The sequence below is a fragment of the Typha latifolia genome, chromosome 5, assembly GCF_019914945.1.
Source record: "Typha latifolia isolate L0001 chromosome 5, TyphaL0001v2, whole genome shotgun sequence".
Taxonomy (NCBI): domain Eukaryota; kingdom Viridiplantae; phylum Streptophyta; class Magnoliopsida; order Poales; family Typhaceae; genus Typha; species Typha latifolia.
The window spans coordinates 9,421,126-9,547,805 of NC_133090.1; the positions used below are offsets into that span (position 1 = coordinate 9,421,126).

Genomic DNA, 126,680 nt, shown 5'->3' on the forward strand with positions numbered 1-126,680 from the left:
TGTCGTCCTCTTCAACTCCTGCATTGTCATTATGCGACTTGTGCTTATGCTCATACAAATAATCTAGACACTTTTATATAAATAGATTAACTGGACACATATTGCCAATTATATTAAAACTTTACAATGTTCCCCTTCTAATAATTTCTAACAAAATAAACTTCCCTTAAAATAATGTCTAACCACACTCATTACAACTTTCTAAAAGAGCATATCACAAGTATTTCTATAACATCCCATAAAAAAAATTGAGCACACATGCAAGGCACGTGTGCTACCTTCTTCTCCTTTCTATTCATTTTTTTTTCTTCTTCTTTCTTTCTTTCTTTCTTTCTTTCTTTCTTTCTTTCTTTCCCTTCTTCCTTGTAGTCATTTTCCCCCTTTGAATTTGTGCTGCACTGGAGCGCCGCCAGAGCTTGCCATCATCATGGGAACGTTTGACGATGTCTTCTTTTATCTTGCCATCATCATGGAAATGATCGGCCTTTCTCTTCCTTTTTTAGCCTCATCGGGAGATCCGCCAGCCAACATCCTTGAGTTAACACCTCGCCGATCAAGGGAGCTTCACCTAATGAAACCTCTTATGGTTGAGGCCTTTCATGAGCTCTCCTCACCTTTAGGAGAGGCCACACCAAGTGGCCTCTTCCTGCCAACTTCTGAGGGCAAATCTGGCCACTACTAGAGCCATCTCCTCTCCTTGTCCAATTGGAAGTCCTCTTCGCAAGGTGAAGCTTTCGGCCTTGGTGAGGGGCATCTTGGCCATTGGCCAACTCTAGCAATGGGTCAACTCCCCATTGGTTGGTCTTTGCTGGCCAAGGGGATGGCTTCGGTGAGATCAACTAGGGCAGTTCATACACCTTGTTAGAGTCTTTTCTTATTGTATTAGTTATTTGTTTATATTAAAAAAAATTTATATAGGTGAGATTAGGGGGCGCATTCGAACGCCTTTGCGGACGCCTACATCAAGTTCACAAAAATAGAGAACGCGAAATATGCATTCGAACACAGTTGGCCACATTTAAATGTCGCGTTTGAACGTCTGCATCAGGTTCACATCGACAGAGAATGCCTTTTGTGCATTTGAACGCGGTCTGGCTCGTTCGAACTCGATCAGGCACGTTCAAATGCGATCGGTGGGAGTCCACTAGAATTAGGGTTAATAATAATTATTATATCTTATTGGCTAGCCTCTATAAAGATGTGGATGGCAGCCAAAATCATAATGCTTAATAAATATTGATTTCTTGCCTCTTCTATCCTCTCTCTAGTCTCTCTACCCTAATCTCCCTCCTCCCTTTTCACCAACCAGCAACCTCTACCATTCGCAAGGTCTCTTCTAACTTCTAATCTCCCTTGTCTATCGAGTTCTCCCTCTTCTTTGAGATCTCGACCACTTATTTCCCTTCGTCTTTATCCCTTAAAACTATATCAACAATCCACTCTCATCTCTATTATCATCCATAACCTTATCATTCACTCCACCCGCCACCACCACCATCATCTATACTCTATCATGATTTCATTCCAGTTTCAGTTCGAATCTATGAAGGGCGTAAATATAAAAAATGTAAATCAGTGAGTTATGGATCGATTCCATTTAGTTTTGTAAATTTCCGACTATGGAAGAATATTTGATGAATATATTTCCTCAGTTGCACGAACTGCTTCCTACAATCAATCCAGATCTTAAAGGGATCCTTCGTAGCCCTATCAAGCTAGTGGCTGGGAATGTCGGTAAATCCCTCTCCTATCATCGAGCTTCCGCTTTGTTAAGAGGAACTCTTGGCTTCGTTAGCTAGGTCAAAAACATGGGTGACTTTTTCGGCTGATAGGTCATCAATCGGTGTATTAGCCTTAGCTATTACCTGTGTTGTTTATCAGTAGCCACTACTTCTCCCTCAGCAATCCTTGGTCAAGGGAGGTGGGGTCGTGAGAGTTGGTGCTAGGGCTAGACTGGGTGTGGCCCAACATAGCTTAGACTTTGGTTAGGCTGAACCTAACACAACCTAACACAAGTGTGACTTGGGTTGTAACTAATGTGATTCGAACCACACTGAGTAATCTCGAGCATGGATACAACTTATGGGGATCTATTCTTATTTTGTTTGAATTGTGCGTTCGAACACACTCGACCTAATTCAAACGTCTGCGTACGTTCACATTGACAATGAACGTGAATTCCGTGTTTGAACGCGGTCGGCAAGAATTTTGTTTCTAGGGTTATTATTTGTCATTTTGGCTTGTTATGTTAGCCTCTTAAGATGTGAATGACAATCTAAATGATCATTATGAATGAATATTGATTTTCCTTCCCTTCCTTTCCTTCTCTACCCTATTTCTTCTCCCTCTTTGTTCAAGCCCTAGTCGTGTGCCATCTTGACGCCAGTTACCTCTAATCTCTCTCAACTCTCGAGTCCTCCCTCCTATTTAGGATCTTTACCAACTTTCCCCCCTTATCCTTATCCCCTCAACACCACACGTGCCACCTAATCCATCTCCATTATCCCCTCTCTTACCCTATCATCACGATCACCCATCATCTTCACCTTTACCGCACTTTTGCGTATCTTCGCTCTAGGTTAAGTTAGAATCTACAAAGGGCATGAATACCAAAAATATAGATCAAAAAGTTACAAATCGATCGCTATTGGTTTTGTAATTTTTTGACTACGTAATAATATTTTGAGATTATTTTACTTCGACTACGCGGATTGCTTTCCTGCATCCGAGCTTGATCATGTAGCAGATGCTCGGTCCATATCAAGTGGTATTAGAGCCACCATTCCTCGAACACCATCCCAAGAACCAGATCTATGGCATCGAAACCTAATGAAGGTACCTCCGCTTATGGGGAGGCCACCGAGATTATTAGATCGGAGGCCAACCCAAACTCACCAGTTGGAACTTTCTCCAACGACCTCCACAGTCAACTCAAATCCGATCAAGATGTTTGTTGTTATGGTTCGACGTCCACTTCTCGATTTGGATTGATTGCAAGAAAGCACTTCTCTGTATATGTGAACTCCTAAGTGCACATTCAAACGCATAAACTTTTCTACTTTGATTTTAAAATTCTTCAATCCAAGTACTTTCAAAACTTGTATAAATACTCATGTGCATGTATGAAAACACTTATAATATTTTATACACAATTGCCAACACTAAAATCTAACACCACTTGTTATGGTCTGACGCCCGCTTCCTGATTTGGAATTATTGCAGAAAAGCAGTCCGTGCAATCGAGAAAAAATATTCACCGGATATTCTACCATAGTTGGAATAATATAACACTAAGAGTGGTTGATCCGTAACTTTTTGATCTATATTTTTGGTATGTACGCCCTTCGTAGATTCTGACTGCAACTAGGATGAAAATACGTAAATGTGGGGCGATGGTGGAAGTGACGGGTGGTGGTGATGATAAGGTTAGAGATTATAATGGTGATGAGGGTGAATGGTTTGAGGTGTTTAGGGGAAAAGGACGAAGAGTGAGAAGGGACTAAGATCCCAAGGAGGAGGGAGGACTTGATAGATGAAGGAGGTAAGAAAATCACCTTTGTCGAGATGGTGCATGGGTAGGGCTTGAAGGAAGGGGAAGGAAGATTAGGGTAGAGAGGATAGAAAGGAGATAGAACTCAATATTCATTAATCATAATCTTTTTGGTTTGAATGGGGTCAAGCGCATTCAAACGCGTATTTCACATTTTTTGCGATGCAAATGTATGCAGGCGTTCGCACGTGGGTGTTCGAATGCACAAATTGCGCTCTCTATCGATGTGAACGCCTGCAAGCATTCGCAAGGGCGTTCGAATACAGCCCCTGCCGCGTTCGAATGCAACATACAGAATCCTTACTTTTTCTGAAATAAATAACTAAATACAATAAGAAAAGACTACCATAGAGTGTATTCATGCTCGAGATGACTTGGTGAAGTCCAAATCACATCATTTGCGGACATGATGGAGACACAACCAACCATGCAAGCATCAATGGAAGCCATTATTCAAGTCCTCTTAGGCACCCCAAGGGGTATAGCGGCAATCGAGTTCCTTACTCGAGCTCGGGCTACACCACAAATGGAACCACATTTTCGCTAATGGACACCGTCTCCACCATTCCGTACTAGGCAGGAGGAAGATTATGATCCCATGGGTGGTCATGCTAGGAGGCCCTTGCTACCTACGCCAACCGAAAGGCACAAAGTACCACTATCGGTTTTCACCGCGATTGAGCATCAGATCCACCTCTCCACAATAACGATGATGAGTGGGTGGATTACGAAGAACCAGCGACCCCTCGACACCATCCTAGGGATGCTGGATTAAACCCAAGGGAAAGAAGCCCAACTAACATGAAGAAGAAGAACGTGACATCTGTGCAAGGATTGTTTGTCTCAACTCTCAGCCTTTCAACGGAGGAGATCCACTCAATTGGGTTTATCGAACGGAGGAATTCTTCGAGTACCAAATAACACCTAATGCACAAAAGGTGTTGTTAGCATCCTTTCATCTCGAAGACACCGCCATCCGATGGTACCAAGCCACGAATCGAGCTCAGCCCTATCGAACGTGGGAGGAGTTCGTTGATGCTATTTGTGTTCGATTTGGACCTCTAATTATGAAGATTTTCACGCTGCTCTTACCAAGCTAACCTAAAGGGCTATGGTGAGAGCATATCAAGAGAAGTTCGAGTGTGTTAGTAATCAAGTGCGGGACTGGTCAGATTCCCAACTCAAGAGCACATTCATTAGTGGTCTTAGGCAGGACATTCAAGCTAAAGTGAAGGCTGCTCGACCAACAACATTGCTTGAGGCTTTTGCAATAGCTCAATTGATGTAAGAGAAGCTTCGAGAGCTTCGGTTAGTAGGAAAAGGGAGCTGGAGCACCATAGAGTTTAAAGGGGTGCCTTGTCAAACTACAGCGACACATCATGTGTCAACAACTCTATTGTGGACAATAGGTTCAAGATTGCCTCCACGGCCACAACTAGAGGTGAGAGGACATCCCTAAACTACCATGAGGAGACTTACCCCAGCCCAAGTTGAAGAAAGAAGAGTTAAAGGGCTGTGTTTTTATTGTGATGAGCAATTCACTCTCGGGCATAAATGTGCCCGACCAGTGGTCACCGTGATGGTGTTGCATGAAACAGAGGATGTGGAGGAAGAGGAAATGGTGGGAGATGAACTAGAGGACTTCATGGAAGACCAGGAAGCATTAGAGAGCAGTGAGGAGGTCCATGCCAAGATATCCATGCATGCCTACACCGGCGCTAATGCACCTATAATGCTTCGGGTCAATGGCACCGTGAAGAATCAAATAGTGAGGATCCTCATTGAAATCGAGAGCACCCACAACTTCATGGATGAGCATGTGGTCAAGAAGATAAGAATGGCTATAGACGCTGCCTCTGGATTCGATGTAGCTGTGGGAGACGACACGATACTCCGAGCGAATGGCATATGCCGATGGGTTCTTTTGAAGATTCAAGGCAATTCCTTCATCTTGATCTTCACCTCTTGGCCTTAGGAGGGGCTAACATTGTATTGAACCTCAATGAATGAAAAGTTTGGGCCCGGTGACCTTTGACTTCTAAAAAATGTGGATGGACATCAAACGAAATGCTAAAGGCTGGATGCCATAGACTTCTAATGCAATTAATCGAGAGTCAAGTAGACCATATAAAGGAAGAAGTACTCGCTAATTTGTCCGCCTTACTGAAGGAATTTAGCGAGGTGTTTGAAGAACCACACAGCATGCATTAAGATTACTCCCAGAGCAGAATCGACTAATGTATGACCCTATCGACGCCCATTTGTGCAAAAGGAGGAGATCACAAGGCTTGTCAAGGAGATGCTGGACAACGGAATCATCCAACTAAGTCAGAACTTGTACTCTCACCGGTGCTCCTAGTGCAGAAGAAGGAGAGAGAGGTTGAGAAATGCATATGATTTCATTATTATTTGATTACCTGATTATCGAGTAGTCAATATACATCATATATGGTTGCATTTAACATTATAGCATCGTCATGGTTGGCATGCATCATGTGTCATATTTGAGAGAGAGTTATGATGATAGTATAACATAGAGATTTGTTTATTGATTGTCGAGGATTATACAATTTATTAGTCATGACATGTTATTTATTTTTTATTTATGTATTATTGAGGAACATTCATATACTCATTCATGACATGATGCTCTTTCTGATTCATATTATCCAGTACATGGTTTACTCTCTATTTTGCATCATTGATTCGGGCCGAGTAAGGTCTGTTCACTAAGCCTTTTGCTCATGACTCTCTTATTTCCTTTCTAACCCCTTATATATGTGGTACGTGATAGCGACTTGAGATATTTTAAGAAGATATTTTAGAGCGATAATGATGTGAGCTATAGATGTGAGATGGTATATATGATAGTTTATATAGAAATTTAATTGTACTAGTATTTGATATTTGTACTCTTTTATATTAGACGATGATTTGTATAATATAGGTCGAATCATAGTGTACTCTTATATTAGTTGTTTCAATTATATCTTGATGGTTTGTTGTGGCCTATGTGGGTCTTGCTAGATTATGTAGCGATCTAGTGTATATTATTGTGGACTTGGATATTCTTATATTAACAGGTTTATTTGGTTATTAGTATGATTTATTTCGTGATGGATTATGTGATCATGGATAGGTTAGCAGGTTTTATTTGATGATGTCAAGATGATACGATTCGGACTTCACCGACGTTGTCTCGAGCATGGATTCACTTTAGGACTGTTTTTATTTCATGTTTTAGTGTTTAATTTCCATTAAAATAAGTTTTCTGTAAGTCGCGTTCGAACGCGGGTGGAGTGAGTTCGAATGCGATTTGTGAATGGGGTTGTGAACGTGGTGAAGAGAATGTACTGTGTGTTCGAACGCACTGTGAACGCCTGCATCGCGTTCGCAAATACCGACAGGCGCGTTCGAATGCCTGCATCGCGTTCGCAAATCCAGAAGAGCGAACTCGGTGCGTTCGAACGCGGTCGGGCGAGTTCGAACGCAATCGACGAAAATTGTGTTTTTAGGGTTAATTTGAGTTGTTGGTTAGCCTATAAAAGGATGTGATAGGCAACCAAATTGATTATTGATTATTGAGATTGAGTTTTGCCTTGCCTCCTTCGTCTTCTTCGCTCCCGTTCTCTCAATCCCCGGCGACGCCGCTTCTAACCTCCCTCGTCCGGCTAATCACCCTAGTCCCTTAGAGGTGGCCCTCTTCTCCCCCTTTGTCCAATCTATCCAACACTTGTCCTAATCCTTCCATCAACCACAACCCTTCCACCATCACTTTTCACCGGTGCCACCACATTAACGCCGGTCCACCTTCAACCACCATTACCTAGGATCACGTGCCTCCATCCACGGATCCAAAATAGACCATCTAACATTTGTCCACAAATCGGACGATATCTCGAGATCCCCACATCCGATTTGCCTACAACTAGATTTGTTGGAAAAATCTTTTGTGGGGCTACAACATATCAAAGTTTCACTCGATCCGACGGCGGCATATTTCGGGATCTTATTTCAAAGTTCCGTGCCAGATCTAGTCCAGATCAAGAATTGGAAGAGATCGACCCTTCACCAAAAAGGCGAGATCGTATCAAGCTGGTATCAGAGCTCCATAACCAGAGGCGTGATCGTATCAAGCTGGTATCAGAGCCGCATAGCCAGAGGCGTGATCGTATCAAGCTGGTATCAGAGCCACCGTTCCTCAGACAAGCGCTTCCAATGACGACAACCAGATCCATGGCTGCACGGCGAGATGATGAAGAAGAGATTCTCCCAATAGAGGAGGGAGAAACGATTGCAGGGACTTCGACCCGTGGAATCGCCCGATCTAATCAGAATACGGAAGAACTTAGCGTTCAAGCCGTGTTGGGGTCTCTTTCAGAGCAAATGGCCATCAACAACCAGATGATGATGGAGATGATGCGGGAACTACGGGCGACAAGGGAAGCAATGGCGAATGGGAAAGCACCATCGACCCCACGACGCGAGTCCACCCCTTTGAACCCACCGCCATCGGTTCAGCCTTTGCAACCACAAGAGCCGCTGCTACCACCACCCTATGGGCAGAGGCAAGCAAGGATGGTTACACCAGGTCCATTGCAGGTGAACCCATCCGACGGGTGAACCACTATGGAGACCGCCTTAGAGATCAAGATCCGTGGGCGGGTCAATACGATTCGGAACCACGGCAAGTTAATCAAAACCGAAGGAGGGATCATCAACCCTTCATGGTGCATCCTCCCCCGGTTAGACAAGGACATGATCCGGAACGAGACAATGGCATCCGTGGACAAGTCGTGCGTCTCGAATTCCCCAAGTTCAAAGGTGGCGACCCGATCGATTGGTTGTATAGGGCGGATCAATTCTTTGCATACCAAGGAACGACGGAAGAGTACAAGTTGACGCTTGCGAGCTTCCACTTTGAGGATGCGGCGCTTCATTGGTTTCGAGCATCCAATGCCATTGAGGCTATCGAAACTTGGGCTGAATTTTGCGCCGATATCACACGGCGATTTGGAGCATCGGGATATGAAGACTTTGATGCTCTCCTCTCAAAGACGGTGCAAAAGACCACGGTTGGGTCATACCAAGAAGAATTTGAGAGGATTAGTAGCCGATGTCATCCACCATGGACGGATCAGCAACTTCGCAGCATCTTCATCTCCGGGCTGTGGGGTGACATACAAGCCGATGTGAGGGCTTTAAGGCCTAGAACCTTAAAGGAGGCCTTCGAAGATGCGGTGCTTATGGAAGACAAACATAGGGCCATGAAGATACACTTGAAACAAAGTTGGAGGAGCCAAGGAAGCTGCAATCAAGCTCAACCAAACATAGCGGCGGGAAATACTATCAGAGTACCAAGGGTTGCTGCTACAGTGGTACCTCCTCGAGCACCCTTGAAGCCATCCCAAGATGTGAAGTATGCACCTATAGGTCTGGGACGAGCACTCACACCAGCCCAAGTCGAAGAAAGAAGAGCCAAGGGCCTATGCTTCCGTTGTGATGAGAAGTTCGTACCCGGGCATCGCTGCGCTAAACCGATGGGATCGGTGATGCTAATCGATGGATTGGAGGAAGCGGAGGACGAGTTTGCAGCTGAAGGTGCAGATGTGGCTGGACATCAAGGAGAAGAAGTTGAGGAGCAACCATGGAGGACATGATAGCCGAAATCTCCCTCCACGCCTATTCGGGGACAGCTGCGCCAAAGACCTTGCGGGTGAACGGGGTAGTCAAGAAAACCACAGTGAGAATCTTGATTGACACCGGGTCCACCCACAACTTCATTGACAGGTGGCTCATTAGGAAGATTGGGCTCGAGTCGGAACCCACGGAAGGGTTCGATGTGACGATCGGAGATGGCACCACATTGCGAGCAGATTTTATTTATGGAGGTGTGGAATTGAAGGTGCAAGGCCAAACTTTCACATTGGACCTTTATCCGTTGGCCTTGCGAGGTGACGACATTGTTTTGGGGACTCAATGCCTTCAAAGCTTGGGGCCCGTAACATTTGATTTCTCAAACCTCACACTGACATTTTGGAGGAGTGGAAGAAGGGTGCTGCTGGATGGAAATCAACCGCGGCAAGGGCCGACATTGCAACCACTTGTGGGTTTTCCTTGTGCAGGGGACCGAGCTCTACTATTGCAAATGGTTGTTGTTGAACCAGAACATCCATCACCAAGGGAAGTAGCCTCTGACATGGAAGAGCTGCTGCAGGAGTTTTAGGATCTCTTCAAGGAACCCCGAGGATTATCGCCGAACCGTCGTCATGACCATCGCATCCAAATCATTCCAGGGGCTGAACTTGCAAATGTCCGACCCTATCGGTACCCGCATGTCCAGAAGGAAGAGATCAGTAAATTGGTGGAGGAAATACTCGAGCAAGGGATTATTCAACCGAGTAGAAGTGCCTACTCATCGCCGGTGCTGCTGGTTCGGAAGAAAGACCGGAGTTGGCGGTTTTGCGTCGACTACCGAGCCTTGAATGCAATTACTGTCAAGGACCGGTATCCAATACCGGTGATTGAGGAGTTGCTGGATGAGCTCACAGGGTCGGCCTACTTCAGCAAACTTGACTTAAGAGCGGGATACCATCAAATCCGAGTCGACCCTGAAGATGTACACAAAACGGTGTTCCGAACTCACGATGGCCACTATGAGTTCCGAGTCATGCCGTTTGGGCTCACCAATGCACCGGCCACCTTCCAAGGGCTGATGAATGACCTCTTCCGCCCACTCGTGGGTCACGAAACTCCTTGGGTATGACTACGAATTAGTCTACAAAAAGGGGATTGAAAATCGAGCCGCCGATGCTCTTTCGCGCCAACCGGACACAAGTGAGCTTGCCTCTCTTTCAGCACCAACATTTCCTATATCTTCAGATATGTCGGGAACCAATGCAGACGATCATACCATGGAGGAACTTAAGCCAGAGTTCAAAGATCGCTTCACAAACTTCAAACCTTGAGGACAAGGTTGCAGAAGCGTGGTGGATTGATACGATTCAGACTTCATTGACGTCGTCTCGAGCATGGATTTACTTTAGGAGGGTTTTTATTTCATGTTTTAGTGTTTAATTTTCATTAAAATAAGTTTTCTGTAAGTCGCGTTCGAACGCGGGTGGAGTGAGTTCGAACGCGGTTTGTGAACGGGGTTGTGAACGTGGTGAAGAGAATGTACTGTGCGTTCGAAAGCACTGTGAACGCCTGCATCGCGTTCGCAAATACCGACAGGCACGTTCGAACGCCTGCATCGCGTTCGCTAATCCAGAAGAGCGAACTCGGTGCGTTCGAACGCGGTCGGGCGAGTTCGAACGCGGTCGATGAAAATTGTGTTTTTAGGGTTAATTTGAGTTGTTGGTTAGCCTATAAAAGGATGTGGTAGGCAAACAAATTGATTATTGATTATTGAGATTGAGTTTTGCCTTGCCGCCTTCGTCTTCTTCGGTCCCGTTCTCTCAATCCCCGGCGACGCCGCTTCTAACCTCCCTCGTCCGGCTAATCACCCTAGTCCCTTAGGGGTGGCCCTCTTCTCCCCCTTCGTCCAATCTATCCAACACTTGCCCTAATCCTTCCATCAACCACAACCCTTCCACCATCACTTTTCACCGGTGCCACCACATTAATGCCGGTCCACCTTCAACCACCATTACCTAGGATCACGTGCCTCCATCCACGGATCCAAAACAGACCATCTGACCTTTGTCCACAAATCGGACGATATCTCGAGATCCCCACATCCGATTCTACACGCCGTCACCAAATGGCGACCCTACTTGATTGGCCAACGGTTTACTATCCGCACGGACCAGCGTAGCTTACCCTACTTCATGGAGCAACGTGTGCACACCCCAGCCCAACAATGGTGGGTCACGAAACTCCTTGGGTATGACTACGAATTAGTTTACAAAAAGGGGATTGAAAATCGAGCCGCCGATGCTCTTTCGCGCCAACCGGACACAAGTGAGCTTGCCTCTCTTTCAGCACCAGCATTTCCTATATCTTCAGATATGTGGGGAACCAATGCAGATGATCATACCATGGAGGAACTTAAGCCAGAGTTCAAAGATCGCTTCACAAACTTCAAACCTTGAGGACAAGGTTGCGGAAGCGTGGTGGATTGATACGATTCGAACTTCACAGATGTCGTCTCGAGCATGGATTTACTTTAGGAGTGTTTTTATTTCATGTTTTATTGTTTAATTCCCATTAAAATAAGTTTTCTGTAAGCCGCGTTCGAACGCGGGTGGAGTGAGTTCGAACACGGTTTGTGAACGGTGTTGTGAACGTGGTGAAGAGAATGTACTGTGCATTCGAAAGCACTCTGAACGCTTGCATCGCGTTCACAAATACCGACAGGCACGTTTGATCGCACGTTCGAACGCCTGCATCGCGTTCGCAAATCCAGAAGAGCGAACTCGATGCGTTCGAACGCGGTCGGGCGAGTTCGAACGCGGTCGACGAAAATTGTGTTTTTAGGGTTAATTTGAGTTGTTGGTTAGCCTATAAAAGGATGTGGTAGGCAAATAAATTGATTATTGATTATTGAGATTGAGTTTTGCCTTGCCTCCTTCGTCTTCTTCGCTCCCGTTCTCTCAATCCCCAGCGACGCCGCTTCTAACCTCCCTCGTCCGCCTAATCACCCTAGTCCCTTAGGGGTGGCCCTCTTCTCCCCCTTCGTCCAATCTATCCAACACTTGCCCTAATCCTTCCATCAACCATAACCCTTCCACCATCACTTTTCACCGGTGCCACCACATTAACGCCGGTCCACCTTCAACCACCATTACCTAGGATCACGTGCCTCCATCCACGGATCCAAAACAGACCATCTGATCTTTTGTCCACAAATCGGACGATATCTCGAGATCCCCACATCCGATTCGCCTGCAACTAGATTTGTTGGAAATCTCTTTTCTGGGGTTACAACATATCAAAGTTTCACGTCGATCCGACGGCGGCATATTTTGGGATCTTATTTCAAAGTTTCATGCCAGATCTAGTCCAGATCAAGAATTGGAAGAGATCGACCCTTCACCAAAAAGGCGAGATCGTATCAAGCTCGTATTAGAGCTCCATAGCCAGAGGCGTGATCGTATCAAGCTGGTATCAGAGCCCCATAGCCAGAGGCGTGATCGTATCACATGATTAAAGGAGTATCTGTGAGTGACGGGCCCCGCCCATCCTGTCACTCGCGCGTGCCATGTGGGCGTGTGGGTGTGCACGTGCCCATGCCGGGCAGGGGCGTTATAGTTGTCCTATGTTCGAGCATGTGAAATATGTCAACGTGCCAAGGCGGACTCGATTTAACCGATGGGGTTGTTGCAACCCCTACCTATTTCGAAGCAAATTTGGGAAGATGTGATGATGGACTTCATTGAAAGACTTCCCTAGGTCAAACGACATACAGTTGTAATGGTGGTGGTCAACTAGTTGACGAAGAGTGTGCACTTTTCAGCTCTAGCGCACGCGTACACTGCAAAGAAGGTAGTAAGTATTTTTGTAAAGGAAATAGCCCAATTGCATGGAATTCCGAGGTCAATAGTTTTAGACCGTGATCCGTTCTTTATGAGTCACTTTTGGCAAGAGTACTTCAAATAGCAAGGTACTAAATTAAAAATGAGCTCAGCATATCATCTCCAAACTGATGGGCAATCCGAAGTCGTTAATCGCTACCTCGAGCAATATTTGCCATGCTTCGCTAGGGAGCAACCAAAGAGATAGCTAGCTTACGTACCCTGGGTGGAGTACTCACACAATACGGCTCATCACACCATTATTGGAATGACCCCTTTTGAGACTGTCTATGGGCGTGTGCCTGTAACATTGCGATCATATGACCGACCGAGTGCACCTGATCATACTGATATAGATAGGGTACTAGTGGAACGGGATGAAGTAATCAAGTGGCTCAAGCTTTATCTAGCAGCGGCACAAACAGAATGAAGCAAGTGTATGATCTTAAACACTAGGAAAGAAGCTACGAAGTTAGCGATTGGGTCTATGATCGACTCCAACCATTCCGACAAATCTTGGTACGAACTATTCAGAACCAAAAGTTGGCACATCGCTTCTTTCGTCTATTCAAGATCCTAGAGAAGGTGGGAGCAGTTGCATATAAGCTTGACATACTCGAGTCATCCCAAGTTTACCTGGTTTTTCATGTATCTAACTTGAGAGCCTGAGTTGGTCTAGTCGAGCAAGTTGCAAAACAACTACCCGAGCCCAAATCAGAGGCAACCTTGATGGAACGATATCCTGAATTTGCACTTTGAGGACAAAGTGAGTAGATGCATGGTGGAATGATGTGATTTGGACCTCATTGAGTCGCCTCGAGCATGGATACATCCTATGAGAGTCTATTCTTATTGTGTTTTAGTAGTTTTTTTTCAAAAATAAGAATTCTTGTATGTCACGTTCGAACGCAGGAGAGTCGCATTCAGATGCCCCTTGTGAACGCCTACAGGCGTTCGCATCAACAGATAACACAATTTGTGTGTTCGAACGGATAGACCCCGTTCGAACGCCCATGTGCAAATGCTTGCATACGTTCACATCAATAGAGAATATGAAATCCGCGTTCAAATGCGCGTTCCCATTCGAACGCGATCAATGAGAATTCATTTTTTCTAGGGTTATTATTTGTCATTTTTGGCTTGTTTGGTTAGTCTCTTAAGGTGTGGATTGCAAACAGAAACATTATGATGAATGACTATTGAGTTCTATCCTTTTCCTTTCTCTCTTCCTTCCCCTTCATTCAAGCGATACACCTTGCTAGAGTCTTTTTCTTATTGCATTAGTTATTTATTTTTAATAAAATAAATTTTTTGTAAGTCGCATTTGAATGCGAAAGGGGGCACGTTCGAAGGCCTTTGCGAAACGCCTACATTAGTTTGCAAAAATAGAGAACGCAAAATGTGCGTTCGAACACTGTTGGGCACGTTTGAATTCCCGCATGCAAATGCCTACATCAATTCGCATCCACAAAGAACATCTTTTGTACATTTGAATGTGGTCGACCCTATTCGAACACGATCGACCGGATCTACTAGAATTAGGGTTAATTATTATTATTTTGGCTTGTTGGCTAGCCTCTATAAAGGTGTGAATGATAGCCAAAATCATTATGATGAATGAATATTAGTTTCTATCATCCTCTATCCTCTCTCTAGTCTCTCTACCCTAATCTCTCTCCTCCCTCTTCACCAACTAGCCACCTCTAATCTCTACCGTTGGCTAGGTCTCATCTATCTTCTAATCTCCCTTGTCTATCAAGTCCTCCCTCATCCTAGGGATCTCGACCACTTTTTCCCCTTCGTCATTATCTCTTAAACTACATCAACCATACACCCTCATCTCCATTATCATCCATAACCCTAACATCCACTCCACCCGTCACTACCACCATCATCCCTACTCTAGCATACTTTCATTCTAGCTGATGTTCGTATCTGTGAAGGGCGAAAATACAAAAACCGTAGATTAGGAAGTTATAGATCGATCAAATTTAGTTTTGTAATTTTATGACTACGGGAGAATATTTGGTGAATATTTTCTCTCGATTGCGTGGACTATTTTCTACAATCAATCCAGATCTTGAAGGGATCGTTCCGTAACCTATCATTGGTATGAGAGCCCGGCGAACCTCAGACTTCCATTAATAGTGGAGACAAGGAAGATGACATCAACAAGGAGATCAATGGAGAGCACACTGACAAGGGAAGACTCAATCCACGAAAACCCTAACCGAGAGGCCAATTACCTTAGGGCAGCCACGGTAGGACCGAGTCAACCAACGTCCATGGGTGTGAACATGGACCTGGTGGATGAACTTAGGGGCATGTTCCAAACATTGCTGCATTGGGGTGGACGCAATGCAGAATAATCATAATTCCTTGAAGGAATATGTCATGAACCGATCGGCTTTATCATCTCCCCGACGAAGATCGGTGCCTTAAGAACCACCAACGGTGGGCCACATCAAACTGATACCCCACAGGTCCAGGTACGACATGTTAATCTCAATGATCCTCTTTTATATATTTCTACACATCATCCCCCATCTCTGATACACAACCAAAGGCCGGCGGTGGTGGAACCCGAAAGCCGTGCGACACCGGTGCGCTTCGTCGATAAAGAAGATTAGCACTTAGATAATGATGTTGATCAATTCAAAGATGGTGATGGGCGTGCTCGAGGATTTAGAGAAGGAGAGCAACAAGCACAACGGTTTAGACCTGAACCAAGGATCTTTCGCGAGCCCAACAATGCTATACGGGGGAGAACCGCAAGCTTGGACTTTCCAAAATTATAAGGCGGTGATCCAACGGATTGGGTGTTGCAAGTGGAGCAATACTTTGATTGTCAAAGTACAGCGGAGGAAGCAAAGGTACCGATGGAAAGCTTTCACCTCTAAGGAACGACATTGCATTGGTATCGATCGACTATTCGTAGTGGAGGATTTACCGGTTGGGCAGACTTTTGTAGGAGGATTACATGGAAATTTGGGACACCTGCGTATGAAGATTTTGCTGCCACATTAAGTAAGATGGTTCAGAGGACAATCGTATTGGAGTACCAAGCAGAATTTGAAAGAGTTAGTAGTTTGAAAAACCCTAGACACAAGTATGTATCTAAATACTAGGCAATGATATCACTCGTTCGCTTAAGTAAAAGTCCGTAGAAATATTAAGAACGAAAGCAGAGATGAACGCCAAGATTTTAACGTGGAAAAACCCAAACGGGAAAAAACTACGGATCCAAACTCGGATTAAAACCAATCACTAGAATAGTAACAGTTACAAGACTGACTCACAAAACAACCCGTCAATCCAAACGACTTTGTTCCTCTCAGTCTTGCTCGCTAGAATTCATGATTCACTGCTTCTCGTGATTGAAGTCTAATCTCAGTGACCCTCGAGATTGATCTTTCGTCTAGATAGCCCTTAAGATGAAAGATTAAGTTTTGTAGATGAGTGGAACCTTGATAGTTGAAGAACTGATGTAGCCTCAAGAAGTCTACTTCAATAATGCTTCTTCAACCACCATCAAGATAGGGCATCACAATCCTTATATATGATCTCCAAGATAGAGCCAAATCCAAGTCTTATCCGTACTCACGAAAGTCCAATTTTATCAAACTTCGTTGGTGCGTTCGAACGCGGCTCGAGTGCGTTCGAACGACATGACTTGATCTCAGGTGCGTTCGAACGGGCCCGAGTGCGTTCGAACGCGATAACTTGAATTCTTTAGGTTGCGTTCGAACACGTTTGTGAACGCAGCTCTCGGTCTGTGTGAACGTAGTACCTGCGTTTGAATGCGTTTGTGAACGCGGCTCTTTGTCTGTGTGAACGCAGTATCCGCGTTCAAACGCATTTGTGAACGCGGTTCTCTGTCTGTGTGAACGCAGATTCCGCGTTCGAACGCGTTTGTGAACGCAGTGTGAACTCAATGGCTTTTCTCCATTAATCTTAAAATTCTTCAAACTAGAGATATTCTAGACTTGTGTAAAGCTCAAATACATGAAAAAATACACTTAGAATATTTTGTACACAATTGCCAACAAATAAAAACCTAACACACACACTCTCTCTCTCTCTCTCTCGCCCGAGCTCAGGCTCGTCGGAGCCGAGCCGCCGGCGAGAGGCCGACCGCTGGCTGGCCAGCAGCGACTGGTGCCCTCCCCACTGGCCTAGGTCCGCAACCCCCACCCTCACCTTCTCTCTTTCTTCTCTTCCACTTCTCTTCTTCTTCTTCTTCTTCTTCTTCTTCTTCTTCTTCTTCTTCTTCTTCTTCTTCTTCCTTCTTTCTTCTTATTTCTTATTTCTTCTTCCTTTCTCCTTTCCTTTCCCTCAGCTCCCCTCCTCTCTTCTTCTTCTCCTTCTCCTCCCTTCTTCTTCTTCTGCTCCTCCTCCTCCTCCTCCTCCTCCTCCTCCTCCTCCTCCTTCTTCTTCTTCTTCTTCTTCTTCTTCTTCTTCTTCTTCTTCTTCTTCTTCTTCTTCTTCTGCTTTCTTTCTTTTTCTTCTTCCTCCTCAGCTTCTATAGTAGGCACTATAGTAATAATAATGTATATTCAAGCTTCTATAGCCAAGCACTATAGTAGGCAGTGCTGGGCCGAGCCCAGCACTAGTGACATTGTTTTATTATCTACTTTATTTTATATTTATTTAATTAGGTATTACTTCCTTAATTAATGTAGATAAATTATTTAGACAAGAATTATTTTAATAATAATGTATATTCTTCAACATGATGATTATTAATTATAATTAGTATAATTAATGATTAACTAGGTTATAAACTATTATGCATAAATATAGGTAATACTTATTTTGATGTAACTATGTATTTATATTTCTATTAGATTAATAGATAGTGTTGTAAATTATAATTATTAGATTTATGTATTGATGTTCATTATATATGTAATTTAAGTAATCTTAACAATTTATTATATACTATCGTGTGTAGAATAAGATACTAGTCTTATTAATTATTTTGCATAATTAAGTAAATACTATATAACTTCTAATTAATCAAAATAGACTAAGAAATATAAATTTATTATAAATAGATCTTATCTATACTTATATCCCATTTATAATTGTTTAGCTTTTACTTTATAATTATATATTTAGAATATTAAATAAAACGAAACGAACCTTTCTCCGTATATTATAACTAGCATTTTATAATAATAGTATGTCATAATATTTGAATCGTACCTATAATATGATTCTAGTTATGTACAAAGTAAAAGAAGTGATTTTAAACTAAATAAACCTTTTATATTCTACTTGAACTAATTCTAATTGGATAAACGACTAACTAATATTACTTGAATATTTTCAGATCTTGAACCTCCTTATTTGAGACCCCATGGACTTTGCTAGTGATGAGTGTCACTCGGTTAACTGACGGACGTGAGAGATGCGTGGTTTGTGTCTTCTGATCAAACGGTGAGTAGTCTTATCTCATAGACGCCTTTCTCAAATTAGATTATATTATATATTATGTACATGCATGTTTTGGCCTTCAGCATGATTATATGATTTTATCTAGAGATGATTACAGTCGAGCATATTTTATGATGCATTTGCTTATGCAGATATTGAATATGAGTACATTGGTGATATATATAGAGATGATTGGAAATGATTCTACTATTATGATTGTATACCGAGTTGATCTGTAGCATGAGTATGCATGTAATAGATTAGCATGAGTATACATGTGTTGACGATACAGTAGGAGACTACATTGCATCATTTCCTCTTGATTCCTATTCCACCTAAATTCCTGTTATGCATTAACTTATTATCGTACTGGATATATGCATATGATCTGTCATTAAGAAAGAAAATGTGATTGATAGGATAGTTGGTAGAAAGCGTGAGGATACCCGAGTGGGCGCGACGATTAGGGCGTGCTTGGAGATGATTGATCGCTCGACATAGTCGCGATCCTCTTGGCCTTACATCTGAGGTCGTTAGACTGTGTGCGCAGCAGACATTTGGACACATGCCGTTTGCCAGGGCATATATGGCGAGTTATCCTCACGAGGTTTCTATCAACTATGTGGGTGCCCGGTCTGGATGGATGTTGATACCTAGCGGGTGGGCTGGGTATGGTTATATTTGAGATACTCTTGTGGGTGACGGAGTATGCTCTGAGCCTTCGGATATGATATTGAGATCGGGTACTAGGTGGTGACTGTGCACAGTAGTCTAGTATAATGATGACATATAGAGCTGACATTGATGATGAAGGTGTTGAGAAATACATATAATTTCATTATCATTTGATACCTAATTATCGAATGATCAATTTACATTATATATGGTTGCATTTGATATCATAGCATCGTCATGGCCGGCATACATCATGTGTCATATTTGAGAGAAAGTTAAGATGATAGTATGATATTGAGATTTATTTGGTTAATAGTATAATTTATTTGATGATGGATTATGTGATCATGGATAGGTTAGCAGGTTTTATTTGATGCTGTCATGATTATATGTGCACAGGAGACTATCTGTGCATGACGGGCCCCGCCCGACCTGTCGCATGTGCTGTGCGTGCTGTGTGGGCGCGTGTGTGTGCACGTGCCCGTGCTGGGCGGGGGCGTTATAGCATTGGAGCTGTTTTGCTACAAGAGGGCAGGCCTGTGGCATATATGAGCAAGGCATTGTCGAACCAGTCGTGACAGTTTTCCACCTACGAGCGTGAAATGCTATTAATTCTACACGCCGTCACCAAATGGCGACCCTACTTGATTGGCCAGTGGTTTACTATCCGTACGGACCAGCGTAGCTTACCCTACTTCATGGAGCAACGTGTGCACACCCTAGCACAACAACGGTGGCTCACAAAACTACTTGGGTATTGGGTACGACTACGAGCTAGTCTACAAAAAGGGGATCGAGAATCGAGCGGCCGATGCACTTTCGTGCCAACCGGACACAAGTGAGCTCGCTTCCTTTTCAACGCCAACCCTTCCTCTATTTTTAGATATGTGGGGAACTAGTGTAGAGCATCAAGTCATGGAGGAGTTTGAGTCAAAGTTCAATGATCGCTTCCCTAATTTCACACCTTGAGGACAAGGTTGCGGAAGTGTGGTAGATTGATACGATTCGAGCTTCATTAATGTCGTCTCGAGCATAGATACACTTTAGGGGTATTTTTGATTCTTGTTTAAGTGTTTAATTCAAAGAAAAATAAGTTTTCTATATATTCCGTTCGAACGCGGGTGGAGTGCGTTCAACGCGTTTGCGAATGCCTACATCAGGTTCACAAATACAGAGAATGCAAAATATGCGTTCGAACGCACTTGTGAACGCTTGAATCACGTTCGCACATACAAAGAACACAGAATGTGCTTTCGAACGTGATTGGGAGGGTTCGAACGTGATCGGCGAAAATCTATTATTTTAAGAGTTAATAATTGCCAATTTTGAATTATTTGGTTAGCCTCTAAAGGAGTGGATGGCAACCATGGAATCATTATTGAATAAATTGAGTTTTGCCCTAGCCTACTTCATCTTCTTCTCTCTCGTTCTCCCGTTCCTTGACGTCGCCGCTTCTAGCCCCCCTTCTTCCAATCTATCTATCACCTTACCCTAACCCCCTTCCATCATCCATAACCCTTCCACTACCACTTACTCACCGATACCACCCCATTATCGCCAGTCCACCACCATCCACCATCATCTAGGATCTCGTGCCTTCATCCACGGATCCATAGACAGACTCCTTAATGTTTGTCTACTTCTCGGATGATATCTTGAGATCCCACTATTCGATTTCCCTGAAATAGATTTGTTGAAAGCTCTTTTCCAAAGCTACAGCATATAAAAATTTCACAAGGATCTGACGACTACATCTTTCGGGATCTATTTTCAAATTTCCATGTCAAATCTTATCTAAATATGAAAATTAGGATAGATCAAGCCTTAGCTAAAGGGGAGATCATATCGGAGCAGGAGTTCGACATCAGTAGTTGGGTGTTCGTGAGGGTGCAACCATATCAACAGGTGACCTTGCGTCCAATGTAGAACTAGAAGTTAGCATATCGCTACTTTGATCCGTTTTGGGTGTTAGAGCGTATTGGTCCGGTTGCATATTGTTTGGAGCTACCGAAAGGTTCGAGAGTGCATCATGTCTTCCATATTTTATTGCTGAGGGAGCGAACTTGATACGATCACACCTCTGGCTATGGAGCTTTGATACCAGCTTGATACGATCACACCTCTGGCTATGGAGCTCTGATACCAGCTTGATACGATCTCGCCTTTTTGGTGAAGACCATCTCTTCCAATTCTTGATCTGGACTAGATCTGCCATGGAGCGAAGACGACGAAGGAGGCAAGGCAAAACTCAATCTCAATATTTAATAATCAATTTGGTTACCTACCACATCCTTTTATAGGCTAACCAACAACTCAAATTAACCCTAAAAACACAATTTTCGTCGACCGCGTTCGAACTCGCCTGACCGCGTTCGAACGCACCGAGTTCGCTCTTCTGGATTTGCGAACGCGATGCAGGCATTCGAACGCGCCTGTCGGTATTTGTGAATGCGATGCAGGCGTTCACAGTGCGTTCGAACGCACAGTACATTCTCTTCACCACGTTCACAACCCCGTTCACAAACCGTGTTCGAACTCACTCCACCCACGTTCGAACGCGACTTATAAAAAACTTATTTTAATGGAAATTAAACACTAAAACATGAAATAAAAATACTCCTAAAGTGAATCCATGCTCGAGACGACGTCGGTGAAGTCCGAATCATATCAATCCACCACGCTTCCGCAACCTTGTCCTCAAGGTTTGAAGTTTGTGAAGTGATCTTTCAACTTTGACTTAAGTTCCTCCATGGTATGATCTTCTGCATTGGTTCCCCACATATCTGAAGATATAGGAAATGTTGGTGCTGAGAAAGAGGCAAGCTCACTTGTGTCCGGTTGGCACGAAAGGGCATCAGCCGCTCGATTCTCGATTAGCAAGTTCCAAGTCAAGCTCGGTCCTATCCATCGCCGCGAGTCTTTCGTAGGCACGCAAAATAGGGGGAGTGCGACCATAACTGCCTTAAAGGGGTTCATCCTCAGTCGAGCTTGGATACTTGTACTCCTACTAACCCAAGGTGGAATTCGGGTCCATCTACATTGAGTCCACTTGGTGTCGGGTGGTCGAAGCACTTGACTCAATGTCAGTTCAGTAATAGAAATCTGGTGCATCCGATTGCGCTCGGGAGGTCGAGTAAGATGCAGTTGGTGGATCCGGATTTGGTCCTCCCAATGACTCGAGTTAGGTTCCGCGACAACCATTTGCAATAGTAGAGCTTGGTCCCCTGCACAAGGAAAGCCCACAAGTGGTTGCAATGTTGGCCTCTACTGCGGTTGATTTCCATCCAGCAGCACCCTTCGACCATTCCTTCGAAATGTCAGTGTGAGGTTTGGGAAATCAAATGTTACGGGGCCCAAGCTTCGAAACCATTGGGTTCCCAAAACAATATCGGCACCTTGCAAGGCCAATGGATAAAGATCCATTGTGAAAGTTTGGCCTTGCACCTTCAATTCCACACCTCCACAAATAGAATCTGCTCGCAATGTGGTGCCATCTCCGATAGTCAGTTCGAAACCTTTCGTGGGTTCCGACTCGAGCCCAATCTTCCTAAGGAGCCTCTTGTCAATGAAGTTGTGGGTGGACCCGGTGTCAATCAAGATTCTCACTGTGGTTTTCTTGACTACACCGTTCACCCGCAAGGTCTTTGGCGCAGCTAACCCCGAATAGGCGTGGAGGGAGATTTCGGCTATCATGTCCTCCACGTGTTGCTCCTCAGCTTCTTCTCCTTGATGTCCAACACATCTGCACCTTCAGCTGCAAACTCATCCTCAACTTCCTCCAATCCATCGATTAGCATCACCGATCCCATCGGTTTAGCGCAGCGATGCCCGGGTACGAACTTCTCATCACAACGGAAGCATAGACCTTTGGCCCTTCGTTCCTCCACTTGGGCAGGTGTGAGTGCTCGTCCCGGACCTCTAGGTGCGTACTTCACATCTTGGGATGGCTTCAAGGGTGCTCGAGGAGGTACCACTGCAGCAACAACTCTTGGTACTCCGGTGATGTTTCCTGCCGCTATGGTTGGTCGAGCTTGATTGCGGCTTCCTTGGCTCGTCCAACTCTATTTTAGGTGTATCTTCATGACCCTATGTTTGTCTTCCATAAGCACCGCATCTTCGAAGGCCTCCTTTAAGGTTCTAGGCCTTAAAGCCCTCACATTGGCTTGTATGTCACCCCGCAGCCCGGAGATGAAGGTGCTGCGAAGTTGCTGATCCGTCCATGGTGGATGACATCGGCTACTAATCCTCTCAAATTCTTCTTAGTATGACCCAACCGTGGTCTTCTGTACCGTCTTTCAGAGGATAGTATCAAAGTCTTCATACCCCGATGCTCCAAATCGTCGTGTGATATCGGCGCAAAATTCAGCCCAAGTTTCGATGGCCTCAATGGCATTGGCTGCTCAAAACCAATGAAGCGCCGCATCCTCAAGGTGGAAGCCCGCAAGCGTCACCTTGTATTCTTCCGCCGTACCCTGGTATGCAAAGAATTGCTCTGCCCTATACAACCAATCGATCGAATCGCCACCTTTGAACTTGGGGAATTCGAGACGCACGACTTGTCCACGTATGCCGTTGTCTCGTTCTGTATCATGTCCAACTCCTTGTCTAACTGGGGGAGGATGCACCATGAAGGGTTGATGATCCCTCCTTCGGTTTAGATTAACTCGCCGTGGTTCCGGATCGTATTGGCCCGCCCACTGATCTTGATCTCCAAGGTGGTCTCCATGGTGGTTCATTCGTCGGATGGGTTCACCTGCAACTGGACCTGGTGTAACCATTCTTGCTTGCCTCTGCCCATAGGGTGGTGGTAGCAGCGACTCTTGTGGTTGCAAAGGCTGAACCGATGGCGGTGGGTTCAAGTGGGTGGACTCGCGTTGTGGGATCGATGGTGCGTTCCCGTTCGACATTGCTTCTCTTGTCGCGCGGATTTCCCGCATCATCTCCATCATCATCTGATTGTTGATGGCCATCTGCTCTAAAAGAGACCCCAACACGGCTTGAACGCTAGGTCCTTCCGCATTCCGATTAGATTGGGTAGTTCCGCAGGTGGAAGTCCCCGCAATCGTTTCTCCCTCCTCTATTGGGAGAATCTCTTCTTCATCATCTCGCCGTGCAGCCATGGATCTGGTGGTCGTCATTGGAAGCGCTTGTCTGAGGAACGGTGGCTCTGATACCAGCTTGATACGATCACACCTCTGGCTATGGAGCTCTGATACCAGCTTGATATGATCTCGCCTTTTTGGTGAAGGGTCGATCTCTTCCAATTCTTGATCTGGACTAGATCTGGCACGGAACTTTGAAATAAGATCCTGAAATATACCTCCATCGGATCGACGTGAAACTCTGATATGTTGTAGCCCCAGAAAAGAGCTTTCCAACAAATCTAGTTGCAGGCGAATCGAATGTGGGGATCTTGAGATATCGTCTGATTTGTGGACAAAGGTTAGATGGTCTGTTTTGGATCCGTGGATGAAGGCACGTGATCCTAGGTAATGGTGGTTGAAGGTTGACCGGCGTTAATGTGGTGGCACCGATGAAAAGTGATGGTGGAAGGGTTGTGGTTGATGGAAGGATTAGGGCAAGTGTTGGATAGATTGGACGAAGGGGGAGAAGAGGGCCACCCCTAATGGACTAGGGTGATTAGCCGGACAAGGGAGGTTAGAAGCGGCGTCGCCGGGGATTGAGAGAATGGGAGCGAAGAAGACGAAGGAGGCAAGGCAAAACTCAATCTCAATATTCAATAATCAATTTGGTTGCCTACCACATCCTTTTATAGGCTGACCAACAACTCAAATTAACCCTAAAAACACAATTTTCGTCGATCGCGTTCGAACTCGCCCGACCGCGTTCGAACGCACCGAGTTCGCTCTTCTGGATTTGCGAATGTGATGCAGGCGTTGGAACGTGCGATTGAACGCGCCTGTCGGTATTTGCGAACGCGATGCAGGCGTTCACAGTGCGTTCGAACGCATAGTACATTCTCTTTACCACGTTCACAACCCCGTTCACAAACCGCGTTCGAACTCACTCCACCCGCGTTCGAACGCGACTTACAGAAAACTTATTTTAATGGAAATTAAATACTAAAACATGAAATAAAAACACTCCTAAAGTGAATCCATGCTCGAGACGACGTCGATGAAGTCCGAATCGTATTAGAACTGGAGATCATGAGGTTGTTGGATTAGTTCTATCGGTGCCATTGGAGGAGACAGATATTATAGAGCCAATTCGTGTACTTGCTAGGCGCCGACGACATCATGGTACCAGATTAGAGATGAAGGTTCTAGTTGAGTGGCTTGGCAAGCCATCCGATGAGGAGACATGGGGGTTGGAAATGACATCTTATAGCGTTTCCCTGACTTTACATCTTGAGAACAAGGTGAGGGAAGCCTGTTGGGCTGATACACCTAGTTAGAGTACTTTCTTATTGCATTAGTTATTTGTTTTTATTTAAATAAATTTTCTATAGTTGCATTCGAATGCAGAAGAAGACGCGTTCGAATGTCTTTTCGAATGACTGCAACAAGTTCGCAAAAACAAAGAACGCAAAATGCGCGTTCGAATGTGGTCGAATGCGTTCAAACGTGTGTAGCAGGTTCATATCGACAAAGAACGCTTTTTGTGCGTTCGAATGTAGTCTGGCACGTTCGAATGCGATCGGCGAGAGTCTAATAGAATTAGGGTTAATAATTGTTATTTTGGCTTATTGGCTAGCCTCTATAAAGGTGTGGATGGTAGCCAAAATCATAATGCTTATGGAATATTAGTTTCTTGCCTCTATCATCTCTCTAATCTCTCTACCCTAATCTCCCTCCTCCCTCTTTAGCAACCAACCACATCTATCATTGGCAAGGTCTCTCCAAACTTTTAATCTCCCTTGTCTATCAAGTCCTCCCTCATTCTTGGGATCTCAACCACTTTTTTTTCCTTTCGTCTTTATCCCTTAAATAATATCAACCATCCACCCTCATCTCCCCTATCATACATAACCCTAACATCCACTCCACACGTCACCACCACTATCATCCACACTATATCGTACTTTTGTCTCAGTTATCGTTCGAATCAGCGTAGGAAGTAAATAAAAATATAGATCAGGGAGTTTATGGATCGATCCCACTTGGTTTTATTATTTTCTAACTACTAGAAAATATTTGGTGAATATTTTCCTTCGGTTGCGCGGACTACTTTCTGCAATAAATTCAGATCCTGAATGAATTATTCCGTAACGTATCAGAGTGCCCGTGAATCCATCATTGTGGTCCAAACTACTGGAACACTTCCATAACACCCCTGAAGTAGGTCATGAAGGTGTTCTAAGAACTTACAAGAGGCTATCTTATAGTTGTACTTGGGCCGAAATGAAGAAGGATGTCAAGACACACGTGAGGGTTTGCGAGACGTGTCAAACGGAGACCTTGAAGCCCGCTGGACTTCTACAACCCTTGTCGGTATCAGATCTTGTTTGGGAGGATATCTGAATAGGGGCTACGAACGATCCCTTCAAGATCTGGATTGATTATAGAAAACAGTCTACACAACTGAGGAAAAATATTCACCAAATATTATCCCATAGTCATAAAATTATAAAACTAAGTTTGGTCGATCCATAATCTCCTTATCTATGTTTTCTATATTTATTCCCTTCATATTCGTAGTACAAATAGGAGAAAAATATGATAGAATGGGTATGAAGGTGGTGGTGCTGGGTAGAGTTGATGTAGTTTAAGGGATAAAGATGAAGGGCAAGAAGTGGTCGAGATCCCAAGGAAGAGTGAGAACTCAACAGACAAGGGAGATTAGAACTTAGGGGAGACCTTGCCAATGGAAGAGGTGACTAGTTAGTGAAGAGAGAGAAGGGAGATTAGGGTAGAGAGACTAGAGAGAGAGTAGAGAGGCAAGAAATCAAATTTCATTAAGCATTATGATTTTGGCTGTCATCCGCACCTTTATAGAGGCTAGCCAACAAGCTAGAATAGCAATTATTAACCCTAATTTTAGTGGACTCCCACCGATCGCGTTCGAACGCACCTGGACCGTCTTTGTTGATGCGAACCGAATGCAGACGTTCGAACGTGCTCGACCGCAGTCGAATGCACATTTTGCGTTCTCTATTTTTGCCAACCTGATGTAGGCGCTCACAAAAGTGTTCGAACGCGACTTATAGAAAATTTATTTTAATAAAAACAAATAACTATTAATGTCAAACTCCTGCTCTCGATGGCTGCGGTCATAAACTTGCTTCATGCGGTTTTGAGCAAGTGTAAGATGGGCACGCAACCTCCTCAATGTGGCGTCTCTATTCATAAAAGCTAAGTCCACCTCTGTCTGATCTGAGATGCCATTAGGTCATAAGCGTGTAATGTCGGAGCTGTGCACCCATACACCTAATGCGAACTGGGTCAGATCAGATCATATCAAAGGGAGATTAGGCTCAATGGATTGAGTCTAATTATCTTATTTGGTTATTTGGTTTAGTTAGAGTCCTAGTAGGTTATGATTTTATTTAATTAGCTAAATCCATCTCTGGAAAATTTTGAGAAAATATTCATAGAATATTCTACGCATATCTAAATAATATTAAAAGATTTGGATAAGATCACCAACCTCCAGATCTACAACTTTTATATTCATGACTTCTCCAGATTCAGAATCTATCTGTGTCAAAACGAAAGTTTAATCTGAGAGTTAATCCTAGAAGATAAGGAAGATTGGTTTAGTTGGTTTGTTAGGGTTTTAACTTAGTTGTTGATTTGTTAGGATTTGTTAGAGTTGTTCAATTTAGTTGATGAGTCCCTAAGGTGAGCCTCTATATATATGTGGAGAAAACCCTAATTAGAGTAGGATGAAGATGATGATATTGGAATTGGCTTTGGCCTTTATCTCCTTCTCTACTTGTCTCTAGCCATTGGCGCCCTTTCCCACCTCTCTTCTTCTACCACCCAAGTATTTCGTCGGCCTCTTCCAGCTTCTAACCTCCCTCTTCTACAACAACTTCTCCCCTTTCATACCAAAAACTAAACCTAGCATCTATTTAGCCATTGGGGGACTATCAAGCTAGGATCTAATTGACCTTTGGCCACTGTTTGGTCAATATCTTGAGATGTAACTGTCCGAATTCTATGATCTTAGATTCATTAGAAATCTCTCTTGAAGAGAAACAACATATCCGAAATTTCGGAGGATCCGATGATTAGATTGAACACAGATTCTCTTAGAAGTTACGTGCCTCATTTAGCCCAAAACCGTTTCGGATCAGATTAGGCTGGTTTGTAACAACACCACATCAAGTGGAGTCATGCCAATACTGCTGTGATGGGCAGTGTTGTAAGACCACTCTACCCATGGTAAAACTCTAACCACATCTCGGCATCTCTCTAACATTGCACCGCAAATACTACTCAATGCCTTTATTGACCACATCGGTTTGATCGTCCGTCTTTGGATGGTAAGCCGAACTGAAGTTCAATCGAGTCTCCTGCAATACGAAAAAATCTATCCAAACGTCGCTAACAAAAACACGATCATGATTAGAGACAATCGTGCGTGGCATGCTATGCAACTGAGCAATATCTCTAACAAAAATTTTAGCCAGTGACTTAGCTGAAAATGGATGTGATAATGCAAAAAAGTGCACATACTTGCTCAACTTGTCAACCACTACAAAAATAATGGAATAACCACATACCAGCAGAAGACCTTCTATGAAATATATATAAATGTCTACTCAACTTCTCCCCCTTCTCACCAAGAACTAAACCTAGCATTCATCTAGCCATTGGAGGGCTATCAAGCGAGGATATAATGACCTTCAGCCACTATTTAGTTGATATCTTGAAATCTAACCGTCCGAATTCCATGATCTTGGATTCATTGGAAATTTCTCTCCAAGAGCAACAAAGTATTCAAAATTCTAGAGGATCTGGTGGTTAGATTGTATGCAGATTTCTTTAGAATTTACGTGTTTCATAACAACTAGTATCAAAGCCAACCGAACCTCAGACCTCTATTAATGGTGGAAACAAGGAAGATGACATCAATAAGGAGACCAATAGAGAGCACACCGACAAGGGAAGACTCAACCCACGATAACCCTAACCATGAGGCCAATTTCTTTGGAGTGACCACAGCAGGACCGAGTCAACCAACATCTAGGGGTATGAATATGGGCTTGGCGGATGAACTTAGAGGCATGTTCCAAACATTGCTGTATAGATTTGACGCAATTCAAAAGGATCACAATGATTTCAAGGAAAATTTCATGAACCGATCAACTTCTTCATCGCCTCGATGACGATCGGTGCCTGACGAAGGACCATGGAGGTATACATCACCATCAAAGGAGACCTTGCTGCCCACACCGGAAGCTAGAAATTCCAAAGCGGTCGTCATCCATCACCAATCGCCACCCAAGCCATTGATTGAGGGCATTGAAGCTTTGAAAAATATCGAGGATCCGATACCTCGACGGCTCGATCCTATGGTCATGGTTGCCCATCAAGTTTCTTACAGATCTAAAGGACAACCTCCTCAGCCCATAGGCAATGTGCCAATGCCTAAACAAATCAGTCCTTGCACGAGGCCTAGACTAGACTCGAGCGTACATTGGATTGTGGGTGAGTTAAATCTTAGCCTTAGACTAATTGGTCGAGCACAAATCAGCAGGCTAAATTGTGTTACACTTGGCCAAGCAATGGCCTCCTCCACAAGTCTTACGCTCTTGGACTCGGCTCGGATGTTGGTGGGAACACTTCAGCAAATATGGAAGGTTTGGAAACCACCATGGATACGTTGAGGACAAAGTGGTCGGAAGCATGGCGGATTGATGCGAACCAGGTCAGATCGGATCACATCAAAGGAAGATTAGGCTCAATGGATTGAGGCTAATTATCTTATTTGGTTATTTGGTTTACTTAGAGTCTTAGTAGGTTAGGATTTTATTTAATTAGCTAAATACAGTTCTACGCAGTTTTAGAAAAATATTCGTAGAATATTGTACCATATCCAAATAATATCAAAATAGTTGGATAAGATCGCCAACCTCTAGATCATTTGGAATCTATCTGTGACAAAATGAAAGTTTAAACTCAGAGTTAATCCGAGAAGATAAGGAAAACTAGTTTAGTTGGTTTGCTAGGATTTTAACTTAGTTGTTGATTTGTTAGGATTTTTTAGAGTTGTTTAATTTAGTTGATGAGTCCCGAGGTGAGCTTCTATATATATGTGGAGGAAATACTAATTGGAGTAGGATGATGATGATGATATTGGAATTGGCTTTGACCTTTATCTCCTCCTCTACTTGTCTCTAGCCATTGTCGCCCTCTCTCACCTCCCTTCTTCCACCGCCCAAGTCTTTGGTCGGCCTCTTCCAACTTCTAACCTCCCTCTTCTACAACTTCTCCCCTTCCACACCAAGAACTAAACCTAGTATCCATCTAGCCGTTAGAGGGCTATCAAGCTAGGATCTAATTGACCTTCGGCCACTCTTTGGTCGATATCTTAAGATCTAACTGTCCAAATTTCGTGCTCTTAGATTCGTTGGAAAGTTCTCTCCAAGAGAAACAACATATCCAAAATTTCAGAGGATCCGATGGTTAGATTATTCGCAAATTCCCTTGGAAGTTACGTGCCTCATCAAGCCCAGAACAGTTGAGGATCAGATTAGGCTGATTCATAACAACACAACATCAAATTGAGTCATGCCAATACTGCTGTGGTGGGCAGTGTTGTAAGACTACTCCACCCATGGTAAGAACTCTAACCATCATCTTGGCATCTCTCTAACAAAGCACTGCAAATACTATTTAATGCCTCGATTGACCACCTCGGTTTGGCCGTCCGTCTGTGGATGATAAGTCAAACTGAAGTTCAATCGAGTCTCCTGCAATGCAAAAAAAATCTATCCAAACGTCGCTCACAAAAACACGATCACAATTAGAGACAATCGTGCGTGGCATGCCATGCCATGCAACCGAGCAACATCTCTAACAAATATTTTAGCCACTGACTTAGCTGAAAATGGATGTGACAATGTAAAAACGTGCACATACTTGCTCAACCTGTAAACCACTACAAAAATAACGGAATGACCATGTACTAGCATAAGACCCTCTATGAAATCCATAGAAATGTCTTCTCAACTTCTCCCCCTTCACACGAAAAACTAAACCTAGCATCCATCTAGCCATTGGAAGGCTATCAAGCTAGGATCTAATTGACCTTCAACCACTGTTTGGTCAATATCTTGAGATCTGTACGTTCAAATTCCATGATCTTGATTTGTTGGAAAGATCTCTCCAAGAGAAACAACATATCCAAATTTCTAGAGGATCTGTTGGTTAGATTTTTTGCAAATTCCCTTGGAATTTATGTACTTCATTGAGTCTAGAACCATTGCGGATCAAATTAGGTTGGTTCGTAATAACTGGTATCAGAGCTAGGCGAACCTCAGACCTCTATTAATGGTGGAAACAAGGAAGATGACATCAACAAGGATACCAATAGAGAGCACACTGACAAGGGAAGACTCAACCGACGATAACTCAAACCGTAAGGCTGATTCCTTTGGAGCGACCAAGGCAAGACCGAGTTAACCAACATCTAGGGGTGTGAATATGGGCTTGGTGGATGAACTTAGGGGAATGCTTCAAATATTGTTGTATAGATTTGACGCAATGCAAAAGGATCACGAAGATTTCAAGGAATATGTCATGAACTGATCGACTTTGTCATCTCCTCGACGACGATCAGTGCCTGACCAAGTACCATCGAGGTATACATCACCATCAAAGGAGACCTTGCTGCCCACACCGACAGCTAGGAATCCTAAAGCGGTCATCATCAATCACCAATCGCCACCCGAGCCATTGATTGAGGGCATTGAGACTTTCAAAAATATCGAGGATCCGATACCTCGACAGCCCGATCCTATGGTCATGGCTGCCCATCAAGTTTCTTACCAATCTAAAGGACAACCTCCTCGACCCATAAGCAATATGCCAAAGCCTAAACAGATCAACTTCCTCACTAACTTCCTCACTAACCAAAAGTCTAGAAAGTTGTGTGTACTCCTGGAATCGATGAGAATGTGCACACAATGCTTTCTAACGAGTCCATCCACCTGTAATGTCGTCGGCGCGGAAGTACCCGAATATGCATGCATTGTTATTTCAGCTTAGATATTTTCCTCTGCACCCTCCTCTACGGCCTCCTGATGGACCTCCTCTAAACACTCTCCATCACCAACAACCTCATCATCTTCCTCGATACCGTAGATGAGCATCACACTCCCAATCAGTTTGGAACATCGATGGCCGAGGGTGAAACATTCATCGCATCGAAAGAAAAAGTCCTTCGCTTTTCGCTCCTCCACCTAGGCAGGTGTGAGAGTTCGAACTGGGGGGGGGGGGAGGGTCTTGTGCCTCCTCTAACGTCAGAAGAGGGTCTCAAGGGTGGTCATGCTCTAGTACTAGCAGCTGCTGTTTTTGAATCTATTTTTTAATCCGTAGAATTTCCGACGAGCGTTCTAGGCGCAAACCGTCCATCTCGGTTGCCCCAACTTGCTTTTGCTGCCATCTTGAGAGCCTTGTATTTTGCTCCATTCTCACGGCCTCCTCAAGAGTGGCAGGACAAAGAGCACGAACATCCGCTTGGATCTCCTCCCGCAGCCCTAAAATGAATATGCTCATCAATGTCGGTTCGGGCCTAGGTGGCTCGCAACGACTACTACCTATTTCAAATTCTGCTTAGTACTCCAATACGGTTGTCCTCTAAACCATCTTGCTTAATGTGGCAACATAATCTTCATACATCGCTATCCCTAATCTGCGTGTAATTCTCTAACAAAAGTCAACCCAACCGGTAAATCCTCCACCACGAATAGTCGATCAATACAAATACAATGCCATTCCTTGGAGGTGAAAGCTTGCCATTTGGACCTTTGCGTCCTCCGCTGTCCCTTTACAATCAAAGTATTGTTCCACTTGAAGCACCCAATCCATTGGATCACCGCCTTAGAATTTTGGAAAGTCCAAACTTGCGGTTCTCCCCTAAATAGAATTGTTGGGTTCGTGAAAGATCACCACCTCCGAAGGGATCAACATCATTCTCTAAGTGTCAATCCTCTTCATTGATGAAGCGCACCGGTGCCACAGACCTCTCGGGTTCCACCACCGACAATTTTGGGTTGTGTATCGAAGGTGGGGATGATGTGTAGGAATAGGTAAAAGAAGATTATTGACATTAACATATCGTACCTAGACCTGTGGGATATCGGTTCGGTGTGGTCCCACCGCTGGTCATTCTTGAGGCACCGATCTTCATCAAGGAGATGACGAAGTTGATTAGTTCATGATATATTCCTTTAAAGCATTGCGTCAACCCTATGCAGCAATACTTGGAACATGCCCCTAAGTTCATCCACTAAGCTTATGTTCACACCCATGGACGTTGGTTGACTCGATCCTACCGTGGTTGCCCCAAGAGAATCGGTCTCTCGGTTAGGATTATCGTGGATTGAGTCTTCCCTTTTCAGTGTGCTCTCTATTGATCTACTTGTTGATGTCATCTTCCTTGTTTCCACCATTAATGGAGGTCTAAGGTTAATCAGGCTCTGATACCAATGATAGGGGCTACGGAACGATCCCTTCAAGATCTGGATTGATTGTAGGAAGATGTTCGTGCAACCGAAGGAAAATATTCACCAAATATCTCCTGTAGTCATAAAATTATGAAAAAAGTTTGATCACTCCATAACCTCCTGATCTACATTTTTCGTATTTATGGCCTTCACAGATTCGAACTGAAACTGGAACAAAAACACGATAGAGTGGGGATGAAGGTGGTGGTGATGAGTGGAGTGGATGTTAGGGTTATAGATGACAATGGAGATGAGGGTGGATGGTTGATGTAGTTTAAGTGATAAAGATGAAGGAGAAGAAGTGGTTGAAATCCTAAGAAAGTGGGAGGACTTGATAGACGAGGGAGATTAGAAGTTAGGAGAGACCTTGCCAACGGTAGAGGTGGCGGGTTGGTGAAGAGGGAGGAGGGAGATTAGGGTAGAGAGACTAGAGAGAGAATAGAGAGGCAAGAAACTAATATTCTTTAAGCATTATGATTTTGGCTGCCATCCACACCTTTATATAGGCTAGCCAACAAGCCAAAATAATAATTATCAAAACCCTAATTTTAGTGGATTCTCGCCCATCACGTTCGAACGTGCCCGACTGCGTTCAAACTCACAAAAGGCATTCTCTGTCGACGCGAACCTGATGCAGACGTTCGAACGCCGCATTCAGATGCGCCCGACCGCGTTCAAACACATATTTCACATTCTCTATTTTTGCGAACTTGATGTAGGCATTCTTAAACGCGTTCGAATGTGTAATAACCCAAGCCCATGTTAAAAAAAAAAGAAAAGAAGAAAAACTGCACTACATGGCATGACAGCTTGTGCCATGTAGTGGCAGCGGTGATGGGCGCCACGCGCCCCAAGCGCCGGCCCGGCCAACCTGGCCGAGCTAGCTGACGCGGTGGGCCCCTGCCGCCGCCGCCGCAGCCCCCTCTCCACCGTTTCTCTCTCTCTCTCTCTCTTTCTCTCTCTCTCGGATTCATTCTCATCTTCCTCTCTTTCTCTCTCTCTCTCTAACACCCCTTCTCTCTCTCTACCCGCTACCGCCGCCACATCCACTAACGCCGGTGAGCTTCCTTCCTTCTTTCTCTCTCTCTCTCTCTACCTCTCTTTCTCTCGGACCGCCGGAGGATTTAGCCGTCGGCGAGAGGCCAGCCGCTGAGTAGCCACCAGCGGCCGTACCCCTCCCCCATGGCCCAACCTTCTTCCTCTTCTTCTTCTTCTTCTTTCTTCTTCTTCTCCTTCTTCTTTTTCTCTTTCTTCTTCCTCTCCTCCTCCTTCTTCCTTTCTCTCCCTGGCTGCACTCTGCAAGGGGTGCTGGGCTCGGACCAGCGCCCTTGCAGCGCTAGGCATTGGGCTCGGCCCAGCGCCCTTGCAGCGCTAGGCGTTGGGCTCGGCCCAGCGCCCTTGCAGCGCTAGGCGTTGGGCTCGGCCCAGCGCCCTTGCAGCGCTAGGCGTTGGGCTCGGCCCAGCGCCCTTGCAGCGCTAGGCGTTGGGCTCGGCCCAGCGCCCTTGCAGCGCTAGGCGTTGGGCTCGGCCCAGCGCCCTTGCAACGCCTTACTACGCATGGTGCTGGGCTGAGCGCAGCACTATATACAATTCTATTTTTTCTATATATATATATATATATGCATAATTAGTTTAGCTTAGTTAATTTAATGTATTTAAGTTATACAAATTAAATATAATTATATCATAGTTAGTATATAGTTCTAATTATATCATGTTTAGCAAAATACCTGCAATATAAATTACTATTTTAATCCTAAGTAGGCAATAGAAATTTTTAGGGTTATGTATGTATACTCTTATATAATTAATTGCAGTAACTTAATTATTATTTTCTTAATTATCAAAGAGAATAGTAGACAGATAAAATATATTTTAAATACACTAGTAAATAATATAATTATGATTAATAAATAACAAAAACAAATATAGAATTGAAGAGTACATAATTACAACTAGAAACTATCATTTTGTCGGGTTAATTTTAATTAATAAAAAAACTGACATGTTTGTTATAAATAATTTCAGATCCCGAACCCCCTGTTCAAGACCCTGTGGACTTAGCTATCGAGGCTTGATCGTTATCGTAGCAACGTGAACGAGTGGTGGTTTGGTATTTGCAGTGGTGTGAGTAGTCTTATCCCTTAGACGCCTTTCTCAAATTAGGATATATTATATCTTATGTACATGCATGTTTTGGCCTCCAGCATGATTATATGATTTTATCTAGAGATAATTTCAGTCAAACATATTTTATCATGCATTTGATTAGGCTGATCTGAGATATGAGTACATTGGTGATATATAGAGATGATTATACTATTATGGTTTTTATGTTGGGATAATCTTTTTCATGAGTATGCATGTGATAAACTAGCAAAAGTATACATGTGTTAGATACATGTTTAAAGTCGGCATTGCATCATTTTTCTCTTGGCTTCTTTACCACCTAAATTCCTGAGTTGCATGATTTGTTGTCGTACTGGATATATGCATATGATTTATCATGTATAGGAAATCATAAAAGTACATGTGTATGTGATGTGATATGATGTGATGGCTGGAATGGTATCTGGTCCGGACTGGTACTGGACATACTCTTAGCGTATGGCAGAGTATGGTGATGACTGATGGTTGTACTCTTAGCGTATGATAGGGTACAACTATCATTGATATACCTTTAGCGTATGGTAGGGTATGATTATTTTCTTCTGAGATACCCTTAGCGTATGGCAAGGTATGATTTATCTACAGAGATACTCTTAGTGTATGACAAGGTATGCTCTAAGCTTATGACATGATGTGTATCGAGTCTGGGCCGGGTACCGTAGTCCAGCATAGTGGATGATATTCAGAGTTGAGACGGTTAATTGTGATAGTGAGAGATATGTGGATTATATCTGGCTTTGACATATACGATTATCTAGTAGTTGGCATGCATCATGCATCATGCATCATCATTGATGTGACCAGTTCCATTATTGTTATACATAATATGTCGTTATATTCGGTGATGTTATATGGTAATTTCATCATGTGATATATTTTTAGATGAAGATATAATATGCTCATTCATGAGGATTAATTTTATTCATATATATGCCATTGAGGATACATATATATATATTCATACATGGTATCATGCTATTTTCTAATTCATATTATCTAGTACATGATTTACTCTCTGTTTGGCATCACTAATTCGGGGTAAGGTCTAATCACTGAGCCTTTAGCTCATGACTCTCTTTGTTTTCTTCTTTCCAAAAACCCAGGTGAGCGAATGGAGAAGGATACTCCCTTAGAGACCTCGCGAGTGGGTAAAGAGTAGTGTGTGGTTAGTGTTTTGCGCTAGTTGAGTTCTCTTATTTGATGTACTAGTAGACATCCTCCAAGTATGTCTTTATCCTTGTCTTATATTCTAGCAGGTGACTTTGTACTTGTATAATGATGTATATACCACCGTTGTATATATGTAGTTGTGAAAAACTCTTGATGATATGTTGTGGCCTATGTGGGGCCCATGTAGGGTTATTTGTATGCTGTTGACAGTTAGACTTGAGTTTTTCTCAGTTTAAATGTTGTGGATAAAATCATGATGTTACTACAGGTTTATTTGATTATCAGTATCTAACTGAATGGTCAGGTGCTATGCACGTGCCGTGTGGGCTCATGCCATGCACATGTTTAGAGTTTGGGTGTCACAAAATGTGCCCTATTCCACATTCAAATGTGACCTATCGAAAATTTATTTTAATGAAAATAAATAAGTAATGCAATAATAAAAGATTCTAACAAGGTGTATCAATATCTCTATGGATTTCATAGTGGGGCTACAATTGCTACGTGGGTATTTGGTTATCTTTGTGGTGGTGGACATGTTGAGTAAATACACCCATTTTTTAGCCTTAGCACACCCTTTTTCTGCCAAATTGGTAGCCGAATGTTTCATCCAAAATGTTGCCAAACTTTATAGATGCCTCGCTCAATTATTTCGAATCGTAATCGTATATTCATCAGTGAGTTTTGGATTGAATACTTCAAGTTGCAGGGCATAAAACTAAACTTGAGTTCGGCATACCACTCGCAAACTAACGGGCAAACAAAGGTGGTTAATCGGGGAATTGAACAATACATACGGTGTTTTGTCAATGATCATCCAATTCAGAACTAGAAATTGGCATTCAAATTTTTTGGTCTATTTTGAGTTTATGAGTGTATTGAATAAATCGCTTACAAACTTGAGCTATCAGAGGAGTCTAGAGTACACCTAGTGTTCCATGTTTCGTTGTTGAAAGCAAGGATTAGGCTAGATCAAGTTGTAGGGTCGGTTCTACCCAAACCTGAGGAGGATTTGCAACAAGTGGAGCCAATACGGGTACTAGCACGACGGTGGAGGCAACATGGTTCGAGGCTAGAGACGGAAATCTTGGTTGAATGGTTGGGCAAACCATCTGATGATGCATCATGGGAGCTTGAGTCCGAGATTGTCGATTGATTTCCCGACTTCACACCTTGAGGGCAAGGTGGACGAAGCGTGGTGCGCTATTATGATTTTGCTAGTTATGACTTTTGTTTAGTTTTTTTATTTTAGAAATAGCTTTTGTTTTGGGAAGAATAGAATTTCTCGAGGATTTCTAGCAGTCGCGTTCGAACGTGACTTTCTGCATTCGAGCGTAACTATCGAATGCCTGCACACCTTCGCAACGATAAAGAATGCAAAATTCGCATTCGAATGCAATCGGCGAATTGCATTATTTTAGGGTTATCTTTTAATTATTTTGTTGATAGGTTAGCCTCTAAATATGTGGAAGGTAACCTAATTAAGCATTATTGATGAAATATTGAAGTTTTCCTTCCCAACTCTCTATCTCTCTCTTTCCTCTAACAGCATCCAATCTTTGACATCGTCTCTCCATCTAACCGTTCCCCCTTGCCTCTCAAGGATTAGTCCACTCTCTACCCTTTCATCTAGCTTTATGCTCTATCCCACCACCATGGCCACCACCCTCCACAAAATCTAAACATTATTTCCCTATTCCATTACTCATGTTACCCACGCCACCATCTAACCCATGGTCAGTATTTTCCCCATAACTTTTGATCTACAAGCCCGATCGATGTGATCTTAGTTGCGTTGAGAGGAATGATCTCTCTAAGTTACAGATCTATCTGACAATTAGATTTCCTCAAAAGTTATGCCCTAAGGATAATTTGGGCTAATCTTCATATTGTTGCACTCTTATTATCCCTAAATCTATTAGGTTGCGAGCACGAGCGCAACTCTGACCGATTCAGTACCTACTGTGGATCCAATCTTAATCTCCTTATTACAACAAATGATGAATCTACAATGAACACAATAGGACGAGATGAGAAGCATGAGGGAGGAGTTGCAAAACCTCGCAGCCACCAAGAGCATACTAGGAATTCTAGCGCTGGCAAATGCAACTACATCGGTGTTGTATCAACTAGGGGATACGACAGCCCTTATTCAGAACGAACCTTTGCTGCCACCACCCATCAGTCCTCGAGGACTTACCAAGCCCCCTATGATCCACCAAGAGGCGTAGAAGGGGCGCATCCAGATCTAAATCCCAACCGCACTGAGGTACCCGCAGGTTGGCCGAATCAAGATGACCCTAGTTTGCGCCATGAAAGAGATGACCGAAGGCACCGAGAGCATGATGTACCGATCCTACATCCTCCTGCCATTGGACTTGAACTCGTGTATGATATGGGGCGGGACAATCCTATACGCGAAAGAACGACGAGACTCGAGTTCCCTAAGTTCTAGGGATGTAATTTTTTAGATTGCATTTTTCGTGTTGAATAATTTTTTATGTATCAAGGGACAATGGAAGACGCCAAAGTGTTGTTGGCAAGCTTCCATTTGGAGAGTGCAGCATTATATCGATACCAATCAGTGAGTGCCCTCCAAGTGTTCGATGAATGGTCGGCATTCATAAACACCCTATCGAGGTGCTTCGGAACCACAGGCTTTGAAGATTACAATGCCAACTTATCAAAGTTGTCCAAAAGACGTTGGTTGCTACCTACCAGGAAGAATTTTAGTGTATCAGTAGTCGATTTCCAAAAATTCTAAGGCGGTGATCCAACGGATTGGGTGTTTCAAGTTGAACAATATTTTGATTGTCAAGGTACAGTGAAAGATGCAACGGTCAAGATGGCAAGCTTTTTTCTCCAAGGAATGGCATTGCATTGGTATAGATCGGTTATTCATGGTGAAGAATTTACCGGATGGGCTAATTTTTGTGGGAGGATTCCATGCAAATTTGGGACAGCGGCATATGAAGATTTTGTTGCCACATTAAGCAAGATGGTTCAGAGGATGACCGTATTAGAGTATCAAGCTGAGTTTGAAAAAGTTAATAGTCATTGTGAGCAATTTTGGCCCGAACTGACATTAATGAGCACATTTATTTCAGGACTGCGGGATGAGATTCAAGTAGATGTTCGTGCTCTTTGTCCTACTACTCTTGAGGAGACCTTTGAGAAAGCTGTGAGGATGGAGCAAAATCATAAGGCTATAAAGATGGCAGCGAAAACCAATTGGGGTAACCGAGATGGGCGATTTGCACCTAGAATGCCGGCTAAAAATTTTGCAGGTTTAAGGACAACGGCTGCTAGTACTAGACTACGACCACCTTTGAGATTTTCTTCTGATGTTAGAGGAGGCACAAGAACCCCCGTTCGAACTCTCACACCTGCCCAGGTGGAGGACCGAATAGCGAAGAGCCTTTGCTTTTAATGTGATGAGTGTTTCGCCCCCGATCATCAGTGTTCCAAATCAATCGGGAGTGTGATGCTCATCGGTGGTCTTGTGGAGGATGATAAGGTTGTTGATGATAGAGAGGTCGTTGTGGAGGGTGCGGAGAAAGATATCCAAGCTGAAATATCGATGCATGCAATACTTCCGCACAGAGGATGTTACGAGTTGACGGATTCGTTAGAAAGCATTGTGAGCACATCCTCATCGATTCGGGGAGTACACACAACTTTCTAGATGAGAGGTTAGTGAGGAGATTAGGTTTTGATGCCGAACCTACCACGGGATTTGACGTTGCTATTGGAGACGGCATGAAGCTTAAGGTCTCATTCAACCAAGTCATAGCTCATACTCATCCCCCGTGCTATTGGTGCAAAAAAAGGATGGGACATGTCATTTTTGTGTTGACTATCGAGCACTAAATGCTATTACCATCAATGATCGATATCATATTCGGGTTATAGAGGAGCTACTGGACGAGCTTGCAGGGGTGACTATATTCAACAAGCTTGACTTGAGAGCCGGCTATCATCAAATTAGAGTTCACCCGGCGGATGTGCACAAAACTAGGTTTCGAACTCCGGACGGGCATTACGAGTTCCAAGTAATGCCTTTTGTTCTCACCAATGCTGCAGCTACCTTTCAAGGCCTCATGAATGAATGATATATTTCGGCCTCTCTTGCGAAGGTATGTCTTGGTATTTTTTGACGACATTTTGGTGTATAGCAGGACTAAATTGGAGCATTGGAGGTATTTTGAGGATGTGCTGAATTTGTTGAAGCAAAACCATTTATACAAGTCTAGAATATCTCTGGTTTGAAGAATTGCAAAATTATTGGAGAAATGCAGTTGAGTTCACACTGCATTCACAAACGCGTTCGAACATGATGCGTTCACAAACGCGTTCGAACGCGGGTACTACGTTCACAAAGACCGAGAGCTGCTTTCACAAACGCGTTTGAACGCAACCTGAAGAATTCAAGCTGTCGCGTTCGAACGCACTCGGGCCCGTTCGAACGCACCTTAGATCAAGTCATGCCGTTCGAATGCACCCGGGCCGTGTTCAAACACACCAACAAAGTTTGAAAATATTAGATTCTCGTGAGTTCGAATAAGACTTAGATTTGGCTCTATCTTGGAGATCATATATAAGGATTATGATGCCCTATCTCCAGGGTGGTTGAAGAGGTATTATTGAAGGAGACTTCTTGAGGTTACATCGGTTCTTCAACTAACAAAATTCTACTCATCTAAAAAAGTCAATCTTTCATCTTAAGGGCTATCTAGACGAAAGATCAATCTCGAGGGCTACTGTTGTTGGACTTCAATCACGAGAAGTAGTGAATCGTGGGTTCTAGCAAGCAAGACTGAAAGAAACAAAGTGGTTTGGATCGACGGGTTATTTTTTGAGTCAGTCTTGTAATTGCTACTAAACGTGTGATTGGTTTTGATCTGAGTTTGGATCCGTGGTTTTTTTCTCATTTAGGTTTTTCCATGTTAAAATCTTGGCGTTCATCTCTATTTTCGTTCTTAATATTTTTACAGACTTTTATTTAAGCGAACGAGTGATATCATTGCCTAGTATTTAGATACATACTTGTGTCTAGGGGTTTTTCAGAATCTTTTAGATGGACGGACGAAGCCACTTCAACATTTGAAAAATTAAAAAATAGCAATGACGACGACGCCCATTCTTAGCGTTACTGGACTTCACCAAAGAGTTCATTGGGGAAAGTGATGCGTTGGGTGTTGGCATATGAGCTATACTAATGCAAGGAGGACGTCCCATTGCCTATCTTAGCAAGGATTTATCACAAAAATCTCAGCAATTATCGACTTATGAGAGAGAGATGTTGGCAATTCTGTATGCGGTGACAAAGTGGAGGCCGTTTTTGATCGGTAGACGATTCATTATACAAACCGATCAAATGAGTCTTCCATACTTTATGGGACAGCGTATACACACTCTGGCACAATAGAGATGGGTCACAAAATTTTTTGGGTATGATTATAAAATATAATACAAGAAGGGAACGGAAAATAGAGTGGCGGATACACTATCGCGCCAAACCGATACAGCCGAGCTTAAAGCCTATTCTTCTCCTACCTTTCCCTTCCTTGATGAGCAGAGATATGCATGTATATCTGACACAGATGTTTGGAGATTGTTGCAAGAAGTATTGGATGATCCGGAATGCCATCCAGAGTTAGAGAATCGAGGTGGTTTGCTATTGGACCGCGGATACATTCGAGTGCCTGCAAATGAAGGATTGCAGCAGAAAGTGTTGGAGCACGTCCACTAAACTCCAGAGGCTGGTCATGAGGGTGTCTTAAGGACTTATAGGAGGATATCTCAGAGTTGCACGTGGCCAGGATTGAGACGAGATGTGAGGAGTTTTGTCCGTGCTTGCGAAGTCTATCAAAGGGCTAAGGCAACCACATTGAAATCGGCCGGATTACTTCAGCCATGACATATACCGGACCGTGTTTCAGAAGATATTTCTATGGATTTCATAGACATGCACTTTTCGGCATTGTCACATAGATTTTCAACCAAGTCGGTGGCTGAATTTTTGTTAGAGATGTTGCTCAATTACATGGCATGCCGCGCACGATTGTCTCGGATCGTGATTGTGTATTTATGAGCGACTTTTGGACAAAGTTTTTCAGATTATAGGGGGCTTGATTGAACTTCAGTTCAGCATGAAGCAAGTTTATGATCGCAACCATAGGGAGCAGGAGTTCGACATCGGCAGTTGGGTGTTTCTGTGAGTACAGCCGTATCGATAGGTGACCTTGCGTCTGATGCATAACCAAAAGTTAGCGCATCGCTACTTTGGTCCGTTTCGAGTATTGGAGAGTATTGATGTAGTTGCATATCATTTAGAGCTGCCGGAGGAGTCGAGAGTACATCATGTCTTCCTTATTTTATAGCTGAGAGAGCGGATTGGAGATTATGAGATCATTGGATCAGCTCTACCAGAGCCATTGGAGGAGACTAGATCGTAGAGCCAGTTAGAGTACTTGCTAGACGCCGACGCCGACATGGTACCGAGAGGGGAGATTCTAGTCGAGTGGCTTGGCAAGCCATCCGATGAGGCGACATGGGAGTTGGAGACTAATATCTTAGAGTGTTTTCTTGACTTTTCACCTTAAGGGCAAGGTGGGGGAAGCATGGTGGGCTGATACACTTAGTTAGGATTTTTTTTTACTACATTAGTTATTTATTTTTATTAAAATAAAATTCCTGTAAGTTGTGTTCGAACGTAGGTGGGGTCGCATTCGAACGTAGGTGGGGTCGCTTTCGAACGCCCTTGCGAACTCCTGCATGAAGTTCGCAAATACAGGGAACACAAATTGTGCGTTCGAACGCGATCGGGCAAGTTTGAACGCCCACGTTTGAATGCCTGCATCGCGTTCGCATATACATAGAACGTCTTTTGTGTGTTTGAACGCGATGGGTGAGAATCTTCTAGAATTAGGGTTACATATTATTTTAGGACTTGTTGGCTAACCTCTATAAATAAGTGGATGGCAGCAATTTTATTATGCTATTGGAATATTGATTTTTTGCCTTTTTATCATCTATCTATCCTAATCTCCCTCCTCCCTCTTTACCATCCGTCCACCTCTACCATTGGCAAGGTTTCTTCTAACTTCTAATCTCCCTCTGACTATCGAGTCACCCCTCTTCTTTGGGATCTCGACCACTTCATTTCCTTCGTCTATATCCCTTAATCACATCCACCATCCACCTCCATCTCCATACCCATCCATAACCCTAACATCCACTCCACCCATCACCACCACCATCACCCACGTTATTTCATGTTTTCGTCTTAGTTATGCTCAAATCTACAAAGGTTGTAAACATGAAAGTTGTAGCTCAGGGAGTTAGAAATCTAATCCACTTGGTTTCGTAATTTTTTGACTACTAGAGAATATTTGAATAATATTTTCTTACAGTTGGCGCGACTAATTCTTATAATACATCCAAATCTTGAAGGAATCGTTGCATAGCCGTTGTTGTCATTATTGTTTTCAATTTTTCAAAAGCTGTAGTGGCTTCATCCATCCATCTCAAAGAGTCATTCCTTAGAAAAGAAGTGAGAAGAGCCGCGATCTTGCCATACCTAGCAATGAAGCGGTGATAATACTCGGTCAGCCCCAAGAATCCTCACAATTTTGTGGTGGAATTAGCGATAGGCCAAGCGGTCAAGTATGCCGCCACTCCATCCGCTATGATAATATGGCCTAAATACTCCACTTGTGGTACTCCCTATATGCACTTTGACTTCTGAATCTTTAGCTGATTTTGCTTTAATAAATTGAGCACATTCTCGAAATGCTACCAACGCTCCATTTAAGTTCTACTATACACCAAAATATCGTTAAAGAATACCAAGACATACCTTCGCAGTAGAGGCCAAAACCCAAAATTCGTAGTACCTGTCCGGAGTCTGAAATGCAGTTTTGTTCACATTCGTCGGGTGAACTCTAATTTGATGATAGGCTTCGATACCAATTGATAGGTTCTAGAACCGAACCGATCAAAGGAGCATTTTATATTTTATGAGACATTGTATTCACACTCCGGCACAATAAAGATAGGTCACAAAATTGCTAGGGTATGATTATGAAATTCAATACAAGAAACGACTAGAAAATAGAGCGGTGGATGTACTATCGCGCCAACCCGATACCGTCGAGGTCATAGCCTTTTCTTCTCCTACTTTTCCTTTTCTTGACGAGCTGAGGTATGCATGTACATATGACCTAGATATTTTGAAATTGTTATTGGAGGTATTAGATGATCTGGAGCGCCTTTCAGAGTTAGAGAATTGTGACAATTTGCTATTGGACCGTTGGTGCATTCGGGTGCTCGCAAATGATGGATTGTGGCAAGATTATTATTAGAGCACTTCCACCAAACTCTAGAGGATTGTCATGAGTGTGTGATGGGTTCCTGTACTAAAAGATCAGCTATGGAACGATTCCTTCAAGATCTGGATGTAGTACAGGAATTAGTCCCCTCAACCGTGGAAAAATATTCGTCAAATATTCTCTGGTAGTTAGAAAATTACGGAACTAAGTAGATTCGATTCGTAACTTTTGTATTTATGCCCTTTGTAGATTCGAACTAAAACTGGCATGAAATTATAGAATAACATGGGTGATGGTGGTGGTGACGGGTGGAGTGGATGTTAGGGTTATAAATGGGTATGGAGATGGAGGTGGATGTCGTTTGTGATTAAGGAATATAAACGAAGGGAACGAAGTGGTCGAGATCCCAAAGAAAAGGGTGACTCGACAATCGAGGGAGATTAGAAGTTAGGAGAAACCTTGCCAACGGTAGAGGTGGAAGGATGGTGAAGAGAAAAGAGGGAGATTAGGGTAGATAGATGACAGAGAGGCAAGAAATCGATATTCCAATAGCATAATGAATTTGGCTGCCATCCAGATATTTATAGATGTTAGAAAGTCCTAATAACAATAAGTAACCCTAATTCTAGAGGATTCCCACTGATCGCATTTGAACGCGCCCGATCATATTTGAACGCACAAAAGGCATTCTCTGTATGTGCGAACGCGATGCAAGCGTTCGAACGCGCCCGACCATGTTCGAACGCGCATTACCCGTTCTCTATATTTGCGAACCTGATGTAGGCGTTCGCAAGGGCGTTCGAACGCGACCTATAAAAATTTTATTTTAATAAAAATAAATAACTAATGTAGTAAGAAAAGATCCTAACTAAATGTATCAGCCCATCATGCTTTCCCCACCTTGCTCTCAAGGTGAAAAGTCAGGGAAACGCTCCAAAATATTAGTCTCCAACTCCCATGTCGTCTCATCAGATGGCTTACCAAGCCACTCAACTAGAATCTCTATCTCCAACCTGGTACCAAGTCGTCGGCGGCGCCTAGCAACTACACAAACGGGCTCTACAATCTCTATCTCCTCCAATACAAATCAGTTCTACCACATGCTAGCTAAGAAGTCCTAATAACAACAAGTAACCCTAATTCTAGAGGACTCCCACCGATCGCGTTCGAACGGGCCCGATCGCATTTCAACGCACAAAAGGCATTCTTTGTATGTGCGAACGCAATGCAGGCATTCGAACGCGGGCATTCGAACGCCCCACCATGTTCGAACGTGCATTACCCGTTCTCTATATTTGAACACTTGATATAGGCGTTCGCAAAGGCGTTCGAACACGATCTATAAGAATTTTATTTTAATAAAAATAATTAACTAATGTAGTAAAAAAAGATCCTAAATAAGTGTATCAGCCCACCACGCTTCCCCCACCTTGCTCTCAAGGTGAAAAGTCAGAAAAACGCTCTAAGATATTAGTCTCCAACTTCCATGTCGCCTCATCGGATGGCTTGCCAAGACACTCAACTAGAATCTCCCTCTCTAGTCTGGTACCATGTCGGCATCGGCGTCTAGCAAGTACTTTAACTGGCTCTACGATATAGTCTTCTCCAATGGCTCTGGTAGAGCTGATCCAATGATCTCATAATCTCCAATCCGCTCTCTCAGCAATTAAACAAGGAACACAGGATGTACTCTCGACCCCTCCGGCAGCTCCAAACGATATGCAACCGGACCAATACGCTCCAATACCCAAAACGGACCAAAGTAGCGATGCGCTAACTTTTGGTTACGCATCAGACGCAAGGTCACCTATCGATACAGCTGTACTCACACAAACACCTAACTGCCAATGTCGAACTCCTGCTCCTTATGATTGTGATCATAAACTTGCTTCATGCCGAACTAAAGTTCAATCAAGTCCCCTGCAATCTGAAAAACTTTGTCCAAAAGTCGCTCATAAATACACAATTACGATCTAAGACAATCGTGCGCGGCATGCCATGTAACCGCGCAACATCTCTAACAAAAATTCAGCCACGGACTTGGCTGAAAATCTATGTGACAATGCCGAAAAGTGCGTGTCTATGAAATCCATAGAAATATCTTCCGAAACACGGTCCGGTATATGTAATGGCTGAAGTAATCCAGCCGATTTCAATGTGGTTGCCTTAGCCCTTTGACAGATTTCGCAAGCACGGACAAAACTCCTCACATCCCATCTCAATCCTGGCCACATGCAACTCTGAGATATCCTCCTATAAGTCCTTAAGACATCCTCATGACTAGCCTCTGGAGTTTAGTGGACATGCTCCAACACTTTCTACTGCAATCCTTCATTTGCAGGCACTCGAATGTATCCGCGGTCCAACAGCAAACCACCTCGATTCTTTAACTCTAGATGGCGATCCGGATCATCCAATACCTTTTGCAACAATCTCCAAACATCTGGGTCAGATATACATGCATATCTCTGCTCATCAAGGAAGGGAAAGGTAGGAGAAGAATAGGCTTCAAGATCGGCGGTATCGGTTTGGCGCCATAGTGCATCCGCCACTCTATTTTCTGTTCCCTTCTTGTATTATATTTTATAATCATACCCCAAAAATTTTATGACCCATCTTTGCTGTGCCAGAGTGTGTATACGCTGTCCCATAAAGTATGGAAGACTCATTTTATCGGTTCGTATAATGAATCGTCTACCGATCAAAAAAGACCTCCACTTTGTCACCGCATGCAGAATTGCCAACATCTCTCTCTCATAAGTCGATAATTGCTGAGATTTTTGTGATAAAGCCTTGCTAAGATAGGCAATGGGACGTCCTCCTTGCATTAGTACAGCTCATATGCCAACACCAGATGCATCACTTTCCCTAGTGAACTCTTTCGTGAAGTCTAGTAGCGCTAAGAACGGGCATCGTCGTCATTGCTATTTTTTAATTTTTCAAACGCTGAAGTGGCTTCGTCCGTCCATCTAAAAGAGTCTAAAAAACCCCTAGACACAAGTATGTATCTAAATACTAGGTAATAATATCAAGAACGAAAATACTAGGTAATAATATCTAAACACAAGTATGTATCTAAAAGAGTCTAAAAAACCCCTAGTCCGTAAAAATATTAAGAACGAAAATAGAGATGAACGCCAAGATTTTAACGTGGAAAAACCCAAATGAGAAAAAACCACGGATCTAAACTCAGATCAAAACCAATCACTCGTTTAGTAGCAGTTACAAGACTGACTCAGAAAATAACCCGTCGATCCAAATGACTATGTTTCTCTCAGTCTTGCTCGCTAGAACCCACGATTCACTACTTCTCGTGATTGAAGTCCAACCACAGTAGCCCTCGAGATTGATCTTTCGTCTAGATAGCCCTTAAAATGAAAGATTGACTTTTTTAGATAAGTAGAATCTTGTTAGTTGAAGAACCGATGTAACCTCAAGAAGTCTCCTTCAATAATACTTCTTCAACCACCCTAGAGATAGGGCATCATAATCCTTATATATGATCTCCAAGATAGAGCCAAATCCAAGTCTTATTCGAACTCACGAGAATCTAAGATTTTCAAACTTTGTTGGTGCGTTCGAACACGACCCGGGTGCATTCGAACGGCATGACTTGATCTCAGGTGCGTTCGAACGGGCCCGAGTGCATTTGAACGCGACAGATTGAATTCTTCAGGTTGCGTTCGAACGCGTTTGTGAAAGCAGCTCTTGGTCTGTGTGAACGCAGTACCCGCGTTCGAACGCGTTTGTGAACGCAGTGTGAACTCAACTGCATTTCTCCAATAATTTTGCAATTCTTCAAACCAGAGATATTCTAGACTTGTATAAAGCTCATAAGTATTTTGTACACAATTGCCAATAATTAAAAACCTAACAAAGTCCTTCTTCAACAAATAAGTTAGAGGACCAACGATCTTGCCATATTCAGCATTGAATCGGCAAAAATATCTAGCCAGCCCTAAAAACCTCTCAATCTGTGGTAGTAGTAGGAATAGGCCAAGCGGTCATGCATGCAACTTTTTGAGGATCCGCCGCTATACCATCGGCTGAAATGATGTGGCCTAAATACTCCACTTGTGGTACTCCCCATAGGCAATTGGACTTCTTAACTTTTCATTGGTTTTGCTTCAATAAATTCAGCACATCCTCCAAATGCCTCCAATGCTTCAATTTAGTCCTGCTATACACCAAAATATCGTCAAAAAATACCAAGACATACCTTCGCAAGAGAGGCCGAAATATATCATTCATTCATGAGGCCTTGAAAGGTAGCTGCAGCATTGGTGAGAACAAAAGGCATCACTTGGAACTCGTAATGCCCGTCCGGAGTTCGAAACCTAGTTTTGTGCACATCCGCCAGGTGAACTCTAATTTGATGATAGACGGCTCTCAAGTCAAGCTTGTTGAATATAGTCACCCCTGCAAGCTCGTCCAGTAGCTCCTCTATAACCCGAATATGATATCGATCATTGATGGTAATAGCATTTAGTGCTCGATAGTCAACACAAAAATGCCATGTCCCGTCCTTTTTTTGCACTAATAGCACGGGGGATGAGTATGAGCTATGACTTGGTTAAATGAGACATTAAGCTTCGTGCCGTCTCCAATAGCAACGTCAAATCCCGTGGTAGGTTCGGCATCAAAACCCAATCTCATCACTAACCTCTCATCTAGAAAGTTGTGTGTACTCCCCGAATCGATGAGGATGTGCTCACAATGCTTTCTAACGAATCCGTCAACTCGTAACATCCTCTGTGCGGAAGTACTCGAATATGCATGCATCGATATTTCAGCTTGGATATCTTTCTCCGCACCCTCCAAACCGACCTCTCCATCATCAACAACCTCATCATCCTCCTCAAGACCACTGATGAGCATCACACTCCCGATTGATTTGGAACACCGATGATCGAGGGTGAAACACTCATCACATCGAAAGCAAAGGCTCCTCCACCTGGGCAGGCGTGAGAGTTCGAACGGTGGGTCTTGTGCCTCCTCTAACATCAGAAGAAAATCTCAAAGGTGGTCGTAGTCTAGTACTAGCAGCGGTTGTCCTTAAATCTGCAAAATTTTTAGCCGGCATTCTAGGTGCAAATCGCCCATCTCGGTTACCCCCATTGGTTTTCGCTGCCATCTTTAGAGCCATATACTTTTGCTCCATCCTCAGGGCTTTCTCAAAGGTCTCCTCAAGAGTAGTAGGACAAAGAGCACGAACATCTAGCTGAATCTCATCCCGCAGTCCTAAAATAAATGTGCTCATTAATGTCAATTCAAGCCAAAATGGCTCACAACGACTACTAACTTTTTTAAACTCAGCTTGGTACTCCAATACGGTCGTTCTCTGAACCATCTTGCTTAATGTGGCAGAAAAATCTTCATATGCCGCTGTCCTAAATTTGCATGTAATCCTCCCACAAAAATCAGCCCATTCGATAAATTCTTCACTACGAATAACCGATCTATACCAATGCAATGCCGTTCCTTGGAGATGAAAGCTTGCCATCTTGATCGTTGCATCTTTTGCTGTACTTTGACAATCAAAATATTGTTCAACTTGAAACACCCAATCCGTTGGATCACCGCCTTGGAATTTTGGGAAATCAAAGCTTGCAGTTCTCCCCCGAATAGCATTGTCGGTTTCGCGAAAGGTCCTTGGTTTAGGTCTAAACCTTTGTGCAAGTTGATCATCTTCTCTAAATCCTCGAACATGTCCATCACCATCTCTATAGGGATCAACCTCATCCTCATAGTGCCAATCCTCCTCATCGACGAAGTGCACCGGTGCCACACGCCTCTCGGGTTCCACCACCGTCGGTCTTGGGTTTTGCAACGAAAGTGGGGAATGATGTGTAGGCATAGGTAAGAGGGGATCATTGACACTCACATAACGCACCTGGACCTGTGGGGTATCAGTTCGATGAGGTCCTACCGCTGGTCCTTCTTGAAACTTCAAGTGTCGTCGAGGAGATGACGAATCAAATCGGTTCATGACATATTCCTTGAAATCATTGTGATCCTTTTGAATTGAGTCAACTCTATGCATCAATGTATGGAACATGCCCCTAAGTTTATCCATATTCGCACTCATGGATGTTGGTTGACTCGGTCCGATCGTGATCGCTCCAAAGGAATTGACCCCACGGTTAGGATCATCATGGATGTAGTCTTCTCTTGTTGGTGTGCTCTCCATAGGTCTCCTTGTTAATGTCATCTTCCTTGTTTCAACCATTAATGGAGGTCTGAGGTTCGCCTGCTTTGATACCAGTTGATAAGTTTTATGCTACCAAAAGATAGACTCTGATACCAATTGATAGATTCTGGAACCAAAGATAGGCTATGCAATGATTCTTTCAAGATTTGGATGTATTACAGGAATCAGTCCACGCAACCGTGGGAAAATATTCTTCAAATATTCTCCAGTTGTCATGAATTTATGAAACTAAGTAGATTAGATTCGTAACTCCCTAATCTACAACTTTCGTATTTATACCCTACTCAGATTTGAACTTCAACTGGGACAAAAATATAAAATAACATGGGTGATGGTGGTGGTGTCGGGTGGAGTGGATGTTAGCGTTATGGATGGGTATGGAGATGAAGGTGGATAGTGAATGTAATTAAGAGATATAGACGAAAGGAATGATGTGGTCGAGATCCCAAAGAAGAGGGGTGACTCGATAGTCAGAGGGATATTAGAAGTTAGGCGAAACCTTGCCAACGGTAGAGGTGGAAGGATGGTGAAGAGGGAAGAGAGAAATTAGGGTAGATAGATGATAGAGAGGCAAGATATCAATATTCCAATAGCATAATGAATTTAGCTGCCATCCACATATTTATAGATGCTAGCCAATAAGTCCGAATAACAATAAGTAATCATAGTTCTAAAGGATTCCCGCCGATCGTGTCCGAACGAGCCCGATCATGTTCAAACGCACAAAAGTCATTCTTTGTATGTGCGAACACGATGCAAGAGTTCGAACATGACCGCATGCGCATTACGCGTTCTCTGTATTTACGAACCTAATGCAGGCGTTCGAACACGACACCTCCTATGTTAGGGTTATGGATGGGTATGGAGATGAAGGTGGATAGTGAATGTGATTAAGAGATATAGACGAAGGGAACGAAGTTGTCGAGATCCCAAAGAAGAGGGGTGGCTCGACAATCAAGGGAGATTAGAAGTTAGAGAAACCTTGCCAACGGTAGAGGTGGAATGATGGTGAAGAGAGAGGAGGGAGATTAGGATAGATAGATGATAAAGAGGCAAGAAATCAATATTCCAATAGCATAATGAAGTTGGTTGCCATCCACATATTTATAGAGGCTAGCCAACAAGTCCTAAAATAATATGTAACCCTAATTCTAGAAGATTATCGTCGATCGCGTTCGAACGCACAAAAGACATTTTATGTATGTGCGAACGCAATGCAGGCGTTCGAACTCGCCCGACCGCATTCGAACGCATAATTTTCATTCTCTGTATTTGCGAACTTGATGCAGGTGTTCGAACGCGACCCACATGCGTTCGAACGGGACTTACAGGAATTTTATTTTCACGAAAATAAACAACTAATGTAGTAAGAAAAGATCCTAAGTTTATCACCGGCACTCAAGTCAAGCTTGCTGAATATGGTCACCCTTTCAAGCTCGTCCAACAACTCCTCTTGGGATATCGGTCCTTGACGGTGATAACGTTCACTGCTCGGTAGTCGACACAAAAACACCATGGCCCCTTCTTCTGCACCAATAGCACGGGTGATGAGTAAGAGCTATGACTTGGTTGTATGAGGCCTTACTCCAATATCTTAGCTACCATCTTAGTGATAACTTCTTTTTGCACATGTGAATACCGATATGGTTTGCCGTTCGCCTTGGTAGCAACTCCTTTGGCTCCTCAAACAGTCTAGCAAATTTATCTAATAAATTAGACAAATTAATTATAGTACATAGACTCATTAGAGGCTCATCTTCTGCTGGTCCTAACTAAAAAAGATAGGTCAAATCAGTCGCACAAGGCAGCCCCACCATTGACTGCATCGCTAGAATTGGCAGAGACTAAACACCATCAAGCCGCACATCTTTGTTTCCTTGCTTAAATTTCATTCACATGCTCTGAAAATCAAAAGTGATGAATCCCAAGCTCTATAGCCACTGATTGTCGAGGACAATGTCCGATCCTTATAGTGCCAAGGGATACAAGTCCATAATGATGTCGTGTCCTTACACCCGTATACCAACCCGACAACACAAGCTCTTCGCCCAAAGCTTCGTGTTGTCTTCAATAGCAACGTCAAACCCCGCAGTCGATTCAGCGTCGAAACCCAACCTTCTCACTAACCTCTCATCTAAAAAGTTGTGTGTACTCCTGGAATCGATGAGGATGTGCACAAAATGCTTTCTAACGAGTCCGTCCACCCGCAATGTCCTCGGCATGAAAGTACCCGAATATGCATGCATCGATATTTCAGCATGAATATCTTCCTCCGCGCCCTCCTCCACGGCCTCATGGACCTCCTCTGAAAACTCTCCATCACCAACAACTTCATCGTCCCCCTCGAGACCGTCGATGAGCATCACACTCCCGATAGATTTGGAACACCAATGATCGGGGGTGAAACGTTCATCGAATTAAAAGCAAAGGCCCTTCGCTCTTCACACCTCCACTGGGCAAGTGTGAGAGTTTGAACGGGGAGGGGGGGGGGGAGGGTCTTGTGCCTCCTTTAACATCGAAAGAGGGTCTCAAAGGTGGTCGTGCTTTAGTACTAGTAGTCACTGTCTTGGATGGCACTCCGGATCATCCATCACCTCCTACAACAATCTCAAAATATCTGAGTTAGATATACATGCATAACTCAGCTCATCAAGGAAGGGAAAGGTAGGAGATTAATAGGCTGCAAGCTCGGCGATATCAGGTTAGCGCGATAGTGCATCCGCCGCTCTATTTTTCGTTCCCTTCTTGTATTGGATTTTATAATCATATCCCAGCAATTTGTGACCCATTGTTGCTGTGCCAGAGTGTGTATGCATTGTCCCATAAAGTATGGAAGGCCCTTTTGATATGTTCGGATAATGAATCGTCTACCGATTAAATAAGGCCTCTACTTTATCACCGCATGTAGAATTGCCAACATCTCTCTCTCTCATAAGTCGATAATTGCTGAGATTTTTGTGACAAAGCCTTACTAAGAAAGGCTATGGGACGTCCTCCTTGCATAAGTACAGCTTCTATGCCAATACTCGACACATCACATTCCACAATGAACTCTTTGATGAAGTCCAATAGCACTAGAACGGGTGTCGTCGTCATTGCTATTTTTAGTTTTTCAAAGGCTGAAGTAGCTTTATCCATCCATCTAAAAGAGTCCTTCAACAAAAAAGTGAGAGGAGCAGCGATCTTGCCATATCCAGTGATGAAGCGTTGATAATATCCGGTCAGCCCCAAAAATTCTCTCAATTCGGTGCTAGTAGTAGGAATAGGCCAAGCGGTCATACATGCAACCTTTTGAGGATCCGCCGCTACACCATCCGCTGAAATATTATAGCCTAAATACTCCACTTGTGGTACTCCCCATAGGCACTTGGACTTTTTGATCTTCAGTTGGTTTTGCTTCAACAAATTCAGCACGTCCTCTAAATGCCGTCAATGCTCCAATTCAGTCCCGCTATACACTAAAATGTCGTCAAAAAATACTAAGACATATCTTCACAAGAGAGGCTGAAATATATCATTCATGAGGCCTTGAAAGGTAGCTGGAGCATTGGTGAGACCAAAAGGCATCACCCGGAACTCGTAATGCATGTTCGGAGTCTGAAATGCAGTTTTGTGCACATCCGCCGGGTGGATTCTAATTTTATGATACCTGGCCCTAAAGTCAAGCTTGCTGAATATAGTCATCCCTACAAGCTCATCTAGCAACCCCTCGATAACCGGAATGTGATACTAGTCCCTGACGGTAATAGCATTTAGTGCCCAATAGTCGACACAAAAACGTCATGTCTCGTCCTTTTTTCGCACCAATAGCACAAGGGATGAGTATGAGCTATGACTTGGTTGAATGAGACTTAACTCCACAAAAAGACCGAACGCCATCAAGCCATATATCTTTGTTTCCTTATTTAAATTTCATCCACATACTCCGGAAATTAAATGTGACGGGTCTCAAATTCTGTAACCATTGAGCACCAAGGACAATGTCCACTCCTCGCAGTGCCAATAGATACAAGTCCACAATGATGTCGTGTCCTTGTACCCGTATACCGACCCGGCGACACAAGCTCTCTGCCTTAAGCTTCGTGCCGTCTCCAATAACAATGTCAAATCCCGTGGTCAGTTCCGCATCCAAACCCAATCTCTTCACTAACCTCTCATATAGAAAGTTGTGTGTACTCTCCAAATCGATGAGGATGTGGACACAATACTTTCTAACGAGTCTGTCTACTTGTAACATCCTCGACGCAGAAGTACCTGAATATGCATTCATCGATATTTCAGCTTGGATATCTTCCTCCACGCCCTCCTCAATGGTCTCCTCATGGACCTCCTCTGAACACTCTCCATCATCAACAACCTTATCATCCTCCTCAAGACCATCTATAAGCAACACACTCCCGATCTGTTTAGAATACTAATGACCAGGGGTGAAACGCTCATCATATTGAAAGCAAAGGCCCTTCACTCTTTGCTCCTCCACCTAAGCAGGTGTGAGAGTTCGAATGGGAGGTCTTGTGCCTCCTCTAACATCGGAAGATCTCAAAGGTGGTTGTGGTCTAGTACTCACAGCCACTATTTTTGAAACTGCAGAATTTCTAGCCGGTGTTCTAGGTGCAAACCGCCAATCTCGGTTGCCCTAATTGGTTTTCGCTGCCATCTTTAGAGCCTTATGTTTTTGCTCCATCCTCACGGCCTTCTGAAAGGCCTCCTCCAGAGTAGCAGGACATAGAGCACTAACATCCGCTTGTATCTCATCCCGTAGCCCTGAAATAAATGTACTTATCAATGTCCGTTCAGGCCAAGGTGGCTCACAACGACTACTAACTTTCTCAAACTCAGCTTGTTACTCCAATACGGTCGTCCTTTGAACCATCTTGCTTAATGTGGCAGCAAAATCTTCATATGCCGCAGTCCCAAATCTGCGTATAATCCTCCTACAAAAATCAGCCCATCCGATAAATCCACCACCACGAAGAATCGATCTATACCAATGCAATGCCGTTCCTTAGAGGTGAAAGCTTGCCATCTGGACTTTTGCATCTTTCGTTGTACCTTGACAGTCAAAATATTGTTAAACTTAAAACACCCAATCCATTAAATTATTGCCTTGAAATTTTGGAAAGTCCAAGCATGCGATTCTCCCCTGAATAGCATTGTCGGGTTTGCGAAAGATCCTTGGTTCAGGTCTAAACCTTTGTGCAAGTTGATCACCTTCTCTATATCCTCGAGCATGTCCATCACCATCTCCATAGGGATCAACCTCATCCTCATAGTGGCAATCCTCTTCATTGACGAAGCGCACCGGTGTCGCACGCCTTTCGGGTTGCACCACCGCCGGTCTTGGGTTTTGCAACGGAGGTGGGGAATAATGTGTGGACATAGGTAAGAGGGGATCATTGACACTCGCATGACGCACCTGGACCTATTGGGTATCAATTCGATGGGGTCCCACTGGTGGTCCTTCTTGAAACTCCGATCGCTGTCGAGGAGATAACGAATCAAATCGGTTCCTGATTTATTCGTTGAAATTATTGCGATCCTTTTGAATTGAGTCAACTCTATGCATCAATATATGGAACATGCCCCTAATTCATCCATATTCGCACTCATGGACATTGGTTGACTCGGTCCTACCGTGGTTGCCCCAAAGAAATCGACCTCATGGTTAGGGTCATCGTGGATTGAGTCCTCCCTTATCGGTGTGCTCTCCATAGGTCTCCTTGTTGATATCATTTTCCTTGTTTCAACCATTAATGGAGGTCTGAGGTTCGCCTCCTCTGATATCAATTGATAAGTTCTCGAACCAAAGATAGGCTATGCAACTATTCCTCCAAGATCTGAATGTATTATAGGAATCAATCAGCACAACCGTGGAAAAATATTTGTCAAATATTATCTGATGGGTATAAAGTTACGAAACTAATTGGGTTAGTTCCTTAACTTCCTAATCTACAACTTTCATATTTATGCCATTTACAAATTCAAATTGTAGCAGGGACAAAAATATGGAATAACGTGGGTGATGGTGGTGATGACGGATGGAGTGGATGTTAGGGTTATGGATGGATATGGAGATGAAGGTGGATTGTGGAAGTGGTTAAAGGATGTAGACGAAGGGAACGAAGTGGTTGAGATCCCAAAGAAGAGGTGGCTCGACTATCGAAGGAGATTAGAAGTTAGGAGAAGCCTTGCCAACGGTAGAGGTGGAAGGATGGTGAAGAGGGAGGAGGGAGAACTCTAGAGAGAAGATAAGAGGCAAGAAATCAATAATCCAATTGCATAATGAATTTGGCTGCCATCCACATATGTATAGAGGCTAGCCAACAAGTCCTAAAATAATATAAAACCCTAATTCTAGAGGCGTTCGAACGCGGCCGTTCGAACTCACCTGACCGCGTTCGAACACACAATATACGTTCTCTGTATTTACAAACCTGATGTAGGCGTTCACAAGGGCGTTCGAATACAACCCCTCCTTCGTTTGAACGCGACCTACAGGAATTTTAGTTTAATAAAAATAAATACCTAATGCAATAAGAAAATATCCTATCAAAGAGTTAGTGTTTTTGCGTAGACTATCTTGTACTAAACGCTTTCACCGTCAAGGACCGATACCTAATACCAGTCATAGAGGAGCTATTGGATGAGTTGGCAGGAGCATCATATTTCAGCAAGCTCGACCTCCGTGCCATCTATCATCAGATTCGTGTGCGAGCAGAGGACATCCATAAGATAGCATTCTGAGATCACAACAGGCATTACGAGTTTCGAGTAATGCCATTCGGATTGACAAACGCATCAGTGACCTTCTAGGGGCTGATGTATTATGTCTACTCCTTAGATGGCATGTATATTATTTTTTGATAATATCCTGGTGTATAGCAAGACTTGTGACTAGTTCACCTATGCTTAGTGTTGGGGTTGTTGGTGGATCACTCTCTAAAGATGAAGAAAAGCAAATGCCTTTGGGGAGAGCACAGAGTATAGTACCTCGACCACATCATCTTAAAAGAGGGCGTGGTAGCCAACCCAAGCAAGGTATCGTGTATGGTTGGGTAGTCACAATCGGTCACGATTCATGAGCTGCGGGGTTTTTTTTGGTCTGACAGGGTACTATCAGAGATTTGTGGCAAGTTATGAGAAGATTGTGGCATGATACGATCTCCCCTTGGCTAAGGTTTAATCTATCCTATTTTCAGATCTGGACAGGATCTAGCATAGAACTTTGGAAATGGATCTTGAAATATGCAGCCATCGAACCAACGTAAAATTTTCATATGTTGTAGCCCTAGAAAAGAACTTTCCAACAAATCTAATTTCAGGAAAATCGGATGGTGGGATCTCGAGATATTGTCCGAGAAGTAGACGAACGTCAGGGAGTTTGTCTATAGATCCGTGGATGGAAGCATGAGATCCTAGGTGATGATGGATGGTGGTAGACCAGCGGTAATGGGGTAGCACTGGTGAGTAAGTGGTGGTGGAAGGATTATGCATGATGGAAGGGGTTAGGGCAAGGTAATAGATAGATTGGAAGAAGGGGGAGGAGTGGCCCGCCCTTAAGGGATTAGGGTGAGTGGCCAATCGAGGGAGGCTAGAAGCGGTGGCGCCGGGGAATGAGAGAACAAGAGAGAAGAAGAAGAAGAAAAAGAAGAAGATGAAGAAGAAGAAGAAGAAGAAGAAGACTAGGGCAAAACTCAATTCATTCAATAATGACTCCTTGGTTGCCATCCACACCTATAGAGGCTAACCAAACAATTCAAAAATGGCAATTATTAACCCTAAAAATAGTGGATTGTTGCCGACCGTGTTCGAACGCACAAAAAGCGTTCTCTGTCGATGTGAACCTGATGCAGGCGTTTGGACGCGCCCGATCACGTTCGAACGAATAATTTGCAATCTCTATTTTCGTGAACCTGATGCAAGCGTTCACAAGCGCGTTAGAACGCACCCCACCTACATTCGCACACAACATATAAAAAAACTTATTTTTCCCTAAAATAAATACTAAAACAAGAATAAAAGACACTCTTAGAGTGTATCCATGCTTGAGACGATATCGGTGAAGTCCGAATCGTATCATGGCACCTCTCACGTCATTGCTAAATAAGGATGCCTTCTAGTGGACCAAGGCAGCGACGAAAGCATTTGAAGAGCTAAAGACTGCTATGGCGTCCATACCGGTGTTGGTGCTACTCGATTTGACAAAGCCATTTTGTGATCAAGTGTGACGTATCCGGGTCGGGTATTGAGGCTATTCTTATGCAGTCTAGGACGCCTATTGCTTATCTCAACAAGGCCTTATCAGGGAGGTCAATGTAGCTTTCTACATACGAGCGAGAGATGCTCGCTATCCTGCACGCGGTGACTAAGTGGAGAACATATTTGATCGCATGATGGTTTGTGATCAGAACGGACCAGCGAAGCTTGCCATTTTTTATGGAACAATGGGTTCGCATTTCAGCGCAACAGAGGTGGGTCACCATGCTGCTAGGATACAACTACGAGTTGTAGTACAAAAAGTGGATAGAAAATAAGGCGGAGGATGCACTCTCATGACAGCCCATGCTTGTCGAGCTGGCAATTTATTTAGTCCCATATTTTCCTTTATTGCTGATTTGAGGACTACAGGTACCCAGTGATCCAGAGGTGTCTTGGTTAATACATGAGTTGGGAAGCAACCCTATGAGAAACCCTGAACTCAAAAGCAGAAGATGACTATTGTTGGATTGCGGGCGCAGAAGACGATGCATTATGGAGGCAACTCATGGATTTCTTCCATTCCACACCAAAGGCGAGAGATGAGGGCCTCTTAAGGACTTATAGGAGGCTCTCCCAAGTTGTGCATGGACTGGAATAAAGAAGGAGCTAAAGAGATTCGAGCAGGATTGCAATATTTGTTAGTGGGCAAAGGCCAATTCGTTGAGGCCAACGGGATTACTACAGCATTTGCTCATTTCGGAGCACATTTGGGAGGATATCTCCATGGACTTCATTGATGGCTATCGCTAGTGATAGAGTATTCTGTCATCTTTGTCGTGGTACACAACCTAAGCAAGTATGCTCACTTCTCAGCCCTAGCGCACCCATATTTGGTGAAGGCAGTTGTGGTGGTGTTCGTGCGTGACATGGCCAAGCTTCATGGCATGCCGCGCTCGATCATGTACGACTGTGATAGAGTCTTCATTAGCAACTTTTGAATGGAGTATTTTACACTTTAAGGGACCCGGTTAGACCTTAGTTTAGCCTACCACCCTTAGACAGATGGCTAAACTAAGGTGATTAACCGAGGCATTGAGTAGTATTTGCAGTGTTTTGTCGGAGAGCGGCCGAGGAGATGGCGCAATAATCTTCCCTGGGCAAAGTGGCCATACAACAGTGTGTTTCACACTAACAAAGAGATAACACCTTTTAAGGTAGTGTGTGGCAGACCCCCACCTTCCCTACAAACATATGACCTAGAGGCAACAACGGTGCGAACGGAGGCTAATCTAGAGTTGGTCGATTGAGATGTGACATTACGGAGGCTTAGGACTCACATGGCAATGACACAGAATCGCATGAAGTAAATCTACGACCGTTGACACTGCGAGTTAGAGTTCGTGATCAAAGATCTTGTGTTTGTGTGCATTCAACCCTATCAGCTGGTGACACTAAGACTAGTGTGCAACTAAAAGCTGGCGCATTGCTACTTGGGGCCCTTTCATGTATTGGAGCGAGTTGGCCCCATCGCGTATAGGTTGAAGCTTCCAGGGAGGTCACAGGTGTATATTGTATTCCACGTGTCCTTGCTGCGTAGGTGTTGACCATATAGTGGGGTCGGATATACTAGAGCCGATTGAAGAGATGAGAATTCTAGAGCCAATTCGTCTACTGGCTAGGTGTAGGAGACGATGAGGAGGACAACTAGAGACGAAGATCCTGGTGAAGTGGCTAAGCAGGCCATTCGATGAGTCTACATGGGAGCTTGAGTCGGATACCATTGATTGCTTCCCTGATTTCACACCTTGAGGGCAAGGTGGTAAAAGCATGGTGGGATTGACATAACTCGGATTGGACCTAATTATCTCGAGTTGAGTCTACTTTGTTTTTTTAAAGATTAAAAAAAATTCTGACTGTCGTGTTCGAACACCTGCATACGTTCGCAAATATAAAAAAAACGTATTTAGCGTATTCGATATCGCGTTTAAACGTCCATGTTCAAATGCCTATATATGTTCGCAAATATAGATAACATATTTAGCGCATTCGATGTCGCGTTCGAACATCCACGTTCGAATGCCTATATACGTTCACAAATACAGATAACATATTTAGCTCGTTTGTCAACCGCGTTCGAACGCGATCGGCGAAAGTGCACTTTTTTTAGGACTTTCTTTTGACTATTTTGCTTGTTAGATTAGCCTCTAAATATGTGAAAGTCAATCTTATGATTATTATTTAATGAATTAAGTTTCTTCCTCAATTTTTTCTCTCCTTCCCTATCGTTCCCTCCTACCACGAGTACACCATCTCTAAACTTCTCGACTGGCTTAACCCCTAGACCATTAGGGAAGGTCCACTTCTTCCTCTTCTTCTATTCTCCCTTACATCCAAATATTTCACATTGAAACTGAGATCACAAAACGATCTCATGTTCATCAGACCATAAGCCTATTCAATAGTCTGGCTCATGTCCATGGTTTATGGCCTTTCCCTCTCTTTTTTTTTACTTTTGCCGGAATTATTTTCCTTTTCCCCTCTTTGCTAGTTTTTCTCTCTCTCTCTCTCTCTCCTTTTCTTCCTCGACAACCAACCCACCTCCACAGATTTTTTTTTTTTTTTTTTCTGTTGAACCTTAACAGGGCATGACCATGAGCGGACAACCCAACCCTTCTACCCTCTTAATCCAAGAAGGTATTGAATTAGACTGGGGACCCTAAACTCGGTCCAAGCTCGTACCTTTTTTTAAAAACATACCTAGAACTGGACTAAGCTAGAGTGCTAGACCTTAGCCCGGCCAAAGCCTGGTTATCCTTGAGAACCCATATTTTCACCTCTAATTGCTGAGGATAATTTAATAAGATTCCCGAGGAAAGTGCAATGGCACAACATCTTTTACAAGTTGGTTCTAATTGTTAAATCTTAACTATAGATATTGACCATTGTTTCGGCTCATCTCTACATGGTATTAATGACCTATGGGAATTTTATATTCTTAATAAAGGGCTCGGTATTATTCAGGCGACATTCGTAGGATTACCCCTAAAACGTTTACTATAACATTCTCCTTTGTCTCCATGGCACCAACTTGATTTACGTAATTTTAGGTAAATAAACTTGATTTGACATTCATGCCGCCTGAGCTGAGATATATTATTACCTCTCCAGTACCAACCCATTATGAGGTGTTAGTTGAACTTGACCCAAAGAATTACTATAACATTCCCAAACAAATCTAGTCTCGCAGAATTAATTTAAAAAATGGGATCTGATGTTTATCTGCAAATTATGATTTCCTCTTAGCAAATTTAAAGTGGAAAAAAAAATTTTACTACAGACAGCATCCACCTTAGTTTCTTGCACGTTCAAACGTTATCTAACTTATACAAACTTGGAAGCACGTTAACAAAGCCGACCAAAGCGCAATGCCCGTGGCTTCCATGTCTGCAGAATCCAAGCTTCAAGAAAGTATGCCATATTCCAAATATAGCCCTTATATGGAGGATAACTAGGAGGGCATTTTGATCAATTACTTGGTACAATAATAATCGTGGCACCAACTTATACAAATCCAACTAGGTCAATGATAAGATCATGTCAGGGTTGCTAGCACTAGAAAGGGGCCCAGCAGAAGAGCTTTATAATACCCTTGTGGGCTGCCCCAAAGGAGCAGAGCAAGCCATCTACGTTAGCTTGTAGCAGCTTGAGTTAATTGCCATGGCTTCTACCTCTCAGAAAACTAGCCTCTTAGCGGTGGTAGTGACGATGGCAATGATCGCCGTTAGCGTAAATGCTAAATTCACGGAGAGCGAATGGAATTACGCCCACGCAACGTTCTACGGAGACGATTCCGGCGCCTCTAACGACATGGGTCTGTGTCTCCTAATCAATAATTCTTGCAAGTGCAATAATTTTATGTACTGGTACTTTCATATCTGAAGAGATTTGTTGTTTTATAACTATCTGTAGGTGGAGCCTGCGGCTATGGCAACCTATACAGCAACGGCTACGGGACCGATACGGCGGCGTTGAGCTCCGTCTTATTCAACGACGGACTCGGTTGCGGTGGTTGCTACCAGATCCGCTGCAGTGGGGCGCCGGCGTGCTTCCCTGGCTCCCCGATCATCACCGTTACGGCGACGAACCTCTGCCCGCCGAACTGGGCTCAGGACTCGAACAACGGCGGGTGGTGCAACCCTCCGAGGGTGCATTTCGATTTGGCCAAGCCATCCTTCATGAGGATAGCCGAATGGCGCGCCGGTATCGTGCCAGTCATGTACAGGAGGTAAAGTTAGTTATATATATATATATATATATATATATATGAAAGAAGAAACATGTGAACATTAATGATATATTAATTTGTCACATTACTACATGCTCATGATATAGGGTGCCCTGCGCTAAGAAAGGAGGAATCCGCTTCCAGTTCCAGGGAAACGCTTACTGGTTGCTAGTGTATGTCTTGAACATGGGAGGTTCAGGAGACATTAAAAACATGTGGGTAAAGGGAACGAACACAGACTGGATCAGCATGAGCCACAACTGGGGTGCAAGTTACCAAGCCTTTGCTAACTTGGGAGGACAAGCTCTCTCCTTCAAGATTAACACCTACTCCTCGGATGAGACAACCGTCTTCGACGACGTTGCCGATGCTTACTGGAGCGTCGGAATGACCTACGAGGCGAATTCGAACTTCATGTAAGGAAGAGCATGGTGAGATTTGAGGCTACGTGCATGGTACAACTCTTGTGTAAGGGCATGAATGTTCTTTGTTTCCCTGGTTGTTAGTTTCTCCCATAATGTCAATCCAAGTCATTGGGACAAGGCTTCAGTTTTTTTTTTTCTGTATTTTGATTTTATCCTTTTTGTATTCCTTTTGTCCATAATTGTTGTCTGTCTATGTTACCTGCGGTATTAAAACAAAATTTTTGTGCCTTATGAACATCTGGTAATTGTGTTCTCTCAGTTATATGCATAATTAAGTAATTTCTTGGACATATACTTGTTGCATTCAATTAAAGAAGATCTTGGCATGTATGTTTAGAAATATATAAGAAACAACTAGAGGTATGTAATTAATTTAATTAGCTCAATGGGCACTGGGTATCTGAACTGGAACTAACTGAAAACAGACGTGGTATTTTCAAGAATTTCTTGTCAAAATGAGCATAGAATTAGGACAAGAGGAGCCATACTGAAAGAAGAATAAAAATCTTATCTTGAAGGGAGAGAGAGAGGGAGAGGAATATGTCCTAGAAATACTAAGTATTTCAGTTTCAAAATAAGTTTCTTACGGAAAAGTATTACACAATGGATGGAGACCCAGGGACCCCACAAACAGTAGAGCTGGACAGGGGCTTATTGTGCCCGTAATTTTGTAATTCAGTTGAACGTCTCACCAGTTTAACGTAGAAGTAAACTTAGTGAAATGATTAATGGACATTTGCTGGTGTTAATTAGTAATCAAACAGGATTAGTTCTTCAGCTGTATGGAAATCTTTGCTAAATTCTCTTTACTAAAGAAATAGAGAGCCACCTAAGAGAGACGCAGAATTTTAGATATTTCTGGTTCGTAGTGAAGGATGCATTCAGGTTTTCACGTGTGGGATAAATTATATCAATGTAACGGTTGTTATATTAACTTCTCGCAAGATTGATAGATCGACGAGCTATCTTTATCTTAGAGATTAATTCCCACTACCTTTGTGAAAAACACAAAGATACACGTATGTATTTAAACCCTAGGCAATGATATCACTTATTTGCTTAAGTAAAAGCGGAAGAAATATTAAAAAATAAAAGCAAAGATGAACGCCAAGATTTTAACGTGGAAAAACTCAAACAGGAAAAAAAACCATGAATCCAAACTCGGATCAAAACTAATCACTAGAATAGTAGCAGTTATAAGACTGACTCACAAAACAACCCATCGAATCCCACAACTTTGTTCTTCTCAGTCTTGTTTGCTAGAACCCACGATTCACCGCTTCTCGTGATTGATATCCAACCTCAGTGGCCCTTGAGATTGATCATTTATCTAGATAGCCCTTAAGACGAAAATATAATGCGTTGTAGAAGAGACGAACCTTGTTGGTAGAAGAAACAATGTAGCCTCAAGAATTCTCTTTTAATTGTCTTCACCAACCACCCTAGAGTTAAAGCATCACAATGCTTATATATGTACCCAAGATAGAATCAAATCCAAGTCATATTTGAACTCACGAAAGTCCAAAATTTGCATCTTACGTAAGTGCATTCGAACGTGGCCCGAGTGCGTTCGAATAGCTTGACTTGTTGACCTAAGTGTGCTCGAACGCGATGACTTGATTTTCACTAATTTAGTTCGAACGCGCAAAAACACTCCTCTGTATGTGTGAACATGCTGTGAACGTATGTAGAGTGCGTTCGAACGGCCCTTGACTGCGTTCGAACGGTAGAAAAATGTTCTCTATATGTGCGAACTCTTGCACACACGTTCAAATGACCCAAATGCGTTTTTTGTATGTGTGAACACTTGTGCTCGTGTTCGAATAGCCTGAATGCGTTATCTATATGTGCAAACGCATGTGCTCGCGTTCGAACGACCTAAACGCGGTGCGAACGCAAAAATCTTTCTCCTTTGATTTTGCAATTCTTCAATCCAAATACTTTCAAGACTTGTATAAATGTTCATGTACATGTATAAAAACACTTAGCATATTTTGTACACAATTGCCAACGCTAAAAACCTAATACTTTGGAAGCTAACGGTATTCTATTATTGTCTATCAAAGGAGAAAAGACTAAAATCATTTTTTCACCTCTAATGGTCTTCTATAATGGTCTTATTGCAGGTTCTTTAAGATAGAAGCGTATAAGATTGGAGTCCGATGGAGATTCTTTGCAAAACTGTCTTGACCACCAGATCTTCTTACCCCTTAACTTTAAAGGTTTGTTCTTCTCAAAAAAATAAAAAATAAAAATAAATTAAAAATTGAATTAAAATGGAGGTTTGATTTCATCTCAACACATCAGGCAACTAAAGATTCCCTCAAAAGTCAAGGTCTTTCTTTGATTGGTGATCTCTCCTAAACATAATATAAAAGATATTATGAGCAGGAAAGGCTTGGACACAGTCCCGCTATATATTAGCTCTTTGTAAAGGAAAACAAGTATCTATCGACCATAAACTTCCATCATTTGCCTACTATTGAGTTGTATCAGATATTATTAAGACTCTGCCAGTCTCAAATCTATTAGGAAATGTTCAAGACTTTTGGTTAAAGAAAATTGGCATCAGCAAAGATCTCAGAGAAGGATGGTCTGTGATTCTTTGTTTTAGTGGATGCTTTGGAAGTAAAGGAGACAGGAGAACCTTCTTAAATAAGGCTCTCACTCCAACTGGTTTTATTCACAAAGCAAAATTGACTATAGGTTTTGGGAATTATTTTTTTTATCCTTTCCTTTCTTTCCACATACACACGCTTTAATCGAATGAGATTTCCCTTATTTCTCAACAAAAAAAATGCAAAGGAAAGGGAAGAATGGTCAAACAGGACTAGTTGGCAACATATCAACGGTTGATAGCTTAGACTAAGCCGCCAAAGGCCTTGGGTTTGGTAAGACACTGCCTACCCAATCGATGAAGCCCACACTTGGCCTGCCCACTTCGACTAGAAGAAGAGCCTGTCCAACTTAGCCATTCTATCAACCACGGGTGGCGAGGTCCAAGTAGAGGGAAAAGAGATGCACTAGGATCGAGTTTATCACATAATTAATAGAAATAAGCCTACCCGCCTGAGTTAGATTAGCCCTTGTCTAGTCGGCCAGCTTAGTCTCAATGTGGGTAAAGAGCGCCTCATGCTCTCTAATAAGTAGCCAATTAAAATCTATGTTGGCCCCGAGATATTACACAGACCCACTATCCATGTTAAGAATATTTAGGAGGTTGTGGGCCAATTTCGGACTTAGGGTAGTAAGTAGGTACACCTTCTATTTGGAGAAATTAATATTCATCTGCATAGAGGAGGTGGCTAAAACAAAACGAATAAGCAACGCAAAAAGGAGTAATAAAGCCCATTGAAACTGCTTCATTTAAAAGGTGAGTCAAATTTGAGCTACATAATAAGCAAATCGAAGGACATGGGACCCCCCTATCTAATACCCTTAAAACCAAAAAAATCAATGTGAAGGATAAACATTCATAGTAGTAGCATATGAAAAACAGAGGAGATAAGAGCATACAAGTTCATAAATTTATAAGGAAAATTCATACAACACAAAACTTGAATAATAGCTTGTTACAAATTAGATTTGGACTGATCCGAATATGAGAAAATTATGAAAATTTAGATGGTAGTAGCCTCAAAAGTTAGGATTTTAATAATTTTAATTTCACGTAAATTAGATGTCAAGATGAAAAGATATTAATAAAATAGTAAAACAATATCAAAATAGGATAGATTGGTAAAAATTTAATATTGCGGCGGTAGTCGGGGGGGAGGAAGGAAGGTGGATGGTAGGGTTTGAAAGATTTTAAGGTTCTATAACTATAATCTATTCCTAGAAATATAAAAATGATATAACGACTACGATAAAATGATAAATATGATAATAAAAAATAACTAAACTCAACTAATTCTCAATACTTGGATGTTTGGATAAATAAACAAAGAAGCTAAGCCCCTCTATATATAGAGGTCGGGTACAATGAGTCTTACTCGGACTTAGTCATAAGGCTTATACAACTCGAACTAGGACTTGCCTTAGAGACTTACATAACTTAATTGAACTTGCCTTAGTGGCTTACGTGATTTAATTGTTAGTGGCTTATATATCATAACTAAACTTGCCTTAAGGGTTTGCATAAGAGATAAATGAATCAATTAAAAGATAAATAGACTTGATCCATTGAGCCCAATATCCTTATGATACAATCTGACCTGAACCGGTTCACATCATAGCTTACCAAGAAGCTTAGTCATAAGTTTTTCCAAGATCAATTTTTATTGAGAGATAGTCATTACAACATTCTCTTTTATAAAACTATGAATGATCTCCTAAGCAATAAAGATATCATGGATGTGCCTCCGTGCCATGAAGGCAAACTGTTTAGACTCAATTAGACTAGGCAACATAGGTTTGAGCCTATTAGCCAAGACATGGCAAACCGCATTATAGAGAGAGATTAGCCTAAAGTCCACAACCTTTATCGGGTTAGGAATTTTGGTATAGAATAGGAAAGTTCAGCTCCAACTAGGCACAATAAAACAAAAAGTTTTGAAATTAGTTTAAAATAGACACAATGTCAATGTCTAAGATATCCCAAATTTTTTTTATAGAAAAAATCAATTTAAATCAAGACGGGGGGCTTTATGCGTCGACATGAATTACCCAAACGATCTCATAGTTAAAGACTTTATTAGGTCATCATAGCAAGAATCGCTGACAATAGGGAGGGTTGGCCACACAATGGTGCTCCCTGACTCCTCCTCCCTTTTCCTCCACAGGTTAGAAAAAAAATCAATGAAAGTAGCGAAAATCTAATTAGGACAAGAAATCAAATATTATCATTTCAAGACAAAGATTTTATGAAATTCTTTTAATTATGAATTTTAGCTACTAGTTGAAAGAATTTAGTATTAATGTCTCCCTCTTTGATCCAACTAACTCTAGCATTACTCTGCCATTTAAGAGTTATTTACTTGAGAAGGGCTATACATCGACGGTTCAAGCTTGCAAGGGACCAGCTCTATGCCACCTCGAGGGAGCTATATGTCTCCTTAACCTCAATCAGCCAAAACTATGTCTATTCTAGTGGGTAAGCAAACGAGTAATACAAGATAGAGTAGACTGAAAACAATCCTGAGGTGAGGAATGACGGTTGCTATTTTGGTTGGTCTAGGCACTGTCAACCAACTCCCTCACCTTAGGATACTCATACCAACACTCAAAATAAAAAGGACTAAGTTTATGCTTGTCAGAAGATCCTAAGGTAATGAGCCGAGGAGCATGATCAGAAGCTATTCTAGCAAGATGCACCACAAAAATAATGAGAAAAACTGTTCAACGTAGCAACATTTAAGAACACTCTATCAAACCACACTAGGAGTCTCCCCTCCCATGGTGATTATTTCACCAGGTGAAGGGAGAACCCGAAAAGCCAGCATTGATTAAGTAGTAGAAGAGATGAAATTCCTAAATGTTGAGATCAATGTAGTCAAAGAAAAGGAGAGTCCCCCTAACTTGTCCTCCGCGGCAAGAATATAGTTAAAGTCTCCCATAACAATCTAAGAAATATTATTTAGATAAACAAAACTAAGCCCATATAACATCCAATTTCCTTCCAAAGCCATAATACTAGCGTAAATAGCAAAGAGAAGAAAAGGTGAGGTATCGTGAGGAGTCGCCACAGCATGGGGACTTTGGTAAGGAAGACCAGACTAGAGTGATATCTATCACCCTTATTCTACCGCACTTGAGCCTTGCACAATATCCCCACACCATTTTGGAATGAGTTTAGGAAGAAATTTTCTTAATTTATGATAGGTTAGATGCATTTCTAGTAGGATAAAATATCAGAATAATGCATATTAATTAAGTTTAAGAATGATGACTGCCCTCTCTTTCTTAGTGAGGTCGTGAATATTCCACAGGTTGATTTGCATCAAGCATTAATGGGCTTAGACGAGCTTACTTCTAGGGAGTCTTAGCTCCCTCCACTTCTTCCTTCATAGAGGTCTTGCTCGACCTTTAGGTCTTAGAAAAGTAATATTTTTTTACTAATAAGATGGGGGTGAGTTTTGCTATCTATAGGATGCGATCGAGATCACAAGACAAGTTTCGAGTCTAGTGTTCTAGCTAAACTTTCACACCCTCCTCTATGGCCTACATCTGAGTGTACTCGAGAATGATAACCACCTAACTAATGAATCAATTGTAATACACAAAAAAAGGGTTAAGGGATAGAAGAGATGTTAGTCGGGCTTGACATATAGGCTCACTATCTAGTGTCTCTACTTGTGAGTTACTCGGTAATGATTCCAAGGTGTCACTAGTTAGAAACGCTGGCTCTTAAGGGGTGGCAGAGCTAGGGCAACATCATTTTCAAGCCTGAACTCACATCTAGGGGCTAATACTCTCATCACCTAGGAGAACATTGTCCAATGTGATTGAGGAGGATGGCATTGTCGGAGGAGGTCCTCCCATGGTAGATGGGGCCTGGGCTTGAGGATATAGCAATGTCGCATTCTTAGCCTCAATGAGCTTTGGCCAAAGGGCTAGCCGATAGCTGATCCAATCATACTTATAAAAATTGTAGGGATGTTTTTATAAGTGACTAGTTGAGAAAAGGATTTGCCCAACGGACTAACATCTATGTCGTAATTCAAAGGAAGAGAAAAAACAATTTCGATGCAAATCCTAGCATACCTACCTCTCACCCTAGCCTAGGTGTATTGGTCAACTTTCACAAGGCGATCAAAATTCGTGGCAACCTCCATGTGGATATCAATCGACTAGTAGTCAAAAAAGGCAACGCAATAAACTGCACCTACAGCAAGGCGATTCTGATATCTTCCAATAGAGGAAGGATATCGAGCTTCCATAGCACTAGGTTGAGGACCAGGCTATGGAAACTCCAAGGTCCCCTAGTTTGTAGAAGCATATCCTCCTAATCAAAGAATTTGAATGTAAAAAAGCTCAACACCATATCTATCACCTATAAAACACTGATAGGAGTCTATCTCTATTTAGTTTCTTGTATGAGATAGATAAAAAGAGGAAGGGCGATGAAGAAGCTTCCCTATTAGGCTGTAGCACCATTCCACTCTATTGGCTTGTCGCCATCTCTGAGTCGGGCATAAGAGTTTTTCACCAAACTAGAACTTATATTTAGGATAAGATATATTCAATCATAAAAAAAATACATAGGTAAGAGAAATCAAGGTTTATACTTATTTGTCATCCCTGTGGTGTTCTTGGGCATATTAGAGCAAACTATTATATATTAAAGAATGCTAAAAGTGTTAGGAATTTTGGTGTGAAAACTAGATAGATATTATTTAGAAAAGATATTATAGTACCCTTTCAAGGTGATACCATTAAGTGATCCATGTAAAAAATTCTCTTGAATTGCATATTGATTTGCTTAAATTGGTTGTCATAAGTACATGTTAGACTAGATGGTACTCTATACGATGGAGTATTAGTAGAACAACTCAAAGTTTGTTTTGAGGACGCTGATCACTTCCCTTTACTTATTTACAAATTGAAAAAGATGTTCTACCAAGAATTAGCTCTGGGAGATTGTATTGAATTACTTGATTGCTTTCTTGATAGTGTCTGGGTGCTCTTGAGGGGGGAGTTGAGAAGATGGTTTTAGTTTTCTGATTAATATGATTTTTTCTATTTATTTGTGTTTTTATTTGAACCTAGTCATGTAGCTGTGGACTTAGCTTCGTATTGGCATCATACTTTGATTTGTGATAGTGAACAAGGCTTATATTGCTTGTTTGGCAAGGTGTTCTTACACACACTATATTAATGATTATGCATGAAAAGAGCTACCTCTTAGGAAGAGTGAAAGTCACTATTGATTAAAAAAATGATGTGTGTTAGGTAAGATAGATTGCAAGTTATTTAAATCTCTCTTACCTTGGTTGTATTCAAGCACGTGTTTAGATCCAAATACATGTTAGGGATGAGTTTCTTTGGAGAATTCATATTATATTCTTTAGAAATTTTTGTCTAAATGACTTGTCAATCGTCAATATTTCATTTGTTTATTGACAGGAATAATTGTAATTAGCTTTTAATATGATGGTGAAGGTTTATTAGCATGCTTCATTTTGGAATTGTTCTCTTATTATTCTTTTATATGCTTCAGTATCCGTTTGAAATTTGTAACAAAAATGGGGCTGTGGGACCAATGATGATATTTCTTTATGTTTAGGTTGCCAACTTTGTTCGTATGAAAATTTATAATAATAAACTCACAAACACCACTAAGTATTTAATATGTAGAATCTAGAAATTATATATATTCAAAGCATTATTCATGGAAGAGTGTTAGGTATGAAGAAGTCAAATATTAAAGTGAAAACAAGCAGAAATTTAAATTAGCATTTTGCTACAAAGTCAGGTGAACAATGCTACAAAACAAGCTACAGTACCCTCGTTCAAATAAGGTAAGTGGTATCGGACGACTGGAACGGAATACTTGAAGTACTCTAAAGTGGCATCTAGGTGACACTCACACAAGGTCTAGACATGTAGAACAGAAAATAAATTTCTAAATTCTATTCAAACTTAGAGATTCCTTTGTCTACCCTCCTAATACGAAGTAAAGACATACTTGACGTCTATATAAATGATTCAATGGCTTAGAAAAGTGATCAAACTCAAATGAGCTTCGTCTAAACTCAAAATCTAACTCAAACTCAAACTCAAAATAAATAGTTTATCCAATTGGGCTTAAATTTCTCGATTAAGTATCCAACCCTAGCAATCAAAGTTTATGGTGTATAACTCCTAATTCAACTAGGATTGTTTGGATCCTATGTCATATTCAGAATAGAGTGTCAAACTAAATAGTTTGTCGAACCATGCATGTAAATCTTAGTATTTTCTTTTCTTAAGTTATTTTATCTTTTTTGCTACTGCTTGTGCATTTTCTTAGGTACAACAGTATGTTATGGTACTAATTGACGTAATAGGGAAAGTGACTAATTTAATGCTTTCCTAACGTGAATTTGATAAGGTTGGTCCATTGAATATATCTTTCGGGAGTCGTGCACACTTGTCACTAATTTTCTGGAACTCTTTTGTTAGTCAATTTTATTGCTTCTTTCATTTTGCAAATCGAATTAGTTTTCAGATATATTATATATAAAATATATTTTCTCCAAGAAATGAAAAGTTTTTTATTTGCAAATTGACATGCATTGAATCTTAATTACCATGGAATGGGTTACATGTTGCCAGCATCAGACATGATGATCGGATGTATGTTTTTAATAGTTCTAGGGTAAACTGTATAGCATGAGATCTCATGATTAGTGGATGGTGATTTGAGAATGTTATTATTTTTAGTTAGATATATCTCAGGAGGTTAATACTTTATTCCCTGTTATATGTTGTTAATTTTGTTTTGAGAAATTGATATAGCTTATAGGGCAGATGAGATATGTTATCTAAATAGATTACGATATATCTAATCATTATAAATTAGGATGTTCCTGAATGATCATCATCTTAGAATACAGGAATATTTTAATCTTTAATATAACTCTATCTAAGAGTATATATATATATGTATATATATATATATATATATATGCGCGCGCGCTACACGAGGGGTTTAATTCTACATCGTGCATCATTATCATCATCCTTGAAGTTTGTACGATAGATGGTTAGTGATGAAGTACGGAATGGTTCATCTTAATAATAATAATAATAAAAAGTCTAAAAGAGCCTCATCAAGTTGTTTAATTTGTAAAATCTATAAGAATCAGTTTAATGGCACAAAAACTGAGAGCCATTCAATAAATATCTAGCTTTCAAATCACTTATTATGCATAGTTAGTTACATTGTGTTGGCTGTCTGAATCATAGATGGGATAGAAAGATAAAAAAAGCATAACTTATGTGGAAATCCTGAAACATGGAAAAACAATGACATTAACCAATCCAATATTACAATTCAGGAGAGGTACAATCACTAATGCAAGGATTCATAATTGTCTGTAAACCAAAGTGAAAATAAGAATATCTCACCAGAATATCTTTCTTAAATAGTTTTTGAGGTGGAAAGAAAACCTACCAAGGATTGATAGGTTGCCATCGGGTCGGCTCCTCTTTCGAAGCATAGGACGCTATACTAGTCTATTGTAACTAAAGGTAAGCATACGATGTACCTTAAAGCAATTTTATCGAATGGCAGGCAAACCCCAGAGTTTTGCAATTTAAAGTTACAACCCAAAGGACCAAAAAGTAGAGGCCATGTCTATATGTGGAAATATTAATGATGCCGTGGTCGTCAATGGCAATCGACAAGCCAAAACATAAACACATGTTCGAAATAGCAAGCCGCTGTCGTGGCGGGCCCCCCCACCCCCCCGGGCAACGTAGCCGTGTAGTCCGAAAATAATAAAAGAGGGAAACGAAAACGATGCACACCCAACAGAATCAACCAGTAAAAAAAGCTGACCACACCAACTGAAAAACACCCGAATATGCACCCACCCCTCTCCTCTCCTCTCTGTACGTTGTCTCAGCAGTGGGTCCATTTGCATCGGCGCTCGTGTTTGGTTGTCCAGCGGCGGGGCAGGCCTGGTTAATGAGTGAGAAACTGAGGGGTTGAAAAACGTGACGAGGGTCTCCTCCTCCGACGCGGTCCCAACTCCGCCATGACCGCATCATCCGCCACGTGTCGGGATCCGGCCTTACCGTCCGTACGTATCCACACTGTTCGTGATTCCGACGGCCATCCCTCCCACGTACGACCCCGGGCCCACCCCGCCTCCTACTAATGTTCTCTCGACACATATGTGTCCGATCCGCTACTCTTCCTGAACACCAAAATCTCCTCCCAACCACTGATCCCGTCGCACCTTATCCCAAACGGTAAAAGATGGCCCTGTTCTTACCTTTGCAGCCGATCCTATCAGATCCCGCTCTTAGATTCGTGGGTAGTAGGTTTCGTCTTGGTTTGCGTCGCATCATTCCGAGTTTCTACTCCCTACAGCCCCTACTTTTCTTCCCCTTAGGAAATAAGATGAAAAAGAAAAAAGAAATGCTATCCTACGGGATACAAATTAGGCAAGAATAGATCCGACACCAAAAATAAGCATTAACAAAGAGCAGATAAAGGAAAATTAGTATAAGGGGAAAAAAAAAACCTTTCCTTTTCCTTCCTATTTCTTTCCTAAATCAGAATCCCGTGCCCTCATCCTCCACATGCCTTTTGCCATTTGTGGTGCGACCCTTGGCTCCTGCCATCCTCTTACTCCCTTTTATGCACACACATCGGCATACAAGTCCAAGTCTATATATAGATCTCTTTTCTTGGCTTCTTTCCTCATCTAAGCGAAGAGGGAGTGGGAGAGGAAGAGGAAGAGGAAGAGGAAGAGGAAGAGGGAGAGAGAAGCAAATCAAATTGAGATGGTGAGGGGGAAGACGGAGATGAGGAGGATAGAGAACGCAACGAGCCGGCAAGTGACGTTCTCGAAGCGGCGCAACGGGCTGCTGAAGAAGGCGTTCGAGCTCTCCGTCCTCTGCGACGCCGAGGTCGCCCTCATCGTCTTCTCCAGCCGCGGCAGGCTGTACGAGTTCGCCAGCTCCAGGTACCCAAAACTCCCCCTTAGAAAACCTTGTAGCCGCTTTTATATCTCATGATAATTATAAATAAATCTGTGCTCTTCCTATGTTAGGATGAATAGTTAGTTAGATAGATCATGTGGGTGCATGTGGGAGAATACTGTAGGATGGAAGAGAGACATGAACTTAGCTTATTGACTGTTAGATTCTTTTGAGGAGTACTAGATTTCCCTAAATCCCCTTGTTCTATTGTGAAGTGTTTGAACCCTTGTGGTTATGTTACTGGCTTGGTGCAACTTTGAGGGCAGTTTGCTTTTATGGATATGTACTGCATGCTTGATGGTTTCTTAGGTATGGTGATGGCTATTTCATGTCCTTTTTGTCGGGGCTAACTGTAGGAGAAAACAAGTTATTTATTGGTCAAATTGAATAAGAGAGATTATTTCTCAAAAAATAAACAATAAGAGAGATACTTGTGAGTTGAAGAAGAGATCCCTATTAGTAGGTATCTGGTTCTCTAAATTGATCATTAGTTTTATCCGATCCCCAGTCCATATATTGTTTCTCCTCGGTGCATATTTCAGTCCAAAATTTACAATATCTAGCTAGATTTAAGTTGGTAGATAGAAGTGGTTTCTCTAATTAAAATGAGTCGATCCTAATTAAAATGACACCCAAGTTCTTCTTGTGGAAGTCAGTGACCAGTCTGTAACCTAATCATTGTCAAACATGGAGAATATGTAATTACTGTTTTTGCCATTTGTTCTTTACTCAGTGGACTATCTATGAGCAAAGAAAATAGCACCTTGCTCGTTCCATTTAAAATGAGTCGATCTTTCATGTCAATAAGTTATTTAAATTTATATGGACTGCATCATTAAATGGCTAATTCGACAAGAGAATTAGACAACCATTCTATGGCATGCATTTGGAAGTAAAATTCTTTGGGCATGATCAATAGCATAAACTAATAATAGGAACTCAGTACATGACTTCTGCCAATTTGAGGCTTTTAAGATGTGGCAGCTTTATTACCCATTGCTAGAGAAACATTTTTAATATGCACATATATTTGACATTTGATTCTGAATATTCCGTTAATTGTTAGGTGCACTTTGGTCTACTTTACAAATAAATCTTTTATGTTTATGCGTCTCATGTAATTATCAAGTAAACAAATAGGATTAGATTTTATATATAACTGTTTTATTAGTGAAACTCTAGATTTACACCAGAACTAAATAACTGAAATGAAGTTTCCTTCCGATATAGCCTTGTCTAGAATGTTTAATATCACCTAGTTACACTGTGATTGAGCAAAACATTATTAGGTTTCATCTCAGCCCTTAACAAGTTAGACAAATTAAGGTCTTTAACCTACAACCAATTAATATAAATTAAGCAAAAAAGTGCTACAGGAGTACTCAGTAAAATAACCAAAATAAGGCTAGCAAAAGACTGGACTTAGTACCTGATACTCTTATAGATTTGTGATATCAGACTCACCTAGCGGTTTATGGTTGTCTAGACCAATGGAATGGATTACATTGGCCGTGGCTCACTTGACCAATTGGCATGATTTTTCTGATTTGAATTAAGAGCGAGGCAAACCATTGCTTATTTCCATTGTGAAGGTGTATGCCCATTGTAGTAGAATGAGCTGATCTCTACTGTACATTGTATCATATTATACCTGATTGCAGATTTGATCTTCTCTGTGCCAACTTATCCTTCTACCCATCCTTATTGCTGCTAAGCAATTTATAAATCGTATCTTCACTTGAACCTTTTCTTTATAGGTGCTGTTCTTATTTCTTATTTATTTATCTTAGTCAATCATAAGGAATATTAAGCCTATCTTTACTTGCCAGATTTTGGTCTCATCTTATTGAAATTATTATTTGAGAGTGTCTTAATGAGATTATTGAATTGTTTTCAGTCTGAAATTGGTGAATCAATAGTAACATCTCTAACATTTTAGTTACTAGTAAGCATTGAAATTGACAACTCTTCTTGTGACCGGTGAATATTTAATTACAAACTAGAGTCATTGTACCTACTACTTTTACTAATTAAATTATGTGGCTTTTTATGGTAGTACAAATTGTCTTTAGTTATAGATGCGTCTTCTATTTAGTAGGTTGATTTATGTGAGAATTTTATTTCTTTAGGCATTAATTTATTATGATTATGCTCTCAAAAGGATGGCAATACTTGAGTCTCTGACCAAATTGGGCCGAAACTTATTAAACTAATCTAAGCCTACTCTCCAAACTTAATACTAAAAGGGATTTCCGTTGATCATGTCACATGCTATATTATAATTTGTATATTACTAAATAGTTCAACACTTCCTTAAATATAATTTGACGTTTCAAAACCACTAAATAGTTCAGTGTTTCTATATGCAGCATATGACATGGCATATGACTGGCCAAAAGAGACACCTTCTGGTATTAAGTTGAAAAGGTAGAGACCAAATTGGTAAATAAGTTTTAGAAAACCATTTTAACCAAAAGCTAGGCCATCCTTGTAGAGTGTCACATCAAAATAGTAGTCTTAATTTATGACTTTCTCTGACAAAGGGTAACTATTGATCAACAAAGCACCTTTTTCTTCCGACACCTTTAATGGATAAGATCTGCGCAGTTCTAGTATAATTCGATGAATGTCACCAACCTCTTGGTTCTTAGCAATGTTTTGAAAGACGGCCACGGATGGTGGGCGGTCACCTCACCGTCTAGTGCCTAGGCGGAAGGCGAGCGCCAAGGCGGTCTAGCATTTTTAATATAAAAAAATAATAAATATTATTATCAAAATCATCATCAAACTCTAGCTCAACATCATCCTCATCATCTGCTTTTTCATTCAACTCAATTAATTGCTCATCTAGAGAAGTGAAAGGAGTGCTACTAGTAGTAGCTTGAGTAGATCTAGTGCTTCTCCTTGATCTTAAATGTTTTTCAGCTTCTGATGCTTCTGTCACCATCTCTCAAGTTAACCCTTCACCTGGAAACTCTTGCTCTATATGATCATTATCCAACTATTCCTTTGCATTATTTTTTTCATTTGAAACGATTGGATCCTTCTCTTTCGCTATCTTTCAATCCTTCATTCTTGCATTAAATTGTACATAAATAAGATCATTCAGTCTCTTCACTTCAATCTGAAATCAAAGACTAAATTAATTTGATAATAAAATTTATCAATTTAGCTTAGTCAATACAATGATTAATGGTATATTATCTATTCAAAGGAGATCCAATTTTTTTTAATATCTTGAGGAGCTACATGTTAAATTAAGAATTTTAACCACCATGTATTTCAAGTAGAAGGCACCGGCTCTATATACACTCCACCAATGAGATATAACCATTAAAATTAAAAAGTAATTTAGTAACATACAAAGAGTAAAACCGTAAAAGACATGTTTTACACTTTTACTACATATGCTAATTAATAATTATTTCTTGGGTTGAAGTCATCATTGTTAACTTCTCTTGTTAGTCTTGCTAGCAATCTCTCAAATACCCAATGACATCCTTATATGCTTTCATCTCCACATTTGAAATGTGAATTTAAATGGTTTGATCTGGATAAAAGTTCTCAATACAACTAAGAACACCATCCATTACATTTAAGTCAATGTCCATCTCATCCAAATTTCTATAAAAATAGTATGGATTTAAGTAATATGCAGCAGCGTGGAGATGTGTATCAAACTTTTTATTTGTGCAGTGATCAATTGCATCTAGAAAAGGCTTGAAAGATGTCTTATTATTACTGAAAATATTTTTTAATTCTTTTTGGACATCTTTCAATCCACTATATATGAATCTCATTGGTGGCTTTCTTTCACCATCAACAACTCGTAGTAACTTCATCAAAGAGTGAACACTTTAACTGCTAATGACACTTGCCTTCAAAATTGGTTATTATGGATAGTAGAATAAACCGTTTTTCCTTTTGCAGTTTTTGACCATTTGTAACTTAAAAATTCATCGGAAGTAAACATAAGCCTTAATTTCTCTTTTCTCTCCAAAAGACTTTGCAATGTGAGAAATGAAGTGGCAAATCTTGTAACATCGGGTCTCATGATCTCCCTTTTTTGTATAAACTGACGCATCAAACTCAATATTTTGTGATGTCCATAAATAAAGACAGTGATTTTCCTTCCACGTTCAATTGAATCTTTAAATCTTCCTTCCTTTGATATCATCTCTAACATTAAATCTATACAGTGGGCGGCACAAGATGTCCAATATATACGAAGATAGTTTTGCTTTAGCAATCGTGCAACTGCTAAATTAGCAGAAATATTATCAGTCACAACTTGAAGTACATTTTCCTCTCCCACTTCCTTAATACCCTCAACAACAATATTATGGATGTATTCATTTGTATGTGAATCTTTAGAACAATCAACTGAATATAGAAAACTAACCCATTTCACAATTGACACATAAATTCATAATGCTTCTTCCTTTTAAATCTGTTCAAATGTCAGTTAAAATAGAGTAGCCATTTTTCTTCCATGCAGCTCTATGGTTCTCTAAATCATCATTTGTTTTAGCCACTTGCTTCTTCAAAAATGGCTCACGTAACTCATGCATAGTTGTCGGCTTGAACTTTGGACCATACTAACCATTTGCTTCCATCAATACATGAAATGATTTATCAATAACAGCAATAAAAAGAATGCCACATTTATAAACCCAATGAGGTAAGTACATTAGCACTCTATCTCTTTATTCTTTTGCAAAAGTATTTTTTATACTTGTCTGTTACCATCTTCCCCGCTCTCTAATTGAAACTTCTGGATCAATAGAGGTGTATTTGTCTAAAGAACCTCTACTTCTTGGCCTTTTACTTCCAATTTCTAAAATTTTTGGATCTTTCCTTTCCCCAAATATGTTTACTTCTGCTCTCAATTCTGCTTCCTCTTTTGATTTATTCTCCTTTCTCCTTTTGTTCCCTTCTATATGCTCTTTAGTAACTTTTTTTTGCCTCATCTGTAGCTTTTGGACAAGGCGCAACATCACATCTAACATGAGCAATATGCTTCTTGAATCTATTAATTCCTCTCTTAGTAATCTTCCTACAAAATCTATATTTCACCGTGTTGGCATCAGTTTTATTTGGAAGGTATTCATACTGCCACCCTGGATCGTTGGAGCTAAGTGGCACAAAAAATTCAAATGAAGTTGGCCCAATCACAGACGGTATTTGATAGGAATTAGTGGTCATATTTGACTACCTGCATTTTGTAATAAAATTGGGCAAAAAATAAATATGATTGATAATTCATATTTCAGATAATTACTAAATTAATTTTTGAATTAAATAATTAATAATTATTAACAGATTTAGTGATTAACTAATTAACGAACATATTATGATTATTATTAGATAATCACTAAGTCACTAAAAGATTAAAATTTAACTACTTTAGATAGAATTGAAAATAAAAAAAATAATTTAAAAACTCTTCGGTGTGAGACAGTGAGAAATTGTGAAAGAGGAGTGAGAGAGAGATAGGGAGAGATTATGAGAGAGAGATAGGGAGAGAGTGAAAGAGAGATTGTGAGAGAGAGAGATAGGCCCTTACCTCTGCAGTCGGCCATGGAAGAGAGAGCAGGAGAGAATGTTATCGCAAGCTAGAGAGAGGTGCAGCGAGAGAGTGGGCGCAACAAGAGAGAGGGTGCAGCGAGAGAGTGGGCGCAACAAGAGAGAGGGTGCAGCGAGAGAGAGAGATAGAAGAGAATTTTACATTAATGGTTAATGGTTAGTTTTTTTAGTGGATATTGGGTAATCTGATTTGCTATAGAAAAACCCGATAAGGCGGTTTGGCGAGCCGAACCACCAACTTGCCTTATCGGGTCGCGCGGCCCGCCAAGGCAGCATACCACCTTCTACGAGCGCCAGGTGGAATGGCGAGGCAGCCGGTGCGCCGTCTCGCCATGGCGGCTACCTTTTTCGCTTTTTAATACACTAGTTCTTAGTAGCAATCTTGAATTCCTAATGCTTACATGAAAAGGGGAATTTATAGGTACGACTAGTAGCTTATATAATAATGATTTTGTTGATTTAGAGCATGAGTCATGTAGTGATGTGATCTAGGACAGATCGGGTGACATCATGGGGATATTGGGCTCAACAACGGATTGAATTTAGTTATCTTATTTGCTTAGTTAGAGCCTTAGTAGGTTAAGATTTTATTTAATTAGTTAAATTTAGCTCTGTGCAGTTTTGAGAGAATATTTATCAAATATTCTACAGATATCCGAATAATATCAAATTAATTAGATAAGATCGTCAACCTCCAGATCTACAACTTTGGTATTCATGACTTTTTCAGATTCAGAATCTATCTGGGTTAATTTGAGAAGATAAGGAAGACTTGTTTAATTAGTTTGTTAGGGTTTTAACTTAGTTGTTTGAGCCTTTAGAATGAGCCTCTATAAATATATGGAGGAAACTCTAATTGGAGTTGAAATCTAATATTTAAAAACGGCATTGTGCATTTATTTCCTTCTCTTCTTGCTCTAGTCATTGACGCCCTCTTCCACCTATTTTCTTTCACCGCCCAAGTCTTTGGTCAGTTTTTTTTAACTCTTAATCCTTTTTTCCTACAACAACTTCTCCCCCTTCATAACAAAAAATTAACCTAGCACCTATCTAGCCATTGAAGGGCTATCAAGCTAGGGTTTATCTGACCTTCGGCCACTGTTTGATTGATATCTCAAGATCTAATCATCCAAACCTTGCGATCTTAAATTTGTTGAAAAGCTCTTTTCAAGAGAGACAACATATCTAAAATTCAGAAAGATCCAACAGCTAAATCATCCCCAATCTAGGCCAGAACCATTTTGGATCGAATCTAAGTCGGTTCGTAACAAGTAGATGATGTTAGGAAATTGGTTGAGTTAGTTACAATTAAAATCAAGCAAACAAGTAATTCTTCCAACCTAAGTTTGCCTTAAATCTCCACTATATCAATAATAATGAGGTTACGAATTATTCTCTACAAAACTAAAGGATCACAAGCATCAAAGGTCACCTTTTTAGATTACAACTAAAGAGAAACAGCCAAATAAGAAGACTCATGCTTTACAAATAATTGAAAGACAATCTTATTAAAGATGATGAGTTTGTCAAAGTGTTTCTTCCTCGAGAATATCTTGGACAAGATTTTCACCTCTTTCCTTGATGTTGATTTGACAAGTTTTCAAGAAAACTCTTATCTTTCTCTTTTAAAAGTTTTCTTTTTCTCTAAAATCATGTTCCTTCTTGATTAGAATGAAACTCTGGTCCTCTTTTTTATTCCTTTCTTTTCTTCTTTCATTTAAGTGGGTCAATCCAACCCTCTCATAAGATGGGACGCGTAAATCCAACCAGTGCAGCTAGTAGTTACAAATGGCCTGAATAGCCCAAGCTCGACCATAAACTCCATCCCTTCGAAATGAATAGCTAAGTTCGACCCTAGCTCGATTAGTAACAAATGGTACGAGTTTTTAGAATTTTTTTATATCTTTAAATTATATTTAGTCAATATAGTCGATATATATTATTTTTTTAGTGGCATACCAAATTTTAAAATCTTTGGATGAGTTAGACAATATCAAGACAAGTAGGCCAGAGCTCTTCTCTTCAAAAATAGAAAGTGAGTATCACAGGAGATCCTTCATCCACTCTTTTGTTTTAACAAAAGCTCTCTTATAAGAAACATATCCTCACTTAGCCTACAGGTCTATGTAAACCAAACTCGTAACATAGGCACTTGCATTGATGCGGATCACTTGGATAACCTAATACCAAAATTTCAAATTGATAATAAATTCATAAGTTCGTTATATCCTTGACAAGCACGTAAGTTCATTTAGCCCTCATCTTGAACTCATGCTATATATAGCTAATTCCACAAATGCTCCCACCTCCTTAATTTGCAACACCTACCTAGCTATCTTTCATTATCTTCTCCCAAACTTGTACAAGATTAAGAAGATGATTAATTACATATGCAATACCCAGTCTTGTACCTACCATAGCAAATGTTGAGCTATCCACATTACGTGAATAAGGAACTCAATTCATCATTTTACATTCTCCAAAGTAACTTCCCAGATTTCTGTTCCCTCACAGCCAAGAGAACTAGTTGTGGAAGACTCAGATGGATTATGGACTAAGAATGATTTGCTGAAGTACTGAACTGACTACAAGAAATATATACTCTATTTCACTATTTGTAACTAGTTGAAGTCTATATGTGGGAATGAGATGAACACTGAACATATAGCCAATTTTCTTACTTCTCGATATAAAGAAGCAGTATGTACTTGAGTTTAAGATTACTAGGTACATCAATTCCAGAGTGTTGTGCCCTATTAAGTGTAAATCGAAATATAAGTTGTATTACGTCCATGTACATACAATTTCAGAGTGTTGTGCCCTATTAACTGTTGATAATGCTCACTAACTAGCTTCTGAAAAAGTTTTGAATGTTTCTGATTATTCATTTCAATAGTATAGCCTGTCATCCACTAAATATAGTGTATCAAACTGAAACTTTCCTTTTTATGTTTAAATATCTCAGTATGCAGAAGACGATTGACCGGTATATGACGCATACAAAAGAGGCCACTGAAAACAAGAAAGCAAGAGAGCAAGGTATTCAGGTAGAAATCCTTCACTCGTAAGAAGTAATAATATATTTTCATTTCTTAGTGTCGTTATGTTGAACTTCAACTTTTAATGTAGTAAATGGATAATAAGATAATGTCAGTGATAGGAAAATGAAATGAAATTTATATCATTGTTTTGAAAAAAGGTCATGGCAGTCGCTATGGCGGATTTGTCATCTAACGACTATACTACATTTGTAGGGCCTAGAAGGACATTTTGGATGAGGCGCCATTTTAGCGGATAGCGGGCTAGATAGAAGTACATCTTTAAGACCAATCAATAATAACTAAATTATTGTCCATCTTCTCTTCTACTTTCTAAAATCTAAGCAAAGAAATTCAATCGTGTTTGCTAGCTAAAATTTAGGAGTTTACTATAGACGACATTCTTTTATTATTATTTTTTCTTTTGTTCGTGATACAAAAGAAGAAAACTAGTATATTTACAGTTTAATTCATGTCTAATTCAATTTGAAACTTAAATATTGTGGATTTTAGGTTAAAAAAATGTTCTCTTTCTCTATTGCTTAACGGGGTATATATAGTGGTGTACATCTTTCAAATAACCCTTTGCTTATTACATAATTGCATTAATCTCACTCTCAACACTCCCCCTCAAGAACGGTGAAAGATATCAACCAAGCCCATCTTGTCACATAGTTTAGAAAGACCTAACGAGCTAAGACCCTTGATGAGGCAATCTGCCACTTGATATTCAATCGGAACATGACTTAGTTTTAGTAGTCCTCCATCTAGCTTCTCCTTAATAAAAAAACCTATCGATCTAAATGTGCTTGGTTCTATCATGTTGCACCGAGTTGTTGGCAATACTAATGGCTGACTTGTTATCACAGAAGAGTCTCATGTGAGTGCCTCTGTCTATCTTCAATTCCACTAGAGGAGCCTTCAACCATAACAATTCGGAGACTCCCAGCGCCATTGCTTTGTGCTCAGCTTTGGTTGTAGATTGTGCTACCACTTATTGCTTCTTGCTCTTCCAGGAAACCAAGTTACCTCCCACAAAGATGCAATACCCCGAGGTGGACCTTCTGTCATCGGTGCAGCTTACCTAATCAGAATCATTATAAGCCTCAATATCTAAGTGACCATTGTTCCCGAACAATCCTTTTATTGGTGCATGGTCCTCCTTTGTCCAGAGACCTCCCTACTCTTGCACTTATGATCTTTGCACACTGTCACAGGTGAAAAATAGTCATAATCAATCCAACGACGCTCTAGTTCTTTAGCATACTTCTGAACAGTTCTATCCCCCTAGAAAACTGCATCTATCTCCTGCTCAATCTAGAACACCCTCATGCTGTTCCCCTCTCTAGAATAGGTCCTTTGCAGCTTAGCCCAGATGTCCACAATTTGAATGCCATCAACCGTGGTGGCAATCGATGGGACCATGGAGTTGAGCAGCCAAGTATACGGTGACATGTGTATAGCTCTCCAAGTCCTCCACTAAGTAGTCTCTTGTCTGGGCCCTTCCTCCTCTTATGTTAGGTAACCCTCAAGGCCTCTTCCCACCATGGCACCTGTGATCCGCCGTGACCAACTCAAATACGTGGTTAGTCCATCAAGCTTCAGATCCACTAGAAGGAGTTCTAGTCTTGACCGCTATTGCTATGTCCTAGGCGCCGACACTGATGCCGAAGCCTCAGCCTGCTTCATCAGATTCATCAACACCTTCACATCGTCCTCATCTAGTTTCCCAAAGAGCTTCTCCATCTTCTCAACCTTTCATTCACAGTCACTGTGCCATGGGAGAAGGCTGCCCCTTCACGTCGGCTGCACCATCAACCTCCACAAGCGCCTCCATGGTCAGCATTGACTAAGAGCAGAGGAGATGGCTAGAGCGCCTCCATCAGCCGAGGAAGCCAGGAGCCTTCCTCCGCTGTCGAGAGGCTGCTGGCTTGCATGGGCAGAGGAGATGGCTAAGGGCAGAGGCGTGGTGAAGACCGAGATGATCTGCTGCCAAGGTCGATGAGGTAGGCGGTAAGGGGAGGTGCTCAATGTGAGCCTATGTGGACGGCCCAAGTCTGAGGTGGAGGAGATCAGCGAAGAGGCGAGGTCGCGGTGAGGTTGCGGCGAGGTCGAGGTTGAGGCTAGGTTGTGGCAAGGCAGAGGAAGAGATCGGCGAAGAGGCGAGGTCGCGGCGAGGTAGAGGAGGAGATCGGCAAAAGCGACGAGATGATTTCTCTCTCCCTTTTTCTTTTTTCGTTTTTTTGTCTCTTTTTTTTTAAATTTTAGATGGTGGCTAGGTTAGGCTCTGATACCATGTGGATTTTAGGTCAAAAAAAGGTTCTCTTTCTCTATTGCTTAAAAGGGTATATATAGTGGTGTACATCTTTCAAATAGCCCCTTGTCTTATTACATAATTGCATTAATCTCACTCTCAACAAATATGAAACTACATGTATTTGAAAATTGCTGACATAATTAACAACTTCTAAATATAAATTACTGACTAGGTCAGCGACTTATATGAAAATATTAAATCCTCTAAGATATTTACTAAGCTTTAGAGAGAACATTATACAAGTGGCTTTTTGATTCATCTACTTTCAAATATAAGTCTGATTTGATCATTGACTTGTATAGAAATTTCAAAGAAAATCTCCTTAGATTTACAATTTTTTTTAGAGGATTTGAAACCTACTTAGCAACTTATATCTAGAAGTCCCTAACTAAGTCAACGGTTTTCGGACACATCTAGTATCTTATTTAAGATTTGAAGTGTATTAGAGCAACTCCAACCGGGCTCCAAATTTGAAATTTGGAGCCCGGTTGAACTCCAATGGGGCTCTAAACCTAGCTCCAAATTTGGAGCTAGGAATAGTGGGGCTCCAAATTTGGAGCCCCACCATGAAAATGGAGCCGGGCTCCATTTGTCATTTTAACTTTTTGAAAATGACAAATTGCCCACTAATTATTATATTCAATAATTTTAATTCCATTTGTATTCTTTATTAAATAATTTAGTTAGTTAAACTGAGTATATAATTAGTTTTACTAATCAGTTTTTAACAAAAATAATACCATTGGAAAGGTCTCATCGAGACCTTTAAAATGAGTATAATATTAAATTATTTTTGAGTTAATTTAAATTTTAAATTTTTTATTATTTATAAAAATGAGTCTAATATTAAATTATTTTTAAGTTAATTTAAATTTTACCAGAATATTAAACATTTATTGCTTTTATTATGTTTGGTTAATTTTTGCTTATTTTATGTAATGTAATTTTGATATTTTTAATTAATGACATGTAATGCTTATTTTGATGTTTATTTCGTGTAATGTAATTTTGATGCGTTTAATTAAAAAATTAGTAATTTAAAAATATTTCTAAAACTATTGAATATTAGTCTTATTTTAAAGATCTCGATGAGAGTTTTCTAACCATATAATTTTTTATTAAAAAATAATAATGCTAAGATGTTCTATTAAGTAATTTAAAATAGTTAATATAATAATATATATTATATTATTATTTTAATATATATGGAGCTCGGTGCGTCGGAGTGCACCGGGCTCTTGCTCCAATTTTGGCCCAAATATGGAGCATTGGAGATGCTCTTAGGCATGTAAAATAAATATTTGGAAGGGCTAGTTTGGTCATAAACTTGTTTATGGGGGTGTGATAAAGTTATACCAATTTTCCTACCAAAATGTGCATAAACTCTTAATTTGCGCTTAAGGCGTATAGACAAACCAAGCGAGACCTTAATACATATTTGGACTTTATAATCTTGTACTATGTTATATGCATATTGAATAAGCATGAAAATGATCGATATTAAGATAGGCATAGGCACACTATAGCTATATTGTAACACTCAGTCCTTAGTCATGTGCACGTCACTAGCCCAAATGGTCCATGCAGCACGCACATCGATCTAGTTAGTTGCCGATAATTAAATAAATCATGTATCAACACTATAGTTTATCAACAAGCATCTAAACTATGGATCACTCGTATTAGAGTAACAACATAACATTTTTTTAATAAGCCTAACAAGGCTGACATAGCTAGGTCACAACATTATTATCAAGAGTATATCACTATTACATATATACAAATGTCAATGTATGCATAATACATGTACAAAATTACATGTTTATATAAAGAGACTTAAAAATATGGATACAACTCTAACATGTTCTTGTATACTATTAACTTTAACTAAACTAATATTCATCTATAATATCCAAGAGACTTAGTGAATAGATTTTAACCAAATTAAGGATATCAAACAAAGAGTAAATCATATATAGAATAATATAATTATATAAATAAAAAAGGAGTATGGTGTCAAGGATGAGGATGTAAATATATCCTTAATAATATATAAATATAAAAGAAGCATTATAGCATGAATGAGCATATATATATATATATATATTCAACAATATCTATATAATTTAAGATAATATAATATAATGTGATCAAAATATAGTATCACCAAATATAACATCATGCAATATTTTGAAAGGCGGGCGCAGATGGTGAGCGATCACCCTACCTCCTAGTTTAGGCAGAAGGCGGGCAAAACTTTAGCCAATAGCGGGCTAGATAGAAGTACATCTTTAAGACCAATCAATAATAACTAAGCTATTTTCTCCATCTTCTCAATTTCTACTTTCTAAACTCCGAGCAAAGAAATTCAATCGTGTTAGCTAGTTAAAATTCAGGAGTTTGCTATAGCCGACACTTTTTATTATTATTTTTTCTTTTGTCCGTGATACAAAAGAAGAAAACTAGTATATTTCCAGTTTAATTCATTCTGAAACTTAAATATGGAACTATGCATGTTCGGAAATCACTGACTTAATCAACAACTTCTAAATATAAATTACTAACTAGGTAGCGACTTACATGAAAATATCAAATCCTCTAAAATTTACTAAGCTTTAAGGAGAATATTATATACAAGAGGCTTTCCAATTCAATGACTTTCAAATATTAGTGGCTTTTTGATTCAGTGACTTTCAAACATTATAATTCTTGTACTACGTTATATGCATATTGAATATGCATGAAAATGATTGATATTGAGATAGGAATAGGCACACTATAGCTATATTATTATACTTAGTCCTTGGCCATGTGCATGCCACTAGCTCACACGACACGTGCAATACGCACATCGTCCTAGTTAGTTGCCAACAATCAAATAAATTATGTATCAACACTATAGTTTATCTACAAGCATCTAAACCATGGATCACTCATATTAGATTAACAATATAACATTTTCATTAACATGCCTAACAAGGCCCACATAGCAAGGCTACAACATATTATCAAGAGCATATCATGGTTACATATACATAGGTTAGTGTATACATAATGCATGTACAAAATCTTATGTTTATATAAAGAGCCTTGAAAATAAAGCTCAACTCTAACATATTCATTATACTATTAACATTCACTAAATTAACATACATCTATAATATCACACTACTCAACTACTAGTAGGGTCTTTGGTAGAATGTCCTCCCTGATTTTTTTGGGGTTTTGTAAAGGAATACCAAATAGGTGGTGAGCCAAGAGACTCGGTGAATAAACCTTATCTAAATTAGGGATACCAAATAAAAGTAAATCATATATTGAATAATATAATATTATATAAATCAGAAAGGAGTATGATGTTATGGATGAGCACGTAAATATATCCTCAATAATATATAAATATCTAAGAAGCATCATAGCATGAATGAGCTTATATATATATATATATATATATGATGTGATCATAATATAATATCACCAAATATAACGTCATACAATATTTTGAAAGATGGCCACAGGTGGCGAGTGGTCACCCTATCACTTAGCGCCAAGCCAGAAGGCGAATGACAAGTTGTAGCATTTTATATACATAAAAAATTTACAATAATGATATATTTTATAGTTGTAATACTGATATAGTATATATAAAATTTATAATAATGCACTACACAAGAACTCTAGAATTTATATTACATATTCTATTAATACCCAAGATAAGGGGTTCACCTAATCATAATTAGGTGGCAGTGTGGCACCCATTCCTAAAATTAATAATAGTGGGTCTGTTTATTGCATGCCAACTAATAAGAGGGAGAGTAAAGTGGGTAAGCACGTGACTTCTAAGAGTGGGAGATTAATCTAGAAACATCTCGTCTTCTTTTATTTTTTGAATTACTTCTAATTCTTAGAGCTCCTTGATGCAAAACGTGGTGGAGAGAGAGATGGGGTAGGAAAGTAAAAAAGAAAGGAATGGGGTTTCATACCTCCACCCTAAAAATGGTTTCACACCAAAATTCTCCAAATAGCAAAACCACAATCTTTTATTAACCTCAAAAGAAAATACGTGTCTATATATAGATCTATAATGGAATTAAGCAAAAGACATCTTACATAGAAAATAAACAAAAGACACCCCAAATAAATAAAAATCAGAAATAAATTCCTATAAGGGGGATCATCAACTGTCGGCGCCTCCTGCGTTAGTACACACGCCATTGAGTCTTATCAGTGATGTTTGCATCACTCCCATTTTGAGTGAGAGAGCAATAAGTGACGCCGTAGCCAAACTATCACAGGGCCAACACCATCGCTCATTGTACCGCTTGGGAGGAAGAGGAAAATGACTTGAGTTAGAATTGAGAGAGAATGATTTCGTTGTCCGGGAATGTGGAAGTTTGGGAGAGAATGACCGAGAGAGGGAGTGAGAAGGAAAGGTTTCTTCAGGTCAAGAGAGAAGACAAAGAAATTTGGTTTTTTTTAAATGGTTAGTTCTCAAACCCAAGTTAACTTACCTAATTTGCTTCATTGATTTGGCGGGTCGGGTGGCTTGGCCCACCAAGCGCTTTTCGATACTAGGGTAGATCACCGCCTTCTAACTTAGTGGGGCAGCTACCAAAACGCTTTTCAATACACTGACAATATGATGTATAATAATCATCATTTAGTAAAGCCCTGTAAGTATTCACTTCTATAGTCTAAAAGTAATATATATAAAGATTCGGTAATACGGTAAATATGAATATGGGCGTCAATATCACAATAAATGCCTCGGTACCACAACCTTATCATTCTATATCTATTTCTCATATGTATTGATGATAAATAACATTATGTATTATTTCAGACTATCAAGTTTTCAACTTAGACTCATAAAGAGCCATGCCCATAGACTATATCAACACTCACACCCAACCACGCAAATACTTCCAAGAGAGGGTAGAACCTAGCAGTGTAATCGCTTGCCCCTCGCTCGATGAACAGCACGACCAGTAGTCGGTCATCATAGACTAAGAAACTCAGTTGTAAGCATATAACATGAGTCAATATCGCACATTGATACTACTCTTTGAGCCATCGACTCCATTTCATTGCACCACTATGCAGAAAACAATGAGTCGTCACTCAAGGATGCTCTCATCTTGCGTCATTGTATACCACTAAGTTTATGTCATTCTACCCTTCGCTTTCTAAATTAAATATCTTAAAGGGTTTGACCCTCATCGATCAATAATAGATTGTCCATCGCTCGCCGAAATTGTATGTCTAATTATCTGTAATCAATAGAGACCTCAAGCGTGGGCCCTGTTATATAATAATAATATTTCTCTCGCCCCTTACCTTGGCTGGGGAGATATGGAATATTGTTGAGACGTAGAAGTTACTCTCTCCATGGTAGTGCATGTGTACTGGTGGTATGATATTATAAAACATAAATAAGTATAATGGAACACAAATCACTATCATATATTACGTGCTATCATATAATCATGACCATGGATATGATAGTAATCATGATAAGTGTAATAATGTTGAAAAGCAAGTAAAGTTAACATGGATTACTTGCATTAATAACAATAATTAAATATCGACATATGTACAATATGAATATGATAATATCATAAAGTAATACATTTAATTCTCTACACTGTTTCTAGAGTATGAAAGTTTTACTTGCCTAACATTGTTTCCTAGATAACGAGCTGTAATTACACCATGGGATCATCCTCGTATGGTACATAGCATACCTTGATAATGAAATAATAAAAAGATAAATACAACATTCCTTACGCTAGTTAATTAAATAATCTTATTGACTTTCATTTTAGACTTGGGTAGGTCCATTTAAGTATCTGTATATTTATTAATTAGGTAGAGCTAGCATAGTTGTACCAAGGTAGTAGGTTTAGCAATGATATTCCTATTTTCATCAATAACTGTGGGATATTCATAGTCACAAATAATAGAGAGCCACACACGTTCATCAATGAACTTTAAAAAGCACTCGCATTCTGGCTTTTCTATATGGATAATTTGATCCATCGAACAAAGAAGGCCTAATAGTAGATAGTCCTTCTCTAGGAAGTTCAATGAGGATCTCTCTCTAATGTGAGATTCCTGCTCTGATACCAATTGAAAAATCTAAACCCTTACTAGACAAAGAACACTACTAATACGATCATTTGTGTATTAACAGAAGATAATGAAACATGCACAAACAATACAAATTTAATCTGAAAAACTCTTATCAATTAAGGGTCAAAAAAATCACGTGCCTCTTCTATTAGGTAAAACTAAACACTATAAATTTAGTGGTTACAAGACCACTTACTAATCGATTGCTATTACCCACAATCGTCACGATAGTGTTTTACTTGACTTCCTTTCAATACACCACCTCTTGTGCATGGTTCACAACTTTGGTGACCTTTAAAGCAATCCCAAGTACCTTCTTCAATCTTGATGGTAAGAGATGGATCCAATATCTTCAAGCTTCAGGCATCTCCCAGTGCACCTCTCTGTTCTCTTTAGTGTAGCTCGAGAGGTGTCCCCTCACATTTTTTAAGTTTCCTTTTTATATCTTTAGGAAGATAGCCTCCGGAGAGTCCTAATCTGGACCAATAAGAGCCGACATAACAAAAACATTGAACAAGATCTGGAGCATTTAAACGGTTTGAGTTCCAACCAATCACGTTTTAAAAAATCCCATTTGAACATATATTCAACATTCAAAGTCTTCAGCCATCAATTCGAATGTATTTCATATGTTGAATATAGTGAGCTCTCTGAAAATTTTTGTTCAAATGGCTTTCCTACTTTGGACACAGTGAGCTCTCTTGAAAAACTCATTCGAACCAAGGTTCAAAAAATTGGGATTGTGATCGTCTTCTAAAAAAAGATCTATATCGGTTGCTTGGATCGAATCGGAATTGGACTTTTTTTAATTACATAAATTCTAAATATTATTTAAAAATATAAAGAATTTCTAAAAATTTAGAAAAAGTGACAAAAATATAAGAAAATAAAGAAAAAAATCATGGTGTAGTGAAAACTAGAAAAAAGAGATTAGAGAGAACGAGTGGAAGAAAACCAAACAAAAGAAAGAAAAACTATGATATAGTGAAAAAGAAGAAAAGGAGATAGAGAGTGAAAAAAATAAAAAAATTGAGAGAAATAAAGAAATAAAATTAAAAAATTACATCTCGTAGTTTATTGGAATTTGTCGGAGCTAGATCTCTTTGTAAGAGAAACAATAGCTATATGGTAAGGAGAGAAAAAGAGAAAGAAAAAGAGAAAAGAAAGAGTGAAAGAGAAAAAGAGAGATAGTTCGGATCGGGCCCATTCGATCCGGATCGAGATCGGCCAATCCTGCGAACCATGGTTCGAATGCCTTTCATGTGTTAGAAGACCGATCCCAATTGAGATCGAGATCGGCTGATCCTACGAACCACGGATTTCCAACTCTTTTGAAAATGTGCTTTGTGGGAAAAACTGCTCGAACGGATTTGTCCTATTCCAACGGAATCTTTTTTGCCTTTTAGAAGTGTTTTTGGTCTTTCCAATTGAATCTAACAAGTTACAACTTATAAGGTTTTTATTTTGTCACAAATTAGCCAATTACAAGTGCTAGCAAAATGCGGATTGGATTGAGCTTAATTACACCTGCAGTGAATTTTTCAAGAGTTCAGATAGCTTTTAATAACTCAACTTCTAGTTCCTTTACTTTCTCATTTTTCTAAATTATATATGTTCATGCATATAAACTTCCAAAAATTAAAGTTCATTAACTAAGGAAACCTTTTCATAAGTTAAATCATGAATAACAGAGAGAATTATTCAAATCTCGTTGAAACTTTTCTTTACCTTTTTAAGTTGCTTCATTTCATCCTTCTCAGTTTTTTAAGCTCTTCATTTTTCCAACAAGTCTGAAGTTTACCTTCATAAATTTTCAAGATTCTTCAAACAAGCTGCAGTAGGTAGCTTGAAGGATCATATCATCATCTTCAGTTTCCACATGCTCATATATGTACATAACATTTCACAAGACTTATCAGCCTAACAAAGAAGCAATGAAGACAATATGATTGTCTTGTTTGGAATAGGATTCTTTTTTCTCCAAATTATCCAAATTAGCTTTCATAGCCTTATCTTTTTTGTGTAGTAGACTCACGATATCAACATATTCTTGTAAGATACATGCCAAAGGGGTTATATTATTTACTAAGATAATAAAGAACTTGCACATCATCGTCATTGACTAAGAAGAAAATATTCTCCAATAAAACACATAATCACAAAAAACACATGATAGAATATGAACAAAATTAAACTCTAAAAATCCATATTTAAATGATCACTCTAAAATAATAGTAATCCGCTCTGATACTAATTAAAATTTTGGAGGTGCTTTACAAGTAAAACAAGTAGGTTTGAAAAATACAAAAAACATGCAAAACCTCTATCTAGGGAGGAAAAAAACTATAGATCCTATCATGCATGGATCAATCTATTTAACTTAAATCTGAAAGACAAAGATTCACTTACGTTCTACCTCTAGACTCCATTTCTAAGTATTGATGTCCATCTCTTGCTTGCAGTCCATCACGATGAATTATTCTATGACAAAGATTGTCTCCGATTGATGTTGCCTGACTTGGGTCATCTTGGCTTAAGTATATCGAGATGTTGAAGAAGACATGTTGATGTAGAATGTTCAGATCCTCCGAAATGCTTCAAAACATTTGCGAAAGTAGATAAGCACTCGGACTAATTTTCACTACTGACACTTGATAGAAAGTAAGATCATTTACTTGAGGGATCCTTGATCTCTTGGATTGGACAGATCAGATGGATACCTTGTGTACATCTGGAATCTTTATATAGGTGAGGAGAAACATCCTGGTTCAGACTAGGTGAATAACTAAAAGAAAACTCTTGTCCAAATATGAAACACCATATTTCATTTTTAGTTTTGTGCATGTTGCTCTAACGCCACTAAGTCTCCTTATGTGGCAAGGTTCAAATGCCACTATTTTCGTTCAAACAAATTTCTGCAGCATTATTAGTGTATAACTTCCTGCAACATTACAGTAATCTAGAATTTACATCATAAACACAAGATTTTTGTTCGTGAGTTTACTATTACATATAACTAACAGTAGGATTTACGCTGAGTAAGCAGGCATTATAGTGTATCTCTAGGACCTTAATATGCTTCGTCATGTCTTGCTCAAACTGTAGCAATGGAGATCTGAGGCTGCAAGCTTGGCGAAAAAGATTGAGACTCTTGAAGCCTATAAAAGGTAATGATATAAATTTTGAGGGCAATTTTTCTCCTCTTTTGCTTGTTAGCATAACTAGAGATTCAATCATACCGAAGTATGAAGAAATTGCTGAACTATGGAGAGTTTGCCACAGGAAACTCTCGGGTGATGAATTAGGAACATGTTCTTTTGAGGAATTACATGAGCTAGAGATCCAACTTGAAAAAAGTCTAAGCAACATCAGACAAATGAAGGTAAAAATTTATTAGCATTTGCTTCTTTTATTATATGTAAGCTTACGCAGGAATCTTGTCAATAATGTGGAAATTTGATCCTCTGACATATGCAGCAAAGGATGTTATTGGAACAAATTTCAGAGCTAAAAGAAACGGTTAGTTAATAGAAGTTATATCGTTTTTACTTATTTATAAAATTGAATTGTGCTTTCCAAATTATAGTAATAATGTGGTTTTACAATTTTCACTCATAAATTTCAGGAGAGGATGCTTCTAAAGGAGAATACGTTGCTTCGCGAAAAGGTAGTAAGCTGAATCTTTCTACTCTCTTATCCTTGAATGGATCATAAAAGAGTAAATTAATCATGCCAAAAGGTTGTTAGCCAGAAGATTGTAGTCTTTTATTGTTGAAAGGATCATGAAAGAGTAAATTTGTCATGAGACGGTATATTGGTAAACAAATGGATGATTAACACTGGATTGTTTTATATTTGAAAGGTGCAGCCTCAACTGCAGCTATCTGCACGAGAGAGGCCCGTTGCAAATGGCCAGGCTAGTAGTCAGTATATGGAAGTAGAGACGGAGCTGATAATTGGAAGACCAGGAAGTAGTGAGGCTCAATGAAGATTAATCGCTCAACGAAAGGTGAAAATTGTGAAAATTATGACGGCCATTGTGCTCTATGGACATCTATATATAAGATTGTCATGCAAGAAGCAATATTTTTTCAGATGAAAAGAAGTGAAAGAATTGTGAACCTTCTAAAGACTAATTCGGTGTTCCACCAAGTTACTGCTCATCATACTTGTATTTGTGGTGTTATCAGATGGAATATATTAGCAATTCATACATGGGTCTGATGCAAAATTTATCCTGATTGTAAGGAAGCAAGCAAAATTTACCCAACTATGATGTAGAGGATGTTGGTTACTACGATAAACTTTGGAATATACTAATATGACAAATGCATGCTCTAGTCAAAACACTGTACAATGAATGGCAGACTAGTCTGAAAGAATAGAAATTATTGAGCGTATCTTTTATTTGAGAAGTTTCATATTCGAAGTTTCATAGTCAGGAGGCATACTTTTATCAAAAATATCATTGGGTTAATTTATTTTTATTCTTATTTTCAGAGAGATTTCGTATCAAGTGTAACAACTTTCAAAATGATGCATATGCCCTTTTATTTATTCAGTAGAAATGTGAGCTTCTTTAAGTAGGCTATTCAATTGGCCAATCCTCTGATTAGAGCCCGAACTAAAGGTCTACCAAACCTTAAATTAAATCCTGAATTCCGTAAACAGTACAATCAATTTACATTCTTATATATTTAATCTCAAGAGTATTCCCATATATCTTAATGGCTATTGGGATTCAGATCCTGTGACAGGAGAGAAGTGAAATACTTCTTGATGGGCCAAAATGGGTCTGTAAAGATGGGTTTGAAGTAATAAGCACAAACACAACTTAATCGAAATTATAGACTAGGCGAGTCAACCAGTCTTTGACCTGAACTCATTTAAAGCCTTGTTTTTTGTTGGGTCATTGCCACCCATACAACAACGTTAGGGTTATTTGCATTGAAAACTAATTTGATTTTCGATTTGGCAACATACGGTCTTTTTCGATTTCCTTTGAACATGAGGCTTTTTTCTTATTTTTTTTTTCCAATTTTGTTATTTCTATCATTTGATGTATCATTAAATATTGACAAGACACTATAAGAAAGAGCAAAATAGCTCCCTACTTATCTTCTTCATCTTCTACTTTATATGCTAAGAATTCTTTTTCTTCTTCTTATTCTTTTGCTGCTGCTGCTTCATTTTCTATCTTCTTCTTTTTCTTATCTATTTAAACTACAAGATTCTAATTTAGCATAATTTTAGAAAAAAAATTCAAAAGATAATCATTCCAAATATTATAAAACTAATTGGATAAAATCAGTTACGTTATGATCTACAACTTTTGTATTCATAGTTTTTTCATATTAGGAATTTATCTATGACAAAATGAATAATTTCTAGTTGAAAATATAAATTTATGAAGTCCACTCGAAATTTTATACTTAAACGCAAAATTTTATTTTTAAACTATAAAATTTTAGTTTAGCAAGGCTTCAGAAAATTATTCAAAAGATAATCATTTGATATCCAAATATTATGAAATTAATTGGATAAAATCGGTGACATCATAATCTACAACTTTTATATTTAGAATTTCTTCATATTAGGAATCTATCTATGCAAAAATAAATAATTTGTAGTTTAAATATGAAATTATGAATTACAATCAGAATTTCGTACTTAAACTATAAAAATCCAATTTAGCATAGTTTTAGAAAAATATTCAGAAAATAATCATTTGAAGTTAAAATATTATGAAATATTTTGGGATAAAATCGGTGACATCATGATTTACAACTTTTGTATTCAGATTTTTTTTCAAATTATAAATCTATCTATGGCAAAGCGAATAATTCCTAGTTTTAATATGAAATTATGAATTATAGTTAGAATTTCGTACTTAAATGCAGAATTTGCACAGTTTCAAAAAAAATTTAAAAGATAATTATCTGACGTCCAAAACTTATGAAAATAATTAGATAAAATCGGTGACATCATAATTTACAATTTTTTTATTTAGAGTTTTTCTATGTTATGAATCTATCTACGGGTGAACGAATAATTCCTAATTTAAGTACAAAATTCTATATTTAAGTATGAAATTATAACTATAATTTATAAGTTTTTTAAGTAGATACCGTAATTTATTTGCAGCATAAATTAAGTTCTATTTTTGAATCATTGATTAAACAATAATTCTAACTATAATTCATATGTTGTTGAAACATTTCTTATTCTTCTACCGCTGCTTCTTCTTTTTTTGTTTTTTAATTCTTTTTTTCTATACAAGTCTTCTAATCGCTCTTTAATTAATAAAATAAGAGATTAATGGAGATAGTGGTGAGATAATTAGGATTAGTTAAATAACAAAAAATATGACTCTATATAATTATGCAATGTATAGAAAGTATATAAAAAAACAACAAAAATTATTTTGCTTTTCTTCTTCTTATGTTGCTGCTGTATTTTCTTTCTTATTTTGTCTTCGTTTTGGTTGTTGTTTTTTTTTCCTTTTTTGCTACTACTATTTTTTTTCTATCTCTTAATCTTCTTTTTCTCTATACAAATCTCTCTAATTGCTCTTTAATTAATATAGTAAGAGATTAATTAAAGATAATTTAAATAAATAAAATCTCTTAATTAATATTTTAAAAAAAGAATTTAATCTATGTTGCAAATAAATTAAAATATCTATTTAAAAACTATGAATTAATGTCAGAATTTCATACTTAAACTATGAATTTTATACTTATACTATGAATTCTTTGTTCTGCTGCAGATAGATTTTAAATCTGAAAAAACTCTGAATATAAAAGTTCTAAATTATGATGTCACGGATTTTATCCAATTAGTTTCATAATTTATGGATATCACATCATTATCTTTTGTCATTTCTATTAGTTAAATAACAAAAAATATGACTCTCTAAGTGTGAAATATGTAAATTCTATAGTGTATTGAGAAAACTAACAAAAGTTGTTAATATGTTTTCTTCTTCTTCTTTCTATCTTCTATTTCAACGCAATATACACAATACAAGATGAACATTTCCATAAATAATACAAACAAAAATAAGCTAATAATATCATATGCCATAATAAGCCCCAAAATACATATTCATAGACAAATGCAATTGCTCATGTAGAGGTTACAAGCTATCCAGTATTATTTACATGAATAAAAGAAATAACAGGAAACAATAAACTAGTTTTTGCTAGGTCTTCCACAGGCTCAAGGAAATCTACTACTCTAAAAATATTTCTACTGAAAGTGGTGAGCATAAATAACAATATAATACTAGAAAAATATGAATAAGCACATCATGTGTGATCAAAATTAATGCATCAACAGTACCACATACTCATCATATTCATCTAATGAGCACACATATTAGCAATCTAAAATATGACATAAATTAATGTAGACTATCATATCCTTAAACTCGAGCTCATATCGAGCTCCGCCCATAGATCATGTCAACACTGTACAATAGGACATATATCGATATAGGTTCAGGAAAAATCAGAGTGCAACAATCTGAAAGTCAACCAAAATTCTCCTTAGTGCAGAACTTTTGAGGATATTTGCCAGAGATCTAATCATCCGATAGATCTGTAACTTAGATAGATTGTTTCTCTTAATAAAGATTTCAACGCAACCGAGATCACATTGATCGGGCTTGTAGATCAAAAGTTAAGGAGAAAATATTGATTGTGGGTCAGATGGTGGCGTGGGGGTAACGTGAATAATGGAATGGGGAAATAATGATTGGGTTTTATGGAATATGGTGGCTATGGTAGTGGGTAGAGCGTTAAGCTAGACGAAGGAGAAGAGAGTGGACCGATCCTTGAGAGACAAAGGGGCCTGATCAGATTGAGGGAGGAAGAAGACGACATCCAAGATTAGATGTCGTTGGAGGAAAGAGAGAGTTGGGAAGGAAACTTTAATATTTCATCAATAATCCTCAATTAGGTTGCCTTCCACATATTTAGAGGCTAATTTATCAAAAAAATAATGAAAAGATAACCCTAAGATAATTAAAAGATATCCCTAATATAATGTAATTTGTAGATTGTGTTCAAACGCGAATTTTGTGTTTTCTATCGTTGCAAATGTGTGCAGGCATTCAAACGCATTAAAGTTCTCTATTTTTGCACAAGCATTTGAATGCGACTGCCAAAAATTCTCCAAAAATCTTATTCTTCTGATACGATTCGGACTTCACCGACGTCGTCTCGAGCATGGGTTCACTTTAGGAGTGTTTTTATTTCATGTTTTAGTGTTTAATTTCCATTAAAATAAGTTTTCTATAAGTCGCGTTCAAACGCGGGTGGAGTGAGTTCGAACGCAATTTGTGAATGGGGTTGTGAACGTGGAGAAGAGAATGTACTGTGCGTTCAAATGCGGTGCGTTCGAAAGCACTGTGAACGCCTGCATCGCGTTCGCAAATACCGACAAGCACGTTCGATCACGCGTTCGAACGCCTGCATCGCGTTCGCAAATCCAGAAGAGCTAATTCGATGCGTTCGAACGCGGTCGGGCGAGTTCGAACGCGGTCGACGAAAATTGTGTTTTAGGGTTAATGTGAGTTGTTGGTTAGCCTATAAAAGGATGTGTAGGGCAACCAAAATCGGTATTGATTATTGAGATTGAGTTTTGCCTTGCCTCCTTCGTCTTCTTCGCTCCCGTTCTCTCAATCCCCGGCGACGCCGCTTCTAACCTCGCTCGTCTGGCTAATCACCCTAGTCCCTTAGGGGTGGCCCTCTTCTCCCCCTTCGTCCAATCTATCCAACACTTGCCCTAATCCTTCCATCAACCACAACCGTTCCACCATCACTTTTCACCAGTGCCACCACATTAACGCCGGTCCACCACCATCCACCATTACCTAGGATCTCGTGCCTCCATCCACGAATCCAAAACAGAGCATCCTGACGTTCGGCCACTAAACGAACGATATCTCGAGATCCCCAACTCCGATTCGCCTGTAACTAGATTTGTTGGAAATCTCTTTTACGAGGCTACAACATATCAAAATCTCACGTCGATCCGACGGCAGAATATTTCGGGATCTTATTTCAAAGTTCCGTGCAAGATCTAGTCCAGATCTGAGAATTAGAAAAGATCGATCTTTAGCCCTAAAGAAGAGATCGTATCAAGCTGGTATCAGAGCCTTAGCCCCAAAGAGAAGATCGTATCAAGCTGGTATCAGAGCCTTAGCCCCAAAGAGAAGATCGTATCAATCTGGTATCAGAGCTCCATAGCCAGAGGTGTGATCGTATCAATCTGGTATCAGAGCCTTAGCCCCAAAGAGAAGATCGTATCATCTTCCCAAAACAAAAGCTATTTCTAAAATAAAAAAATAAACAAAGTCATAACTAGCTTGAATCGTACTAGCCCACCATGCTTCCTCCACCTTGCCCTTAAGGTGTGAAGTCGGGAAATTGATCAACGATCTCGGACTCAGGCTCCCATGATGCCTCATCAGATGGTTTGCCCAACCATTCAACCAAGATCTCTATCTCTAACCTTGAACCATGTCTCCTCCGTTGTCGTGCTAGTACCTGTATCGGCTCCACTTGTTGCAATTCCTTCTCGGGTTCCGGAAGGACTGAACCTGCAACTTGATCTAACCCAATCCTCACTTTCGGTAATGAAACATGGAACACTGGATGTACTCTAGACTCTTCTGGTAGCTCAAGCTTGTAAGCGACTTGTCTAATACGTTCACAAACTCGAAATGGACTAAAAAATTTAAATGCCAATTTTTGGTTTTGAATTGGACGCAAGGTGATTTGAAGATAGAGCTAAGCTCATACAAACACCATGTCGCCCACACTAAACTCCTTCTCGCGATGACTAATCATACATTTGTTTCATCCGATTTTGAGCTGCTCTTATATGCATCTCCAACCTCCTAAGAGTAGCATCACGATCCATCAATGCCATATCAACCTCAGTCTGTTCTGACAAAGCTGCTAAATCATACGCCTGTAATGCAGGTACCACCCATCCATAGACTACCTTAAGTGGGGTCATGACTGTAGTGTGGCCGACCTCGTCACTTGCTCGGTCAGCTGCCGCGGCGGGCCCCACCTTGCCGCCACCACCGACTTCCCTCTCCCCACCGCCTCTCTTACTCTCTTTTACTTCTCTCCACTCTCTCCCTTTTGGTCTCTCTCTCACTCTCCTCTCTCTCTCTCAAACTCTCTTTCTCCCTCTCTCTAACTACTACCATCGCCGCCCCACCGATAAGGTCTCTCACTTCTCTTTTCTTTTCCCTCCCTCCCCCCCCCCCCCCTCTCTCTCTCCCTCTCTCTCTCGCACGCTAATACCCGAGCTCATGCTCATCGGAGCTGAGCCGCTGGCTGGCTAGCAGCGGCCGGTGCCTTTTCTACCATCCCGGGTCCTCAACCCCCTCCATCCTCTCCTCCCTTCTCTTCTTCTTCTTCTTCTTCTTCTTCTTTCTTCTTTCGTTTTCTTTATCTTCCTCAGCTTCTTCTCCTTCTCTTTCTGCATAGTGCTGGACTCAGCCCAACACTATAGCAGGCAGTACTGGGCTCAGCCCAGCACTGATGGTAGTGTCTTAATTAATTAATTAATTTAATTAATTATTTTATTGATATTATTTATTTAGACTTTTCTTTCTTAATTAATGCAAATAGATTATTTAGATATTAATTATTTTAATAACAATATATATTCTTCAATATGTTTATTATTAATTATAATTTGTATAATTAATGATTAATTAGGTATAAATATAGGTAATACTTATATTTATTTATTTATTTATATCTCTATTTAGATTAATATATAGATTTATAAATTATAATTATCAAATGTGTAGAATAAGATACATTTTAAGTAATTCTAATAGTTTATTATACATTATTATTTTGTAACAAATAGAATACTATGCACGTATTTATTTATTTATTATTTAATAAAGTAATGGCTACATAGTCCCTAATTAATCAAGATATAATTTAATTATAATTAGGTTTTTATCTATATTTATATTTTTATTTATAATTAAAAATCTAGCTAGTTATAAAGATAAGTAGAAATTCTAAAGCCTAATAAATCATCATATATTACATGAATAGATTTTAATTAGGTGAACGGCTAACTTCATGCTACTTAAATATTTTCAGATCCTGAACCCCTTATTTTAGGCCCCGTGGACCCTATTAGGACGAGTTGTCGCTCGGTTGCCAGATGTGACGGATACGTGAGTTGTGTCTTTTGATTAGATGTGAGTAGTCTTATCTCCTAGACGTCTTTCTCAAATTAGGATATATTATATCTTATATACATGCATGTTTTGGCCTTCAGCATGATAATATAACTTTATCTAGAGATGATTATAGACGAGCATATTTTTTTCATGCATGTGATTAGGCTGATCTTGGATATGAGTATAATGATGATAAATAGAGATGATTATACTGTTATAATTTTATACCGAGATAATCTCTAGCATGAGTGTGCATGTGATAGACTAGGAAGAGTACACATGTGTTAGATATATGGTTGAAGACTATATTGCATCATCTTTCCTTTGATTCTTGTTCCACCTAAATTCCCGTTATGCATTGACTTGTTATCGTACTGAATATATGCATATGATCTGTCATTTAGAAGGAAAATATAAAATCTAATTGATAGGATAGTTGATAGAAAGCGTGAGGATACCCGAGTGGGTGCAAGGGTTAGGACGCGCTTGGTAGATGATTGATCGCTCGACATAGTCGCGATCTTGTGGCCTTACATCTGAGGTCGTGAGTCTGTGTACGCAGCAGATATTCGAACACATATCGTTCGCAAGGGCATATGTGGCAAGTTATCCTCACGAAATTTCTATCAGCTAGAAGGGTGCCCGGTCTGGATGGATGTTGATACCCTTAGTAGATGGTAGGGTATGATTATATTTGAGATACTACTTGCGAATGGCAGAGTATGCTCTAAGCCTTCAGGCATAATGTTGAGACTAGGTATCAGGTGTTGACTATGCATAGTGGTCTAGTATGATGATAACATATAGAGCTGACATTGATGACTGAGATGTTGAGAAATGCATATGATTTCATTATCATTTGATTACCTGATTATTGAGTGGTCAATATACATTATATATGGTTGCATTTGATATCATAGCATGGTCATGGTCGGCATACATCATGTGTCATATTTGAGAGAGAGTTATGATGATAGTATGATATAGAGATTTGTTTACTTATTATCGAAAATTATATACTTTTATCAATTATGACATATTATCTACATTTTAATTATATATTATTGAGGTTACATTCATACACTCGTTCATGACATGATGCTCTTTTTGATTCATATTATCGAGTACATGATTTACTCTTTGTTTAGCTTCACTGATTCGGGGTAAGGTTTATTCACTGAGCCTTTTGCTCATGACTCTCTTTATTTCTTTTCTAACTCCCATAGATAATATGGTATGTGATACCGACTTGAGATATCCCGAGGAGATATTTTAGAAAGATGAGGTGAGCTATAGACGTGAGATGGTATAGAAGATAGTTTAACCAGATATTGAGTTGTACCATTATTTGATATTTGTACTTCATTACATAAATGATAATTAGTATAATATATGTTAGATTATAGTGTACTCGTGTATCAGTTGTTTAGTTGTATTTTGATGGTTTGTCGTGGCCTATGTGGGTCCTGCCAAATTAATTAGTGGTCTAGTGTATATTATTGTGGATCTGGATATTCTTATGTTAACAAGTTTATTTGGTTAATAGTATGATTTATTTAGTGATGAATTATGTGATCATAGATAGGTTAGTAAGTTTTATTTGATGATGTCATGATTATATGTGCACAGGAGTATTTGTGCGTGACGGGCCCCGCTTGGCCTGTCGCATGTGCGGACGTGCCGTGTGGGCGCGTGGGCGTGCACATACCCATGCTGGGCGGGGGCGTTACAATGACGGTGCTGCTGTGATGAGAAGTGTCATACGACCACTCAGCCCATGGAAGATACTCCAATCAGCGTTTAGGATGATCATCGGCAAAACATCGAAGGTATTGCTCAATTTCCTGATTAACCACCTCTATTTGTCCGTCAGTTTGTGGGTGGTATACCGAACTCAAGTTCAATTTGGTGCCCTACAATTTGACGTATTCAGTCCAAAACTCGCTGATGAATATACAATCACAATTCGAAATAATTGAGCGAGGCATCCCATGAAGTTTGGTGACATTTTGGATGAAACATTTAGTTACCAATATGGCAGAAAAAGGGTACGCCGAGGCTAAAAAATGGGTGTATTTACTCAACCTGTCCACCACCACAAAGATAACGAAATACCCACACACCAATGGCAACCCCTCTATGAAATCCATAGAGCTATTATCCCAAACACGATCCGGTACCGGCAAGGGTTGTAGAAGTCCAGTGGGCTTCAAGGTCTCTGTCTTTGCTCTTTGACACGTCATGCACGCCCTCACGTGTGCCTTGACGTCCTTCTTCATTCCGGCCCATGTACAGCTATAAGATAGCCTCTTGTAAGTCCTTAGAACACCTTCATGACCTGCTTTAGGGGTGTTGTGGAAGTGTTTCAGTAGTTTGGACCACAATGATAGATCCGTGGGCACCCGGGTACACCCATGGTCAAGCAATAAATCATCTTTGTCCTCTATCTCGGGATGATGTTCTAGATCGGCTCAAATCTCCTTCAATAACTCCCTTATGCACGGGTCAACGACACTTGTGCTTCTCAATAACTTTCTATTTCCACTCCAAATGCATCACATTCAACAACAAACTCTCTCTGGAAATCTGGCAACTCCAAAACTAAGGCTGAAATCATAGCAGATTTTACTTCCTCAAAGGCAATCGTCGCCTTGTCGCTCCACAGAAAGAAATCCTTCCTCAAAAGGGTGGTGAGTGGTGCTGCAATTTTACTATACCGAGCAACAAATCTGCGGTAGTAAGCTGTTAATAGAAAGAACCCATGCAGCTCATGGAAATTCCTCAGAATTGGCTAATTGGTTATACTCTTCACCTTGCTTGGATCAGCTGCTACACCTTCTACTGAAAATGATATGCCCCAAGTATTCCACTTTTCTCTCACACCACAAATATTTAAATATCTCGACTTTTAAATAGTTTTCTTCAAGCAACTTTAGCACTTCTTGTAAATATTTCAAATGATCTTCAAAACTTCTACTATACACCAAGATATCATCAAAGAACACCAACACATACCAGCATAAGAGTGGCTTGAATATGTCATTCATTAAGCTTTGAAATGTTGCTGAGGTGTTGGTCAATCCGAAGGGTATGACAGAAACTCTAATGACCATCATGAGTTCGAAAAGTTGTTTTGTGCACGTCTTCGGGATATCGGATTTGGTGATATCCAGCTCTAAGGTCCAATTTGCTGAAATAAGAAGCCCCCATCAATTCGTCCAATAACTCTTCTATCACTGGTATTAGGTACCGGTCCTTGACGGTTATGGCATTGAGTGTTCGGTAGTCGACACAAAAATGCCACGAACCATCCTTTTTGCACACAAGCAAAATCGGTGAGGTGTAAGCACTATTGTTGGGTTGAATGATTACTAGTTCAAGCATCTCGGCAACCAGCTTTGTTATCTCTTCTTTTTGTATATGAGGATACCGATATGGTCGTACATTAGCCGGCTCAGCTTCTAGTACAACGGCTATCTTGTGGTATAAATTTTTGCATGACAACAATCCTTGTGGCTCTTCAAACAACATAGAGAATTCAGATAATAATCATAACAATTCTTAGGGTTTACCCAAGCTTAATGGAGGCCCCATTTCTGATGGAGATATCTGAAAGAGATAGGCCAACTCTCTTGGTTGTGGTAGCCCCGCCATATGTTGCAATATAGGGTTAGATTGTGTTTTCACCCCATTTAGCCGCACCACCTTACCATTTCTCCTAAATGTCATCTACATGTCACGAAAATCAAATCTCATCGGTCCTAGGCTTTGTAACCACTGAGTACCCAGGACAAAATCAACACCCTGCAAGGTAAGTGGATACACATCAATAATCAATTCATGTCCTTAGACCCAAATTTTCACTCGGTGACACAAACAATCAGCTTTTAATTTTGTTCCATCGCCAATTGCTACCTCAAATGCATTGGTCGGCTCCGCATCCAACCCAATCCTACTCAGCAAGCGCTCATCTATAAAGTTATGCGTGCTTCCCGAATCAATGAGGATGTGCACGTGGTGCTTCTTGACCAACCTGTCTACCCGAAGTGTCTTTGGTGCAGCGATTTCAGAGTAGGCGTGCATTAAAATTTCGACTTGGATATCCTTCTCTTCATATGCCTCTAAGGCCTCCTCAAGAAGCTCTTCCACAATCTCTTCCTGGACCAAATCCTCCTCTGGATCATCTTGACCATCAATTAACATGACATTCCCCGTTGCTTTGGCGCACCGATGACAGGTCGTGAAACGTTCATCGCATCTAAAGCATAGGCCTTTTGCCCTCCGCTCTTCCACCTAGGTAGCTATGAGAGTTTGGATAGGAGCTCTATAGTTCCCCTTCACATCATTGGAAGGCCTGAGTGGAGCTCTCAGTCCTAGATTTTCAGTAGCCAACTTCAAAGTTGTTGTAATACCAATTGCTTCAACTGGGTAGTAAGGTTGTCACGGTTCTCGGATGGGCCATGAGATTTTGCCTTAGTTCCTCAAGCCCTAGTGCTTCCTCTCCATAATGATCGCGTCCTTGTATGCTTCCTCTAAGGTTCTTGGATGCAAGGCTTCAACATTAACATCTGCTCACAATTCACTTCGCAGCTCAGCTAAGAAGTTAGATCTTAGCAAGGCGTCCGACTATGGTGGATCACAACGTGCACTAATCCGATTGAACTCTTCTTGGTATGTTATTACTGTAGTTCACTACACCATCTTTGTGAGGAGATGATAGGCTCTGATACCAATTGATGGGTTCTACGGTACCAAAAGATAGGCTTTGATTCCAATTGATAGGTTACGATACTAATTGATAGTCTCTAATACTGATTGATATCCTAACCTATCAATTGGTATCAGAGCCTATCTTTTGGTACCATAAACCCATCAATTGGTTTTAGAACCTATCAATTTTTTTTGGTAAGAAATCAATATTCGAATAGCATAATGATTTTGGCTGTCATCCACACCTTTATAGAGGCTAGCTAATAAGCCAAAATAATAATTATTAACCCTAATTCTAGTAGACTCTCATAGATCGTGTTCGAACGCACCCGATCGCGTTCGAACGCACAAAAGGCGTTCTCTATCGATGTGAACCTAATGCAGGCATTTGAACACGGCGTTCGAACACGCTCAATCGTGTTCGAACGCACATTTCACATTCTCCGTTTTTGCAAACCTGATATAGGCGTTCGCAAAGGCGTTCGAACGCGCCCCTAACCGCATTCGAATGCGACCTACAAAAAATTTATTTTAATAAAAATAAATAACTAATGTAATAAGAAAAGACTCTAACTAGGTGTATCAGCCCATCACACTTTCCCCACCTTGTCCTCAAGGTGTAAAGTTGGGGAAACGCGCTAAGATGTCCGTCTCCAACTCCTATGTCACCTCATCGGATAGCTTGCCAAGCCACTCGACTAGAATTTCCATATCTAATCTGGTACCATAACGTCATCGATGCCTAGCAAGTACATGAACTGGCTCTACGATCTTTGTCTCCTCCAATGGCTTCGGTAGAACTGATCCAACGACCTCATGATCTCCAATCTGCTTCCTCAGCAATAAAACATGGAAGATAGGATGCACTCTCGACCCCTCTAGAAGCTCCAAATGATACCAACTGGACTAATATGCTTTAACACCCAAAATGGACCAAAGTAGCGATGTGTCAGCTTTTGATTTTGCAACGGATGCAAGGTCATCTGTCGATACGGTTGCACCCTCACGAACACCCAACTGTCGATGTTGAACTCCTACTCCTGATGGCTGTGATCATAAACTTGCTTCATGCGGTTTTGAGCAAGTTTAAGATGAGCATGCAACCTCCTCAATGTGGCATCTCTATCCATCAAAGCTAAGTCCACCTCTGTCTGATCTGCAGATGCCATTGGGTCATAAGCGCGTAATGTCAGAGCCGTGCGTCCATACACCACCTCGAACGAAGTCATGCCAATTCTGCTATGGTAGGCGGTGTTGTAAGATCACTCTGCCCATAATAAGAACTCTAACCATCGTCTCAGCATATCTCCAACAAAGCACCTCATGTACTGTTCAATGCCTTGATTGACCATCTCAGTTTGGCTATCCGTCTGTGGATGGTAGGCCGAACTAAAATTCAATAAAGTTCCCTATAATCTAAAAAAACTCCATCCAAAACGTAGGAGAAGAATAAGCTGCAAGCTCGGCGGTATCGAGTCGGGGTGATAGTGCATCCACCGCTCTATTTCCATTCATTTCTTGTATTGGATTTCATAGTCATACCCTAGCAATTTTGTGACCCATCTTTGTTGTGCCGGAGTGTGTATATGCTGTCCCATAAAGTATGGAAGGCTCCTTTGATCGATTCAGATAATAAATCGCCTACTGATCAAATAAGATCTTCCCTTTTGTCACCGTATGCAGAATTGCTAACATCTCTCTCTCGTAGGTTGATAATTGCTAGGATTTTTGTGATAAAGCCTTGCTGAGAAAGACTATGGGACGTCCTCCTTGCATTAGTACAGCTCCTATGCCAACTTCTGACGCATCATATTCCACGACGAACTCTTTGGTAAAGTTCGATAGAGCTAGAACGGGCGTTGTTGTCATTGCTTTTAGTTTTTCAAAAGCTCTAGTAGCTTCATCTGTCCATCTAAAAGAGTCCTTTCTCAGCAAAGAAGTGAGAGGAGTAGCGATCTTGCCATACCTAGTGATGAAGTGGCGATAATATCCTATCAGCCCTAAGAATCATCGCAATCCTGTAGTGGTAGAACGGATTGGCCAAGCGGTCATGCATGCTACCTTTTGAGGATCCGCTACTACACCTTCCACTGAGATGATGTGGCCTTAATACTCCACTTGCTGTACTTTCCATAGGCACTTGGACTTCTTAATCTTTAGCTAGTTTTGTTTCAATAAATTCAGCACATCTTCCAAATGCCGCCAATGCTTCATTTCAATCATGTTATACACAAAAATGTCGTCAAAGAATACCAAGACATACCTTCGCAGTAGAGGCAAAAAAATATCATTCATGAGGCCTTGAAAAGTAGCTGGATCATTGGTGAGACCAAAAGGCATCACCAAAACTCGTAGTGCCCGTCCGAAGTCCGAAATACAGTTTTGTGCACATCCACTAGGCGAACTCTAATTTGATGATAATTTGCAAAGTCAAGCTTGTTGAATATGGTCGCCCCTACAAGCTCGTCCAGCAGCTCCTCTATGATCGGAATGGGATACCGATCCTTGATGATGATAGCGTTTAGTGCCCAGTAGTCGACACAAAAATACTATGTCCTATCTTTCTTTTGCACCAATAGCACGGGCATGAGTAGGAGCTATACCTTAGTTGTATGAGGCCTTGCTCCAACATCTCGGCTACCATCTTGGAGATGACTTTCTTTCGTGCATATGTGGATACCGATATAGTCTCACGTTCGTCGATGTAGCCTCGAGCATAATCTCTATGCGATGGTCCGCCGTTCGCCTTGGTGGCAATTCCTGTGGCTCCTCAAACAATCTAAAAAATTTATCTAATAAATTAGACAATTCAATTATAGTACCTGGACTCATTTGAGGCTCATCTTCTACTGGTCCTAACTGAAAAAGATAAGCCAAATCACTCACACAAGGCAGCCCCACCATTGGCTTCATCGCTAGAATCGGTGGAGACCGAATGCCATCAAGTCGCACATCTTTGTTTCCTTGCTTAAATTTTATCCACATGCTTTGAAAATTAAAAGTGACGGATCCCAAGCTCCAAAAATCCATAATGATGTCGTGTCCTTGCACCCATATACCGACCAGGTGGCGCAAGCTCTCCGCCCAAAGTTTCGTGCCGTCTCCAATAGCAACGTCAAACCCCTCGGTCGGTTCAGCATCCAAACCTAACTTCCTTACTAACCTCTCGTCTAGAAATTTGTGTGTACTCCTTGAGTCGATGAGGATGTGCACGCAATGCTTTCTAACGAGTCCGTCCATTCGTAATATCCTTGGTGCGGAAGTACCTGAATATATATACATCAATATTTTAGCTTAGATATCCTCCTCCACGCCCTCCTCCATGGTCTCCTCATGGACCTCCTCTGAACACTCTCCATCACTAACAACCTCATCGTCCCCCTCGAGATCGTCGATGAGCATCACACTCTCGATCAGTTTGGAACACTGATGACTAGGGGTGAAACGTTTATTGCATCGGAAGCAAAGGCTCTTCGTTTTTCGCTCCTTCACTTGGGCGGGTGTGAGAGTTCGAACAGGGGGTCTTGTGGCTCCTCTAATATCAAAAGAGGGTCTCAAGGGTGGTCATGCTCTAGTACTAGTAGCCGCTGCCTTTGAACTCGCAGAACTTCTAGCCGGTGTTTTAGTCGCAAATCGCCTATCTCGGTTGCCCTAACTTATTTTCGCTGCCATGTTGAGAGCCTTTTACTTTTGCTCCATCCTCACGGCCTTTTCAAAGGCTCCTCAAGAGTGATAGCACAAAGAGCACGAACATCCACCTGTATCTCCTCCCACAACCCTGAAATAAATGTGCTCATCAATGTTGGTTCAGGCCAAGGTGGCTCGCAATAACTACTAACTCTTTCAAATTCTACTTGATACTCCAATTCGGTCGTCCTCTAAATCATCTTGCTTAATGTGGCAGCAAAATCTTCATATGCTGCTGTCCCAAATCTGTATGTAATCCTTCTACAAAAGTCAGCCCAACTAATAAATCATCTACCACGAATAGCCGATCTATACCAATGCAATGCCATTTCTTGGAGGTGAAAGTTTGCCATCTAGAACTTTGCGACCTCCGTTGTCCCTTAAAAATCAAAGTATTATTCCATTTGAAACACTTAATCCATCGGATCACCGTCTTGAAGTTTTGGAAAATTCAAGCGTGTAGTTCTCCCTTGGATAACATTGTCGGGTTCTCAAAAGATCATTGGTTTAGGTCTGAACCTTTGTGCTTCTTGATCACCTTCTCTAAATCCTCGAGTATGTCCATCACCATCTCCGAAGGGATCAACATCATTCTCTAAGTGCCAATACTCTTCATCAACAAAGCGCACCGGTACCGCACGCCTCTCGGGTTCCACTACTGCCGGTCTTGGGTTTTGTATCGAAGGTGGGGGATGATGTGTAGGAATAAGTAAAAGAGGATCATTGACATTAACATATCGTACCTGGACCTGTGGGGTATCGATTCAGTGTGTTCCCACCGCTGTTCCTTCCTGAGGCACCGATGTTCGTCGAGGAGATGACAAAGTTGATCGATTCATAACATATTCTTTTAAAGCATTATGATCATTCTGTAATGTGTCAAACCTATGCAGCAATGTTTGGAACATGCCCCTAAGTTCATCCGTGAATCCCATATTCACACCTATTGACGTTGGTTGACTCGATCCTGTCATGGTCGCCCCAAAGGAATTAGCCTTACGGTTAGGATTATCGTAGATTGAGTATTCCCTCGTCGGTGTATTCTCCATTGATCTCCTTATTGATGTCATCTTCCTTATTTCCACCATTAATGGAGGTCTCAGGTTCACTTGGCTTTGATACCAATTGATAGGCTCTGATACCAAATGATAGATTCTACAGTACCAAAAGATAGGCTCTAATACCAATTGATAGGTTATGATACCAATTGATATCATAACCTATCAATTGGTATTAGAGCCTATCTTTTGATACTGTAGAACCCATCAATTAGTATCAGAGTCTATCAATTGGTATCAGAGCTTATCTTTTGGTACCGTAGAACCCATCAATTGGTATCATAGTCTATCAGGAGAGCATCAAAATCTTCATACCCAATAGCCCTAAACCTTTTCACAATGCCCCTTGTAAGGTCAGCCCATGTCCTAAGCCGCCCATTCCTTGCGGCGCTCCGATACCAATGAAGGGTTCGTCCTCCAAAATAGAAGCTTGCTAGCATCACCTTGGAGTCTTCCAGCATTCTTTGGAACTCAAAAAATTGCTCGGCCATGTATATCCAATCAAGAGGATCACCACTTTAAAATTTAGAAAATCAAGGCGTACCAATCGAAACCTTACACCGAAATCATTGTTAGGATCATAGCTTTGACCTGGCCTAGCCGCGGGAGGGTGTTGATGTTGTCGGGATGCATCCCTTCACTGCCGCATGAAATCACACCGGTGTTCTACCTTATCATACTCTACCCACTCCTCATCATCTTTAGGTAAAGTTCGCACCCGAGCTCTAGGGTTCTCCTCAGGTTGCATCAGTTTAGGGATAACCGAGGCCTCTCGTCCCATGGGGTGTGGAAGAATTGGCTCATGGTGGTGGGTGACGTGTCCGTCGATAGAGCTAACCGGACCTAATGTTTGACATCGATGTGTTGAGGTCTCACTGCGTTCCAACATCAATCCATGAATTGCTTCGCAAGTGGTGTATTGGTCTTCCTTATTCTCATCACTTGCCTTACCAACCTTTCTAAGATCATGTTGGTTAGTGCCAAGGTAGCCATCAATGCAGACACTAGGCCTTCTGCAATCATTGGACTTTTCATGGAGAGATCCGCTCTCCATGCTTCACGCCTTGGTGTTTCAATGTTTACGCCCTCCTCCGTTATGTTTAGATCTTCTGTTTTCCTTCTAGAAGCCATCGCTCGAGTTTTCATCATTAATGATACGTCCAAAGTCAACCTGGCTCTGATACCACTTGATAGGTTAAGGAATAATCAAAGTGCAACAATCTGAAGATCAACACAAATTCTCCTTAGGGTAGAACTTTTGAGGAGATATGTAGAAGATTTAACTATCCGATAGATTTGCAACTTGGAGAGATTATTCCTCTTGAAGTAAGGATTCCAATGCAACTAAGATCATGTCGATCGAGCTTGTAGATCAAAAGTTGAAAATTATTAACCATGGGTTAGATGGTGGTGTGGCGTAACATGAGTAATGGTAGAGCGTTAAGTTAGATGAAGGGGAAGAGAGTGGACCGATCCTTGAGAGGCAAGGGGGCTTAGTCAGATTAAGGGAGGAAGAAGATGACGTCCAAAATTAGATGCCGTTGGAGGAAAGAGAGAGTTAGGAAGGAAACATTAATATTTCATTAATAATCCTCAATTAGGTTGCCTTCCACATATTTAGAAGCTAACCTATCAATAAAATAATTAAAAGATAACTCTAAGATAATTAAAAGATATTCCTAAGATAATGCAGTTCGGCGATTGCGTTCGAACGTAATCAAACATGGATTTCACGTTCTCTGTCGTTGTGAACATATGCAGCCATTCGAATGGTGCGTTCAAATGCGGTCGAACACATTTGAATGCACTAAACACATTATTTATTTTTGCGAATGTATGCAAATGTTCGAATGCAAGAAGTCGCGTTCTAACGCGACTACCAGAAATCCTCCAAAAATTCTATTTTTCCCAAAACAAAAGTTATTTCTAAAATATAAAATAAACAAAAGTCATAACTAGTTGAATCGTAACAATATCACTTTAGACTATTAAGTCTTCAACTCAAGCTTATGTAGAGCCACGCTCGTAAGCAATGTAACCACTCCTACCCAACCACACAAAACTCCAAGGGAGGGTAGACCCTAGCCATCACCCAGCAAATAATATGACTCTCAGGCCATAACCTTTTAATAATCTTGATTTCTAACAATTATTATAAATAACAAAACTATCCTCTAAAGATAATCAATCAATAGTGCTCAAGTTTGATAATACTTATTAATAAAAAAGGATAAAATAGATTACCATAATTTAGAGAACAATGAAAACCCTTCAGCTAGTCCTAGGCCCAAATCAACTACGAAAAACACTCAGGTCAGGCCATAGCCCAACCCACAATAATATGAGTTAGGTTGTAGCCCAACCCTCGACTACATGGCCTGGCTTGTAGCCCAACCCAGGACCACACCATTGGCAAGGTTAACAGCAGCCTAACCCAACACACTATGGGCAGGGTTAGACCCAGCCCAAACCCACTATGGGCTGGGCTGACAACAACCCAACCCAACACACCATGGGCTAGGTTGCACCCAGTCCAACCCAACATGGACTTGGCTGCAACCCAACTTGCCCTCACCTTGGGTTAGGCGCAACCCAATCCAAGCCCCAATACTGGGCTACAGCCTAGCAAGGAAGTGCTTGGCCCACCCCAACCTCCTTTCACCCCTCCTCGTCCCAACCTAGTTGAGTAGGAGAAGGGAAGGGGCTACCGATGAGTATCATCGCCAACACGCCAATTCACACTTTGGTAGTCGAGGAAGGCGCCCACGGTGTCAATTGGTTGGTGAAGGAGCCAGTGGCCACTCATAATCCAACCAAATGCCTCAGTGGCGGGGTGGGAAAGCTATCGACGATTGCGACCGCTGGCAGCTTTGATCGACCCCACTAGCACCCACCCTTTGGCAAGTAGATCCTAGCCGAGAAGAAGCTTAATAGTTGGAGGTCACCAATGGCGAGAACCACCTTCGTCAAGGCCAGCACCCAAGGTGAGTGGCCACCTGATAGGGGGAAGCTTTTCCACCAGTGCGGCGAGGAATGAGGTCGCTAGTCAACCGAATTTTTGGCAAAACCGAGAGGAGGAGGAGAAGTCAAGGAAATGCAAATTAATCAGCCAATTGTAAATTAAACTTACTTGACAAATGGGGGGAGCTCCGATGCTTGGATCCATGAGGTCGACAAGCTCCGGTGGTGGTCTGGCACAACGAGATTCACAAAGGAGAAAGATGACAGTTGCGAGTGAGGGGAAAAAGAAAGAATGAGAAAAGAGAAGAGAGAGGGAGAGAAGAAGAGAGGAAAGGGGAGCAAGTACTCATCACATGCTTGCCCAATTTTTTTTTAAGGGATGTTACACTTCTAATATTAGTCATATGTGTACCTATGTTTATATTAGTGTATGCTATGATCTTTTTCTGAGTGTAGTACTTAATATCATGCATTATAAGAAAGTGCTTGATCTTGCATGCTACAATTAATTTTGACATCTCTAATCAGAGCCTTTGTATCTATTTGACTTAAAGTACTCTATTAAATTCTGAATGGATGAAATTGACAAAAGAAATTGAAAAGTTTTGCATTTTTTATCCATGGTTCTTGTGATTTTGATTGCTGCGGTCTCATTATTTTTGTTGACTTTTGTACTTGGATTTGATTGAAAAATATGAAAAAAAAAAACCATTTTCTTTGGATTATCTTTGCGAGTTCTTCGTGCTGACATTTTATGTTTATTTTTTTTCAATTTGTGATAAATAAAGGATAGGAATTGATGTATTATAAGGGGTTGAGTTGATTTGATTTGAATTTGAGGGGATAACATGATTTTTTGCTTTGAGGGAGTTTATTGGATATTATTACCAGTCAGCTCTGTATATGTTTAAATTGAAAATTATGACTCGAAAAAAATAATTTTAAAGAATTAACTGTTTATCATTTTATTAAATTGATTTGTTTTACATACTTGCATTTCATGGGTATTAGTTTTGTGTTTAACTTTTGCATGAAATTTTCGGATCTCAAATAAAAAGTATGCCAGGAAGATTGTATCGAGTAAAAAAATTAATTAGAAAGTTTTTGTCACGAAAACGCCAAGAGTATAATGACAAGTTAGTGGGCACATAATATTTTGAGATATGTTGTATAATTTAGATTTAATATTAGATCAAGATATATGACTTTTTAAAATATATGTCCTAAGAAGATCAAATAATGAACAACAATTTAAGTCAAATTAGTAAGCTTTTGGTTGTACACGATGGATGTGCACCTAGAACAATGCAGTACACATCCCGGCATAAAAATTACATATGACTGCTTATGTAATTCAGAGACGGAGTACACTCAACAAACTTTAAAATATAGAACTTTTGGATTCTCCTAGTATGAATTGCAACAGTCCATCCACACTTATTTAAAACATTCAAGAGCTGAGCAAACGATCTTTCCATCTAAGATCCCTCACCTAAAGGAGCTCCAAAATTTTATTATTATGTGAGAAATAATTTGAGTCTTATTGTTAGTCAAACATCATCTATAACTTATAGCACATCAGTGAAGCTGAAACCAGATATTAGAAAGAGAATCTGACTCAAGAGAACTTCAAGTAAATCATATATGAGTTCTAGGATTCCTAATGGAGCATATTTCTTATCAAATTATGAGAAGAGTTATATATATATTTATGTCTGATAGCTTATTCTATATTAAAAATTGATCAAGAGCACCAGACGAGGTGAATCAAGTCATCGTTATCATCTATATCTTCTATGGACAGAACTAATTTAAGGAATGATCCATTGCGACATATTGTGAACCTAACACGAAGACAATCTAATAATCATAGAGCAGTTAATTGAGATGGACCAAGCAAGAGACTTGAACCTCAACACTTAACTAACTATCTAAGAAGTTGTAAATACTTATTTCCATGAATGAACTAACTATCTAAGAGGTCGTAAATACGTTTTCCTATGAATGACATGACATAGTTGATCTGGTTTGGGCAGATCTGTGGCTATTTTCTCTAAATATATTGAGAGGTTTCTATGTTAAACAAATTATGGTCATGTGTTTGCCATGTTTACCTATTATTATTTACTCAACTTTTTATTTCCTACTCTTACTAAAAAAATTTCTCACTGACATGAGTTCGATTTGCATAGTTACAGAAGTATTTGAATTTTTATCTCAGATTTGGTTTCCATTTTGTAGTTTGACTTTTAATCAGTTTTCTGAATCTAGTAGGATAGGCTTTGTGAAACCAATATTAATTTTTGTTTAACTTGTGAGTTAATCTTTTATTTAAACCTAATCAAACTAGAAATCTCATTATCTCCCCCGAAATTTGCAGGTTGCACAGATAGAGGGAGAGAGAGGAGGGAGGATTTATGGGGAAGGAGGTGCGTGACTCGAGAAGGGGAGCCCCTGGCACGTGACTTCTTTGCACCGTCGATTGCATGCGATGGATGTCTACACAATGTAGAGATAGGATGGTATCAAGAGCAAAGGGGAGGGAGAAGGCGGTATGTGAACAGCACGAACCGACCATCCCTTTTTCTTTTGGGTGTTACAGAAGAAGTCCACGAACAACGTAGTAGACCTCATACCAAACACTCTGCATGCAAATCTTGCATATTTGGAGCATTTTTCTACATATTTCGAGTATTTTTAATAGATTTTAAAAATTCAAATTTGAGTTTTAGATATTTAAGTACTAAATGACATCAAATAGAAAATATTGAATTAGTAGCATACGAGTTTGTATATAGTTTGTGAAGACGGTATTGATAAGTTTGTTTAGATTGAATGTTGACAAGAGGAAGAAGAATATTTTATTCGTTGGGTTTAAATAATTAACATACTATCTTTTTTGAAAAGGATATTATGTCCTTTTAGGAAACGGCAACGGATATAAACAAGAAGTAAACCTTTTTGTCACCCAAAAATAAAGCATGGACACTTTGAATTAAAAAACAATTTCTTTTGAGTGATTATGCAATGAAGACAGAAATTTGCAAAGGTCAACTTTGATCCTTGTGACCGTGCAACAAATTAAGAATGGTTTCCATTGTCTTATAATTTCTTTCACTACTGCTCCTAGCCGTACGTAATCAGTTCAGAACTGCAACTATAAATAAATTAATTAAAGAATATATTGCATGACTAAAGCAAACCGCATCCACCTGTAGGCTAGTATCATTTCTAGTTTCTATCCCTAAGAAGTCCATGCGATAGGAGTATATATATATATATATATATATAGAGAGAGAGAGAGAGAGAGAGAGAGAGAGAGAGTTGATACTTTATACTATGTTTGGTCCACCGTCTTCTTTAAATTTCATCTTTTGTTCAAGATAATGCTAGGTTCCTCCACAGGATATCAAATGAGTCTTTATATATGCTTCTGAGACCTCTACAGGGAACTTTTCAGAGAATTTAAGATATATTCTCTGCTATGTGTGTGCATACATACATTGGGGTTTTAAAAGAAGAAATTAATAAAGGCAAATAGGAGGTATAGGATATATTTAGGTGGCCTAGTGCGAGATCTGCACATCCTTGTACTAAACAGAATAAGATACCATGCGTTCTCAGATCGAAGATAATGTTTATCTCAACTATATATGATAGAGATAAGAAGATATTCCCCAAGATCAGCCCCACCATGTTTACAGGTATTGCTTCCTCATGAAATCGTAGTAAATTAGTATGTTAGCATGAGATATAGAAGATTTGATATATATGATAAACATAATGCAGCTATTAATACAATAGTGCAAAAATACTCACAACAGTAATTCATCTAGATAAAATCAGTTATAATTGTTAGGTTTAATTATATTTATACCCTCTGAATTATGACCTAATATCGTAATGAAGAAGAAGACATCTTTTATTCTTGCACATGTTAGTCGTTTGAGCATATTCATGGAAACACCAACAATATGTCATCAAAAGGCTAGGAAAAGAATTTTGAGCTACATTAATGGTACCTTGGATTAAAGTATTACTTACAAAAGTACTAACAATTCATAGTTAGTTGACTATTGTGATAGTAATTGGGGTAAAAGCGTCGACTATAGCAAGAGTACTTTCAATTATATTACAATGTCGGCTCTGGTGCAATTTCATGGTCTTCAAAGAAGTAAGATGTTGTTCTCTCTACTACGGAAGCGGATTATGTTTCTCTATTATTAGTAAGTTGTCAATCATTGTGGCTAAGGTGAGTTTTGAAAGAACTCAAGCATCTAAGGAAAAGGCACAAATTTATTTTGTGATAACAAATCAACAATTGCACTCATAAAGAATCTGATCTTCCATAGTAGAAGCTAGCATATTCGAGTTAGACATCATTTCATTTGATATTTGGTGAAAGATTGTAAAATCGAGGTCTAGTATTGTAAGATTCAAGATCAATTAGTAGACATATTCACTAAATTAAGGTCCCAAGATGGATACCTTCATCAAATTGAAGAAGGTTAGGGTGTAAATAGTCTAGTTTAAGTGGAGAATATTAGATATTAAGCTTGCTCATTTAACTGTCAATTAGATTAATTAGCTTGTATAGAATTCACGAATATCGGTGCTTTAGTTTTGAGATAACTTTGAGTCTTCTTTATGCCTTTAAATTATAGTAACTTTTTGGGTCCTCTAAATGTTGAAAATCTAAGAGTTATATAGTATATCCAAGAGTCATGTAGTATAATTAAGAGTTATGTAGTATAACTAAGAGTCATATAAGCCACTATATATATGTAGTCTTATCCTATGTAATGACAAGTAAGTGAAATAAGAAAATTTAAAGTTTTTATCCACTTATCTTATGTTAAGTATCAAGAGAATAATCTTCTTTTCTTAAATTTTCTACCACCTTCTCTAGCATGACAACTATGCCTCTAAAATGGAAAAAAAGAACTTTATTATATAATCAAAATAGGCTTCATTTTTTTTCTTCCTCCACATCCTTAAAACTAAAAATATAATCTTTCTTCCTCCTCAACCCAACCAAAACTCAAACCCTTGTTCTTCCTTAACCCCAAAAGGAGGCTAGAACACTAGGACATTTAAACAAGATTTGGTTGTTCAAACGATCTTTTCCTAAGGTAAAGATGTCCAAAAGATTAATTTTCTCTGGAATGTCGTTGGATCATCTGCACAACGGAGGATATAATATTCAGGTATTCAAATGATATTTGGGTCATTCGAGCGCAGCAACAAAAGTTGCACTTTTTCAGTCTAGTTAGTTTTCAAAATAGGATTTGTTACGACCTAAGTTTCTGGATTATAAAGGGAGGTCTTGAGGGAAATAGGGCACTACTCCGAGACGCTATTAGATAATTAGTGGACATTGAGAGAGGATTTGGGGAGAGTGGAATAGTGAGGTCTACTTAATTTTCACATCATGATAGATTTCTACAATTTCGGAGATTGCTTGTGTTACTTGCCTCGAGAATTAGAAAGGTAGGCCTTCAATCTTGAGAATTATTAAGGTTAGATACCAAGTATGAAAAGCACTGTACTTATAGGAATCAAACAAATCACTTCAGAGATGATTGTGAATAACAAGAGATAACTTATTAAGTGTTTTATAACCGCTGATTATTATCGTGTTTGGTTTGATCTCAGAGAGGGAATTCATGATTATTTTACCCTTCTTTGATAAAGGGTATTTTCATATAAAAATTATTATATTTGCATGTGCTCTTGTGTATTGTATTTAATTACTATTCGTGGATCTTATTGAAATGTATTTTCTTGTAAGGAATTAATTTTTTGTTCTGCATCCAGTGCCTTGTCTTGGTTCCAGTTAATGGCATAAGTGGAGAGAAAGAGAAAGAGCTGGTTTATGGGTAGTTGAGCTGCAAGTGGGCAATGTTAAGCATTTGGTTGCCCGAATCAAAGTCAGGAAATTGTTAAAATTTCTCACAGTTTAATGCATCCCTCTCACCCTTTAATTTGGTAAGATCTGACGTTATAACTCTTGAGGCAGATGACATCAGTCGAATCATCTGATTAATATGTTAACAGAAAATAATATTATAGTGAGATAATTAAGTTATACAATTAGTATGACATGACATCACCACTTTAATTGGAATTACGAGGGTTTACTTCGCTAAACAAAAGAGCTGTCCCCGGTGGTCTGATATATTAATGCATTCATTAATTGTACAAGGAGATTCTAATAACTCCAATTTGTTTTTAAGAGCTTAGGTTGATCTGTTACATCTGGTGGATTATTTGGCCATTATCACATATCAACTCTTTTAATCCCATTTGAAATATATACCGGTAATGAACTACATATACTTGGTAAGCAGTAATAATACACTATATATATATATATATATATATATATATATATAGTTCTTAATTTATACATAAATTGTAGATAAGAGCATATTCATCTATTACAGGAGATCACGGGTTAAAGTGTTTGCGCATGTGTGTGCATGTTTTGGTCTTTTGTGATTTGAAATATTTGTGGTCCATTTTTTTGGGACAGTTAGTCCATATGTTTAAATTAAATCGGAGAGAGCTAACCCCTGTATCAATCAGCCTGTTTCAAATATCGGTGTCATGCAAAACACTAACAGCTTGCATCTAAAAATCTATTATATGTTTTCTCTTCCTTAATACAAATCTTTTTCCCTCTTATGACCAAATAAGTGCAAGAAAGTGCTATTTTTGAGAATAAACTATTAACACAACGTGAACTCAACTTGGATAATTAATTTACTTAAGTTTTAAAATAGTAATCTTGTATTATACTAACAGTCGATTAATCATCTCGTCCGTTGAAACTTCAACGTCGCCAACTTGTATTTTCAATGCTGACTCCCCGACCCAGATAGGGCTGCCAACATCATTGTCTTTCGAGTAACATTATGGCTAATATAGTTTTTCACCAATATGGCAGCAAAAAGACTTGTAAACGATAACATAGTCATAAAAATCAAATGTTGATTCATCTCATTATCAACTATTTGGGAACAAGTAATGAGAAAATTCCATTGGTGTACCTAAATATTTGACAAGCCCTATATATTACTAAAACAAAATGGTTAGAATTTTTTTCTTTCTTGAACAGATCATAAGTTTATATATTAATTATAAACAAGACAAAATAGTTGTTAGTCTTTTCAATATATAAGTTAAACAATTAAGTCAACAGTACTATTAAAAAATGGGTCATAATGAGTTAAAATCCTGTGCGTAATAGCATTCCGTAAAAAGTTCACTAAATATCAATTGCAACATAGACTTTAAATCCATAACTTCTATCATGACCAGTAAAACATGACCATTACGCTATTATAGACTCGTCTAGAAGTGGTTAGAAGTTGTTAGTCTCTTCTTAACTTGTTATTATTATTAAATTAAATGGTAGGATGAGCATCCATCTCATTCAAATGGCCCTTTGGCATCCCAATTCATGAAGAGACAGAAGATATCTTCATATATTGCATGAGTTTCCTATTTGACTCCATGTATGGTTAAAAAAAATATGTTCTTGAACATAGCTAATAGGGCAAATAAACTTCTTCTACGCGGTGACAGAGTAAGGTCAAGGCAATTGCCCCCAAGATGTAGGAATCTATAGTACACCTAACAAAAAGTTATGGCTCTGTCACTGCTACTAGTGGGCAGTATTCTAATCATCTACTATCTAAATTGAATAAGTTCACATGTAAAAACTAATAGTGGTCCATATGTTCGATAGATGCGAGAGCTTAACGACTCTTTCCCATTTCTTGTTGTATAATCCCTGTTGCTAATAACTATTAGTGACTTGACCATTTCCCGGTCTACTAATTATACTTCTTGATATGCGGATGCTCTACAGCTTCTCACACATCAGCTTAGATATTAATGGCAATTCATACGGTACGTAATGAAATAAACAACTAGACCTCCATGGCTAGCTCATCACCAATCTATGGCATTAGATTTTTTTTCAAAAGCATAAATGAAGGCGGTATATCCTGCATCCTAAGATAGGATATTCTAAGAAAAGCTTTAGCAATGAAGTTTTGCAAGGAGTAGTGCTAATAAGTTTCTATAGTGTCCTGGTTGTAACTTTCACTCTGTACTTCCCTCTCTCTATATATATTCTATCTTATTGTGTACTTGACCCTAAAGTTTCTATAGTGCTAATAACTTTCACCAACCCTGCATCCTTCACAGGTGACAACCCCATGGACCTCCAACTCGGAAGAACTCGTAGATACCACTCCAACTCCAACCTCCTTCTCCCTCCCATGGAGCGCGAACACATGTTCGACAAAGTCGTCACCCCAAGCGACGTCGGGAAGCTCAATCGTCTCGTGATCCCAAAGCAATACGCCGAGAAGTATTTCCCCCTCGACCCCTCCGTCGCCGACAAAGGAACCCAACTCACCTTCGAAGAAGAAGAACAACAACAGCAGCAAGTGTATGCCACCACCACCGGCGAGCAAAAGCAATGGCTGTTTCGTTACTTGTACTGGAGCAGCAGCCAGAGCTACGTTATCACCAAGGGCTGGAGCCGCTTCGTCAAGGAGAAGCGCCTCGGCGCCGGCGACACCGTCTCCTTCTGCCGCAGCGCCGCAGGCCGCCTCTTCATCGGGTGGCGGCGCCGCTGCCTCCTGCCTGAGACGGCGGTGACGTACCCGTGCTTTGACTTCCGTGCCGCCGTTCCCATGCCGATGAAGCCGAAGCGTGTTCGGCTCTTCGGGGTGAATTTAGAGTGCTTTGAGCCCGCGGAGAGTGGTACTGTAAAGGTTCAAAAAGTGGTGGCCGTGTCGGCGACGTCGACACCGAAGTCGTCGGTTAGATGGTGGATTGGGAATCAGAATCCAGCTTTCGTTGGTTTAGGATTCGAGTACTTGGAGAAGCAGGAAGAGGGAAAGATATGATAAGATGATATCAAAAAAGTGGCATCCTTGGTTCACTCCATGCATGCGCCGTCCTTCTCCAAATACTTTCTTCATTATCTTTACAATTTCTTTTCATTTTTTTGATTTAACCATAAGAGCATAGAAACAGAAACTAATATATATATATGAACATGGGGGTTCTGTATGATGTACTGGAACTAATCCAGGAATCACTCTTTCCTACATATTATCAGCTATTTACTTGACTTATGTATCTATTTACTCATAAAATATGTGCACATATATTACTACGCTTACTATGTTGTTCAAGATACTGATACTTAATTTCTTGTAATTTATAAATACTTAATCGTTGTATGTATTCATGTTCTTGGGATTCATTTTTATGTTAGGTCATTTTCCTCCCTTTGTTGCAGATTACCTCTTGGCAGGTGATAGATCTGAGGAAAAGAGTCGAGGAGGATAGAGGTTTGGATTCCCTTTGTCCTCCTCTATTCTTAAATCATTCTCAGGTTTTGTTTCGTGGTTGATCGATCCCTATTTCATTTAATGCCTCCTTAATGATCTTTTTCTCTTTCTTAAGGATATTTGATTGTTGCAATTATGTCTCTTGATGATTGAAACAACTAAATAAGCACCAAGCTTAATAAGTTCATTTAAGAGCGATACAGTAGAGTAAGTGATCATTTAAGAGTCGTGAGCTAGGAAAGTGAAATGAAAGGCACCATATCCATTTATTTCTAGGGCATGCAGTGATGCAGATCATTTAATTCTATTATTTTGATGTAACTGAGGTCGGCAGCCCA

General features: G+C 40.2%; 3 protein-coding genes across 4 annotated transcripts; all 3 read left to right on the plus strand.

The window, feature by feature from the left end:
* Positions 1-63,616: 63,616 nt before the first annotated feature.
* Positions 63,617-64,607, plus strand: LOC140789102 (putative expansin-A30). The gene is made up of 3 exons (XM_073138709.1): positions 63,617-63,773; positions 63,872-64,187; positions 64,295-64,607. Exons 1-3 carry the CDS (start codon positions 63,620-63,622, stop codon positions 64,605-64,607), a joined length of 783 nt encoding a protein of 260 aa, XP_072994810.1. The 5' UTR covers positions 63,617-63,619.
* A 10,986-nt stretch (positions 64,608-75,593) lies between these two features.
* Positions 75,594-97,666, plus strand: LOC140789271 (MADS-box transcription factor 50-like). 2 transcript variants are annotated; one of them, XM_073138909.1, is made up of 7 exons: positions 75,594-76,230; positions 84,798-84,879; positions 96,425-96,486; positions 96,602-96,701; positions 96,797-96,838; positions 96,945-96,986; positions 97,182-97,666. In XM_073138909.1, the coding sequence occupies exons 1-7, from the start codon at positions 76,049-76,051 to the stop codon at positions 97,305-97,307; spliced, it is 636 nt and encodes a 211-aa protein (XP_072995010.1). In that variant the 5' UTR covers positions 75,594-76,048; the 3' UTR covers positions 97,308-97,666. The 2 variants fall into 2 exon arrangements, with proteins under 2 accessions (XP_072995010.1, XP_072995011.1); XM_073138910.1 differs by having other exon boundaries at positions 75,653-76,230; positions 97,188-97,666.
* A 27,427-nt stretch (positions 97,667-125,093) lies between these two features.
* On the plus strand, positions 125,094-126,043 carry LOC140789550 (B3 domain-containing protein Os06g0107800-like). Its single transcript, XM_073139282.1, has one exon. The coding sequence runs from the start codon at positions 125,194-125,196 to the stop codon at positions 125,890-125,892; it is 699 nt and encodes a 232-aa protein (XP_072995383.1). The 5' UTR covers positions 125,094-125,193; the 3' UTR covers positions 125,893-126,043.
* The last annotated feature ends 637 nt before the right edge of the window (positions 126,044-126,680 follow it).

Excerpts from the sequence above, each read along its gene's own strand:
- LOC140789102 (XM_073138709.1), top strand. The coding sequence starts at position 63,620 with ATGGCTTCTACCTCTCAGAAAACTAGCCTCTTAGCGGTGGTAGTGACG. Across the intron at positions 63,774-63,871 it reads CGGCGCCTCTAACGACATGG|GTGGAGCCTGCGGCTATGGC; the intron begins GTCTGTGTCTCC and ends AACTATCTGTAG. Across the intron at positions 64,188-64,294 it reads GTGCCAGTCATGTACAGGAG|GGTGCCCTGCGCTAAGAAAG; the intron begins GTAAAGTTAGTT and ends CTCATGATATAG.
- LOC140789271 (XM_073138909.1), top strand. The coding sequence starts at position 76,049 with ATGGTGAGGGGGAAGACGGAGATGAGGAGGATAGAGAACGCAACGAGC. Across the intron at positions 96,487-96,601 it reads ACTCTTGAAGCCTATAAAAG|GAAACTCTCGGGTGATGAAT; the intron begins GTAATGATATAA and ends AGTTTGCCACAG. Across the intron at positions 96,839-96,944 it reads TTTCAGAGCTAAAAGAAACG|GAGAGGATGCTTCTAAAGGA; the intron begins GTTAGTTAATAG and ends CATAAATTTCAG.
- LOC140789550 (XM_073139282.1), top strand. The coding sequence starts at position 125,194 with ATGGACCTCCAACTCGGAAGAACTCGTAGATACCACTCCAACTCCAAC.